This window comes from Crocodylus siamensis, chromosome 4 (genome assembly GCF_052110815.1).
Source record: "Crocodylus siamensis isolate JL-2025a chromosome 4, ASM5211081v1, whole genome shotgun sequence".
In the NCBI taxonomy this organism is placed as follows: Eukaryota; Metazoa; Chordata; order Crocodylia; family Crocodylidae; genus Crocodylus; species Crocodylus siamensis.
This window is the reverse complement of record NC_143398.1, coordinates 241100746-241232975: the sequence shown is the minus strand read 5'-3', so window position 1 is coordinate 241232975 and position 132230 is coordinate 241100746. Positions and strand designations below refer to the sequence as shown.

Below are 132230 nucleotides of genomic sequence, written 5' to 3'. Positions count from 1 at the left end.
AATTTGGATGCAGGCATAGAGCTAGGTAGAAGCTTAATTCAAGCAAGAAAACAAAACAAAACAAAACACCTTCCAAAAAGAGTATAATGTGCAGTATTGCTGAAAGACTTCATGTTACAGCAAGAAATTTCCACTTTCCCATTCTCAGCATAGTTAGGAAATGTGTAAGCTCCTGGGATCCACGCTTCGACATTCTCAGTTCGAACTGGAATAACATCTGTAAAATGCGGCCAAAGAGCATCTGTTTTTCTGTTCCAAAAATCACAGAATTAAAACAGCCGTTTCCCTGCCAAGCTATGCTGCAGAGTGAAATCTGTTCAAGAGGTCACCCTGGTTGCTCCCTTTGTTAGCTTCCTATGAAGCGAGGGCAAACAGCGGAAGGGAGGGAGGAGTTGTTGTACATTGAACATCAAGGAAAAAAAATAAACCGTTAACTTTAGACTGAGCTTGATAAGTGCAAAGAGCTGATCTGTTGGCAGCTCAAAAGTGTTCCAATAAGAGCACAGAGACAGGAGATTTATAGCCCAATCATATTTTTCCTTATATCAGTGGGAATAAGAGTTGAATCTGAAGCTCGCTGTAGTCAATGTAAAGGCTTCTATTGATTTCAGCAGGCTTTAGTGGCAGGAGCTGAGAGCTAGTTGCCAGTTTATTAATCCTTGCATTGTCTGATCCTGGCCCAAGCAGTTCTAGATGCAGTGGCTGAACAGCCAGCAATTACTGCATGCTAGACCTCCCCTTACTTCACCCCATCAATAGAGCTGTACTGATTCATAGGAAACAGCTTAGAGAAGAGACCCAGAGTAGAAAGGCCCTACAAAACAAGTGACAGAGTTGGGAATAAAGCATGGGAGTCGTTCCTGTCTCAGAGTCCGCTTCTCTAGCCTGTAAATTTCGAGTTTGCAAAAAACAAAAAAACCCCCAAAAGTTGACTCATACTTAAATTAAACCCTGGGAGAAAGATGGTAGAAGAAAAATTGGCAGGAGTTTGCACCTCTGCACCAGTGCTAACCAGGACAGTAACCTATGTCTTGTCACACGTTTTCTGTGTCTTTTAGATTTTAACTTATAGAGAACAAAATGTTCAGTCATTCTTCTTGCCCAGGCTGGTGCTTTGACAATGCAATGGTTGCATGGTTATGTTGTTGGGACAACGGTACCCTGAGAAGCCTGAACCTTTCCCACTCACCTTAAAGAGAGACTCTGGAAGTTAATGAATTGGTCAGCAATAATGAGCGTGAAGGTCTGCATTGCAGCTGCCAAATGGGTTCCTTGTTATCTGTGTAGCGCCTAAGTGATCAACAGTGTTGGAGAAGCAGAAACCCCTGTTTGCTGCATGGCATGTGGGGACTAGGGTGGCCATCTTAGAGGACAATCCGATTGTCCTCTGTCCTCCATTGATATGAAACCCAATGCTTTTACATCCTCTATTTTTCTCTTCAAGAGAAGAGAAATGTGTCAGGACATAAAGGCGTCGGGTTTCATATCAACAGAGGACAGAGTAGCAGAAAACCAGAATGTCTTCTGTGATGGTCACTCTAGTGGGGACAAACCCTGTTGGCCTAGATCAATTTGGCAGGAAGTGGGGCAAGAAGATACTTCTTGTCTTTGCCCCTGAGTATTTTGGTCAGAGTTTGAACTAGGCAATTGAAGCCTTTGGTCTGCAACTTGAGCCCCATATACAACAGGTTCCATAATGGTACAGGGGATCCCCGGCACAGATGAAGTTCCAGGCTTTGATTTTGCATTGTTACCGAAAGGCCAACCTGACTAGGAGGTCACAATAGTCTGAATTTCTGCTTCAGGCACAATCTTTTTCCCTTTCAATCTGTTAGTGTCACAGTCTGGGGGTAGAGGTCCTAATCTGGGCAAGACATTTCTGAAATGGAAGTAGAGACTCAACACTTTCTGTGGGTGGCCCCTGAAAAGTGCTGATGGGCTCAACTGTAAATTGTCTCAAGGAGATTAGGCCTGCGTGCAGGGAGGAAATTGCTGAAGGCAGATAGAGTTCTGGAAGGGAAAGGGAGTCAGATGGCTTGCTGGCAGCTGCAAGAGGCTTCCTGACCCTGGTTTGTTTATTTGCTGAATAGTTGCATCTCCTCCAGAGGACAAAAGGCCTGGCTTTATTTGTGGTGACTTAAAATTATTGGGTCCAGTTCTCTACTCATTGGCTGTGTTTACACGAAACATTTAGCGTGCAGTTGCCTAATTAACTGCACAGAAAAAAACTCAGTGCTATACCGCTGCAGTTTTTCTTTGCACAGCAGTGCATATGTAGATGAAGGGTGCTTCAGTGCAGAGCTAGCTGGCAGGGAAGGCCCTTGCTGAAGCACCCTTGTGCCACAGCCAGCTGCTCTGCAGCATGTGGAGCCTCGTTGCAGCAGCCCTGGGCTGGCAGGCTGACCCCTTGGATGTCCTGCCAGCCCAGGCTGCTCTAACCAGGCTCCGTGTGATGTGCACAAATAAACTCTGGAGCAATATTGTTGAAATGGTGTGCCCAGGAGCTAAAAACTCAGAAGCAATAAGCTCTGCAGTTTATTTGTGGGCATTAATCACATGTGTAGACACAGCCACTAATAACTAGTGTTTAGACCCAGTGTCTTCAGTGGAGTTTATGGCTTTTTGTTTTGTATCAGTGCTATTGGGAAGAATACAGCATTCATGGCCTGATAGTAAAATCCCTTCCCTAAACAGGATGTAGCAATTTTAAGTTGTATTGATATGGCCCGTTCATTTCTTCATATTAGACCACAGCCACAATGTATGTTTTAATTAAATGAGAGATCTACTCTACCTCACAAGTTTATGTGAGCCTTACTACATGAATAGTGTACAAAGCCTTAATATTCTCTGCTGGCAGATACTATTGTACATACATGCAAAATACTATCAATGAACTGAGTTTATTTTGTGGTCCATAGTTTGTGAGCATTTTTTGGTGAATACCCTCTTTGTCTGCACTGTCCTGTCCTGATTAGGCTGATTGATCATATGTTATCACATACTGTCTCATTCCTCCCATGTGCTTTGGTCAAACTCAAATAGGTTCAAATTTGTTTAGTCATATTAACTTAATTGTCATGATCTATAGAATGCCAGTCCATTTGAAAAAGGAGGCATTTATTAAAGATACTACAAGCTATCAATATAAACAAGCTTCTACAAAGATCAAGTGCAAACTTTGTCTCCGTTTACCAAGGGTGACACCACGTTTGGAGCTCTTTGTGGTATGCAGACATCTATTGGCTGAATAATGAACTACAAGGAAAAGTGTTATTCATGCAAAGGAGGACTATTTAGCATGGCAGATTATTTGCCCTTGGTAAATGAAGCTAAAGAATACCATACCCAACCGACTGAGATACAGTTTGATTGTGTTGAAGGATTCCAAGCACATAACGGGATGTATTTTTCTTCTGTAGAGATGCTGTTAAATTTTCCTCTCATTCTCTTCTCATGTTTTGTTTGGTAGCTCTAGGGTGTGATTGATTAGACTTTGTGCTCACTGATAATTTGTAATGACTTAAAATAACTGCAAGTAGCAACTAAATGAGAAAACCCTCCTTTCTGTAACACTTTCCCTTCTTAACTATTTACAGACAGCAAACTCTGCAAATGAGCATCTGAACAGTAATGGAGAATCCAGTCATGTTTTTCTCCTTCTTTCCTTCACTAGCTGGTATTTTATGGTATCCAGTCAGGTTTTGTTTCTGAAAATGAGGTGCATCTCATAAGAATGCAACATGTCTGAATTAAATTGTGGATTCCGGTTTGTTTTGTGAGTCTGTTTTCTCTTTCTCCTCTGTCTTCCCTATTGTGTGCTAATTGCCTATATGTGTTCACTGTGGAAAGCCAAGCCTAACCCTGACTCAGTCTGTCTGTCTGTCTTGCAGCATTCTGGATGGATGCTCAGCCCAGGGACAGTGCCTGACATGAAGCTGAAAGACTCTGACTTATATTTAGCAGCTCTGCTTCCTGCAGTCCGTTCACAGCCTCTGATGAAGAAAGTCTGCTGTTTATGAAAGCTGAAGCTATGCATCTCTAATAGTTATCTAGAAGGTGCAAATCTAGCCTGTCTTCTGTCTGGCTGAGAAGCTGCAGACCAGTCTAGGGCCATCAGTTTTGATTCTCTCGACTTCTGGCTCAACTTCATGGGAAAAAACCCTCTTTGTATAGAATATATAGAATATCTTTTATTCTATATGTAGAATATATAGAACCCTTACAGGAGAAAGGGGCTAAAGTCTGTATAAATAGCACTAGATAATTTGGATGCAGGCATGGAGCAGGACAAAGGCTCTGCTAGGGAGTGGAGATTGCATTTAAGGAAGGCTGCTTCTCTGCAGAGACAAGGCAGGCTGTTGCCTCATGAAATTTAGGAGAGCCTCTGCCTAGCCTGAAATGCTGACAAGCTCTCAGAGTTATAGAAAAGATGATTTCAGGCTAGGGAGGGCAGTGCTGTCTACTGCTTTTCTAGGAGTAAAGTCCCTGGCAAAGAAACTCATCTGCTAAACCTGTGTTCCTTGCCTTCCTGTCACATTGTCTCTCCAGGGCTTAAACTGGAAGTCTTGGGATGATGTGGAGGCCTGTGGCATTCAGACACACTGGTTCCAGGATCTAGGGGGGCAGGACTGCAAGGTCCCACATCCCAAGGAAGGGCTCAGGCGAGGATTGTGAACCCAGCCTAGAGTACCTATAAGCCCAGGGACACACTTCTTTTCCAGCCCAGCTGGTTTAGAAGCCAGGGAGCTGCTGGTTGAATCCACTCAGTACAGAGCCATCCTCCACTGACGTTGTGCCAGGGTAAATTTAGGATGGTCATTCTTGTCTCGGAGTGAATTTAGGCTGTCAACGCTCTGAACTCCATGCCCCAATATGTAGGATGGCAAAGGGAGCAGGATGGAGCTGTAATCCAGGGTTTCATACTGGGAGAAGGGGCTATGTAAACTCTATGGGATAACTTCAGAACTGAGCAAAGGACTGGGTGACAGGAAAATTAGTAGGAGCCTGAGATGGTAAATGATATAGTCCGTTCTGTCACAAAATGTTGGATGGCTGCAGTATGTGCTGCACTGTGACAACTTGGAAGTCCTAGGTGTCCTGAGATTTGTGGCAAGAAATATCTTTCAAGAAGAATTTATAGTGAAGGGAGTTTCCAAAAGAGCTTCCCCCTCCACCCCCACTACTTGTTATCTTTGTTTATGCTATCTGTAGCTTGTGGCCACAAAAACCCTATTGCTAACAACATTGAAACTACATGTTTCCTGGTAGGGGCAGAGGAAGAATTGAGCCTGTTTTAGTTGGCGAGCAAACAAACTACTCCAGCCAAGGAGGCTGTGGTGGGGGGAAGTCTTTCTGCAAAACTGGTGCAGACTTGGCCATGATAATTAGTTGCTGCTGGTTTGTACACTTAGCAGTCTGAAGAGAGACAGGCAGCATGGTCTGACCACAGAGTTAAGACTAAGGACAGTTGGTTTTTATGCCTGGCTCTGTCAAAGCCTGGTTGTGTTTGCTTAGGGCCGGATTGCTGAAACTAATAGGAACAGCACAAAGTGAATTTAAAGTTGTTGGACCACAGAACTTCCCCTGAGGGAGGAGCCAGGGTACCTGGCACTCTGCACCAAATGATGATGATGTCTTGGGGTCAGACTGGAGCCTGTCTGAGACAGGTCACGGATGCAATGGGTTTGTGATGAGCCCAAGCCTCAGGGCACGTGAGCACTTGCAGGTATAAATTCCATTGCACCAGCAGAAATTAGATCAGGCCTCCAGTGCTCTGGGCTAGGGCCTGGCAGCCAGAGCTGAAGTAAATACAACTGCCTCTCTGAGGTTCCCAGTCCCTTGTGTCCCACTGCAGTTTAGACCTAATGGAGAGTGAGGGCTTTGTCCTTTTAATACAGTCCCTGGCCCTGGTGCTGTAGCGTGTCAGTCATGGTAATTCAACCCAAAAAAGCAGGACTACAATGCCCTGTCCCCATTGGAATTTATTTCAGGTGGGGGCATCCAAAGGGGTGCTCTACAGGAGTGCTACCAGCACCACCTTCTGCAACACATCTGACCTCCTATCCCTCCCCATGTTAGGAGAAGGAAGGTTTCACTGCTGTCTGCAACTGCAGGCTTGCTTTCTGGCAGGCTTTTCTCCGTCAACAATGACTCCAAGAGAAGCTGGTGAAGGCCATGGCATGAATTTAGCCCTTTCCGGCTGTGTTTCTCCATCTGTCACACAGACACAGTCCTCTACTTCACAAGGGTTTTGTGAGGATTAATTAGTTAATGTGTTTACAGTGCTAAGTATGATTTATTATTTAAAGATCCTTAAGCATAATATTTCCCTCTGCTACTCTAAATTCCTGGGGACCACACGCACTCTCTAGTGCCTGGCTGCGGCAGTGAGAGCGAAGTCCTTTGCACTATTTGCAGACAGCTGCATCCCACGTCAGGTTTGCTGCTGACTCCGCAGATTCTCTAAGGGTTGCTTCAGGATGCCCGAAAGCAATTTTAGCACCATTGCACTGAATTCTCCTGAGCACAGAAATTACTAGGAAGGAAAAAGGATTCCTTTTCCAATTTAAGCTTTATATATTCATAAAAAGTAAGTGTTGGTAAATTTGCACCTTTTACTGCTCACTGCTAAATATGTACTATTTCTGATTGTTTCTATTTCAGCCATGACTTGTGGTGTTATAGAGCAGTGATTCTCAAAATTTTGTACCAGGACCCATTTGTAAACGTCGATGGCCAGTCCCAACCCACTGACCCTCACTCACAAACCACTGTCCCCGGGTCCCAACCCCCAGTTTGTGGGGCAGCAGCGGGGGGCAGGAGGGGGCTGGGGGGCCCCAAGCAGCCCCTTGCTGGCTGGATCTTCACCAACCTTCAAGGGAAAAGCCATGGTTCCCCACATTTTTCTCCTTTATAGGAAATCCATTTTTAAAGTTTGTTCATGACCATCTCATATAGTCTTGTGGCCCACTTTTGGGTTGCGACCCATGGGCTGAGAAATGCTGTTATAGAGCACCCTCCCACCCAAAGGACTGCAGCAGAATTACTTGCAATATTAATTTGGAGTGACAGAGAAGTCACACCCTGTTGTGTATATATAAGCCACAGGACTGAGATCACTCACTAATGAAATCCAGCTGCCTCTGAAGCAGAACACACACGCTGTTTAACAGGGTACAGAAAAGTCTTAGCAGTCATTTTAAGAGCAAAGAGTACTCTAACCAGTTGGCATTGTTTAAGGAACCTGATGAAGTTGCATGACATGCAAGATCACTTTATGTGCCAGCCATTCTCAAGAGATTTCCTGTGATTGCGTTAGTAGTGATTTCTGTAGGGATATGAGCTATAACTTGTATGCAGTATGTAGTCACCATTTTAATTATGGCTCCATGGTGTCCAAGTAATTCTCCCACCCACAGTCTTCCTCAACCTCTGAGAAGACTCTTACCCACAATATGGTGGTTCCTTCCCTTCCATGATCATCTCCCCCTCCATCCTCATCTGCACTGTCTTACTGCTTTCCATACCACTAGAAGCTCCTTCTTCCCCATTCCCACCTGCTGTGGTTCCCTCTCACCCTCATCCCTAATACTTAAGACCGAACCAGGTACCGCTTAGAATATCCACATGCAAATCTTGTATCTAATAATGACAGAAGGTGCCCAGGACCCAGAAAAAGACTCACAGGTCACCTTTTCATAGGGACTGACTTCACATGCTCTTGAAATCTAAGATGCTCCTACTCTCTTGCCATTTAAATAGTGTACCTTTATAAATAAGTCCATCACAGCACATCAAGCAGCAGGGTCCATACAGTGCCTCTCTTTGTTACAGTGATCAGTCAGAGGTTTACAGAAATAATAACTTGCACATTAAGGCAAGGGCCAGCTGTAAGGTCAAGTTCTAGTGAAGGCAGAGCTTGAGGGAGATGGGGAGAAGAAGAAACTCACAAGGACTTTGGAGAAAGAGGCTCTTCTGCTCAAGAAAAGAAGACAAAGAGAGACCCTGAGGAAATGGGGCAAGGGACCAACAGCCTCGGGTTGCCAGGACAGAAGTGGCCTAATAAAAATGGAGCAGAAATAGATTCGGTCTGATTTTAATCTTGCTTACACCAGGGTAAATCAGGTCAGACTCACACAGACGTAAAATCAATGTGTAACTGAGAATAGAATTGGGCTCAGGACACTTGGGGCTATTTTGGGGCAGTTGCTTAAGGCAGGACATTGCTTAGTAAGGGCAGCTGCATATAGTGGTGTTATACTACTATTAAAAATCAAGGTGTGGGGAGGGGAAGGGGAAATTCAGCAGTGATTTCTGCAGGGGAGCTTTCCTGTTCACCTTGAGGGGATGTCCATGTAGCTGTTTGTCTAGGTCTATACCGGATCCATCACCCTTGTACCTCAGGATCTAGTTTACTAAATGTGTTCTCAGCCTCTCTTGCTCAAAGCCCAAGGGTAGCCGAAGATGACTAATCCTCCATTCTGAAATGGAAACAATTGGAACAGCCCCCAAAACTAACTGCAAAGGGTTTTAAAGCCAAAATGTTTGTGTGTTGCAGTTTTGTTTTTACTGATTATTAGCATTTTGGAAAAGTTTCTTTAGGCAATTTATCAACAACTGCTTAAGCTTGCATTAATAATAGCAGCATCTGGCTAATTATTATTATTAGGCTATAAGCCATTGTTCTTTACTGTCCTCTTAAATGAAACAGGCGAGTTCCTGAAATTGAAAGGCTATGATTTCCACTGGCACGGAGCACAAACCGAGCAAGAAACCTGGCACCATAGGGCCTCCTTTGAACAATGGGACTGAAAACAGTAACACCCTGCTGTACAAACCAAAACAGAGGGTTGGTCTAATGTCTAATCAATTCTGAAATGCACCAAGGACCTGGCTTCTGAAATGCCTTGACAGTCGGAAGCAGAGCTCTGGAAATGAACACAAAGGCAATACAAGGGCATGACAACGGGAACCTGCTCCTGGTAAGTAACTTTAACGGTAGATGAACTGAAATCCAGAGATCAACTCCAAAGGAAACCTACCTAAACAAAAGCTGCAAACGTATGAAGGAGATATGGAAGGCATGTCCAATGCAGTGGCAGAATATTTAGTCACACCAAGCAGCATGGAAAACATCTTATGGCTTCAATGAAGATATATTGCTTTTACATGATGGTCCTACTTGAGATTATGTAAATAGGGGTATCCTGACAGCTGGAGAGAAAAATGAGTGACTTAATATCTACTCTCCTTTAAAAACTTACTTATCCTGATCTTAAAGGATATAACTGATGATAAGCTGAGAAAAAGACTATAATGATGTGGTATTATTAAGGGTTTGGGGGTTTTGTTTTGTTTTGGGGTTTTTTTTAAGTAGGGGATTACACTTAGAAATTTGTCCAGGGCACAAGGTGGATCCAAATCTTCACAAAGTTAAGTTGACTTTCACAGGAACTTAGGAGCCTATTTGTCTAAAATTATGGACATACAACCAACTTGCCACTTGTAAAAGGGAATGGGGATTATTTGCCACTCATCTGCTCCTCTGGTGTAAGTGTCCCAGGTGCACTCTTACCCCAGTGTAGGTGGAAATTAAACTCTGGCAACTTGTCTTTCTCATCAAGAGCTATGACACTGAAGTTTAGCTCCAATTTCCACTTACTACTGTGGAGTAGCCGATGTAGAAAATCAGCATTGCTACAATACAGCCAATGGATCCATGTCCCTTAGCCTGCAAGGCTCATCGCATGTCTGGAAACTGAGCAGCGTGGAGAGTGGGCGTAGTGCTAATCGGAGTGTGAAGCTGTATTATCTGGCTCGCAGGACCAGAAAACTGGCCGCAGGAGGAGCGATAGCTGCCATAGCCGTGGGAGCCGCAGCAATTAACACCTCTGCCAGATTCCAGCTGTGAGGACCAGATGACATAGCCCTGTGCTCTGACTCTGACCCCAAGCCACTCAATGGGCCCATGGGGCCAGATGAGTTGGGCACCACTGCAGTAAATTGTTTCCCCACTTTCTCCTGTGGCAAATTGTCCATGTCGCACGGCACTTCTGAAAGTGGGATTTAGGCTCCTAAAATTGCCCAGGTGCTTGAGAAACCTTCAGCACCTTCACTGAGAAAGATGAAACAAAGAATGAGGTCATAGTCCAGCGAGTGAATTGATCGCTCTGCCTCCCTGAGAGTCAGCAGGTTGGTGTAGATTGGGTCAGCTGGTCTTGTGAGGCAGGCTGCTGATCACACCTGGGCCACCTGAGTCCACTGGAGCCTGGGAGGCAGCTCTGGCCTCATCCCCAGTGCCTGCTCTTAGACCCACCAGCGACCAAGGACTCAACAGTGAGTGCTGAGGATGAGTCCATTGCAGTCTTACTAGGAAATGTCCAGCTCTGATGCAAGTCTCTAGACTCAGGTGGGCAGGGCATGCTCAGTCCCCTGCTCCCAGAGACCTGCTGCTGATGTGGCGCAAGCCCAGCAGGGCCCTGAGCAGATGGGAGAGTCTACCTGCATGGATCCAATAGCAAAATCCAGCCCTAAGATTGGATGCAGTATGGTGAGTAAGGACAACAAACACTGGAAACAGGAAAGAAAGATACAGTTCTTGCTAACTAGCAGCTGAATTGCTTATGTACCTTTCAGACTCATTATAGTGATATCTTGAATATCGTCTTGGGTTATTGTAACTATTCCTGGGAGGCATCTGGAGGGGAGAAGGGAGGAAAAACAAAGAAGTCATTTTCCAGTATTATCCAACCTGAGGCTCCGGAGTGGTTGACGTTTCAGTTATCTCTGGCGGTTTCCTTGTTTTCAGAACAAGTGTATGATATCACATCCTGAGCCCTTCCCTTTTCTCTTTGCCCTTTGAAGCATTACAAGTCCAGCCACAGCCACTGCGTGAACTGGCCTGGAAGAGCTGATTGCACGGAGCTGCTCTTGCTACTGCCTGCCTGCCTCACTCGTGCTGTTTTGAACACGGCAACAAGAGGACAAGCAGCCCTTCTGAGCACGGTGAGCAACAACTAATTAAGCAAATGTTTTCTCTGGGGTGTAAAACTGCATTGTGAAGAATGCACAGATGTAAACTTAGTTGCATAGAGGCTGGGGCAGTTCATGAAAATGAAATGAGAACAGCCCACTTTCATTTTTCATTATGGAAGTGAAAAAGGAACAGTGGCGTTTCCTGACACAATAACTGAAAGGGGGAGCTGCAGTGGACATGTTGCCCAATGTCCAGAGCCTGAGTCAATTGTGGGAGGAATGGGACACATTTGAGGTCTAAGATGGCATGCCATTCATTGGGAAGAGATAGGGAAAAAACAATTGTTTCACTGTTTATGCCAAGCTCTGGATGAAAACTTTGCAAAACCATTGTATGACAGGCACCTCTTTATTGATATGCTGAATCTCCCTAGATTTAATAAGCTTAATAGTACTAGATGATAGTAAACACAATAAAAGGGAAATAAAAAGGCCATTTTCCTCTGCTAATCTTGGTTCATCCCAAAAGCATACAGGCTGAGCAAACATATTAAACATGAGTCACTGACTCTCCTTCGCATAACTACAGCATCCTTTTGTTCCTTCTGCACTTACCTGGATCTAGGGCTAATTTAGAGCATTGGAGGATCTAAGTGTCAATGGTTCTGTTCTTGGCCTGGAGGCTATGACTTCATAATTTAGGTGCCTCTAAGGGGAAATCCACTGGAAAGACAATAATAGCCACACCCAGCATAAGAGATGTTTTAGTGAGGACAAGTAATCAACCTGCATTTACCCTTTCCACAGAGCCACGCTGCTGAAGTTATTTATTAACACAGAGCTTTGCTTTCTCCAAAAGAGACCTAAGCTTCACATTTTTCTTGGTTTAGCTGCTTAGCTTGAGGCCAGCACTTCCCACTCACGTTCAGTGAGACTGCATACAAAGTAAGGGGCTCAATGTGGGTATGGTGGAATAGACTTTACAATGGCAGATTCATATCCTTGTCCAGATTTTAAATATCAACATTCAGTATAAGATTGTAACTGCTATGTCAAATGTCCAACTCAGCCCTGATGCCATTAAAGCATCCTCTTACTAAAAGCTGGTGAGACCTGCACTCCTTATAACCCTAACCCTAACCAGCCTGACTAACACCAAATTTCCACTTGTCCTTCAGAACCTGCAAAACCAAAGCTGGATTGCTTGCCCTGATCATGGATAGTATGCAAATGCTGTTCTGTTTTGTGTAGGACCTATTAAAAGCTGGTATTTCTGTGAGTGAAAGGGAGGGAACAATAAATGTGGCTAGACTTGGGGAAAGTGTGGGTTGTCATGTACCACCTCCCACAAAAGCCTTATTGATGTGTTCCATCTGCCTAGTGAGGGTGTCTTATTAAATAAGCCCTCTGATTGTATTGGAGTTTAGCAAGAGCTAAACTGTCATTAGGCAATCCCTGAATATGTCATTTAACCCTTCCCATTGTGTTCCTTATCTATCTTTTCTATGCTTGATGCAGTTTTATCAGCTCGTTGATAGTGTCACCTGAGTGGAATAGTAGTGAGGATTATCTTTGTTTCTTGCTGTCTCCTCTGGCTTTTATGAATTTCTCAGTGAAGAATCAGAAGGTAAAGATCCTAGAATTCCTTGAAAATCAAAGCCAGCCAACTCCGGGACACTTCCATTGCTAACATAGGTCTTTCTCTTGAAAAAGATGTGAGAGAAAAGCGCATTCAGTTCCAGACTACCTGTCTATTAGCACACAGAAGGATGCTGCTTGCCATTAGGAAAGCTAGGATGGTTTGTATGGGATCAGTGGTCCATGTAGTCCAGAACTCATGCTGGTTAGACATTCAAAAAGCCCAAGACAGTGCCGATCTAAGTTATGCGGCTTTCTGTAAGTTTAGATCAGTAGCAAACAGAAGACACGTTTGCCCCTTGGTGGTAGGGGGACAAAGTTTAGACCAGGTTCTGCCACTTTTAAACCAGTCTATGTCCTGTTACAGGTGTAGACTGGTTTCTGATCATTTATACCAGTAAAAGTGTAATGACTGTACCTGGCCTCTGTCTGACACTGATCAGTAGTGGAAACTATTCAAAAGAGAAGTTTCTTCCTCTGCTCATCAGTTAGTGGTTGCTTTATATCCTGAAGCATTAGGAGTAATAATCCTTTTATTATTCCTAATGTAATTGTGGATAGTCTTAGTTCCATATAAATGTTCAGTTCATTTCTTGAATCTTCTTAAGCTTTTCTTTTAGTGATATCATGTGGCAGTAAATTCCACAGATTATGTTTTATTCAGAAGAATGTGCTTCCTTTCTACCAGATTTAAACTTGCTGACTTTTAAAACTGCATAGGCCATCAGTGTGTATCATCTTTTCCTGGAAAATGAGAACAATCCATCTAACCTTCTTTTAACCTTATGCCATGCTGAAGAATGACCATTTATCTCTACTTTTTTATTTGCAGTCGCTTTGCCAGTACAGCCCATGTCTGTACCTTGCCTTTTAGTCCTCTGCTCCAAGGGACTTCTGTGACCAGCCATTGAATTGTTCACTGTTTTGTTGTCAAGCTCAAAAAATTCAGCTAGAGAGATTTGACTTAGTAGCTTGATCTTTATGTTTAATAATTCAATAATACTTTCTCCAGCACTTACTATCTTGGATCTTGTAAGGATGCCCACACTCTTAGTTCATTAAGCCTTAGAAGATCTTGTGAGATAGGCCAGTATCATGTCACCGTATTTTACAAGTCATGTGGGGAGTGAAGCACAATTAAACTAAATGACTTCCTCAACATCACTAGTATCATTAGTAGCAGAGATGCAAACAAAACCTAGTTCTCCTTGACCTCTTGTCCTGTGCTCTCTACCAGACTAATCTGGAGTGATGCCTAAAACACTGAAAATAATTGCTTGAAATTGTTTACTTGATTATTATGTTCCATTAAGAAATAAAATTTAGCAACACTTCTATTTTTCTCCCTTCCCCCCCTACGCTTAAGATGGAGTTTCTAATTATTAGTTTGGCACATTTTAATTTGTGTTTATACAATGCTGAGCTTTCTCTGATTTATAGTCTCACAGAAATCTCTGCTAAAGCATAAAAATGCACTTAAAACACATTGTATTCCCTTTACAGCCAATATGGAAGTGCCCTTTTCACACTCTCTGCAGCAGTTTCACATTATAATGTATATAACTTTAACAAATGGAGCATAATAAAGATATCACCCCATGGAGACTAAAAGATTGGGCTGCTGGGTATGTTCCCCTCACTAAATGAAAAGGTAGCCTTAGGCATAGGAGAACAATTGCAGCTTGAGAAGGTTTTGCTTCAATGTGCAATTCTGTATTATATGTGTCATTTCTGCATAAACTAATGCATACAGTCCTTGAAAACATGTGTAGATTAATACAACATAAGTGCATGTCACAGCAAGCTTTATAGATGTTCTGCGCATAGTCTACATATTTGTCTGGTTAGATGTGACATAAATACACTTTCCTATCGCCACTACACTACCTGTATGATAATGGGCTATATACTTCTCTTTATGTGGTATAGGGAAAAATAAATGGCCCAGAAAATATGTGTGTAGGTGGAAGGGAGGGTAGGGAAGAATGTTACCTTGGTGTGCTCCCTCCCACTCTCAGGGACTGCGGAAGCTGTTAGGCTGCATATACAGACACAAATCAGACCTGATTTGAATCCTGCAATTGCTCAGTTAACATTAAGTACAAAACATATCTTGTCAGGGAAAGAACCCTGATATCAATACAACTGTCTTCAACTATGGAGTGTGCTATTTGGTGCAAGGCAAATGGATCAGTGGTGTCACCAAAACCAAGTACACTGTCCCCCCCGGACAATAATGTGAGCCAATTTGCTTCTCAATGTCTCCACCAAAATTTTGCATGTAACATCACACACAGAGTATTAATCTGTAAACAAGCTGCTAAATTAATTGGAAATCAATGAAAACCTAAATTCAGCTTTGCAGCTGAATGCAAATGTAGGTCCTTTGTAGTGGAGGTATTCAGAGATGCTCTTTTAAGCCTTTGCAGGTCTACAACTCCAAAGCAGTTTAACATATAAGTATAAAGCATCAGTAGAGGTGCATTTTTGCCTCAGTTCCCACATAGTGGAGGTTAGGCAAAGCAAGGCAGTATTCAAATTGTTAATTTGCTTCTGATGAGGGAAGGTTATATCAAAGTTAAAGCACCAGTATCTCCTCCTGAGTTAATAGTCTTAATCCATCATCTTTTTTCTTCATGGTTTAATCTACTTTTTAAAATTTGAAGACTGAGCAAATTCTGCATGTGTCATTATGGCTCAAGGATCAGAAAATCATTGCTTCAAGTAGCGTTGGAGCAGTGTTGTAGCTGTGGTGATCCGAAACATAGGTAAGAAGCAAGGATTTTTTAATAGTTTTCTACTGGACAGCATGGTTGGGAGAGATTGGGAGAGACAAGCATTCAGATACACTCTCACTTTGTGCCCAAAAGCTTTTCTAAATCTCTCCCAACCATGCAGTTCATCCAATAAAAGACATGACCCACAAAAAATATACGTCCCAGAATGTGCCTCTTGTTTTTTTTCCAACTACTTTCCCATGAGTCTTATTCAACTTCCACTGAAATTCATAGTTTCATAGTTTCTAGGGTTGGAAGGGACCTGAGCAGATCATCGAGTCCGACCCCCTGCCATGGCAGGAAAGAGTACTGGGGTCAAATGACCCCAGCAAGATGTTCATCTAACCTCCTCTTAAACACCCCCAGGGTAGGAGCCTGCACCACTTCTCCTGGAAGCTGGTTCCAGACCCTAGCCGCCCTGACTGTGAAGTCGCGCCTCCTGATATCTAAACTAAATCTACCCTCTGCCAGCTTCTGACCGTTATTCCTGGTCACTCCTGGCAGTGCTCGGGGGAACAGGGACTCCCCCAATGCCTGCTGATCCCCCCTGACTAGTTTATAACAGGCCACGAGATCCCCCCTCAGCCCTCTCTTGTGGAGGCTGAACAGGTTCAGGTCCCGTAGCCTCTCCTCATAGGGCCTGCCCTGCTGCCCCCTGATCATATGAGTGGCCTCCTCTGGCCCCTCTCCATGCTGTCAACATCCCTCTTGAAGTGCGGCGCCCAGAACTGGACACAATACTCCAGCTGCAGCCTGACCAGTGCCGCATAGAGGGGGAGGATCACCTCCTTGGACCTGCTTGAGATGCATCTGTGGATGCAGGACAAGGTGTGGTTGGCCTTCCTAACTGCCTCTCCACACTGCCAGAAACTTTTTCACAGGCTTCAAGACGGAGCTGTAGTCATGTCCATCAAACAGTGATTAAGGAAAAATATTCACTTGATTAAAAAAAAAAGGCTTGCTCTGGCTGTGTCTATGCCCTTTTTAGCTACACATCCTTTGAATAACCTACTGGATGTGTTTTCCAGCAGAAATGTTTGGGAAATGACAAACTGTAGCCAAACATTAGAAAACATTTGCAAAAAGCAAACTTCGACATTTTTAGATGTGAGTATCCTCACAAGGACTTAGGTCTGAATTACTCATCCAGTTTGGGAATGGAAAAAATACCATGCAACCAATGTGTCAGATCAAAATGGATCAAAACAGCAGGAATGTGGATTACTAAGTACTCACAAAGAACTTTGCATGAGATAGGAGGAAACGGCCTACCCCTCCACCCACTTGCCTCCAGCTCTCTGTTCTGGGAGTATCTAGGGGCATGTGTAGACGAAAGGGGGGCCCTAAATTGAAGCTGTGGGTTTTTAAAAACATGGCTTCAATTTAGGGCTCTTTAAACCCCCGTGTTGTGCACACACCAAACTTACCTGTCATTTCAGTGGCGGGGAGGGGAGAACGAGTTGCCAGCAGGTGGAGCACTCCCTGGGCTGCGGGGGTGGGTGGGGATGGTGCTTTCCTCCATGGCAGCGGTGTACCTCCCCCTGGCAGCACCTGCCTACAGCCACCCAGCTTGGGTGGTCCTGGGGGCAGCGCAGCTGCAGAGAGAAGCACTGGGCCCCTGTGCAGCTCAGGCAGGCAGGCAGACTCCAGGGGAAAAAAAAAGATTAGGCTCACCGCTTTTCTTGGGTGGAGCCTGCCTTCCCAGGCTGCTGCCGGGCTGCCTGCAGAGCTGTCTGCAGAGCCCCTGAGCTCCGCGGAGCCTGGTGCTTTGTTCCGCGGCTGTAAGGCAGCAAACTAAAACTCCTCGGAGGAATTTTAATTTGCTGCACCCCAAGTCATTTAAGGCGCATTATGCCGCTGAATTTGCTACAGCAGCTGGATTTCCTGCACAATACAACGCGTGCAAACACCAACACCATTAAAGTAGTGCAAAAGTATTTAACCCACTTTAAAGTGTTGTGCACACATGCCCCTCATTTCATCTGTGAACAACCTAGGATGCTTCTGGGAGCATCTGGTACTAGGTTCCACCCCCTCAAGTTGTAAAAGTCAAATGCTGCCAATGCTGAGTATCAGTCACAGGAACTAGTCTGTTGTTAAATTCTTAGATAATGGACAAATAGGACAAAGGCATGAGCTGCTCTTGGACAGTCTGAGTAGGAATGGAGCAGCTTTAATTTATTATTTTACTTGGAGGCAGCTCTGGCAGAGAAATGGCTCTTTATCTTGTCCTGCATATGGTGATATTTTACAGACATTCTGAACTATTTTGGAAGAGATGTAAAGAGTAGATGACCTGACAAATTCTCTGATTTAAGTGGGCAAAGTGTCACTTAAATTTAAACCTCAAATTTATGAAAAGGTTTGTTCATTATAGATTGAAAGGTCCTTACCCTCAAATAGTTCCCTTACTAATCAGTGCTTTTTAACTGATCCCAGAACAATCTTGTTCTGTTGTTTCAGTACATGAAAAAAGCATTCTGGAGGTATTAATTCCTTAGGGTGGTGTGGCAGGTTACATTTGAACCATTATTTTAAAGGCACTTAAAATGGGAGTGTCCACGCTCCCATGAAAGGGTGTTAAACTGTGCTAAGTGCCTTCTAAGCATCTTGAATTTATGTCACTGGGTGAGGGTTATCTTTGAGCTGTTCTACTTAGCTCAAGCTAGTATTGTTAGTCTGCTCCATGGAGATAAAGTGACCAACTTGCAGTCATCCAGCCCCTCTACCCCTGACAAACTTTCTACCCTCCCAAACTGTACTGCCCAGGGGGTGGTACTTGCCTCAAGCCAACACCCCCACCTGCCTCCAGTGGGTATGACCCCAGCCCACAGGGCACCATGGTGCCAGCTCCATTGATACAGGAGACCTAAGCTGGGCCCCTGGGCCAGGAATGCAGCACTCCCCTCACAGGGCTATGTGTTTCCCTGCATATGGGTGGCTCTTCTAGCCAGGAAAATTTGGGGGGCATGGTTAACTCCAACAAGAGTCGTGGAATTTGTAGGTGTGGCAGTAATGCATACTGGGAAAAGACAGGGGATCCTTTTTCCATCTCGGAGTAAGAGGGGAAACTGAGATCCGGACACACCTCTACTCTGAGACAGCAATCCAGTGGATATATTTTACAAGTCTTGCAAATTGGATCCTGGAACTTGCCCTACAGAACTGAGAATTCCCCTGTGACATGTTGTTTCTCATTGCATGAGAGGCAGAAAGTGAAATTGAGAAGACCCTGAGAATGAATGAAAGTTAACTAAGCATCCTGTTGTAATTGGACAAGTTGAGTGAAAGGCACAAGGTAAATTAATAGCATGAGTTATGAGAAATAAAATGTCAATTATCATAAATTACATTAATTAAGAGGTGTTGTTAGCAACCGAGGCAAGGCAGACTTTTCTCCTGACATTCCATGACAGGTGTTAATCCTGGCACTGTACAGAAACATTTAAAATATCTTGGATCTTTCAAGTTGCAAATACCATTAGGAATGTTTCTTGCTGAAACTGGGTACAGTGAAACAAATACAAGCTGAATCCATTAATCTCTGGAAAAGCCTTTTGTGTTTGATGGAACAAACAGTTTCTGGTGAAACTCATTTTGCTTGAGGACTAGCTTTTGGTTCCAACTGTGGCTGGGGTTCTGTCAGTTTAGAAGAAGTTAGTTTTGAGCCAGACAGCAGTGTTCGTGCCTTGTTTTAATAGCCGGATGTGTTTAATTAACCCTTGTGTCAGAGGAATCAGACTTCCTGGCAGTATCTTGCAATGCAGAGGGACGAGCCCTAGACACAACCTATACATCCACTATAATGATGTGTTTGGAATATTAATGTATGTGTTTGCATTTAGTATTTAGGAGATAATATTATTACCGTTATTACTGCTTGTACTACTGCCACTACTAGTAAGCATTACTCCCCCTTGACTGCTCACCAGATTGCTGTTAGAGGCTTCAGCTGCTGTATTGCTGGGTGTTTTAAAATTGCAGCTTAATAGGACTCCATACATTGTCCTTCTGTAGGTTCCCCAGGCACTGAAATGTCTGGTACCTGTCTAGTACCTCTCCTGAGACTGAAGCTCTAGCCTAAAGCCTGTCTTAACTCCTTAGATTCTCACCATGCCTTAAAAACCCTCTTTAACAGAATTTTAGTCTTTGGGAGGCATGTGATAACTGAAAGCAAACACACGTGGAAACAGATTGGTTTTGCACAAGGTTTGTGAACACACTTTTGCTTTTCACTTAAGATCATAAGAAAACAGCAAGCTTCCTTAAGACATCAGTGGTTGGCAGGCAGGCAGGCACGCAGTTTATGGTTTGTCTTTCTTGACCTTGATACGTCCTTCAGGTCTGCTCCCTCACCCTGATACAACAACAAGCTCAGTCGTTTCCTGTGCCTGCTCCCATGACACATTTTTAAATCCTCTTTTTCTCTTTCTCCTTGTCTTGATGCCAGTAACTTTCCAATATTCCAAACTTCTTTCCTGGGCAGATGTCATGTGTTGCCTAGCTCTCAGCTAGCCTGTTGTCCCTAAGCTCATTAAGATTTATGATTAACCACTCTCCCTATTTAGGTGGGAACATGTTTGAAGGCCTTGTAAGTAAGGTGAATACAAGTTGACATGATACAGCAGGTTTCATAACAATACATAATAGCTCACTATCAAAACAAAATCCATTCACGGTATAGAAAGATTCCCTTAATCATCACAGTTAGAAAGAGCTGGATTCTTCCAAACAATTGTGTAATCATTAATTCATGACTCTTCTGAAGATCCTTTGGGTTAGGAAAGAGAACATTAGGCACATTTTTAATATCCCAGTTATTGACATTTAGAGATTTGTACAAGGTGACAATGTATGCTCACTTACAGTGCTGAGACTGAAATTTGGTTCCTGGCTTCTGTCTCCTAGACTTATGTTCTAGGATGTGAATAAGAATTTGGTATCATAAGAAGTGCCATACTGGGTCAGACAGCTGCAGTAGGTCCATCTAGCTCCAGTATCCTGTCTCTGACAGTGGACAGTGGTGGATGTTATAGAGGGAGAGCATTGAACTGGGTCAGATAAATGGTCCACCTTGCCCAATAACTGTCAGACAGTGAGAAATGGATATCTGCCGTTCAATACCTCTATCCTGGCATCCACCACTAATTGGTTTAGAGATGCCAGAGGAAACATCTCCAACCATTCTGTTCAATAGCCATTAATAGATCTATCATGCATGAATTTATCCAGTCCTTTTTTCAACCTGGCTATGCTACCTGCTTCCACCACCTCCTGTGGCAATGTCAATTCCACAAGTTAACTATGGTTGCATAAAAAAGTACTTTCTCTTGTTAGTTTTAAACCTGTCACCTACTAATTTCAGTGGGTGCCTTTAGTTCTAGTATTCTGGGACTTGGTGAACAACAGTTCCCTGTTCACTTGGTCCACACCCTTCATGATTTTATAGACCTCTATCATATCCCTCCCCTCAGCCTTCTCCTTTCCAACTGAAGAGTCCTAGCCTTTTTAGTCTCTCCTGGCATGGCAATTGCTTCATGCCCCTGATCATTTTAATTACCCTTCTCTGTACCTTTTCCAATTCTACTACATCCTCTTTTGAGATGTGGGGACCAGAACTGCACACAGTATTCAAGATGTGGGCACACCATGGATTTGTATAGTGACATGTTCTCTTTTTTTTCAGTTCCTTAATGATGCCCAACATTTTATTGGCTTTTTTGGTCACCTGAACTGCACACTGAGCTGATGTTTTTAGAGAACTATCTACAATGACTCCAAGGTCTCTTTCCTGAGTCATAACAGCTAGTTCAGAACCCAGCATTGTGTATGTATAGTTGAGGTTATTTTTCCCAGGTGCATTACTTGCACTTGACATTGAAGTTCATGCCATTTTTTTTGCCCACTCACTTAGCTTGGTGAGATCTTTCTGCAGCTTTCTCCATCAGCTTGGGACTTGATTACCTGGAATAATTTGGTATCATCTGCAAACTTGGAGATTTCACTGTGCACCCCCATTTCCAGAGTCATTGATGAAAATGTTGAACAAAATTGGGCCCAGCACAGATCCTTGTGGGACCCCTACTTTTGACCTCCTTCCATCCTGAAAAGTGACCATTTAGCCCTACCCTTTGCTTCTATCTTTTAACCAGCTCTCAATCCACAAAAAAACTTTCCCTCCAATCCCATGGCAACCCAGTTTTTTTTTAAAAAAAGCTTTGGTGAGGGGACCTTATCAAAAGCTTTTTGAAAGTCCAAATATATTATGTCAACTGGATCCCCCTTGTCCATGTGCTTGTTAACACCCTCAAAGAACTCCAGCAGATTGGTGAGGCAGGATTTCCCTTTACAAAAACCATGTTGACTCTTCCCCAGCAGACCATATTTCCATGTGACTGCTGGTTTTATTCTTTATTATAGATTCTACCAACTTGCCAGGGATGGAAGTGAGACTCACTGGTCTGTAGTTCCAGGATCACTTCCGGAGCCCTTTTGAAGATGGGCGTTATGTTGGCAACCCTGCAGTCCTCTGGCACAGAGACCATTTGTAATGATAGGTTACATACTATTGCCAGCAGTTCTGCAATTTCACCTTTGAGTTCCTTCAGGACTCTTGGGCAAATGTCGTCCAATCCTGGTGCCTTATTCGTATTGTTTATCAATTTGTTCTAAAGCTTCCTCAGTTGTCACTTTCAATGTGGTCCAGCTCTTTAGACCTATCTACTAGAAAGGATTGATCTGGCATGGAATTTCCCCAGTATCTTCTGCAGTAAACACTGATGCAAAAATCTTTTAGCTTCTCTGCTATGGCCTTATCAGTCTGAGTGCACCTTTTATACCTTGGTCATCTAATGGCTTCCACGGATTCTCTACCTAGCTTCCTGCTTTTTTATTTAAAAAACAAAGTTTTAATGATGCATCTTTTTAGACCTTAAGGGCCTGCCTTATTTCTTTTACACTTAAACCTACGCAGAGCTTGTGTTTCCCCTTCTCATTGGGGCATCCACTTGAAAGATATTTTTTTGAGTGGATCCTTAAATGTGGTATGCACTTTTCCCCTGAGCCTCTAATATGGTATATTTTAAACAGCTTCCAAGCTGCCTGTAGGCTTTTTACATTTTTGACTGCTCCTTAACCATCTTTCTAACAAACTTCCTCATTTTGTATAATTTCCCTTCCTAAAGTTGTATATTGGCATGGTGGACTTTTTTTGGCTTACTTCCTGCTAGATATTGAATGTGATTATGTTATGGTCACTACTACAGAGTGGCTCACCAACAGATACCTCATGAACCAGGTCCTGCGTGTTACTCAGGATTAGGTGTAGGGTTGCTTCTTTTATGGGTTCCAAGATGAGTTGTTCTAGAAAGCAGTCATTTATTGCATCCAGAAATGTGTATTTCCACACCTTGTCCTGATGAGGTGTTTATCCAGTCTATGAGGATAATTGAAGTCTCCAATTATTATTGCTTGTCCCATTTTAGCATCTTCTCTAATCTCCCTGAGGCTTTTATAATCACCTTCAGCTTCCTGATCTGGTGGTCAGTAGTACAGTCCTAGCACTATATTCTTTTTATTCAGGTATGGATTTCTACACATAGGGATTCTATGGCTTGATCTTATTCTTATTTGAGTCAATAAGGTGTAAATTACTAAAGCCAAATACTGCCAGAGAGATACAAGCTGTAACAATTACTTTATCTTCAGGGAATTTCCTTCTTTAATTGATTGAAACGGGTGTTAAGTTTCAGCTGAAACTCATCCCCGGGGACAAGTGCTACTGGATTCTGCCATGGCTCGCTTTCAGTGTATGCAGCCAGTTAACATGCAGTGGAAAGCTCCAGTAGCTGTCAGACAAGCCAAAGAAATTCATCACTTACCTTTTGATGGATGGGGAATAAATTACATTTTTTTTCTCTTTGGAAGACGTACACACTTCTTTTGCTATTGTGTCTGATAATGGCAAGGATTTTTTTGGAAGGTAATTCCCAGAACAAAACTAGAGCCAGCATTAGTTAATAGCACTCCAGGCAATATGTGTACAAGGCCAAAGACAGGGGAAGGTGGAGAGAGGTTTCCATTTGATAAACTGTAGGAAAAATGACTTTATCTTACCACTAACATTTTCATTTTACAGAATGTAATTCTTGGTTAGAAAAGGAAGAATTATTTCTTTTGGGTAAAAAAAAAAATATTCCTGATAAGTCTGAGCAAATCTATGACTCTCCCTTCATTCAAACCCTCCTTGGAAACTTCTATAAAGTTTTTCTATGCTGATCCACCAGGCATTGCTATTTACTTCGTTAAAAGAAGCAAAGCGCTTGTCTTGGTCCAGTTACAGCTGATGCGTTACTAATGGCAGTGCGAGTTACTAATGCTCTAGGTGAGATCCTCATGCCCATTGGTACCTGTTCTTCCTTCACTTGTATTTGGTTTTGATCATAATCTCTCAAGAGAAGATGCATTTGTTTTCCAGCTCCTCAAAGGTACCACACTTGTCTTTTACTTCATGTAAGTTAATAAAAATCAGGCAGGAAACAAGAAACCACCGCAACAATATACATGTGCTTTTCCAGGAACAGTCCTCATATTCTGCTTTTTGTTATGCCAGTATAATAAATCTTGCTTTTGCAGAGAGCTCTGCCCTCTCTGCAATGTGTACATGCCTACCATAGAGTGCTTAGTATTATATATTTTCTAAGCATTGTACAATTATTAAATAATCTGGGCAATCCATAAAGTTGTAAGTCTTGTTTCCATGGCACAGATTATGAAACCACATCTTTCAATGTTTAAGTGACTTTCCCAAGGCCACAGAATATGCCTGTGGCAGAACTGGACTCTTGGGTTGGTGTTCAGCCTTTTACAGCATATTGCCAAATTAAGCATGGTGCTAAGAACTGTCCTTCCCGAGGGGCATGGTTGTTTATTAACTAGAAGCAGCATGTAGAGTCTGAAAAAGGGTGGGTAAAAATTCCGTTTTCCCTTAGTCAATGGGGGAAAATGGCCAAGAAGGTGGAGGTGGATAGCTGTGTTATTCTGAAGTTAGGCAGAAGATAAAGTTAGGCAGTGTGACACCTTGAAAACTGATTGCTTCAGACTGGTATAAGCTTTAATAGGCAACAACCTACTTCACCAGGTGTATGGTATAGGGAATGTGATAACTGTGACTTAAAAATAAAAGTATGAATGCATTCAAGGCAAAATAACCAATTATTCTGTATAGGAATACCTCCTTAGCTAAAAGGAGCCAAAGAGCTTTCCAAACCTAAAATTATCTAGGAGCACAGCATGCCTTGGGCCCACTGCACCAAATTACATAGGATCCCTTCTTACACTATTGAGATGTACCCACTATGGGGCTAAAACATGTCAGTTGTTTAACCATGCTACACAGCAGCTCAGAAGAGGGAAGTAAAAAAGGCTGCTACATCCATCTGGAACTGTAGAGAAATTTCGGGAAAGCAAAGAGCAATTATTTGTGCTGGAATTTGGTCAGAATATCTTGCCAGCAAAGGCAGGGAATGTGGTGGAGGCAGCAAGCTGTGGCCCTGGAAGGAAGGCAGTAGTTCCTGTTGTTCATTAGTAGCTTCAGAGGAAGGAGTGCATCCTGCCTGCTCAGGCTTATCCATCAGCAAGATTATGCTAACACTAATTTTATTAGTCTTTGTGCCTTCCCTGTTGAGGCAGGAGCCTGTTCAGCATCTGTCAGGAAATGGACAACTTTCTCTATAAAAGGATGTTGAGCTCTTTGTCTAGCACACTGCAAATTGCTTATCTATTTAGACTGAAATCCCAGTCACTTGCATGTTCAACAAAGACTCCACAGGGTTGCAAACACAGGATCATTAGTCCTCACATCCTAGCCAATTTTTTTCTCCAATCGCAGAAGTTTTTTCTCCCCAGTATTCAACAACTTCCTGGCTGTGAATTTGAAGCACATTTAAATTGGTGACTGGTAGCAGAGTATTGCACTGTATTCAGCCACGTAAGGCACAGTAACAGTGCAAATTTTCCCCATAATATTGATGCAACTTAATTCCAACCTGGAGATAAGAGAGTAGTTCAGTCTCCATAGCCCATTCAGTGTGTTCTGAGTAGTCTCCATGGAGGTTATACATCTTTTGTGTGACTCATTGTTATGCCTGGTAGTATCTTTCAGGCACAGCTGGTAGTCTAGGTTAGATTAGGATCAGCAATCCAGACCATTCTTCACTGAGGATTGAGTCTGTATGGCCTAGTATTTAGCCCAAAGTGCAGTGCCCCCTGCATTTCTTGCTTCTGTATGCTGAGCTGGTTTGGGAGCTGCTTCTGGGTCTGGTACGGTGTGTTTTCATACAGCCGCTGAGCTGGTTCAGAACCTCTCTGTTGTCTAGAAGTGAACCCTCTCCAAACCTGCAGTGAGCCTTGCTGAAGGATGTGGGATTGTGCATATGGAAAAGCGGGCATAGATCTGAACTAATCTCACATACAGACAGACATATCTGTGCAGCACAGCCCTTTACTCTCTAGTGCAGGGGCGGGCAATTATTTTGCGCAGACAGCCACTTACTTACTGAGTTTCAGCAAGCCATTGAGGGCTGCATGACAGGCAGCCCAGGGCAGATTAATATTAATTTTCTAAATTTTTAGGGGCCCCATGGGCCGGATAGAATGGCCTGGCGGGCCGCATCCGGGCCCCGGGCTGCATTTTGCCCACCCTTGCTCTAGTGCCTGGTCTGCAAAGGGTAACCAGCCTTATACTCCTCTAGCTGATAGACACATATCTTTAGGGTTACCATATTTCCAGGTTCAAACAGAAGATACCTGTGGGGAGGAGGGGGCAGAGTGGGAGGGGTATATGATTATGTGGGGGAGCATATGTCTGTGCTCTGCCTCTGCCCCTCATTCCTAAGCCCCTATCTCCCCAGCCCTGCTGGTGCCCCTCACTCCCCCCACACGCCCACCGCAGTCCTGCTGGTACCCTCACTCCTGATCTCCAGCCCCCTGCCTCCCTAACCCCCCATGATGCCCCTGGCTTCCAGCCCTGCCAGTGCCCCTCACTCCTGACCCAAAGCCCCCTGTCCCCCCACCCCTGCTGATGCCCCTCATTCCTGACTCAGAGCCCCCGTCCCCCCCAGCCTGCTGCCCATACAGCTCCTGCCTGTGCATGCACGTGTGCGTGTGCATGCACGCATACACGCGCGCGCGCACACACACACACTTGCTGGGGCCTGTGAGCAGAGCATGTGACCCCTGACAACCAATCCCCTTGCCTGCTGCTCCCAGCCCCAAGCATCCAAGCTGCTTATGCCTGAGAAAAGCAGAGGCAGAGCAAAAACCCAGACACTTGCTCACATTTTAAAAACCCACCAAGACACGAGGATGGGGGGGCCAAAAAAGAGGACATGTTCAGGAAAACCCAGATGTAAGGTAGCCCTACATGCCTTGAGCTCAAGAGATATGGAGCCTGTCTCCCCAAGAGAAAAGTCCCCCAATCCATTTCTCTGCCAGCTTGTGACCTTGACATTATGAGGCCTTGCAGTGCCTGCTGAAGTCTTTACAGCCAAAGATGTATTACACTTGCCTTGCTCTCATAAGTAGAGGAGGAGGGGTACTGTGGCAAAGCAAAGGACTTGCTCTGAAGCTTAGGGACTTGTCTAGTGAAGTAGGAGGAAGCTGGTGAAAATGATCCTGGAGCCTGTTACACGTTCAATTAAGGGCAAAAACAGGTCAATCACTTCTCTGTGTTTTTACACTTGGAGCTGACAGGACACATTACTTCTTATTTATACCTACTGCATAGAAACAAGACCCAGTAATTACAAAGCAGTCCATCTGTGTCATGTGGTAGCTGCATGAAGAATCAACAGTTAAATCACCAGGGCAGAGAGAACTTGTGCATGCTATATAGCCCCAGAAGGAGGCAGATGGCTTTAAATTGACCCTGAAAGTTGTGGAGGTGGGGTTCCCACAGCTAGTGAATACATCTAACTCTTGTTTAACAAGCAACTACTATTCCAACTGAAATCACTTCAGGACATAAGAGCCGGAACCCTAAGAAGAATATATGACAGACAGATTTGGGAATGTATAAAAAGATGCATATCTTGCATGATTTCTTGAGGTGTAGATAAGAGTCTTAGATAGACACAAGGGGGGCAGACTTTTATTTCCATTGACAAAAAAAAGGTCATTCTTGCTGTTTTTAAATCGTAATGATTTTCATTTTTTTTCCAAATGTGATGTTTATTTGCTTAAGTTTTTAGCTTTCATGCAGTGGAACTCTAGGCTTTTTTAAAACCAAGTTTTTAGCAGAATAGTGCAAAAATGTGAATAAGACCCATTAGTGAAAAAGATGGTAGGAATCGTGATGGGATTTTTATACAAGTGCTGGTTCATGTTCTGATTAGACCGCGTCAGAGCAGACTCGATTAATCAAGTCTGCTCCATGTTCCAATTAGAATGCTGTAGTGTGGCCTCATTGTCATGTGTATAAGCCACTGTGGGTTTAAAAATGGCCGCTGGGGTGCATTATCTAAACCCCTTTGAATGAGGTTTAGATAAAGCATCCTGTGGCTATTGTTAAACTTGTGGGGACTTAATGTACATGACGATGAGGCATTTTATTTAGAGGGGCTGTCCGGGAACCGCTGTAATTGCAACACCCCCTCCCATCCCTGAGCACATGTATAGGCACCCATGCATGAGTCTACCTGAACAGAGTTCTGAAAAGAGTTTCAAATCTCAGCTGACTGTCAACTAAATGTTGAAGATGAGGTGTATACTCACATCTCAACATCCCTGAACCTTAAGTAGTTTGAACTTTGCAGCTTGGCTGATTTCTACAGTAGACAGAACCAAAACACTGGATATGAACTAAGGAGAGATCATATGAAGACATGGTGTAGTTCATGCCTATTTCTGAAAAAATGGGATTTCCCCAGAGGGTTCTTTTGAGTCCAGTAACATTCAATGAATGATTAATGACTTGGAGACTGGAGCTGTGTGTGCACTTGGTAAATTTTTAGATGACTCCAAGTTGGGAGGGGAAGCAATCTGGATTTTAAAAAAGACCTTAATTAGAAAAATGATCTGAAATAAATAGGAGGAAATTCAATAAAGGCAACTGCAATTATACTTGGGAAGGAACAATCGAATGCACAGATACGAAACTGGGGAGAGACTGATTAGGCTGCAGTACTGCAGAAGTAGATAGCAAGCTTAATGTGAGTCCACATTATTACATTGTTGCAAAAAAAAACCCCAAGCAAAACACTGACTGCAAAAGGGAGGTACATTAACTGGAGTGCAGCATGCAAGTCCCAGGAAGTGATTCTTCTCCACTGTATAATTAGAACTGATAAGGCCTCAGCTGGAGTATTGTGTCCTGTTTTGGGCACCAACCACTAAGAGATATGGAGAAACCGAAAAGGGTCCAGAGGTCAGCAACAAAAATGACTAGAGGTTTGGGAAGAACTGGGTTTTTGGAAAACAGAAGACTGAGAGGGATGTGATAACCATCTTTGAATACCTGAAGGGTGGTTATAAAGATGATGATAAACTGTTCTTTCCCTAAAGGAAATTTAGATCAGATACTAGGTGTTCTTACTGAGAGGAAGGTTAAGTACTGGCACCAGTTACATATTCATCACTGGTAGTTCTTGAGTGAAGGTTAGAGAAACAATTGTCTGGGATGGATGGTTTTGAGGGGGATGTTCCTGTCAGCTGGGCTAGGTGACCTTCTGAGGTCCCTTCCATCCCTTTTTATATGATACTATGAAAAAGCAGGAAATGCATAGATAAACCGTGACTCTTGCCCTTTCTATTGGCCTTCATATCTTAAGTCTCAATGGCAAATCTGGAGCCTGTTTGCTTTCCAAAGTACTTGCAAGGCCTGCACTGGGTGGGGAAGGAAATAGCAGCTGCTGCTACTCTGCAATAAGCTCCCAGGCTTGGTTTATTTAAAGCTACCCCCTTCTAAGTTTTCCAGGAAGTAACTTGATGAGTTAATACAGATCTGCCTATGCTGCCCATTCCCAGTTACCTTATGCTTACTGAGTAGACAGAGAGCAAGAGTTAGCATGCTTCTTTCCTCTGCTGGTTAGAGCACTTTCCCAGGATAGAGGCGACCTGTTTCAGTAAATAAATACATCAGTGTAGTTGGACCACCAACATCAAAGACTGGACGGGATTAAAACTGATTGTTCAAGGATTGCAAAAGACCAGGAAGAATGGAGGAAAGTTATTGCTACATCAAAGGTGCTCCAATGGTCGGTGTGGCCTTGGGACTAACTTGACTTGACATGATTTTATCCTAACCTTGAAGGCACTCCCAGGCTTATTTCTTCTCTCTTGGACTGCATGACTAACGTTATTGCCTTCAGAGTGATGGCTTTTCAGGGGCAGGAACTGATGATCCCCTTAGTATTGTCCACCTATTTTACAGAGTGTTACAGAGTATTCATTTATGGTGCAGCATGAATGACCAGTACTATTTGCAACGTAGTATTAAATACTTATAAAGTACTTAATAAGTATTTTTAAATATTTTATATCAGTTAATGACTTCAGTACTAAAAGTCATTAGGCTGACAGCCTTGGAGACTGTCACCTGTTGATCAGCAGGAAGGAAAAAGCCTGAGCTTCCCCTTTACAGCCTGTACCCGTGTCTGGAAGAAACTGCTTCTAGAGAGGGGCTCACTTTCCTTTCTCCATTCAGCCATAGCCTTTTATTCTGGGGCACTCAAATAGTGACAGATGTGGTGGTCTTCTGTGATGTGGATTTTTATTCCTATGGGAAGTGGTCTGAGTTCAACACTTCCTTTGTGATATAACCCCAGACATCCAGGGAAGATGATTTTTGGTTACTACTGACCCATACCAGATTCAGATATTTTTGTCTGTCACTGAAAATCTGAAGTTTCTCCTCTCTGAGTCATCCAGGTCCCCAGATCATTCTGCTTTGAAACAGGTACATTTTTACTCCTTTAAAAAAAAACAACCACCAAAAAACAAGTAATGCTAATCTGCTTGTCAGCAGGTAACACTGAGTGAGAATCAGGTGTGAACAGACAATAGCAAGTAAACCTGACTGCAGATCCAGCGCACCCACAGATACAGAGGCATGAGGAGGCTGCATATTAATTAGCTGCTTCTGGGTCACATTTGTTTCTTCTCCCCCTCAGAAATTCTCACCAGCATTAATGCCCTTTGCATCAGACCCATAGACCTTCAAGCCTACACTGCACCTGCTTTTCTGCTGCTTTGCATTTCCTGGGGTCATGTGCACCTGTACAAAGTACAGTTTTGATCTGGTACTATTTTGCATTCTGGTACACACTTGGGTCTGAATGACCATACAAGATGCAAAGCAGTGGAAAGATGGGCTCATGCATGCTGCCACTTGGTTGTTACCCTGTTATTAAATGACTAGAGTAACATATTTCAAGGGTGAGGCCTTGTTCTGTGCTCTGAAGGGGACAACAGTCGCTATCTGAGGTTGTTCAGCTATTTCAGGGTTCTGGTATTAAAAGTCTGATCAGAAAAGTGAAGCCAAAGGTACCTGTATTATTCTTTATAAAATCCAGCTGGAGGATAAATTTCATACCTGAATAGATTTAAGCAATGTACAATTAGAAGTGTCAAATTTTGATTTATAGTCTCTTAAAAGGTTGCGTAAAGTTAACTAGTAAACAAAATCCTAAAGTTATACAAAGGTGACTGTACGATTAAAGTGAAATCCGAGTTCTCAAACCTCGTAGCAGGTTCAGACATATCATGGACTTTTTTTTCCCATCTAGACTGAACTTCCTTAAAGGATTGTATTGGCAGTTTTTAGCATGCTTGTCTCAGATTTTGATCTAAATTAATCCAGTGTAAATCTAGAGTTACTTCAGCAGCCCATGAAATGAAATTGGATTTTAGATTATTTTAACTTTAAATTTAGATCCAAAAAATGCCCCCAGAACCCAAGAGGGAAGGGAGAGGACAAGAATATGTCAAGGCAGGTGTCTACTGATGCTGCAGAAACAATTTTGGTTAGGCAACAAATATCAGGAAAAAATAGGATTGCTGGCATTTCTTTGTTATGGAGGGAGGGGGAATGTTCTAAATATATAAATCCAAGGCCTCTGTTGCTGTAGATTAGTGCAGTTCTACTGAAATTAACAGGGATATACTGAATTATGCCAGCTGAAGAGTGAGCTCTGTACCATACATACAAGCGAGGTAAGCCCAATCACAAGGGCCCAAGGTCTGGACCTAGTCTCCTTATAAGTTGTTAATATAACTCTGAGTTTTGCAAAGTATGTAAATCCCTGAAGTGTCTTTTGAAATAACTTGCCGACATAATTTTCTTCCAGTTCATTTCAGATATAAATTGGTTTCCTAAGGAAACTTACTAGCTCAGTAAATCAAACAGAGATCCATCTTATATTAAAAAAAATAGAGAAGTATTAGCCAGTGTCAACATATCTTTTCTTCTTCAGGGCTCAATTACCATGGTGAACATTGTGTCCAATACAAGCCCACGTCCTAGTCACTGGTAGTATAATTTAAAGTCTTGACTCAGAATTTTATGCCTTTTGTTAATTGCTCTTGCTTGGATATTATTTGGATGTTGTATTTTATGCTTTAAGGTTTTCTTTTTAATAGCTGTGCAAAAATAAAATGCCTACACATCGTGCAGTCATTAAAGTTCTGGTCTAAGGAGACACAGGCATAGAGCTGTGAGCCTACTGCAACTGCTGTCCTCAAATTAATTTTTATGGCCATTCTCAGGCTACTTGAAGGCTGTTGCACAGAAGTGCTATAATTGATTCCATGCTTTTCTTAAAGGAATATGACCCTGGACTTTTAATATCATCCCAATAGAGGGGAAGATCATACATCAGAGGAGTAAACCAGCAATAATGCATGGCACTTGAAAGATCTATATTTTGGGTCCTCAGGCACTGAAGTGTTCATTAATAGGCTGAGTTAAATTGACTGAATGAGCCCAGTACATGCAGGAGGAGTGCAACCAATATACTAATGACATCATTAGCTTCTACCAGTTAGGGCGGCCATGAAAAGTTAATTTTATCCCCTCCTGACAGGTCTTTAACTATAGGCCATAGTTGATTGAGAAGCAAAGGACACTAGGGCTATGGACACATGAACAGAGAAGCTCAAGGCATAAACTTGGAGCCAATTGCACTATGGCAGCTGCATACAAATGAGCAGGCTGTGCATTCAAAAGCATGAGAAATGAGCTAGGTCTGTATTGAACGGCAGTTATAAGGAAGTCCTTGATTCATCACGAGCTAAACTGTGCTTGGGAACTGCATCATGTGTTCACCGCTTTGGTTCAGTTGGACAAGCTTGGCTTGTCATACGTTCACCTGTTCATGTGTTCATGGCTTAGAGGAATAAATGGACTGTCCAAAGTAGAAGCGTTGCCTGAGGATCGAGGGAAGTGATTCTTAACCTGTATTTGGCATTGGTGAGGCCACATCTGGAGTCCTGTCTCCAGTTTTGGGATCCCCACTATAGAAAAGATGTAGAGAAATTGGAGAGAGCCAAGTGGAGGGCAATGAAAATGGTTTGAGGGCTGGGGGACATGACTTTTGAGGAGAAGCCAGGGGAACTGGGCTGAGAGGAGAAGTCTGGAGACAAGAAGGCTGAGAGGAGAGTTAATAGCAGCCTTCAACTCCCTTCAGAGTGGGTCCAAAGAGGATGGAGCTGGACTGTTCTCAGTGGTGGCACATGACAGAACAAGGGCTCAAATTTAGGTTAGATATTAGGAAAATCTTTCTCACTAGGAGGGTAGTAAAGCACTAGAAGAGGCTACCCTGAGTGGTTGTGGAATCTCTATCTTTAGATGTTTTTAGGACCTGCATAGACAAAGCCCTAGGTGGGATAATCGGTCCTGCTTTGAGCAGAGGGTTGGACTACATGACCTCCTGAGGTCTCTTTCAACCCTAATTTTCTTATGAGTCTAAGTGACACTCATTTTTTTTAATTACTTTTCTTAATTATCAGTGCTAAGCTTTATATTTGTGTTCATTTACTATGAAAAGCTGTTTGCAGGATATATCAAGAGAAGCATGTTGCTTCTATGGGGGAAGAATACTAATACAGGAGCACTGAGCAGCCTTGTTGGCAGATACCCCCCTAGTGTAAAAAGAAGTTCTAAAACCCAGATTATCATAGAAGATATTTTTCCAATACTTCTCTGATCATATGAGCAGTTAAGAATTAACAGAAATCATGTCATGTTGATATTATCTTAATGTATAGCACTTTCTAGCCTTATGGTCCTCTCTGTAAACTACTCATGAGTTGAATATCTCTACAGACAGGTACCAGTTTACCCATTACTGAAAGACTGCCACCATTGGAGTGATATGCAGAAGCTGAGTAACTGCATAGCAACATTGCACAAGCTCTTGATGGGAAGAATCTGTACCAAAGTGAACTTACAGAAGCAGTAGAGAAGGCAAAATATAACTCTACAAAGTGGAACTTACACAAGACGTGGATTAATGCTTATACTTTCGTTAAGTGCCAGGGGATATTTAATGACCACAAGCATTCTGGACCATGGATCCATGGCTCATCCAAAAAAAGTCAGCCTTGTTGACAATGCAGTGCTTTCTTGAAACCTCATTGGAACATTTACTTCCTGTAGCACCTTTGTTTTCAGGATAGGTTTCCCATTTGAGTACCTACTAACTCTATGTTGACTGATTTCTTCTGGGATCAAGTCCATAGGGGCAGCTTTGCAGGAGCAGTGAAAGCTAAAGCTTGCTTCTACCTTTTACTGCTTATATGCTTTATCTGTGAATTTAGGTGACTTTACAGTAACTCTAGAAGTTATAGTAATGATGTGTGAATACACAAAAGCAAGTCAACTCTATTGTAAAAATGTTGCTGGTTGAATTGTATAGAACATTCTGATGCCACAATATATTTGCAATAATTTTTGCAATATTGGAATCTAACATTAAAGAGAGAAACCAACAATTATATCAATTATGATATTAGAACCGAATATAGAGATTTAATTGCATAAATATAAGCTATGTTTTTATATTTCTAGAAGATCATTTGACTTGCTCTGGATTGTAGGACAGTAAATCAACGTAATCAGCTTACTGCAGGCAGAGACAGATATTTTTAAACTTCTTAATGTATTTTGCATTGACAAGGCTTCTTTCTGAAATAATGGTCACTTAACGTAAGAAACCTGATTGCTATCACAGCCAGTTACTTGTGTTATTAACTGAGACATATGTCAATAATGGGATTTGGAAAATTTAATTTGGGTTCCATGATGTGGCAACAGTTCTGAATAAGTGACACAGATGAGATTTGTTTGTATATAACATTCTCTAAACTGTGTCAAATCTCTGTCCTATAACCTTTAGTCATGGGGCAGTGCCATTCAACTCCATTAACCAAATTCTTAATGGTATCTGCTCAACTATTATATAAGACAAACCTCTCTGTTCTGTTTGGGAGTTTTATCCAAGTGGGTCCTGCTTGCATATAAATACTAGCAAAACAGCAACTGGTTTCAGTGTGACCAGGATCAAACACATGATGGAAGTCAGGGTGAGTTTCAGTAGCGTGAGTGAAGATAGCTCATTTAGGCTAGGGACAGACATTGAAAAACCCTGAGCCTGAATTGATTCGATCTTTGCAAGTTAGTCTAACCTGCCTAGACTGAATCAGTTTGTAACTGCACAGACTTCCCCTCTGGACTGAAAAAATTCAGGTACATGCCTGCAGTGGCTCAGGCTAGAAACCAGGGGGTGCTAAGGTAGCCCTCCCTTCCCTTCCACAATGCTGAACTGAGGGGGGGTGTGGCCATGCCCTGGCAGGACACTGATTAAGGGGTTCCTTCTCTCCCCCCCAGCAGCTCAGAAGGCAGTTAATAACACAGTGTTTATCACCCCTAACTCAGTGTTTATCACCCCATCAGAAAACAAAGCCTCTCTCCATTAGTTCAAGTTCTTCTTAAACAGCTTTTCCAAGGAAAGAACAGGTCTCCCACAGCACGGACCATAGCCATCATGTGGTCACTAGCTAATGCTGAGAGGTGTCTGTGTAAGGCAGAGGGGACGGGGGAAATCCCTGCTTAGCAGGGAGTGGTGAGGGGAGAGGGGGAAGCAGCAGGAAGTCAGGCAGATGCCTGCAGTCTCTGCTGAGCTTCAGCCAGGGAGCAGAGAGCCCTGCACAGCCCAGCCCAGCCCAGCCCAGAGAGCATGCCAGGATGCTGGAGGAGTCTGATTTAACTGAAACCAGCGAGGGGTCTGGGATAGACATTGCATAAAACAGTTTGACCCAAATCAGTCTGATAAACCCTGGTTGAATGTAGTATCTCAAACCAGTTTCAGCCATTTTCAAACTGGTTTATGTGAACTGAACATCTGCTGTGTTACAGGTTTAAACCAATTTCTGATCACTTAAACTGGTTAATGTGTAATGTCTGTCCCTAGTCTTAAGGATTGTAGAACAGGCCCTAACAATTGTGAGGCTATTGATTGACTTTGCTAATTGGTAAATGCAAGATTCTTAAATCTGAAATGTGAAATTCTCTACCTCACAAGAGGTGAGAGGCCAGTGACAATCTTCCTCTTACAAATGACCTGTTCCAGTCCAAGCTCTATCTGCATCTGCAAGATTATTCTCTGTTGAAGTCTCTTCCACTACAGTGATTTTCTGTTGTCTGTAGCAATGAGGAAATGGATGAGGAAATCAAACTGCCATAAACTTCTAAGAGGCAAGAAAAACAATTATTTTATCTACCTCTGACCTTTCCTATTTCAATTAACTCTTTAATTTTTTATGAAGCCTGAAAGTCAGAGATCCAAATAACTCATGTAGTGTAGTTGTTTTTATGCTTCTCCATGCATAGATCATATAGACTCTGTTGATCGCATTAGAGTACATTAGTTTTACACTAGGGCAGCAAAACAAGAAGGAACTTGTCTGTGCAAGTGAACAGCCCATGTTTGTGTGTGTGTGCATGTGTCTCCTGTGACATGCCATGTGGGAACAAAATAGCTGTTGTATTTTACATGCTTAGAATGTAAGGTTTAGTGCTCTGAGAACAGCAGGCATAAAGGTTTCATAGCTATCTATACCACTAGCTACATTTGGAAAAAAAGCAAATACGTTTAAAAAAAGACAGTGTGTTTTAATTATATTCTTCCTCAATTCTGATCCAGACTAGAACCAACTATCTTAATTGGAAGTACGGTTTATTAAACACTGATAGTAGTGACTTTGGCTACAGTAATGAATAAAAATCACAGGCTTCATTGTGCTCTCTGTTCCATTTTGTGATGCCCAGGCTGGAGGACACTGGTTGTATCTCACCAAATGAATTCCCTCAGTGAGATGGGAGGAATTTTCCACTGGTGAAAAGGAGGCAAGAGTTGTGGCTGGAACATTGCTTAAGCTTCCCCTCAACCGTGATCCTTGAAAAACCATTTCTAGCTGGCATTGGTTGGAGAAGCTTTTGATGGGGGATTTGCTTCTGTCCTGTTGAGCGTTGTCTGTTGACCCTCGGTATGACACCATCTTTTCTTGCATGCTGCAGGCCGTCGAATGTAGTATGCACCTGGTTTTGAAAGGCAGAGCGAAGATAAAAGATCTTTCTTTGTAGTAAATAATGAGTAACAGCATCTAAGGCACTGGCTCTCAACCTTTTTGGACTCGAGGCACTGCTCTATAATTTTTGTGAATTGAGTGCTCTCCAATTTCAAAACCTAATTTGTATACCCCTGCTTAACCTCCTTGCAGAGAGGCTGGACAGTAAGGCTGGGGGACTATCCAGACAGGGGCAAGCCTGAGCCCATGCTTATCTGCTTATCCCCTCACACTTTGTGACACCCTTTTAAAGATCCGGCAGCACCCTGGCTGAGAATTACTGATAAGGGTGTGGAGTCTGCTCATTGCTTTCTCCCTGCGGATTGCTGCAGATTTTATGTTCAATTTCAGCTGGAAAGTGGCAGAACCTGCTTTTTCCATATTTCCAGGGGTGGCTCCATGGAGGGTTCTCTGGTGCATTTGGATTTCCCTCTGATTCCTGTCCACCCAAAATTTAAGAACAAGTGCCTGGCAGTGGCTGCAGCATTTCTAGTCAGGTAGCGCTGAGGGACTCAACTGATTTAACGGCTCATTAGAATTTACCGGATCCCTTCTAAGTTCTTTGTTCCACAAGTGTTAATGAGTCCTTTTTAATGGTCTTGACGTTCTACCAATCAAGCTAGCCTTTGTTCTGCCATTCTGGTATCTGTTGGCTGCTTCTGGGAAGGAAGCTCCTGCAGATTGGTTTTAAGGCATTCCGATACAGTCCTGGTTGTTTTTGCTTCAATCTGAAGTTGCATAACACAGTCCTAGCTCTCTAGTCAATTAGTAAAGCTCTCCATGTGCAGGGGTCCCTGTTGCCCACATTACCCCGTGTTAATGTTCAGTTCCATCTCCACCACTGTCCTGAGGCTGTATATACCTCTTATGACCTATATTCCGATGTAGTTAGGAAAGCTGATTTTGCCGTGGCTTTGGAAATGTGACGGTTGGACACTGGACCTGCTAGTCTGTGCATAGTGACCTCATTCCTCCCCATCTTTGTAGTGGGCTGCCTGCTTAGCCTGGTGCTCTCTTGACTGTTTCTTTGTACCACTGGTCATTCCTCTCCTGTTCCATTGAGCCCTTTGGGGGCACAGACAGAAGTGACAATTTTTGCCCAATCTGGCCACCAAAAGTGGCCTATAGCCATGACCAAACACAAGTGCACAACCACACAGCTTCAAAAATGGCCGATCTGGTGAAAATCTGAATCCTCATTGCATGGGGTGGCAGATGAAAATGTTTCAAAACAGAGCATCTTCTGTAACTTCTGTTTGTGCTGTGGGTGGTATGTCCAACTTGATGTATTTGCCATGAGTCTTGACTTTCCTGGGAAATACTGTCTCACATCGTAGTACAGGGATCTCAGTAACATGTTGCCTAATTTCATGATAAAAAAGAGAGAGCTCCAGGGGATCGGGGACACAGAAGCTACAAGAAAACAGAGGGGTATTTAGCTTCATCATTGTGAAATGATCTCATGTAAATTTCTGTCCAAGTGAGTAGCTCTGGGTTAAATACGGTGAGATGTATTTACTGCTGGCCTAAATGGATGCCTCTCCTATTAAAGCAGATTTGCTTCTGCCTTGTTCTCTGTGTGGTCATTTATACTTCTGCAGTGTGATGCCACAGTGGACAGGAAACGGCAGAATTATTCTGTGCTATGTGGGTGGTAGAAATTTACATTTGTTCAGTACAGGGTGAAACGGCAACCAGGCAAACAGGGAAGCTGCGAGTCACACCCCGTAGGTGATGCCTATTTTTCTGCTGTCACCTCTGCCAGGAACATTCTTCCCGGTCCCGTGTGCCATACAATCTCCTTCTCCTTCAAATCCCTCTCTCAATCTTGCTATGTTTGGCTAACTCTTTCTCGCTATTAGAGAATCTAATTTGACAATCTCTCAATGCTTTTATGTCAGGCTCATCACTATGGTTTCTAAGATCCTTCCTCCCAGACTTCGGCACATTTGCCTTCATGTAAAATACACTTGTTCTAGAAGGTCTATAAATCCTTCTCTTCCATTGTAAAGGAAATAAAACATGTAATGTTCAGCCATATCACATCTAGTAATGTTAACACTTATTATAGAAGTGGCACAAAGGGTATCCAGTCAGGTTTCCGTTAAGAGATACGGTCCCTCTTGCAGAATTTATAATGCAACCATATGCTGAGAGGCAACAGCTGGGGATAAATAAAAATCCCACTTCCTATTTTAATCTTATCTGGGATTTTAATCTTTTTGAGTCCAGAGTTTGTCTTTTACTATCTGTAAAGTACCTACCATATGTTTGACGCAACAGGAATGATAATAAAGAGGAATTTACTCCCATAAATTGATGTGTGCATTCCTTTCCCAAAGTATTGAGGCAAAAATACACCCCATTATGTCTATGGTAACCAGAGAAATTATACTGTGTATAATTCACATTATGCCATGTGTTCTTTGTCATGACTGGACTACGATAACTGTAGCTTTCCCCTTGCATGGGCACATTTTGCAGAAGCAGGATAGGTGTGGTTGATTTTTCTCAACCATCTGTTGTGCAAGGAAGAAAGGGAGAAGTGATAACACTGGACACAAGCTCCAAACCAGTGTAGAGTTCTGTTTGCAAAGGGCCAAATTCTGAAGTCCTCACTTAGTCCTACTCACTCGATTTCTGGAAAACATTTCACTTCTGAAAATAGGGCACAGGCATGTTAGAACAGTTCTGTCAAGCCATGCCCCTAGCATATCATGGATAATGGGTTGAAGAAAAATAGCTTAAAAAATAAAGATGAACTTTTCTGAACTGATTTGTAATAGACTACTTGTGGGATTATGTACAAATCCACACAACCACATTCCACCAAAGGTGGAAGACTGAAAGACCATTCCTGCTCCCTCGTCCCTAAAAATACCTGTCCATTGCTTTATTATTATGAAGAACAGCACTAGTTATCTGCTTAAGAAGGATGTGTGTATGTGGCACATGGCCTCAAATTGTTAACAGATTTTTAATGCAGAGCTAGTAACTGCAATACTATAGCACAACCTCCCTTTGACGCAGTCCAAATACCAAGGGAAGAAATACTGGAGTCAGGATTTTTCCCATCCTACTGAGCCAAAATTAAGTTTCCTCCTGTTTGTTTCAGTTAGGAGCAATTCAGGATGGAGCCAGGTATGTCTTCAATAACACTTGATTTACAAAGATGGTACAACATGTTCCATCTTTGTTTCCTTGAACACAGCAGGAAATAAAGATTTCAGGTCTGATCCAATTTAACAGCTTCCCATCCAAAAATGCTTTCTTTTTTCCAGGACCATGCTCCCCACACTTGTTCTGCTGTCTTTTAGGCGTTCTGTCCCATTTCTCATTGTTTCCCAGACACAGACACTATTCAGCTGAAGTCGATCCCACTGTCTGTGATTAGAGTGGAGCCCCTTTTGGGCACATTGCTAACTCCTGCTCCAGCCTTGCATACTATTTTATTTTGGGCAGTGTTCTGTTGTTACAGCTATGTCTTCTATACATGTGCTCAATTGCTTTTTATCCTGAATGGAAGACCTGGTTACACCTACCCATTGCAAATACAATTTAGTTTAGGCCCAAGACATGTCACAGGCAAGGTTCCTGTTTCTTTTTTTTGGTGTGTGCTACAGGATGTTATGCAGGAGCAGAACTAAAAAGTGGAATCAGCGAATATGCCATCTGATCCATTATCTCTCCTATTCCTCCATGTCTGCCCAGAGAACCTGAGCCACTGAAATCAGGGGGAGTTTTACTATCAAATTTAGTGGGAACAGGAGTTTATTTCTCGAAGCAGACATGACAACCCAAGTTTGTACTGACTTGAGTGAGGTAAGGATTTCAGCCAGTATGTTCATTAACACAGCTGTGGGTGTGCAGTTAGGGAAAATAAACTGACTTTTCCCATGATTTAAAACCAGGACATTTCACTGGCTTCATAGAAGGAAACAGAGACATAAGGTTTTGTTTTATGAATTTGCTAGGTCAGCACGTCTGATGGCATTATTGACTTAGCAGGGACTGCATGACCTTTTTTGCAGGCCAACACTTGACACAGTGGATTAATAAAAATCTGAAGAATTACAATGAGCCCTGCCAATTACCATAAAAATGCTTAATGCTGCATATGAGACAGCACATAAGACATTTGTTGTGCAACTAAAACTGGGGCCGCCCGTGCATTCTGCAACAAAATGATGGGGTGCAGGTCTACTCACCTGCCTTCGTTTTCTTTTGACCACAGGGGTGTGAGGGTCTACTTACAACATGCTACAAATTTGAATCAAAGAGAGTTGCAGCTTTTAACACAAAGCCCTGACCTGGGACTGACTTGGTCAACACTGGGCACATCTACGTGAGACGCTACGTTGCTCGTTGCTACTGCGCAGTAGGGTTGGAAATGACCCATGTAACCGCTGGGTCTGTGACACGGTGGTTACTGTGCAGTCATTTAGGATTTGCTAAAGCAAGTCCTAAATGACTGAGCAGTAGCAACTGCACAGTCCGGCGCACATGTAGACGCGCCCACTGAGCTTGTAGTGCCTCTGGCCCATAATCATAGAGAAGCAGGGCTGAAAGGGACCTCCAGAAGTCATGCAGCCAGGATCAACCGTATTCAAACCATCCTACACATACGATTGCTGAGACCTGGAGCACAAGACAGGCTGCTCAGGGTAAGCCACCACGTTACCTGCCACAAACTGTCCTACTCTTACGTACTAAGGATCGAGGCAGGGCAAGACTGTATTGAAAACCTTTTCCAGCTGCTTTGTGGCCCCTTGTAAAATATGTTACAGGATATGACGTTTAAAAAAGGAAGTGCGCGTTTCAGCAGCTGGTCTTTCTGGTGGGCGTGCACACAGTCCCACCCTCAAAGGCTACAACAGATGGGTTTAATTCAGGGTGGATTCACCAGGGCTTTGACTCGCGTCAGAACAGGCTTTCCCCACGCAACGTGACTGGCGATGAGTCTCGACTGCATCAGGGCTAAGCGTTCATTCAGCTACTCCGCAGGTCCTCGGGGTGGGACAACGGATGTGTAGGATCCCAGCAGAAAAGGCTTCGCTGGGGGAATGGATCAGCGGTGTGTTTTCAGCCTGAGCATCCACTGTAACGGGGAACGGGCTGCATGGAAAAGCAAGGCTGGAAGGACACGTAGTGTCCATCCCGGTGCAGCTGCAGAGCAGGGACAGATTAGGGTCACCAACTGTGTGTGAACCTATTCCGGGACATTTCATCCCACGATGGATTAGACTTGACCTTGGGAAGTAAATGCGCGTGACTACTTCATTTCTAACAAACCCACCAGACTCCTCCTGCCTACCTTGGATTCAACCTCTCATATTTATCTGAACGAATGCCCTATCGCTGGATTCAACAATTAATAGTTATTTGAATGAATGCCCTATCGTCAGATTCAATACTTAATAGTTATTATCACTGGATTCAACCTTTAATATGTATTTGAATGAATGTCCCATCATCAGATTCAACCTTTAATAGTTATTGTCACGGTTATTTGAATTTGAACGCCCTATCATTGATTTCAAGCTGTAATATTTCTTTCCACGCCCTGTCGCCGGATTCAACATTTAATACGTATTTGAATGACCGGACCCCCCGCGCCGCCCTTCCCGCCACCCCCGCGCCGCCCCGCCCCCCCCCCGCGCTCCGGGAGCCGCGCGCCCATTGGCCAGCCGGGCCACGTGACGCGGAAGCGAGGGGCGGGGCAGGCGCTGCCGCGGCCCCAATGAGCGAGCTGCGGGCGGCGGCGGGATCTGCGCGCGTCGCCTCCTCAGGTACCGGCGCGGGGGTGTCCTGCCCCTGCCCCCCGGCCTTGGTGTCTCCCTGCGAGGGGGGGTTTCCTCACAACGAGGCGGTGGGCGGGGCTGGTCCTGGGGGGGGGGTCACCTCAGGTCAAGTCCCCGCCCTGCCCCCGCCCTGGGGGGCTGCATCCGGTCCCTGCAGGAATGAGGTGAGGTGAGTGGTGCCCCCCCCAGCAGTGCTCAGGTGTGGGCTGTCCCCCCCCCCGCCGGTGCTGAGGGTCTGGCCTCCCCCCGCGGCTGGCGGTTTGGGGGGGTCTTATGCCTTCATTAAACCGAGCTGTCTGGACGTGGAGCACTCACTCTTGAAAGCTTTTCCTCCATGAAAGATTTGGAGCGACGCGACCACGCCAAAGTCCTGCAGACTTTCTGCCTTCGCGGCATCGGTGGCTTTTTGTCGGTGCCGACCCCACGGCCGCTGCCCTTAGCTCTGGAAATGGGCTCCCTGCCCCGCTCGAGGAGTGAATGAATGATAGCGAGAGGCTGGAGGCGGCCACGAAAAGGAGTTATTCCTGTCTCCCGGCCTTGGCGTTCGCCTCGCCGCGGCTCGCGCCGTTGTGGGGGGAGGTGGTCCAGGGCAAACACTGACAAAAAACAAAACGCGTTGTTCTGCGTCGTGTAATCTATCATTTCGCCCTCACGTGCATTGTTTTGCATCGTGTTTAATGTGGTATTTTTTTTAAAATGCATTGTTTTGTATCTTTTAATCTATCATTTCCCCCCACAAAAATGCATGGTTCTGCATTTAATCTGTCGTTTCCAAAAAAAAGCATTTGTTCTGCATCTTTAATCTGTTGCTTCCCCATAAATGGGATCTTTAACACCAGCAAAGCTCTTGGAACAAATTTCTGTAGCAAGAGGTGCCTGTCTCTTAATATTAAAACTTTTAGTAGGTGTCTGACAGCTCTTTGACTAGGGTCAACTATTACCTTAGATTTCTTAAACTAAAACAATGTAAGCAACTTGACAAAAATTGAAGAAATGGAAGCCAACTAAGTATTTCTTCTGAATGAAAACGGGTCATTTTTTCTCCCTATCCCTCCTAGCCCTTTAGGCATTACTTAACTTCACATTTTTTTTCATCTGTTAGCATACAAACTTCAGGGATGCACTTGTATGGGCTCTTAAAAGCTTCATTTGGAATAGAAATATTGATTTTACTTTTAGTTGTTTGCTACTAAAAATACTGCATGTACTGGATGTAACTCGACTAGCCAGGCCTCTGTTTTGGCAAATTGCTGTAGGTAAACTCTTTAACACTGGTGCAGGAGTTCAGTTTGTTGGGGGTTCTTGTGTTCTGCTCTTTACTGCTATGACTTTGTACTTTTTTTTTTTTTTAATAGAGGACTTAATACACTGTGTATTAAGTGATGTTTAACACATGCATGAAGTGTTGATTCTTGTATTTGGAGGAAGACCCATCCCTTCAAATTAGGGTGAAATATAAACTAAACCCAGTGCACTTGAACAATTCATAGGATGGTTTTTCACCTGTCTTGGAGCCAAAACTGGATAAGCAGAACAGTGGAAATATACCCAGTCAGATTCCCCTCCCCTCCCCAGTTATGGGTGAAGGGAAACATGGTTCTGATCCTAGCTCTGATGTCCTCTGGCATTTTACCTTTCTGTGTTTATTAAAGTGGAAATATCTTTTGTAAGGGTATTGTGAAGCTTAACTAGGCAAGACTTGTAAACTTGTTTGAGCCCCAAGAGCTCAGTAAATCACTTTGTGGTGAATGATGGTATTTCTGAGTGACTTTTTTCACAATGCCAGTATTGACATGCTTCGTGAAAAGCAGGTTATAAACTGGAATTTGATTTGAAATTTGCTGGATGTGAGCTCTTGAGACATGCATTTTTTTTTTACATCTTTTACATTGCAATAGATGGTATAAATAGTGGTGGAAAAAGGAAAGCCTTAGTGTGTTATAAATGAGTTTCATATGTGGAACAGAAACAAGTAAGGGTGGAGATGAAGTTGTGAAGAAGTATGAAGGGGGATGCAAGAAGAAGGAGATGGAAGAAGATGAATGGCTTATGGGAGCATGGCACTTGTTGGGGGGGATTTAAAGCACTGGTTTGGTACCTGTCTTTGCCACTTCTGTGTGTCTAGTGCCTGAAAGGCGTTGACTTCCTTGATTTCTTGGGACTGAGATTCTTCATAAGATGGATCATGGGAAGCTGAAACAGTTTGAGCTTTTAATATATCTAACTTGGCTGCTTCAACCCTGACCCAGAAGCAAGCATCCTGCATTCACAGGGTAGTTTACTTTCCAGGTGTATCCCATTCTTGGCATCTGCCACTGAAAAGTGTGCTTTGAGCTTGTTATATGAAGGCTACTATACTGCTATTAGATAAACGTTATCTAAATTACTGCTGTTGCTTCCTTGAAATGGTTTAAAATCAAGTTTCCTACTAACTCTTAAAGTGGAGACTAACTTTGTACATTGAATTGTTGATAATGAGTTTTCATAAGGATTAACCTAAAGAATTATCCCCTATTCCTTTTGTCTGATTCATGAAAATGCTTGCATTTCAGTTCCTTGCTCATATAATCTGAAGCTTTCTCTTACAGTTTTAATAGGAAAGCTGTGCCTTCATTTTCATGTGTGGGTGTGAGGGAGCAGGAAGGCAGAGGAAGGGGCAGAGTGTTAATTAGGCTTCTGAATTTGTATTAAAAGGCTCTTATTAAAGCACCAATTCATGGTGGGTTGGAAAGGGTATTCTTTAACTTGGTGCTAAGACTTTCAAGGCAGTGCTTCTAAATTTTTGTTTGATCATTAGGTGTGATGCTGGGCAGCAGACTGTTAATCCTTAATCAAGAAGTTAAGATTTGTTTTAATGGCAGTCTCTGTCTCTTGGCTTTTGTCAAAAGTAGAGATGAATCAAATTTCAGACCCTTCCCACCTGTATCCTTCCATTTCAGGGGTTTGAAGCAGGTAGCCTGCAGGCAAGATCTGGCCCTCAGAGCCCTGCCATCCAGGCTCTGTTCTGTCCCTTGTGTTTATTTATACCCATGGAGGGTCATGATGCAGGGCCAGCCCATGGGCTTGGCCCAGGGATGCTCCCTTAGCATACCTGATTTGGCAGCGACTCCAGCCGGTTTGGGACCTGCATTACCTGTGCAGTGTGTGAAAGTGCAACTGGAGTGACAGTCCTGTTGCACGTGTTGGCTGCCCTGGCCAGACTGTGCCAGATGTGGCACCTGCCCTGGGAGGCACACTGTGCACAGCTGGTTTAGCATCTGTGCTACTTACGGCTCTTCCAGGCACCTTGTGCAGTATGAGTCCTAGATGGGCCAGAGAAGGCACCATGTACAGTGCAGTCTGGGAGCTGCTGGAGCAGTGTGTGGAGCAGTGTCTGCTTTGGCCACCTGGGTGCCTCAGCACTGGTCCCAGACCAGCTGGAGTGGCTGTCAAATCCCATATGTTGGGGTGAGAGGGGGAAGGGGGTCTGAAGGCCTGATCCAGCCCATGGACTGGCCAGTGCTTCTCATCTAGCACACATGTTCCTATTGCATGTCAATCTGTGAGCTTTGTGAAGCTTGCCTAAGGAAAGCTTTATAATAGTCTCCTGCAGTTCTTATTTAATCCCTAATTATCTATGGGGGGATTCAAAAAACTGAAGTATCCTGCTGATTTCTGTGATGTTTGCAGCTTGACCAAGTGGCAAGATTTCATTGAAAGCCTCTGGATTATCAGTCAGTGCAGGTTTAGGGATGAATGTCTGCAAAGGTTACTTTGAACTTGATCTTCTTTCCTTTCCAACGTTATTGGGCCATGATAAAATGGATAACCAGGACCCTGGTTTTAAAAAGAACAAAATAAAAAAACCTGAAAACAAGCAACCCGTCTCCTTCCTTTGATTTGACTCGCTTTGCCCTCTAAAATTACAATTTGGAGGGGAGTTCCAATATTTCTAGATCAAGTATAGTTAATGGAAATATAATTGCCTGAAGTAAAATTTCTATGGGAATGGGGGGGAAGAGTGGGAAGTGCTGTGCTGTGGTAAAAATCTGTAGACCAGCATAGTTAACAACAGCCTTTGATCATTTTCCAAATCTTTTTTCAGAAGCTCTTGATTTGAGGAGGTGTGTAGCTTAATGTTTACATACTTGTTTTTTGCATTTAAATGTAATAACTAACATACTTTGATCATTGTCCAAATCCTTTTTTGGAAGAACTTGGGTTGTGGTGATAATGTAGCTTAATGTTTACATCCTTGGCTTTTATATTTAAATGTAATAAAACTAATTAATTTTTAAAATTGAGATGCAGAGTTAGAGAGCTAGTTAAAGGTGTTGACTCACCCAGACTGATTAGAAAAAGTCTGGTCTTCTCGGTTGTATCTAGGAATTTCTCCAATGATTGCTACTTCTGATTAACTAAAGCAGAGGTGACCAACCTGTGCTGTGAATGGCACGGGCAACCTGTGTGTGCGGCATGCAACAACCCAAGATGATGGGCAGTGTAGTGGCAGATGGGTCAGAAGAAGGGGATCTGACTGGTACTTGGGGAGGGTGCAGGGCTAACATGTGCCAAAAGCCTCCCATTTTCATAGGTCTGACTGCGGTACAGCTGACTTTATATAAAATAGGCTAGCTATAGAAGCTCTCTGCAAATTAAATAGCATGCTACCTTGTTAAACTGATTGCATTTCAAATGCATGAACCACTGTACATGCATCTGTTTCTTTGTTCACTTTTTTTTTAATGCATATTTCAGTTGAACTTCAGGACGCTTAATATACCAATGTGTCTTCATTTTACCAATTAAGTTATAGGTTTAGCATTTAAATGTTGGAAATGCTTATACTATATGTACAGTTGACTTAGTTGACGAAGATTTCCTTCAAATGGCAGAATTACTTGAATGGTTGATCCTCAGCTGACAGTGAACTTAAACAGTGTTCCTGTGACCTAATGCAGACTAAGTATGCTAGTCTGTAAACAGATATTCCACCAAATAATATGGTGCAACCCTGTGTATGTCTGGCTTGTACACTAGTTCTATAATGACCCATTTTTAGGGAGGAACTTGCACCTGAAGACTCAAAGGATGGTGATAATGAAATGGCTTAACTGTTGTCCTTTAAAAAATAAATAAATACATGCACACACACATACTTAACTTCTGTTTATTTCCCCACCTCCCTTCAAGTTGTAGAACTAATTGAGGGGTGGACTAAGCTGTCAAGTAAAGTAATAACATGAAATGTGCCACCTCCAGGGAAAATGCTGTAAAGGATGTACTCCAGTCAGTATTGAATTTGGTCTAGTATAATCACTTAAGTAAGCAAGATTTCTAGTGGCCATTAGCCCCCTGAACTAAAAAAAGATAAAGCTGCTTTCTTTTTTTTCCACTCGCTGGAAACCCTAACAAGTAACGGATGGGACAGATGTCCTTTTTCCAATTAAAAAATGCTGGCTTCTTTGGCAGGAGACTCCTCCCCACTATACTGAATTTTTGTTTCTTGGCTTCCTTATCCAAAGCTGGATCTTAGTGAGGAATTCTCCTGGGTCTAGTTACCCCTGACAACAGGCCTTTGACAAGTTGACTGATTCTTGCTTATTACGCTGTCAAATGCTTTTGCTCAGTGTGCATCCTAAGTGCCAGAAATGCATCCTCCTGAACACATCCCAAAGCTTGCATAATGCTATTTGCGGGGTGTTACTTTGTTTCCCTTTTCTGTTCCAAGCTGTTACACTTGATCTGGTTTCTCATCTCTGCTACTTTTAAAACTAAGGCTGCTTGACAGTGACTGTTTCCAAGCTTGTATGGGCTCTTTAAAAGCTTTAGCGGGCTATGTTGTGTAGAGATTGAATTGGCTAAAAGACCCAGGTGTATGATGATAAAACTTAGACCTCATAGCATTTGCTTAACTAATACAGTTGATGGGACTCTTCACCCTTTGGGCTATATGTGTGAACAAACTAAGCAGGATTTTACTTGGTGTCTTTATTCCATGATTTTTGCTGCCCTTTAGCTACATAACTTCAAATTACCAGAAAGAAAACTGGTTCCCGAGGCGTAAGATAAATTGAAACCCTTCTTTACTTAAGTATAATAAATATATTTAAAATTGGCCTGGACAGGCGAAGTGTGAAGCAGTTCTTTTAGGTTTGGTACATATATAAGCCTAAATCTCTTCTAGGGTCATGCAGTATGTCTTTGCATTACTGCTAGAAAGGCAGAAAATGGCTTGTTTGATAGCTATGGATTATAATTTGAGGTATGATTTCAAAGGGGAAATACAGCAGCTGTGAAAGTCTTGAACAAAGTGCCATGAACACATGCATTGTTGTATTATTGATAGGGATGCACTAGCACTCCAGTACTGCAATAAGCCTTTAGACAAAATCTCATACTGCTCTAAAAGATGTCTTTTAAAAGGTAGTCCAGAAAAGACTACTTTTAGTTTTCCTATTGAGCCCTTGCCTTTCACTTTTGCTAGCCTAAAATGTGCCAGTTGCTTAACCTCAAAACAAAATCCATATGAAGTATGCTGGAAATCTAGTGTATAGACTTGGTGCCCTTTTTCTCTGTACTGGGCACACTTTCTTTTCTTTCTTTCTTTTTTTTTTTTTTTTAATAAAGCTACATGGAAAGAGAAAATATAAATCTGAAGAGCTCTGAAACAGTGCTGGTGAAAATGAGCGCATGTCTTCTTCCTTGCCACTGCCACCCACCTACACCCAGTATTTGACTAATAGTATAATATCTTCTGGAGCTATTTAATATTTGCTTTTTCACATACACATGCTTAAATTTGTGATGTATACAACCCCAATATATCTTGTTACACACTTATTGTGAGAACTGATTTCTAGTCACCTTTTGGTTTTACTTTAGCAGTGGAAGACCATTCAGTAAGTAGTTATTCCATGACACAAGTTTTAAGTAGGTACTCCAACGGATATATTGACAAGTCTGTCTTTAGACAGAAGCCTTCCCACAAAACAAATTTTATCCAGTCTAACTGGTTCCCAAAGTGACAGAAGAGATGCCAGACACCTTAAAAGTTACTGAAGCTAACTCTAAGCAGCTGATATCAGTTGCTGCCACAAGCATTTTGGCAAAAAGTATTGAAAATCATTTTAAGGGTGGACATAGTTATCTCCTATGGCTTATGAAGGGCCATGTGGGAGCAGTAGCATAAAAGTACAGCAGGCATGAGCTCTACTGGATGTTTTGGACTAAAAATCAAGGCTGCACATTGAGAAATGTGTATTGTTCCAAGTGTTCAGTTGAATACATTGCTGAATGCTGTGAAGTGATGCACATTGGTGTCTGAAAGCATTATTCTGATTTACTCCTAAGGCAAAAGCTGTTAGCTGGTCAGTGCCACATGTGCATATAAAGGATGGAGGGAGTAGGGGAGGACAAAAAGGCAACAAGAAGCTAAAAAGCTGCTAGAAATAGCCAGGACATATGCCCTCCCCTAATGTCTTTTAGCAGAAGAGTGAGTTTTAAGGCACATGCCCTCAGAGTTCTTGCTAAATGTGCTTATGCAGAAGTGTTTCTACTTATTTATGTTTTTTGCACAAAAAAGCAAGACATCTGCAAAAGTGACTCTTAATCTGCACCACAGTCACTTTTTGGTTGGTTACTCAATATTTACATTCACATTAATATTTCAGAATACATACTGGTACCCAGCAATGCTGAGCTTTGTAGATTGTGGATTGAGCTCATAACTAGTTCTACAATAGTTCGGTATGGTCTCCATTCCTGGGCTTGGCTTTTCAGCATAAAGTGTACCTGTCTCCATGCTGGACATGACTTCCACACTTCGGGTTGTAACTCTTCTTAGAGCAGAAATGGGAACTGTGCCTGATAGCCATAGTATGGGAATTTACACCGCTCACCACTGACCGCCTCCCTTGGTCTCTCTGGTGCCTGTATTAGAATTGACACTGGCTACATCGTTATAGAAGAGAGATCCAAGCTTCCAGCACAAAGCATGTTAAATGTCTGCTTGGATGTGGCACTGACAGACCTTACCCCTTCCAGCCCGACTGCAGCAGAGTTGTTGGTGCTTCAGCTTTTGATTATGGATAGCACTTCTCGCAAGGATTACTTTTTCACAAGCTTGCGGTATTAGGGCATGGGGCATGGAAACTATCCCTTATCCCCTTCTCACATTGGTCTTAAATGCTGCAGGACCTGGCAAGGGGATGTTGGGATAAGGTAATGACTTCTTCTGTCTTCCCTATTCAAACTGTTTTGGGGATGCCATATACAATAGAGCAAGAAGGAGAGAAGGAATAAGACTAGGTCTCAAAACTAAGCTTTAGTGTTCAAAGGGCTGGAAAGAACTAAGCCCACTTAAAGGGCTGTATCATAGTGTCATTCTGCCAAACTTTTGTGTTTTAATGAAATGTTTCCATAAATATCCTTGTCTCTACAATACTTCTACATCTGTTAAATTTTCTCCTCTCTTTTGAAACAGGAGAGGTTGGAGAATGCTAATGAGAATTGCTCTTGGAGACTCGTAAAACAGGCAATTCCTAAACGAACACTTCTTGTCTCTGACAAGATCAAATATAGTAAACGGTACCCCTTATCGTAGGATACTAGGTCTTGCAAAAAGTGACCTCAGCTTTGGTGGTTCTTCAAACTCTGACCTGAATGGCCACTTGTTAATAGGAATTTGTTTAAATCCTTGATCATCTGATGCTATTAAATTAGACTACTTTTTATAGGTTGACTACAGAGAGCAAAGGCAGTGTTGCTAAATACTGTACAGTACTTAGATGACAGCATGCAGTTTCATGTCAGCAAGCTAATAGATCACCCAGAGCTCTACTACTTGCAATATTTTTTCCCCCCCCATTTTGACTGAAAATTGGCTCAGATCAAATTTAAATGAGTCTGTATGCATCTAATACATGTGTGTCTCAACACTGATTCTCAAGCAGCGTGGGCTAATCCCCAGGAATTTGCCATTGGAGCCTGGGTTTTATTTTCAGTTCTGCTGTTTACCTGCCCTGTTAAGCAAGTAGTTTTAACCAAGGTAAACTTAGAATCATAGAATCAAGGAGTCGGAAAGGACCTAGGCAGATCATCTAGTCTGACCCCCCACCATGGGCAGGAAGGAGCACTGGGGGTGGCAGGGGTCATAAGACCCCAGCCAGGTGCTATCCAGTCTCCTCTTGACTTAATTGTAAACTTAATTGTTCTGCTTTCACGGCATGCAGTGTTTTATGAACTATGTAATCTATAGATCCCATAAATTTAGTCTTGAAACAACAGTCTTCAAATGCATCTTTTTGTACATGCATCTGTTATGCAGATATGTACACAGCGTCTTGTACTCTGATTCAGGTTGATCAAAGAGCAATTTAGAATGGCTCATCAAAACCTGTAAGATGACGAGCAAGCTATGCTGGTGAAATCCTAATTGCTGAAACATTGTTTATGCCCAGATAAAAATCCCTTCTGGGTGCTTTATGACTGCAGTTTAACAAGGCGTTGTGTCAACTTGCCTGTCCGGTTGATCTTTTAAAGCTGCTCATGACTTAATGACACGCTCACTTAGTGAGTGTTTTCTATAATGAAATATTTTAACACGCACCTGCAATTATTATTAATGTCTCCCTGTAGTTGGTACCTAATGCTGTCAGCTGTATGCTCAGCTAAACTATAATGGTATGTTTGATAGGAAAGTGACTGTTACTGGCATTTCATCACATGTTTCTAAGGAAAGCTAGACTCTTCAGGATAGTCAAGCTAGCATTCTTTTCTATGTTCTCTGCTTTTTTAACAGATCCATAGATTGTAAGGAGCTGGAAGCGACCTCACGAGATGATTGGGTCTAGCCCCCCCTGCGCTACGCAGGAAAGACAACTGGGGTCAGGTAACCCTAGCAAAGTGACCATCCAGTTGCCTCTTGAAGATTTCCAGGGTGGATGATTGCACCACCTCTGGGTGGAACTTATTCCACAGTCTGGACACCATGACTGTGAAGAAGTTTTCCTAATGTTGAGCCTGAAACAGTCTTCCAGGAGTTTGTGGCCATTACTCCTGGTTTTCCCCACGGGTGCCTGGTGAACAGTTGTTCCCCAAGCCTCTGAAGTATTCTGTTGATGTAGCGGTAGGTAAGCTGCTACCAAGTCCCCTCTCGGCCTTCTGTTTTTTTTTAGACTGAAGAGACCTAAGTCCCTCAGTCTTTCCACGTATGGCTTGTCTTGCAAGTCTCTGATCATACGGGTGGCCCTTCTCTGGACTCTTTCAATCTTTTCCACATTTATCCGGTGGTCTGTTATTACCCCCAGGTCCCTTTCAGTTGTGGTGCTGGGCAGTTTGGTGCCACTGAGCCTGTAAATACGGTGGGGGTTGCTCGTCCCCAGATGGAGCACTTTACACTTCTCAATGTTGAACTTCATTTGGTTTCAATCCACCTGTATCTGCAGCCTGTCTTCCAGCGTGTCCACGCTCCCCCATAACTTGATGTCATCTGTGAACTTGGCCAGTGAGCTCTTCACCCCCACATCCAAATCATTGATAAAGATGTTGAAAAGCACCAGACTAAGCACCCACTTGTGAGGGGCACCGCTGGCCGCTTCTCGCCAGGATGAGACAGATCCGTTCATTAGTACTCTCTGGGTCCTACCCCACAGCCAGCTTTCTACCCACTTAACTGCAGTTAAGTCTGCAATCTTCCCATTTTCCTGTGAGGACATCACGAGATACCAGATCAAAGGCCTTTTGGAAGTCTAGGAATATAATGTTGACCTCCTCTTTGGTTTAGTGGTGAAAAACTAAATATTTTTGAATGAAATTATGCAAGACAGGTTGTGTAGTAGTGTTCTGTGCAATTGCAGAAACTGCGGGGCAAAAGAAGGGTCTATGTTGTCAATTTATTAATTGTTTTATAAACTTCTAGTTCTGTCAAGGGCAGATATTACATGCATATCCTAGTGCATGTTCTGTACTTACAGTAGCTCTTTCATGACCTCAGGCTGGGGTTTTGTCTTGTCTAACTGTTGATCTGTTACGGCTATGTAATGAAGCACTTGATGCAGAGAACAAATTGCTAAAATCTCATAGGTGCTGTAGTGATCATCAGTTAGAGGGCTGGAACCGCTCTGATCAGATGCAGAATAAGGTATTGAAAACAGGTTCTAAGAACACAGATGGACACTTCCCCAACACCTCGTGCACAGTTTTTCCTTTTTTAAGAACAGTTCAGTAAGTATATACAACTTGTGTATCCAGAGAAAAGGAATTTGAGGTTAAATAGTTTAGCTTGTGTGAAAGCCCTTGTGAAAGAGAAAGCTTGCTAAGAATTTTTTTCCAACTGCTCAGTTGGTCTAAAAAAGATATCGCATCTACCCAAAGAACTTTGCCTGCCTTGAGCAGGCAAGAAATTGGTTTAGGTTGGGAGACTTTGACAGGTGGTCTCTGATAACTTGCTAATTGACTTGTGGGAACCAGCAAGGCTACGGAAAGAGCTGCATACCCTCAAATGCCCCATGACTGAATTGGTTCTGTTGGCTGCCATCAGAATGGGCTGGCTCCATGCTCTGGTGTGAAAGATTCACGTTGTTGTAGACGTACCGAGATATCAATGTATACCAAACTCCAAATTGCAGAATGGAACACACCCCACCATACACATGCACCCATGCCCCCCTCACACTACCATACATGTAGACCCCCCCCCCCCACACCCCACAAATCTATACTCACAATATACAAGAGTAAGACTTCATTTTAAGCTATCATATACATTCGCCTCTATGTATACTATGCAAAGACATGTGAACCAGGACAAAAATATTTTTTGAAATCAAAAATGAATATTTTAGATGTTTGCTTTTTAGAATATAATTTGGTATTTTTTCTGGTTCTGAGATAGCAAAAAGTTCTTGCTGAAAGGAGTACTTCTGGGGGCAAGAAAAGGGACTTCTGGTGGCAAAGGTTAGGGGGTGGGACATCCCTTCACAAGATGGCAACTAGAGTGCAGGGCACCTGTCATGGGGCAGGGCTACCCACATGGCCCCTTGACAGCTTGCCAAAACTTGGTAAGCAGCCCTCCAGCTGAAATAATTGCCTGGCCCTGCTGTAGGTTGTGAGGAGCAAGATGTTGACTCTTAAAGCCAGTTCTCTGAGAGCTTTCACTACTTACTCCTCACTTGCTGAAATTGAGGGGGGATGGGGAGGAAACTAGGTAAGAGTAAGTGGGCATGTATACATGTGTGCTTTTAATGCACAGTAGCTTATTTTATTGTGCATTAGAGTGTCACATCAAAAATGTGCTAATATGTCAATGTACAGTAAAATTAGACTACGGCACACTAAGTGTCACTAAAAAAAAAAAAAAAGGGTGCTCTTGCTACTGAGTATTAGGTCAGCCTAACGTGAATTTATTTAATACTTCACGTTAGAGGTAATAAACTTAATTTGCAGTAGCAAAAGCGTATTAATGAACATATAGATGTGCCCACTAGGGGCACACCAATTAAAGATTTTCTTGGCTGATGCCAATGGTTGACTTTTTTTTTTAATCAGCCTTATTGGCTGATACTGGTCGGATAGCTGATTTAAGGAATGCAGCTTGGAGAGCAGTGTCTGGCCGGTAAGTGGGGGGAGGCGGGGGGGGAAGGGAAGGGAAGGAGCATGGCGGGGCAGATCAAAGCCCCCACAATGAAGTAGTGGGGCAGGGGCAGGCACTGCCTGCCAGGGCAGTGAAGGCTACCCCACAAGCAGCTTTGTCTGGGGGGCACAAGGGTGGAGAGGGGGCAGTTCCCCACCACTGTACACACCCGTGGCAGGCATGGGGCTGCATTCACCATCCTGGCTAGACAGCCCATGCCCTACCTCCTCACTCGCTGTACGGGGCCTCAACCTGCCCGGTCCCCCTAGCAGACTTACTGGCCAGATGCTGCTCTCCAAGTTGCAACATTTATTGGCGATGTTATTGGCTACACCAGCAAAAAAAAGCAGATTGCCAATAATGTTAATTTTTCTCTTATCAGTGCTGATCTCATGTACAACCGATTTTATATCGGTGCACGTCTAGTGTCTACTATCTAAGATTGCCTAATACCTATAAGGCCTTAAGCATTATCCTTGGAGGAGGAGTGTCCTACTGGGAAACATGACTCACAAGGCATTATTTTGGAAATGGACACCTGATTATAACTGAACAAAATAAAGGTTTGACCCTGTACCTTAAGCCTGAGCCCAGAGGTTCTATCACTGTTGCAGTACTTGAAATCAGATCATGATTGGAGTACAAAATCGTACTGGGATGCTTTGGGGATAATTACAACAAGCATTATAAACCCAAGAAACGAGGAAGATACCAGTAACTTTAAAATGAAGGAGAAAAGTCAAAATAGACCATGGTATAGATATTGAGGGTACCCAAACAGATGCAGTACTACTTTGAAGTGAGCATGCAGCAGCATGCACTTGTACACATACACATAAAATTATAAATATAAAACTATATATGTACAGTTTAATTATAATTGTATATAATACATATAAGTATGTATACCTCTCAAAACAAGGTTGAAAGCTTCCTATTAATCTGTGGACAGTGAGTAGGATCATGAAGTATTTTAGTAGCGGAGAGATCCTTGTGTTCCACATTCTGCGTTTTTTGTGGTGGTAATTGCTGTGTCTTGAAGCTACTGGGTTAAATCCCATATCTTAGGGTGGGAGACCCAGGTATTAAAAGGATTTGACAAAACATTTCTGTTAAGCTGATAGGAATCTGGAAATGTGTTATCTAGTTTTAAAAGAATTTTTGGTTGGGTGGGGGAAAAACTCAGTGAACATCACTCTGACATGCCCTTTGCTGAGGCATTAGGCAGTCAGCAGCAGCTTTAACCTGTTGCTCTCTGGCAGAGACTACAATTGTCGAGGCACTGAACATCTGGGACTCGGTGTGGCCTTTTTGTCTTTCCCTGCCCAGTAGGCTTCTCTGACATCAGCCAAAAAAGAGCCGATTTGCCAATTCTGTCAGTTTTCCTTATATTGGTGCCGATCTGATATGGGACCAATGTGCCGGTGCACCTCTATTTCTTTTTCTTATCATGTCATTCTCCTATGTCAGGTCAAAGTCATCTGTTGGAGTCTCCAGTTAGTCCCTGAGGGAGGAAAGATCTTTGCTGCTTCCTCCTTGCCTTGGTTGTTACAACGATAGAATGGCTAACCATGTATCAGCCCTCTTTCAAATCCTGAGTCAGAATAGTTTGCCCCCTGTATAACTTGGACTCTGCAGCTGCATCCAGATGAGCGTGGCTGTGCAGTATGTGGCACCGTGGACATGTCTGTGGTCTCACATATCACACGTTCAGCTGTTTGCTGCGCTGCGAGGGAGCAGCATGTGTTTTTGTATTGTTTTTTGATCCCTGGGTATTGTGGGGACAGCGTGTGCTGCTCAAAACTGGGGCCTGGGTGGCCAGAGCCACACCGCAGCTGCCAGCCAGGCTTCAAGAAGCAGGATTGCTGCTGCTGGAGCCCCAGGACCCCAGGTAAGGCTGTTGGAGCCAGCCCAGTGCATGCTCTAGCCTCACCTACCCCACCTATGGTAACCTGCCATGGTACAGGCGTTCCCTGGGGACGACTAGCAGTGGCACGAGGTGCACTGTCGCTAGTTATCCCTGGGAAACCAAATGTCCCTACACATCTGGATGCAGCCTGCATGTCATCTTCCTGAGACTTGCACTAAAGTGAACTTGGGCTTGTAGTTGACATGCTTTTAAGAGTCCAAACAGTCTTAGTGTTATCTTGGTCCACAAAAACCAAGAGCATGGGGTAGACCAGCCATAAGGATGGCTTCTAAGTGCACTTACTGAGGAGAGAATAGCTTATGTTTTCCTTTGTGAAAACCAAAAAGGCTTTTTCTACTGTTTAACTGCACTTCTGTGGCAGCTCATAGTTGCTAGCCTCATTTGAGGCTTAACACTTGTAAAGTCTTGAAATGCTTTCATATGTATGGCTTCAACTTAAGAAGTCACACAAGAATTGCCTGCGAAATGAGACTCATTTCAAAGTGTGTGTGTGCCTTCCTTCCCCACACCCCCAGCATTTCAAACAAATAATGAAGAGGGACAGGGTGAGTTGGTTGGTTTGCTTGGTTTCTTTTTTTAAGCACAAACTATGCCCTGGCCTAGCTTCTCAAGCTTACTAATATACAAAAGAGGCAGGTGGGTGGGAGGAAAAGGTTCCCTTTTATCCTGTCAACTAAAGGCTGCTTCTTTAGCATACTTTGGCATTTGTTGTAAAATCTCCTTTTTAAATGACACCGTCTGCTATCTTTGTGACATGCATTTTGATTGTGGGCTCAAAGTTTTGGTATGGGAGAAATATGCGAGGGACGGGTTGCAGATTCTTTGTCATCTGCCTTCCCCCAGCAGGTCTTTGGAAAGCTAGCTTTTTGACACACGGGGCTCAGTTTGGGTCTCAAGTCCCCTTTGGTTGCCATTGTGCTGATGATTCAATTATCTGGGCAAATTTTCACTCATCTATATGGCTCTTCAGAGGCAAGTATGGGAAGTCTTTAATGATGGGTACAGCCTCTTATTCATGCTAGCATCTGTGACCAAGTTAGATTAGTTAGTTGTGATTTAATTATCTCATTTTCAGCTTATAGTATGGTAAAAATCTAGTTTTTGTGCATGTGTGTTGTTGCTTTGTTTTGTTAAATCTGAAAGCTGAGCGAATAGCTTGATGGCTGGGAAGGGAAGGATTTAGTGTGTGAGGTTCTTAAAGCTCATGCTGTGTACTGGAGCAGCATATACTGTGTCTTGGCATACATTCTTAAAAAAAACAAAACAAAAAAAGAAGCCCAAGTTAAATGATTTTTGTAGCAAGTCAAGATCCTAACAAAACCCTCTGGCATCATTTTGAATGACAACTTAAGCTCAGGGTTGTCACTAATTGTGTGGTAGAGTTGGTGAAAGCGTTCTTAGGTGTACAGTCTGTAATGTAACACTTGGCCTCAAATAGTACCTGCCCTTGCAAGGTCAGCCTGTCTTTCAGTGACACTGTTGAACCTGCCTTGGGACAACTCTGGTTGTTCACATCAAACAGAATCCAGATATACTCCTGGAATTACTCCAAAAGGACCTGTCTGAGACCTGCTTCATATGAATTATTATATTGAAAACTTACCATTGTGTTCACCTTCAGTAAGAAACTAGCTATACAGTCTGTACTGGTGTTGAAATGCAGTATTGTACTAAATAACTCTGAAAGTTGTTTGGATACTGTTCAATAAATCTTTTTTTCCAGCTCAGTTCTCCTGTTTTCCCCATATCATATTTATAAGAGGTGAGCCACTTGGAGCGTAGACATTGTCCGCTCTGCCTCCCATCAGTCCTTTTAATTAAACAGCGTATAGTGCACAAAAAAGGGATTTCCCCATCCCTGCCCCAAAGTGGTCCCATGTACTATAGGCTAAGACATAAGGAGCCTGCATCCATTGTAAGGAGGGCTGCACACCCCTGATTTGGCTTGCTTTCCTCCCCACTTTTGTCCTCCACTTAATGAGTCAAAGGCCCCTGACAGACCTTACACTTAAGATGTTATTAACTGGTTAATCACCTCAAGTAGTGACCTGGCCACATGTAAGTGTGTGGCTTACTTCTTATATTATCACACCATTGAGTTATTATACAATGGCTGTGTCGATGCATCACTCTACAGCAACATAGCGATGTGCTATGTTGCTGTATGGTGCAGTACAGCGATATAGCGATCATATGGGTCTACACGTGATCATTAGATACATCACTGTAATGGCGCACTCCCTGCTTATAGTGCACCCTTACAGTGATATAGAGAAATTTTAAGTGTGCACCACCTGTATGGCACAGTATGGGCAGCTACTGTGCTGGGTTTTTTTGCACTTCCAGAAGGAAGTACTGAAGCATGGGTAGTAACAATGTCGCTGTACAGCAACGTGTAGATGCACCCAGTGTGTAATAATTTTGTGGCCGATTCCTTCCACTCTACTCCTCTAACTGAACTTGTCGCCAGTGCCAAGATTGGAGTGGCAGATCAGAGAGGGGGTGGGAAACCCAGTAGCAAATAAGACAGGGACTATAGGGTAGGGAGCAGAAAGCAGAGAAGCCTGGTGGGAGGGAAGGGGATGGGAGTGGCATGCAGGGTGTGAAATTAACTTTTTGGCAGGCATGCCACAAAATAAAGTCGGCCCCCGTTGGCACAGAATACTTACAGTGGCCGTCGCTGGCAGGACTACAAAGATAATCTTCCACAAATCTGAGTAAGGAATGGAAGTGAAACCTGCTTTCTTCCACTGTGTTTTAGTCCTGAAAAAGCTGCTGCTTTTGAGGCAGAGGGTAGGGGAACAAAGACCTAGATTTGCAATATCAAACAAGCAAAGAAAATAAAAACTGCATAAATACCAGGCATGTGTTGGGACTGACAACTGAAATGTGCAACTGAACATCCCTGCTTACTTCTTGTAAATGCTTGCTCTTGGCATTAATTTCTCAAGAGAAGACAGGTTCTCCATTCTACCTCAGACATAGATAGCCCTACTGTCTGCGCAGAAGAATTTTTAAATAAACCTGTACAAAGGTGTCAGGTCCAAATTTTGCTTTTTGTTGTAAGCATCATCTTTGTTCCTCTTCTAGGGGAAGAAACAGAAGCTTCATTTTGCCACAAGTTTTTCATGTCACTACGTGGGTTTGCAAGTAATTGAACAAGCAATTTTAAAATGATGCAACTTCACCACATTAAAATAACAAAACAAAACAAAAAAATTTTTGAAGCCTGGAAAGAGCCAGTAAGATGGCACCAACCCTATATTAGTTTTTGACAACCATGTATCACTAAAATACTAATAGATAAGCCAAAATGCTTGCGGTGCTACTTGTCAACGGAGATCAGCCCTGCCAATATAGCAAATACATAGGAAGTTTGCCCTTTTTTAGGATTGCTACAGAAATAGCGTCAGTTGTTGTTGCTCCAGGGGAGGCTGCTATACTATGTAAATGGATAAAAAGACTACAGTCTTCCTTCATATGACTGAAAGAGGCTCTTTTTTCCTCCTTGCTTGCAGCTCTTCAGTCAGCTGTCTGACACACAAGAACTGTAGAGAACCAGGATAATGGCTGCCAGCAAGAACAAGAACCAGAGTTCTCTGGCTCTCCACAAAGTAATCATGGTTGGCAGTGGAGGTGTGGGCAAGTCGGCACTCACACTTCAGTTCATGTATGATGAGGTAAGGTATGGGGGGGGACAGCTGCACGCATCCCCAGAGGTACTTTTCTGGACACCTTGTCATCTTGCTCCTTTCTGTATTTCCTGTTTTTGGTAGGAAGCATCAGAATTTCTCTAACGAGAAAACTTTAGTCACTCTTATGCAGGCTATTTTAACAACCACTTGACTCACAACATTGCAAGAGTGAGTACTCTTATGATGTCAAGATATTGTAACTGAGCTGTACTAACTCGATCAAGTAAGCACTCTTGACCTGAGCTAGATGTTGATGAGGAAACAGTGCAGTACCAGAATATAATGGCTTATAGTGTCCCAGTGTCGGCAGATAAGGGTTAAGCATGCATTCAATGAAGGCAGAAGGATATTTTGTTGATGGGTCTCTAGGACTTTAGTGGCTACTGCTAACATACTAGGGAGTCATATCCTTCACAAGGGAAGCTCAAAACTTCAGAGGATTTTGGGTAGCATGGAACTGCAGCTTCCTCTGCCCTCCCCTTCTCCCCCCAGCTGTTAATTAAACTAACACCTGGCTCTGGGCTCTCTGGCTGACAGTCTTATTGTGGCAAGTCATTCCATCATAAAATCTGCATGCAGGACATGTGCCAGCCAGAGCTTCATTGCCTACACCTTTAGCCACCTCCAAGTCATAGAGATCGTCCTGTCCTAATGATAAAAAACCCCTACTTTGTATTGAGTTCAGGGAACAAATTTCTAAATAGTTCTTTTTCTAGGGAAGCAATTGTCACCCTCAGACATGGAGTCCACCTGACAACCTTAGCAAAGATTCATCTAGACAAGTGTGGCTGTCTAAGCCTGGATACCTGAATCTCCCAAGCCATAACTTTGTAGCACCTGCATCTTCTAAAGTTAATTTAGAAACCATGTTCAGCTAATGCAGACTTACAGAGCAGCTGTGTGCTCATGATGTATGCTATCACTTAATAGCTGAGCTGCTGTTTTCTACACCTGCATCAGGCTCTGAACAGGGTTGTTGTGCGTTCCTACGTAAGCGTTACTGTAGTAACTATTTCTTAAGGCCTTAAGAGTCAGGGAAATTATACCCAAGTCAGTTCATTTGGCCTAAGTTGCCATAGCTTTGATAAAATACACAGCCCATGTTCTGCTGAACTTGAAATAAACTCAGAGTGACAAATGCCATGTAGCATGAGCTGCTTCTGATGTGTGGACTCTGACCTGGATCAGAGGTATGACCTTCAATCTGCTAATTCTCCTTAAAATACTAGAACCAAAAAATGGCCTTAAATAGATGACAGTGATCCAAAAAAAAAAAAAAAAAACCCTGCAAAGGCTATTTTAATCATTATGAAAATGGAGAGGAATAGGCTGAGGTGAGTGCCCCATCTGACAAAATTGGAGGTGCTGTGAACTAACTCCCTTTTTATGCTCCTCAGTTTGTGGAAGACTATGAACCTACAAAGGCTGACAGTTACAGGAAGAAAGTGGTTCTGGATGGTGAAGAGGTCCAAATAGACATACTGGACACAGCAGGACAGGAGGACTATGCAGCCATTCGAGACAACTACTTCCGCAGCGGGGAGGGGTTTCTGCTAGTGTTCTCCATAACAGAGCATGAATCTTTTACAGCAACAGCAGAGTTCCGGTAAGCACCTGCTATCTAGTGGGATGGAGAAAAATGGAGTGCTTCAGTCCCTTTCATATTCATGTCCTTTTCATAGGAGGAGCAGGTTTGATTGGCAAGATGAATAGCTGCTTCTGATGGATTACTAATAGACAAAAGTGCTGTGGGTACTAAATTTTGTTAACTCTTGCAGGAATTGTTAAACGATTCTCAGCTGATCTAAGCAGCGTTCATGTATCTAACTTCTGCTTGCATTGGGACAGTACAACTCTAATCTTAAGTATTCTCTAATTTAGTTTTACAGCTTGAAAACGTATATCTTTTCATCTACGCCAGCCTAGATTTTACCTAGATATGCACAACTAGCATATGCCATAACAGATTTGTTTAGTCCTATCTGTCTCCACTACTTCAGCTGCAGGATGTCTGCTGGCTACCCGATAGACCAGAAAACTGGACTGCTAGCCATTCTGTCACGTGTCTATACACAGATGCTGTAGCTGTGTACAGAAGCTCCACTAGAGTTCAGGGATTGGTCTAGTGCCAGGCTGTTTCTCAGACTATGGTACCTGAGACTCACTAGAAGAAGAGCCCCTTCTTCAGGAAGGTCAACCATGACATAACTTGCTTATCTGCATGAAAAGTTTGAACACTGCTTTTAATCTCTTGCCTACCCTAGATAGAAGTGAATAGGGAGTTCTTCCTAGCTTTGTTCTCCTAGCAGTTGACTACCACTGTCTACAGTGTAGAAGTAGGTTATATCCTGTTTGGTCCTACTTAATGTAGCTATCTACTTGCTCGTCCTCAGTTCTCCTCTCATTGCTTGTATAATGAATGGGCTTCTAAATAGCGCTTTTGACTGGTAGAGTACACGCATGTAACACATTTGTGGTTTGGTTGTAACGTAGCCTGCCTCTTGGTGTGGCTTCTGAACTTATTTGCTGAGATCTGGTTGAAGCAGCAGGGGAATGGAGCAAAAGACCACTAGTTCTAAACTAAGGTTGCCCACCACTATGCTAGGCTATAGTGTTCTTGGAGATTGTGCTTCATCTAGGATGATGGAACTGTTGAACTGCTACATGTGGCACGAGTGATGTACAGAGGGACATAATGCCTCTGGACAAGGCAAAACGGCTAAATGCAGGCCATCTTTAATCATTTGTGCAGACCCTCACTACATAATTCCCTAAGTGGTGGTACTGAGCCAGATTCCCTAGACTTGACTTATACACATACCTGCAGCTCTCTGCACTCAGTAGGAAGTGCAGTTGAAGGCTGGCTTTGGCCAACTGCATGTGACAAAAAACCCAACAACCTGTAATGGTAGTTCCCAAAGGGAACTTTTCTAAAACACCCATATAGCCTTCAAGGCTGGAGGAGTGCTGCCCACTTTGTTCCAGAGCAAATTGAGGTGGTAGACTTAGAGTGAGAATGAAGGCAAAGAGCATTATCAAGGCAAAAGTAAGATTGTTAGTGGTGCAGGCAAAAGAAAAACCTGTCTGTCCTGGTGATACTTAACACGGCAGACCTGACTCATCAGAATGAATTCGAGATTAAGAGCCAGCCTGCAAGACTTCACCTGGTTCCATAGATAGCCAGACTCTGTACCATGGATTTCCAGACTCCAGTTTCCACACTAGGGAAGGGAGCCTCAAACAGTTAGGCCAAAGAGGAGTCCCAAGTTATTGAACAGGTCCATGGAGACAGGCAGCAGTTGGTTTTTTATATCACAAGACCCCAAGGCTGTGTGGCAACTGTACACCTGAGCCCTGAGTCTAAACAGCTATGCAACATTCTTGACAACCAGCTTCCTGGGGGTGCTTGGATCTGGAGAATGCTTTCTACCTAATGTAAGGCAAAAGTAAACTGATCCCTCAGAAGGTCAAAGCTGTGCCTGAGCCTAAGTGGCCTGTTGCCTTAATCCATATATGAGTGTGACCTAGCATCACATGTCTACTTCTGACCTCAAATAATCATGTACTCATTTATAGCTGGGTTGATTAGGGGTACCTTTGTCATGTGGTACTCTTCCTCTGGTTTCCAAATCCTGGAATTTGCTGAATCTGCCTCAGCTAACTGAAGGGTATGAACAAACATGCAATTTTCTGTTATACAAATGTGCTGATAGCAGTAACTTTTTTTTAGCATAACCACTGCAGCTTTTAACCCATCATAGATCAGGATCATTTGATAGCTATGCCAGACTAGATCCCCAAGACCCAGGAATTGGAGGAAAAAGTAAAGTTGATACTCCAAGGAGGAGCCATTAAGCTGTTTCCAGATTTCTGGAAGTCAAGGACATCTGAAACACAATTAGACTACAGCCTTCCTCTTGCCCAGGGGACTTGAAATGATTAGTGTGCTGGCAGCCCCTTCAGCAATGCCTGTGCAAACCATTTTCTGTCCAACAGTAGAGTGCTCTCTGGGCATGAGGACTGATCCATGTACAGAGCTTTACATGCTTCTTCTGGAAGCAAGAATTTTGCTTGATCGTGACCCGGGAGTTGTAGCAGGGCAGACTGGAAAGCTATTCTGTCCAAATTTAGCCAGATCATCCCACAAAAAAGCATAGGTATAATTGCTTAACAGCTCAAAGGGCTTCAGAATTTGACTTTCAAAAGTCTGACGGTAGCATATGTATATTTTGGTTTCCTGCTCCTCTTCCATGACACTTTGTTCATTCTCTAGAGCTACACTCTTAGGTTGGAGATGCTCCATACATAGTACCTCCTTACTTTGGACTTCAGTCATTGGCTACAAGAGAGAATCTAGATTTACTTGGATCTTGCAAATCTGATGGCTTAATTACAGTTCATAATGGTATGACCTATAGAAAAAGGCAATCCATCTCCAAGGCTCTTCCATTGTCCACAAATCTTCCTTTCTTCTTCCGCCTCCCCACCCCCCGCATCTGAAATGGGGATTCAGCGTGTATACTGCTACAGTAAATACAACATTTAAGATTTGTTCCAACTGTCAGGTAATCTAAAACTATTTCAGAAATCTCAAGGGAGCAGACAGTCTACTCTGAACAAAAATGCAGGCATCAGCCTTTAGAAATTTCTCATCCTAGTGATTTGTATTTTTGTGCCTCCTTCTTCCAATGCAAACTACTACTAAACCAGCTCAATAGGCTTGGATCCAGTAAGCAGTGAGAAGATGGGGCTTGCTGACAATGTGTAAAATAATTTTACAGCTTTATCTTGTAAGAATTGTATTTTTTTTTTTTTTCTTTTTAACCTCTCCTTCTGCCTCAGGCTTTCTTTGGAATGGAAGTAGGAGGCAGGGAAGGGAGGGGAGAAACGGGTGTTTTAAATATGGAATTTTTAATTGGCTTGCAAAAACCTACTGAAAATGACCTTTAAAACATTTTTCAACTCTTTAGAGGGGAGGTATCAAAGGCACCCTCCCACAGGGCAGTGCATGTACCTTCTTTTCAGCCAGAGGGCTGCTGTGGAGCCAAGAAGTGGACTTAAAGGAGAATTTGAAAAGAGATTTTTAATAAAACATTGAGTCAGTAGATCTCCCTTATTTGATTCTGAACTTATCAGATCCTGGTAAATAAGAGTGATTTAATTTTTGGTAATGAGGAATTTGGATAACTTTCCCTTTGTTTCTAGTGAAGACCCACCGTGTTCTCAATGAGGGTCATTACCTGCACTCCCTTATTAGATAAAATGTTGTTTTTAAATTGGTGGTGCCCAGTTGTCTGGCCCTTTTGGACTGGATGAATAGTGCAGGGTTGGTCTGAGTCTGATCTGACCTTGCACTTGTCCAATATGGTGCGCACGGCCATGTTATCAAGGGCAATTAATGCTGCCACTGCTCTCCCATCACACAATTTCCAGACTTCTGGGGGTTGAGCACTCCTGGTTGAAATTGCATGTCAACAACCACTTTCTTCCCTTTTTAAATTGGTTCCTGCAAGCCAAATAGAAAAACACGGGCACATGCAACAAAATCCCAGTAACTTGTCTGTGGCTGGATGTTGTATCAAGCTTTATTTCAAAAGCCAAACTTCCCCCGTGTATTTAATCTGTGGCTGTGGACATGAGTGCATTCTGGAATCCTTTGAAAAAGGGATCTTCCTGCTCGGTGGTTCTCAGTCTTCGCAAACTGGGAGACTAGGCACCCCTCTGTTACTCTTGGGAATTGAGCAGTGCCCTATTAAAAAAAACTGAATTTATTACAGGGCTTTGCAACCTCCTGGAGGTAGAGGAGCAGCCAGGCGGGGAGAGCCTGAGCCTGCCCATATCTGCTTGATCTTCTCACTGGAGGCCTGAGCCTGCCTCTTATTTGCTCGTCTTCTCATGCTTCCTGTGGCACTTCAAAGGGCCTGGCAGCACTGTAGGGTTTCCCCCAGGCACCCGGGCTGAGAATTGCAGTTCTAGTTGTTACAGGTAAACCAGGTAAGAACAGTCTGAAGTATAGCAAAACCCACTTTCACACTGCTTCATGCGCCACAGCATAGGTATTTTGTCTTCATGGGGTGTTTAAAGTGGGTTTTGCTACACTTCAGATCATTCTCACCTGGTTCACATGTGACAACTACTAACCTACCTACTGTTTGAAGGGCTTCCAAATATACATGCTTCTACACTCTTGTTTACTGTTTCTTCTCTCATGGCATCTGTCTACATGACTCTAAGATGTCAAAACTGGAGTCTTTTGACTTCAACTGATTGTAGCATGGCTTATTTCTTGCATAATGTGTGCTTGAGGTGAGGTGGCCATCAGTGCACAGGGCAGCAGATGCAATCTGCTGTCAGGGAAGGAAAAGTGCAAGCAGCTACTTGTTTCAGCTTCTGTGCCTAATCTTGGTAGACTAGGCTGCCTGGAAAACATGTGGTTGCTTCTTAAGGCCTCTCTTGCCACGTGATGAAGCAATATGGAAAGCAGGCTAAAAGGGAAAACGACACTTGAAGACTGCTGAAACATAAAACAGGCTGCATGTTGTTGCTGATGCATGCTGCTGTCAATATGTCTTAATTGGTTTGGCAGGGACTTGTGGTGGTTTTTTGTTTTTCTTTCTTTAACTGACTTCCTGGATATTTGCACAATATCCTTGAGAATTAAGCTGAGACTTTCTTATTGGTAGCAAAGGTGGTTGTATGCATGTGTTGTTTGTTTGGTTGGTTTTTTCCCCCGTGAATTGACTTCAGTGGATGTCTTCAAAGACAGTCTTCCAAACCTGTTTCATAATGTCTTTTAACGAGGAAAAGAGTTGGTATTTGCCTGGTTAAGTCAAAAGTCAAAGAGCAGTTTTTTGCTCTGCCCCTCTGGTGGCACGACCTGGTGTAAGTTCACTTAATGTAGTCTCCATTCACCACCTCCAGTTTCTGCTTCTGTAGAGTGGGGTAATACTCTGCAGCTTAAAGCTTTATAGGACCCCTCTTGGAAAGCCTGCTGATCTTCATATTGAAAGCAAAAAATAGTATCAAACTGCTTCCATCTGTAGTATAGATAAAGACAAATTGATATGTACCAGGTGAGTTGCCTATTTATAGCTGTTCTTTCTTGCACTCATCAAGGAAATAATTATGGTACAAGTATCTTAAACAGAGGGAACTGCTTAGCCTGTAGATGCTTTCCTTTAGTCAGAGCTGGAGGAAGTGGCAATGGCTCTCCATTGGAGCAAAACATAGCTTTCCTGTAAGTTATAACTTATTTCTGTGATTGGGCTGTCTTGGTATAGAGCCTGCAATGTGACCACTTTAATGAGTGCCAAATTTAATGCACACATCAGACCGTCCTATAGCCTTTAGCACTGTGAAGGCTGTTCAGTTATTCCTGATGCACATTTTATTTTTGTCAAGTACAGGAAGCTGTGATACAGCTAACTCGGCTATTTTATTTTTAATGCTTGATGCATTAGGGAACAGATCCTGCGTGTGAAGGCTGAAGAGGACAAAATACCTTTGCTTGTGGTGGGAAACAAATCTGACTTGGAAGAGCGCAGACAGGTGCCTGTAGAGGAGGCCAGAACTAAAGCAGAGGAGTGGGGAGTGCAGTATGTAGAGACTTCTGCCAAAACTAGAGCGAATGTAGATAAGGTAAGAAAAGTTGCTGTTCTTTCTATAGTCTAACTATAGACACATGGGTGACTAAGTGCCTGCCTCCTGGGCTCAAAGGCACAATTCATGGCTATGTTTACAATATTCTACCCGCTGAATAACTTTGTTGTCAGGAATATCCTGCAAGTGAAGCAGTTCACTGGTGTTTGGCTGTGTAATGTGCCACCTTGTACCTTTCATCTCTTTTTTTCTAGTGTACAAAAGTCCTTGTACAATTACAAGCCTCTTGGATGGTAATTTCTGAGATGCAGGAGACTTATTGCTGCCCATGCTAGAACCCTTGCATCAGCCATCCTTTCAGCTGCCGAGAGGTCTTGTGAGATTTTTGGAGCTTTAGTAGAAATGCCTATCTCTGTGTGCTCACTTGCGCTTGCTCTTCCCCCAGCGCCTCCTCCCCTCTTCTTTTGTCTTTAAAGTTTGGTAGTTTCTAGCCTGACTTCACTTTTGGGTTCTTGGATGGTTGCTCTTTTTTTTTTTTTTTTTTTTAATTTTGAGGAGACAATGTTTGTGATTGTTCTTGTATAGTTCATGTGGTTTTTAAACGTATGGAGACTCTGAAATGTCTGGAAATTAAAGTCCTCTCTTCAAAGAGGGTACGGAAAAGTTAACCGATAGACATGCCAACAAAGCATGACTGTGTTGGGAGGAATTTGAACAAATGTAGTGGGAACCCTTAAGGGATACTTAGCGAAAGGTAGCTGGCAGGCATTCCATTGTCTGCAGCTTGAGAATCAGCAAACCCTTCTTTGGGAAGTGCCTAGCCAATTGCAGTTCCCCGCTTCACCCACAAGACTGGTTTGGGTTGTAGCTTCACCTGTTGAATGCTCTTTTTTTCTTTTCTCCCCCCTCCTTTACCATACCCCTTGGCTTTCAGACGTGGCATCTAAGGCCCTATTCCTGACATGTCTGCTACCTTTTTTTCCTGTTTAATTGAAAACGAGAGCTACTTCTCAAATAACTAAAAAACTTGAACTTTGTAACTAATAGATCAAAAACTAACTTTTTTTCCAGTAGACCTTCTCCTGTTCTGATCAGACCAGCTCTTCAGTTGTAGCTGCTTCATTACTTTTTTTCCTGGAACTTTATTTTTCATCAAAATTTCCAGATACATTTTTGCATTCAATTCCAAACTGTAGAAAGCAAGTGCTGTGATGTATCCTGACTTCAGCTGAGACACTTGTTTAGATGGCGTATATGTCTGGGAACAGAGAGCTGGGTTCTGTTTGTCACATGATAGTTAATCACTTAAAATCTATTCTGGCTCTCCTTCCACAAAATCAGGTTAACCTCCCAGTTTTCTTTTTTTTATTTCATTTAATGTTTGGAAGGTGCTAGACAAAGGTTTCATTGTCTCTTGGCTTCACTTTCATGTATTAATTGGCAATGTACTTCTGTGATTGATATTAATCTCTTAGAGCACTATACTATGCATTGGCATGCAGGGCTTACTTTACTTCCACCTAACAGTGAAATCCATTAAAATAAGGGTTTTATTTTCAAAGCAAGTTGCTGAATAATTTGACGGCCAGGTAGGATTGTCAGTCTGTTTTGCCCCACTTAATATGTTGCACAACATGGGGATCTGGGTTCAGCCACTCTTGTTAGGTGCTTTCCTGTTACCTGCATTTTTTTCCTAGTACATTAGCTTAGACATCAGTAGCCTAATCAAGCTTGCTGCTGCCAGAACTGACTTCTAATCTTCCATATGTATTTTTCCACTTTTTCAGGTATTCTTTGATTTGATGAGGGAAATCAGAGCGAAGAAAATGTCAGAAAACAAAGACAAGAATGGCAAGAAAAGTGGCAAGAACAAGAAAAGCTTTAAAGAGAGATGTTGCTTACTGTGATGCTTGGGAACTGTAAAGTTCTACAGATGGAATAAGACACTTACCACTAAGGATATAGGGCTGGATTCATGGAAGGAAGTCTGTATTAACTTTTTTTAATTCACATATTGCCTCTTCAAAATGCAAAAACTTTGACTTATGAACCACGTAGGGGTCAGCAGAAACCTGAGCCCACTTTACACTGAGATGGTTTTGCCTTCCCAGTAACATTGAAGGCTACAGTTTTTACCAGTAAATGTAGCATTATAGGGGTGATTCTGCCTGCTGTAGAAGTATTCCCATATGAATTTCGTAATAGTATCTCAATGCCTCTTTGAAATCTGGCTTTTCCCAAAGCTGCATTGGTTTAAAAGTTACTCATCAAATTTTGGGTTAAACTTACTGTCTACACTCTCCCCAACTTCAAAAAAGTGGATAAACCAAATATCTGGTAAGGCTTTGAGTTTCAGTCTCGGGTATGGTGGTTATACACTCCTTCCCCCTTCTCTACCCTCCATTCCCTCATTCAGCCTCTCAACTGTAAGATCTGCTTGATGTCTCAGTACTTTGAACTGACACTTGGGAGTCCTAACTCCAATGGTTATTGGCTTCTGCCTGCCCAACAGTCAATGTAAGATTCGTTAATCAAGCCTGTAGACTCAATTGGACCTTATTTTGGTAATGTAACACCTAATATTTAAAATACTGGCCAGCTTTGTTCCCCCACTGGCCTCGCTCTTTTCTCTCATAATGTTTAAATTATTTGGAGGGGTGGGAAAATGACCTAAAGCCTTCTTTAAAAAAAAAAAAAAAAAAAAGTGGAGGTGGCAGTTAAAATGACCTTGATAGGAACAGTGTTGAGGCTACACTGCTACAATCACTTTGCCTTTTTTCCTTCCTCCCCTCAGTTACCTTGACTAGAGAAGTGTAATCCTGTCTACTTGTTGCACTAGCAGTCATGTTGAAGATGTAGAAACTGCATTTCTGCTCTCTCTTTTGTTTAAGACTAACGCACACTTTTGAGGAAGAAGATGGGCCACATCACAGCACCGTAAAGCTGAAGCCAGGGTGAGGCTTCACTGCTACCTCTCAGCTTGACACAATTACTTAGCTAGGAAGTTGCTAAATGTCTAACAGCTAGGTTAAGCAACTGTTACTTTTTGTTAATGCTGTTAACTTTTTAATATTACTCCTCATGCACATGTATTTAAAGTATGGAAACACTTCAAGGTTTGCTTTTTAGTTCTACTAAAAAAATCACATTCCTAAATCAGGGAGGGAACGTCGGTATTTAGCAGTTCATATCTTCTGTCAGACAGTTTACACTATAATATTAAAAAGGTGGTTCAGTAGATTTTAAATGGAGGGGAAGAAGTCCTTCTAGAAGTTGCTGTTGCAGAGAGAATCATTTGATTTCTTTTTGCTTCTGGAATCCATTTTATACAGCTTGCTAGTAAATGATGGTAAGACCCCTAACATTGTTTATAATCGACTGTAGACAGAGGTTTCCCATTTAAAAATTAGTCTTTTTTTTTTTTTTCCTAACTACTTAATCTAGCTTGTTCCAAGTTCATTCAAATTTGGCTACAAGGAGAAAAGAAGCTGAGGGAAATGCTGTTGTAAAGTCTTCAATAAGCACTAAATCAACCTTATTACTCCTCCTTTGGGAGGGTGAGGGTACAGAGGCAGGGAAAATTCAAAGGTGAATATTGTAACTGTGAAGTTACTGGACTGTTCCTATAACCACATTGCTGCTTTTGTGCATCCCACTTGAGGATTTGGAAAGGAAAAACTAAAGGTCAGCCTTGTGGAGGCCTTGAACTGAAATCTTGCAGGGACTTCAGAGTTTCTTACCTGCAGTTTCATTGTCTTCCATGTCTTGGTTATGTTTGTCAGGTTAACCCATTTGATTGGGAAAACTGTATATCTAATAAAGGGTGCTGTAATCTGTCTTATTGTCACGTTAAATTCCTGCCTGGTTTGTACTGTCATCTTTTGGCCAGAAGGATCAGTCAGCTAAGCTTGACTATAATCAAGCTAGTTTGATTAATACCACAAAAATGTGGGAACAGTGTGGCTTGGTCAGAGGGGGGTGGCTCTACAGATGTTGCATTCAAATCCTAGATATAAGGGTTCAAACCAGTTTGCTGCACAACTTAAAGGGGTGCAGCTGGTTGGGAGGGGGGGGCGTTACTGATCTCTTCCCCTATGCAATTGTGGATGCTTCAGTATTGTTCAGCTCCAGTAGGCCGATATCCACTTCTTACTGTCTGTCTCTGTCTGAAAAATGAGCTGGCTTTCAGGCTTCTGTTGCTGGCCTCTAATCCCTATTCAAGCTCCTTCCAAATGCTCAAGCAATAAGCACAGTGCTTTGGTGCTTGAACCGTAAATACAGCAGAGGAATGTTCCCCTCTTTTAGTAATACCAGCTTCTTAAAGTTTCTCTATCCAGTGTCTTTGTCCAGTATTTTCCACTTTAGTCTTGGTTGCAGTGTTGGTTGGTGAGCAGTGTATTAACTGTAATGTTGCTTGGCCTGGATGGACAGATCCAGGATTTTGTAAAGTGGGGGTGGGAGTAGCTGCTAGTGCTGCAGGGGCAGCTACACTCCCTGCCACTGTCCCCTGCCCCGGTGGATATACCCATCACCAGTGGGGGACTCTTAAAAACAAATGTCCCCGTTTGGCTAAGAATCCTCCATCCCCCTCTGTGTTCCCTTCTCCTGGCCTCTTTTGCAGCCACTGTCTCTGGGGGTGAAGGAAAAGGAGATTTTTAAGCAGCTCCTGTCCCACTCCAGCCATGCTGTATGGGGGCAAGAATTTGCTGGGGACAACAGTGGCATACAGGTTCCTTCCCTTCCTCTAGCCATACCTGCTCCTGGGCAGGGCATCTGCGGGGACACAGCAGGAGGGAGTAACGTGCCTGCTTCCGATGTTGTCTCCAGCTGAGCTTGGCTGAGGGGATGTGGGGATGGGGAGGAGAAGGGATGTCATGGAGCAGGGGGAATTCTGCTTGCTGATCCCAGGGCATCATCACCTTTTTAAAGGGCAGATGTCTGTGCCATTGTGCCCCTTCTGGATCTGCCCCTGTGACTGGGTCTTTGCAGGGTGGGGGCCAGGAACATGTGAAATTTATCTAACTGAGATGAATATTTCACTAACAAATAGACAGCTTGTCGCTACCATTTGTAGACAGCTGTAGATGTTAGACCAAGATCCCAAATTCATCTAAAAGTTTGTAGTATTAGATAGGAAGGACTACTTGTTAAACACAATGGATGTGGTGGTGTTAAACCATGTGTTACTGTGTCTGTAGCCTCCACCGCAACCTGAGTAGGGAAAAATAGCACTTTTTAAAATATGAAGTCTATTATCCTCCAGTCCTGATGATAAGCAGTTTGTCCTTTTTGGAGTCTTGCTTCCTTCTGAAGAAGGATCTTAGCCGTTCTGTCTGACTTTGTGGAAGGCATCATCAGAACATGTTATGAGCTCTGCCACTCAATTACACCAAAATATGCATGTTGCAGCTCTTCCATGTTCAGGGCAAATGGAGAAGAACTTATTTTCTTCAAGTGGCCTCGGTACAAACGGCTCTAATATTACAAAGAGCTACCTCAACAAAGTGTGTATGTGTGTGCATACACACCTGAACACCACCCTGCCTTGGAAGGGCTGTTCCAGACCAGCACTTCTCAACCTATAGCTTGTGACCCAAAAGTGGGTGGCAAGAAATATATGAAAGGGTTGCAAACAAAACTTTAAAAAATGGATCAACAAACTTTAAAAATAGATTTTCCTTTAAAGGAGGAAAACATGGGAAATTGTGGCTTTTTCCTTGCATGCTGTTGGTTCTAGCCTACTAGGGGCTGCTTGGGGGGGCCCCATGCCCCACACACCCACCTCCTGCCCCACATACTGGGCTGGGACTGGCTATCAATGTTTACAGATGGGTCCTGGTACAAGAAAGGTTGAGAATCACTGTTCTAGACCTTGATGGTCCATGCCCAGAGAACAGGTGCCAAACCAAGAAGTAAGCTGGTGAGGCTGCTGTGGATTTGTATTCACTAGCCACTCTAGCATGCTGGAGGCAAAGGGCTCGAGTGTCCTCTCCAGGGACCTTTTAAAGTTCTGGGGCATGCCAGGTGGACAAGGCATGCTAGGGTCTGTCTTCACTGGATCATGTTCCTGCAACATAAATGCATTTAGTTGTGCACAGGTACAATGGTCTGCCTTTCATGAAGGAGAAATATGTCACCCCTTCATTGTCCTACCAGAGAAGGCAGCAGAGTTGAGTGGCCTCAAGTGGCTCTTTGACTGGAAGTTCCTCAGCAGAACATTTGAGAGGTGGTTAGGACTGCAGCTTTAATAAAAGTTGGAGGAAAAATGTGGCTGCTTCTGTGAAATTCCCTTCACATCATCTTAATTAAGATGATGCATGTAACCTATGAGTATCTTAAGTGTGAAAAGCAAAGAGGATGTGTTTGAAATCAGCGAGCAAGTACCTCTTCCTGCGCATTATGAATTAAGGTAATTGGAGGGTTATTGCATGTACACCAGCAGGTTCTGGAGGCCAAAATTTTATAAGCTTGGAATTTGTAGAACAAAGAAAAGATTGAACTAGCCTTTACATTTTAAACTTGCTGATCCATTACCTTGGCTTTGGGAATGCAGGCATGTTTGTGAAGTAGTTGCACTTTACACCTTCAAGACTTCAACCCTGAGATGTAAATGTCAAGAATCCCAATACAGTAGGGTTGGGGGGGTGGGGCTGGGAACAGATCTGGCCCACCAGGCCATTCTATCCGGCCCGCAGGGCCCCTAAAAAAAATTTAGAAAATTAATATTTATTTGCTCCTAGCTGTCTGTCAAAGACGACAGGAGCCAGGGGTAGTAGGGCCCAGAGGAAACTGATAGCAAGACGCAGTAGCACGGCCTGCCCAGCCCTTGCCCCTCAACCAGAAACCCCTGCTTAGCAGAGGCTTCTGGCCTGGGACCATGGGGCTATTTTTGCTTCCCTGTGCCAGAGAGGGAAATGCAGCCCTCAACAATCTGCAAAACTTGGTAACTGGCCCTCTGCCCAAAATAATTGCCTGGCCCTGCAATACAGCAAAGTAGGTCTTGATGACAGGGGCATGGGGATACAGGACTCCTTGTGTCTGCTGGTCATCCAGTTCAGGAGGTGAGTGCGTATTCTGACTGGTTCTCCATTCTGGGCTGTATGATCTCTAGGACTAGAACTTCTGGCTAATTTACTTCAATAATAGTCTTCATGTTTGTTAAATTCCTCAGCCGTCTTCTTTTTAGAAGGTATCTGCCACCTGGATTACTGGCAGAAGTAGAGTTGAACATGGAGAGAAGCCACCTCTGTCACCTGTGCCATATGTGCTTTGACCTGGATTAACATCCAGTTAGTCTACCATCTGCACAAGTGCTGGATAAATTCATTTAGCACTGTTTTTTCCAGGGCAAGAAACGCATGTATGTCTTTAATGTATGGCCATTAAACTTCAATACAATGAGGCGGCCAAGTTGAAAATTTCATTAGACTAAAACAACCTGTTTATGTATTTGAGGAGTGAATTTGCTTAATGTACCTGACTATCAAAACTATAAAGATGAGTTTGGCATATTACCGATAAAGGAGGTGGGGGAGTAATTCTTTGCCATGCCAAATCTCTGTATACAACATCAGGCGGAAAGCATTTTAATTTGTGGGAAGGACCAAATGAATTAAACCTTGGTAATAAGGGGAACAAATATAACTGTAAAAAATACCCAAGTCTTTGATTTCCTGAATGGCAATTTAGTTGGCTCAAAGCTGAAGAGGAAGGTTTTTAATTGTAGCAGCTGCTATACGTGTTCCTACTGGACTTAGGCAAATGGCGATTTCTAATATGCTGGCCTTGCTGGAATGGCAGGAGTTTTTCCTGTTGTGAAAAGATTTCATTTCTTTAACCCAAGGAACTGTACTAGAAGTGATACAAGGTACAGGATTTAAAGGGGAGAAAAATGCCTCTTCAAACTGTTGTGCTGTACTATGTTAAGTCTCCTTTACCTTGTCTCAAAGTTTTCATCTCTCAAATGTTGCACAAATTCCATTTTTTTTTCCTTTTAAATGGCCAATAATTGTGTTAGAAGCATTATGTGCTCATCACCGTGCTAATACAACTGATTTGTGTTACTATTGCTAATAAAAGAGAAATGGGTATCATGCTTGGTATGCTGTAGGTGTTTTGATCGATCGCCTTTCTAAAGTACTGCACAAGACTTACTCATTCACCAAAACAGTTCTAATGTTTAGTTCAACCCAGATTTCTCTGTTTGTCCTAGTTGGACTGCTTTTATTTGGGGAAGTGGCCATGCTGTACTTGGCTTAGTAGATCTCTAAGCTACAGTGCTTAGTCCAGGCCTTTTTCCGCATTGCTTCACACTCCCTCACCCCCAAAAGGCAGCTACTGTTCAAGTAAACTACCTGAACACTAGGGGTGTGGACAGAAGTGACAATTTTCACCTGATCTAGCCACAGAAAGCAGTTTAGTTGTGACCAAACATATGCACGCAGCTGCAGACAGCTTAAAAAATGGCTGATCATGTGAAAATCTGACCTCTCGTTGCATGAGGCATCAGATAAAGACTTCCAAAATGTAGCATCTCTTGTACCTGTCTGACCTCCCAGCCTGTCACTGTTTTCAGACTGGAAGGGGAAAGGAGGGAGCTGGGGCTGGACACAGGCATGCCTGGACAGAAAGGGGGCCCCCAAATGGTATTGGTACTATCACTATCATCATCTCTGGTGAAGGGGGGCCTGATAGTAAAAGTTCACCGAGGGCGGTCAGGAATATAGGTATAGTGCTGGAGGGAGTTCAACTTAGGGGTTTTTTCCAATCTCCTCTGAAGGGTGGGGTGGGTGTCTGGGAGGCTCTATAGGCAAAGGATTGCAGTGAGATGGGGAGGTCTCTTCTTAGCCCACAGTACTGTGATACCAGGCTGAACAGGCCAAAAAGAAATGGTCTTTTATAGAGACAGCCTGGTCCAAAGGGCTGAAACCTGGCAGTCGTGGTGCTTGGGACCCTGTGAAGAACTCCATTTAGGGAGCTACAGCTGCTGATGCAAGCTTTGTTTTTGTGCCTTAAATGCAGGGAAGGAGAACCTGAATGCAGGCGAGTCTGCGGGGAGGGGAGCCTCCCAGCAGGTGACACCAGAGCCTGAGACGGATTGCGTAAACTGGTCCGACCCAAATCAGTTAAGTCTGAAGCTACATTCAACCAGGCTTATCTCAAACTGGTTTCAGCCATTTTGAAACTGGCTTATGTGCACTTAACTTATTTTCTGTTATAGGTCTAAACCAGTTTCTGATTACTTAAACCAGTTTGTGTAATGTCTGTCCCTAGCCTGGATGGCAGATGCCAGGAGGATGGGTGAGAGGTTGAGGTCGCACTTGAGCCTTGGATGCCTCCATAGCTCCAAAGAGCAGCAATTCCCTTTAACAGGTGTTGTTCTGGCCCCTATGAATCTCTGGAGCAGAGCTTCTCCACCTTTTTAGACTTTGGGCATCCCTCCATTACGTGTGAATTGAGCAGCACCCCATTTAAAAAACTTAATTTATTATAGTGTTTGTCTTTGCAGGGGGGCTGGGTTGGGGTATGGGGGTGGTCAGGCAGGGACTGAGCCTGTGCTTGTGTTTCCCTGTTTTTCTCGCACTTGGCTTACCTTCTCACACCTCCCAGCACCTCTCAGAGGATCTCATGGCACCACTGGGGCACACCCAGCCTCTTGTTTGGGTGCAGGGTGGTAATGGGGGACGAACTGGATTGTCCCATTGGAGCATAATGCTATTTCTTCTAACGGAACGTAATGCTATCTCTTCTAATGAACTGAACAGGTTAATTTCTTGAAGAAAACTTGAAGTGGCATCATGAATGTGATAGAAGTTGAATGTGAGAGAGGAAGATGTGCAAGTACTTGTGCATCCACTGGGTCAGCTGAAATAAAGGCCTTCCTGCTCTCGGTGTTGTGCCAACATGGTGCAAAACCTGCAATCTAAGCTGGAAGAGATCTAGCAGGTAGGCGTGGCAAACACCCGGAGGGGATGGAGGAGGAAGAGCCAGATAATTGGACTGGGTTTGAATCGCTTTGCAGATGTAATCTATGCATAAGGCAGAAACCTCCACATCTCCCTCTTAGGACTAAGTCCTCCCTTTTAAGGCTAAGGCTGGCAAGCAAAGCTTTTGCAAATCTCCATGTCACTTAATAGTGGGAGATCAATTGATCAGATACTTTGCTCTTCCCTTCCTGCTTCTATTGTGGTGCATATTGCAAAGGACTGCTACATTTTGGCATGTGTTTCTTCTCCTGTGTCTGAAGTGCCCTCTACAGTTGCATGATAGGGTTCAGAAATCTTCCTGAAAAGAGTTGGCTCCATCTTGTGGCCTTAAGGCATCAAGCTTGGAGGCTGAAACTCAGATTTACCTCCAGGGTAGAAGTGCTCTAGTCAGGAGCAAAACGGTGGGTATTCACTTCAGTCTGATGCCTGAGCTACTTAAAGATCCATTAACAAAATATATTTTTGTTCTGGTTACTATGTGTAATGATTCATTCGTTAATAGTTCTCTGTTCTAAATTAAAAGCTGCTTTTGCACATGCATGCTGACTGAATTCCTGCCGAAGTATTTTAACGTGCCACAGAACATCTAGTGTTTCATGAGAATAGTGACTTTAGCAGTAAGACCCCTATGGCAATAAAGCATTTGCATTTAATCCACTTGCACTGCAAGTGTAAGTTTATGCTGTCTGCCAAAGACTGATTTCCTCTTCAGTAAGGAAGGATGTGTGTTGTTTGCTAGGATGCTGTAGGGTCAAATAAGCATTTTGTTTGTAAAGGTACTGATTTGTTTGCTGAACCTTAAATGGGGTGGAAGCGTGAGTGAAGTTACCTTGTTTGAAGTTCATTCCCCACCCCTTCTCCACCTTTTTTTTTTTTTTCTTTCTCTTTTTGCTAGCCAAAAGCAGTAAGGAAGTGCCAGCCAAGGGCCTGAGGTTTGTGATTTCAGAGAACTGGAGGCAGAAGATGCGGTGTAACTGAGACCATTCACCTGGAATTAACCATCAAAGCCTTCAGAGCCTGCTGTGAGGTTTCCTCACTAAGTAGGTGGCGTTCCCTGGACTTTGTGGCACACTTCTTCCTTCTAAACTTCTTTTACTGGTAGTTTATTTGAAGCCTTAATCATAAGAGCTTAGGCTGTCCAAGGCGGCCTATTTGACAAATCCATGTTAAGGTGTGTATTCATAGAATCACAGAAGTCGGGTCAAAGGGACCTTGTAGATCTTCAAGTCCGATCCCCTGCCTGGGCGGGAGAAAAGACTGGACTCAAATGAGTCCGGCCAGGTAGGCATCAAGCCTCTTCTTAAAGCCCCCCAGGGTAGGAGCCAGCACCACTTCCCTTGAAAGTTGGTTCCAGCTCCTAGCCACCCTGACCGTGAAGTAGTTCTTGCAGATGTCTAATCTAAACCTCCTCTCCAATAATTTGTGTCCATTGGTCCTTGTCATGCCAGGGGGTGCTCGGGGGAACAGTGTCTCCCCCAAACCCTTCTGGTCCCCCCTAGTGAGTTCATAGACAGTCGCCAGGTCCCCCCTCAGCCTTCTCTTGTGAAAGCTGAACAGGTTCAGGTCCTGCAGTCTTTCATTGTAGGGTCTGCCCTGCTGTCCTCGGATCATATGAGTGGCCTCCCCTGGACCCTCTCCATGCTGTCCACATCCCTCCTGAAGTGTGGTGCCCAGAACTGGACGCAGTACTCCAGCTGCGGCCTGACCAGCGTCGCATAGAGGGGGAGGATCACCTCCCTGGCTCTACTTGAGATGCACCTGTGGATGCACGACAAGGTGCGGTTAGCCCTGCCAACCGTGACCTCGCATTGTCGGGCCATGTTCATCTTGGAGTCAATAATGACTCCAAGATCCCTTTCTGCCTCCATGCTCTCAAGAAGGGAGTTTCCCATCTTATAAGTGTGCTGCTGGCTACCACTGCCCACGTGCAGCACCCTGCACTTGTCAGTATTGAAATGCATCCTGTTTGTTAGCCCACTCCTGTAACCTATCCAGGTCTTGTTGCAATCTTTCCCTCCCTACTCGCGTGCTCACCTCATCCCAAATTTAAACAGGTTGCATTTCACCCTGTTGTCCAAATTGCTGATGAAGAAATTGAACAGCGCGGGCCCAAGGACCGAGCCCTGGGGGACTCCACTGCACGCTTCCCCCCAGGTCGAATATGACCCGTCCACCACCACCCTCTGAGTACGACCCTTGAGCCCATCTGCAATCCATCTGACAGTGTAGGCATCAATGCCACAGTCGCCTAGTTTTTTAATGAGGATGGGGTGGGAGATGGTGTCAAAGGCCTTGCTGAAGTCTAGAAAAACTACGTCCACGGCGACATCTACATCCATTGCCTTTGTGACCTGATCATAAAAGGCAATCAGTTGGTCTGACAGGACCTGCCCCTAATGAAACCGTGCTGGTTGCCCTTGAGCATCATCCCTGAAGCCGGCCCATCGCAGATGTGCTCCTTGAGGATCTTCTCAAAGAGTTTCCCAAGGCTAGATTGGCTTGTACCTTATGAATGCAGGGACAAATTTCTATGTGCACATAAAAATGAGGAGGATGGTATAAACTTCCTTCCTGTTTTTAATCATGCTCAGACTATATCTAATAATAACAAATCATATGGTCCTTTTTGTAGGGACATGGTAGCTCCTTGATGCTAAAAGGGTTGCCCAGTCGATTCCTGGATGGCAGTTTAGAAATTGTTAGTGTACAACCCAGAAGTTAGCCTTTCCTTTCCATCTTTCCCTCGCATCTAGTAATGGTCTCCCAAACAGTGGAGCGGGCATCTATTTCTCATTCATTGCCCCTTGGATATGCCCATAGTGTGGAGAGGCCAAAGGCTCATTTATGTGGATAGTGGATGTGCGTGTTCGGAAAGAGACATTTTTGTTTCACGTTTTGAAGGAATAGTTTTCTAGGGGATTGGGTCTCAAGCACAAAGACCCTGATTCTTTTGGCTACTACCTTGCTGGGCAGTGAACCTTTAGCTACTGCAAATGCCTCAAAGCAGGTGCAATGTCCAAAGCTGAATTCCCCGGCTGTAGCGGCACTTCAAGACTGCTTAGACCGTGTTTACTAACAAGCTGCTTCTATGTTCGTAATATTGTCACCTGTGGCCTACCTCCCTGCTCCTTGAATTGCCAACCCACCTCTAACCAGGCAAGGAAAATGCCACAGCTCCGTGGTCAAGTTCACACTTGCTGCTGAGACATGTCTTGCCTTGTTCCTTATCTCTGGTTTGTTCATAACAAGAGCTGAGTAAAAATTTTACTTCATGTTTTTAACATGAGCTTTTGGAGTCAGGCTGAGTATGTTGTTCTGGGTGGAGCAGGTGTTGCAACAACACGTTATAACACATCCTTTGTCATTTTGACTGGGGGGGGAGGGTGGTCAGGAGAATGGGGTGTTTTTAATCTAGGACAAAAATGTGGTAAAGTCAAAAGTGCTAAATTAGGAAGATGGGCTCTGAGTGTGTAGAAATGATAGTAGGCAAGGAACAGTATTTGCTCTGCAAAGCCATGCCAGGCTTTCAGCAAGAACCTTGGTGGAAGCTGTCCAAAAACCAGAGTTGGGCCCTCGGTCCCTTTCTAAACCTTCACTAAAGGAAGCTAAAAGTAAAAGGCTCTAACCACATCCACATCCACACCCAGTTCCCACCACGCCTCTTCCTGGAGCACCTTTCTGATGCACCAATGCTAACCGAAGTGAGCTGGGGCTACATGTTGACTACTCAGTCCCTTCCTGATGGTCTCTTTAGATTATCTAGTCCTGGTCTCTGAGGCTAGGTCCTTGCTCTTCTGTATTTGCTTGCTGTGTTTGGGCCCTATTAGTAACAATAGGGAGTGGAGGGAGAGAACTGGCTAGAGCTCTCAAAGAGAGGAGCTAATTGTGGGTGTCCAACATGAGACACCAATGCTTCTTTCATATTAAGAACTGGGCCTCATGCAAAGCATCCAATTTCATCCCTGTTTTAAAACCTTGGCTTTAATCTGCTTAAGCAAAGTAATCCTGAAGTGATGTTGCCTTTCGTTTCTCTGGTGGCAGACCCTGGAGAGGGGAAGATGTTGAACCAATTGCCCATTTTCCCATAAGAGAGGAAAGTTTAAAAACTCATAGCCAGAATGGAATCGCCTGCATTAAAACAGACTATGGTTTTGCAATTGGCTGCACCTCGATATATAGGAAAGGTGAAAAATACTGCAGCTGGTCCATTAAATAAAGGGCTATGGATAAGGAAGGCATCCTACCTGACCACTGCAAGCCACCCAAGCTCTGGAATATGGGATTGGATTGCTCATTATCTGAGGTGGTTAAAACAAGTAATAATCACTGGTCAAAATTATCCAGCCCTTTTTGCTCTTAATTTGTTTCTCTTTCCATCCTCCTGTCAGCTCCTCTCTAACTCTGGTTTCCATTTAAGGGTCACTCAGTTCAGGTTGTAAAATTTATCATATTGACACCCTTTGATAACTTTCCACCTGTGTCCTTTTCCTGGCTCCTTGCCAGTACAAGGCCAAATCCAGCCCTCATGCCTAAATTGAAATTAAAGGATTCATGCAACCACTGAATTGCGCCATTAGATGCAACCCTGCAAGTTGCTGTTTTTGTTATGCCCAACTCTCCATTGCTATTGTGGAGGAGACAATTACTTAATGGCACCAATTCAACTCCCGCTTTCTCAGAGACAGCTGGCATACTTGACACTTGTAGGCAGGTTCAAATTAGTGCTGATGGTGCTATAAATTGTTTGTTGCACTGCTATTTGTGTTCATATCCAGAGTCCAGTCTGTGATTGCTGTGCCAATGGTGCACAAAATGCAGGTTCTTTTTCAGCGTTTTGGGGTCAGAAAGAGCCTTGGGCTCAGGTCCATGAAAGGATGTGGGTATCAGGACTTAGATGGAGTTTAATTTTTTTTTTTTTCCAGCAGAAGCAACAACCCTGAGGTTGGGGGCCCAAAGCCCTTGATGCAGTGCTTTGGAGATCTGGGCACCCTGGAGCGGGGGGGACACAGCCTGGCCCACCGAGTAGCTTATGGTAGCCTATAAGTGAATGCTATTGCATTGGGAGGTTTCTTTAAGTCTCACCCTTCTTGGAGGTTGAGATATCTCTTCTTAAAATTCCCAGCTTGATGCCTTCCTTCAGAGGGCTCCTAAAGCCTTTGAAAACTTTTAGCAATCTCTTAAAGGACAGCTGGTGGCAGTGACAGTGCTGCTATTTATGCTGCTTCATTATACAATAGCCTGGTGATTGGTGCCCACGTACAAACTAGGAGGCTAGGCTGGGCTCACCTCTTTGCAGGAGATTCAAATCCACATCTCCTCTCCCACAGGAGCACCCTAATTGCTAGGCTGTATAGATTATGCTGGGTTAGTACTCACTCCCTTCTTTTTGAAGCTGTGCATGATATGCTTGGGTTCATTGAGAGGGGTTAGAAAGCATTACTCCATGGGCTGGTGTTTGAATGCATCCTCTTGAGAGGGGAGAGCTGGGTTCCAGCCCCTGTTCCAAGGCTGTTTGAACTGTGGTCTCCCTTCTCTCAGGAGGACACTCTAATCACCACAGTCATTGTCCCTTTAACATCCCAGGAAGATGTGCATTGCCAGAGCTTCAGCAGGTGGGAAAGCAAGCATGCAGCCCTAGCATGGCTTTGCTGGGGGACGTGAGTTCAAGTACCTTGCAGTGGTGGGGAGGATATTGATTCAGGCAGCTGACCCAGGGTATCAGGGACCCCAAACCACTGCACCATCATGTAAGAGGAAACATCACCCACTGCAGCCTGCCTTCCCCAGAGCACTTGCACGAAGAAGTGGCGGTGGCTAACATGCTCTGAGAGCGCCTGCCCTGTCGAGGCCCTTTTGCAGAGAGGTAGAGGAATGTCTAATTCTCAGATGTTAGACTTGAGCCTGAGATGAAAGCCAGTGTACTCAGTCCTGCTGAGACTTGGCTGCTTTTGGGCATCCTCAGAAGCAGAGCTCTCCGCACCTGAGATGATTTTGTATTGCAAGCTGAGACATCTGTGCACTTCAGGCACCTCTAGGGTTAAGCAGTAGCTGCTCAGCAGTTTTAATTATCACCCTTGTGGACTAAGGTGCCAAAGTCTTTTTCACAGGTTGGTGCCTTCGGGCTTTGCTAGAATCAGGCTTAATTCATGGCACGAGATGCTTGGAACCAACTGGATTTACCAATCTCAATTTGAATGCATACAAATATGCAATCTCAATTTGAATACAAGGGAAAGAAAAGGCTTCTGTTTTCCTGAGTTCATTCCTGATCTGTGCCTACAATGCAGCTTATACTGGAAATAATAGGGCAAGGGGATGCTTTGGACAGACATTAGTGGGGAGTGGCAATATCCTATAACCACCTTGGCTGTCACAAGGCTGGGCTGGAGTGAGCGAGCTCTCTCGCACTTGGATGTTATTGAGGTTATCCCTTTCTGAACACCACTTCATCCAAAGTATTGATTAAAATATCCTCCTGTTTCACACGTGCTTCACCACTTGCACTTTTTTTTTTTGTCTCTGTATTGTAGTGCTATCAGGAGCTCTATGGGAAATGTAACCAAAGGAGTGAGTAAATTAAAGTACAGGACCTTTTGGAAATCTGCCCTGAACCAACTTTGTGCTTGCTTTAATCTCACTACAGATGTCAGTGGGAGTAACTAGGTCTGTCAGTGCTGTCCAGGCGCTGCTGGAGTTATTGGAGGAAAGAGGCCCAGGCCTCGGACTCGAAGCCCACGGCTCTTCAAGTCTATGGCTCGGCTTCCGCAGACATTGGAGAACGAGGCACCAAAGGGTCTTGACCTTGGTCTGTGATCTGTGCTGTGTTTTTGGCCTCTCTCCTGTCTCTTTATGGTGACATTTGATCTTAGTTTCCCTGTTTTGTAAGGGGAGCTAGTATTTCCTTGCCTTGTGCTTAGCTGCCTTATTTTTTTTTTAAAGCTCTTCTAATTGTGACAGCTGGAAGGAGCTGTCACTGTACAAAGTACCATCTAATGTTAATTCTTTGCCCAGCCATAGCACCTCTCATCCTGAAGGACCAGACCCCCATGAACTCTCGACCACAGGCTATATCCTAGTTCCCTGTGCAGAGCTGCGGTAAATGAGGTCTACTTAGCAAATCCCAGCTGTGCATTAGCAGCTGCTGGCCTTGTGCTTCCTACAGGGATGGTGGGGGAGGCCGGACTGGGGGTGTTACTGGGACACGTTGGCCACAGTCCTGGATTTACTCCACCTCAGTGCCCTTTCCTGCTGTCGGAGAGAGGGAATGCTACGCATGACGGATGCTGAAGTCACCCAGCAGCCAAATATGGCCTCTGCTGGGGTGGAAGACGTGCAGCACTCAGCACAAGTACCACGCCGTAGGAGCGGATGGCAACGAGGAGAAGGGAGGAATAGTGTAACTAATTGGATCGGTGGTGGGATGCAGTAGTACCCATGTTGGAGTTGGGCCAAAAAATGATGCTTATGCCTCATACGGTTACAAATAAACAAAGATATCCACGGGATCCTTCACATCCAGAAATGGGGAGGACTTGTCACGCGTAATGTCCAAAAGCCTGAATGCACCTGGCTCCAGTACGGGGTGGGGGGTTTTTATGTTCCATTTCAGCTGGAAATTACTGATGTGACCAAGGTCCGATTCCCTCCAGCAATTTTCCCCCTCTTCCTCGCTCCCTGAGGTCTGACCATCTGGAAATCCTCCCCCACCTCTTTGTCATGTGTGAATTTCCACCTAGGGCTGAAAGTATCACTGTATTAAAGTGTGATGCATTAACACATGGAGGCAGAAAACAGAGGGGAGTTGGGGATTATATCACTCCATGGACCCACTCCACATTCACAGCGTGATTTAGTCATCTTTATCTGCTTGTGCGCACCCCGTCTTCCTGTTGTTAAAACACGGCTATGATTAGAAAGGGTCCAAGTAAATTATGCTGCATGGGGTGATATTTTTTTTTCTATGTGAAAACAAAAAGGTAATTGTCATAAGGAAAGCCCGCCCCTTCTCCCGGGGAAGGCCTAGGGAAATATAATGATGTTAAAAACTGCATTGCAATGGCAATCCCCAAAAGGTCCCTTTCCTTCACTGCCTGATAATAACATAGGATCTGCTCCTGCCAATAAGTGGATGCTGCCGTGCTGCTTTTTTTCTTAAGAATAAATATTAATACTTTAGGTCACTGTAGGGGACCTAACAGTGCTGCATTATAATGAAAGAGAAACCAAGCTGAAAAAATGTCACTTGTAATAATTTGTCTTTTGGGCAAGCAGCTTAGCTAATAATGGTGAATTCCACTTGCCTAGGAGCCAGCTGGCTATTCAGCCTTCTCCTAACTCAATATTATGGCCTGTTACATTTAAACATAATTTTCCCATGGCTTGATTACTGTACTCCTTTTGTATATAATAATGCTACTAACCAAAGGAGTATATTTTGCATTTGTTTAAATTAAAAAACTGTCCAGCCCTGAAGCATTTTAACAGTGCAAAATCCATTTGAAGTAGCCAGAAAATGTCAAACTTGTTCTTTTTTTTTTTCTCTTTCCCCTCCCTGCCATGTATTTTGCCTTTAAAGGCAGTTGCCCTCATCTTACCCAGAAGCAAACTAGTCCAGGACATATATTTTGGTGGCCTGGATCCTACAGCTACTAAAACATGTACATAATATTAATAGTGCCATTCACATGTATGATAAAAATTAGGTGCTTACGTGTTGGCTGCTCCACAGCCTTGATGTGGTTTCTTATCCCTCTTTGGTAGTCCCAGAGTATTTCATAGTGATGGTCCTAAACGCCACAAGTTACCCTTTAAAATTCTCTAGTAATAATCTAATCTGAACAGTAATGAGATCCAGTAATTTGGGCCTTTTTTATCCTGAGCGACTGTATTTTTAGGGTTATTTCTATATTAATTATCTGGTCCAGTCTGAGTAGCTAATAACAGGATAAATAACAGAACAAGAAGAACCAGTTGTCACTTGAGGACTGCAAAATTTCTACAGTTCTAGAAATGCATCTTCAAGGAACTTTTCAGTGAAAGGGACAGTCAAGGGTGTAGCATGTGCGTTATGCAGGTGCTTAGGAATGAATGGCAGATACTAGCACCCAAATCATATGCTCTGCAATTCATCTTTTAATCCTACGAGGTATTCTAGTTTAATTCTTCCCAGGGGATGGGGGCGCAGAGAGTTCTTGTGTATAAATCATAAACACAGGACAAGACAAAGCACTTTATTAATAAACCCATCTAACATGATTTAGTGCTATTGGAATGTCAGTGAAGGGTGGTGGTAGGAAACTTTGCTTGTAGCTTATCTAGAGGAAGAGAACATGTAGGGTAAGGTAGTTTGTACATACTTGCTAGAAATTTTAAGGTGACAGAGTAGTGTCAGGCAAGTGCCTACTAAAGACCATGTACCAGGTATAAATTCAGCATAGTGTAAATGATTTAAATGGTGTGAAACTGGTGTTTCAGATACTCCGGGGGGTGGGGCTAGGGTCCCCATTGACCTGAATAGACCAGAGGAATGGTCTGCAACCAGTCAGATGAGATTCAGCAAGGACAAGTGTGACGTCCTGCCTTTGGGACAATAATTGCATGCACAAATACAGATTGGGGAATGCCCTCCTAGGCTGCAGCACTGCAGAGAAGGACCTGGGGGAAACAGCGGACCATCAGCTGAATATTAGCCAACAGGGCACTCTTTTTTCCAACAAAAGCAAACTGCATCTTGGGTTGTATTAGCGGGAGTGTGATTTGCAAATCAAGGGAAATGATTTTTTCACTCTGTTCAGGACTGTTTCCAGTTTTGGACCTTCAAGAAGACTGTGGGCAGTTTGGAAAAAGTCCAGAGCAGAGGGACAAAAATGATGAAGGGCCTGGGAGGCAGGACATATGTGAAAGGCTGAAAGAACTGTGGTTATTCAGTCTGGAGAAGAGAAGACCAAGGGGGGATTTGATAAATCTTCAAATACCTCAAGGGTGATTACAGAGAGGATGGAGATGGGCTTTGCTCTGTGGCCGTGTGGGGCTGGACTACGAGCAACAGCCTCAAGGTGCAGCAGGGAAATTAGATTGGAGAATAGGAGGAACTTTCTGATTATGAGGGTGGTCGAGTACTGGAATAGGCTACCTAGAGAAGAGGTGGGATCTGCATCCTTGGAAGTTTTTAAGAGCAGGTTGGACAGACACTTGGCTGGGATGGTTTAGTTGGGAATAATCCTGTCGTGATCAGGGGGCTGGACTGGATGCCCCTGTGAGGTCCCTTCCAGCCCTACTTTCCTATGATCCTATGTCTTTGTTACCTGTGACTGACCAACATTGCTTAACAGCAGCTGAGGCTCTGGCCCCTTTATCTCTTCACCCACAAAATGACTGATTCTTGCCCATACTGACCAAGAACATCTGCTTGGGTCTCTCTCTCTCTATACACCCATCTCCAATAATAACTAATAGAATATATTGTGGTAGAACTGCTGCCTTGGGGTACTGAAAACTCTCTGTCAAAAATCCTTCTGGAGCTGGAGAGGGAAAAGTGATGTGGGAATTTGTGTGAGTAAATACTAGCAATGCCTAGCTCTTGCCTTTTCCTCTAGACCAATACAGCTACAACCTGGGTACCTAGCTCCTACGTAGCACTTTTCATCCATAGGTTTCAAAGCATTTTACAGATTGAGTTTTATATTCAGTATTAATTGACCCAAAGAGAATGGCAAAAATAAGACTTTAGAAGTTTAGTGTGGGACTGTGGTATGTGTGGATCTAGGATTTGAAAAGGGGTGCACATGGTGAACGGTGGAATCGTATATAACACTACTCATTTTTCTTTAGGTAAAAAGAAAGTAAAAGCTTTACTAACATACTAGGCACCTAGGGCTGTATTTTTCAGTTTACAATTGATGCAAAAAGAAACTTAACTTCATTGGAATGAGTTAACAACAGACTGCGAGACTGTGAAATAGAAGCTACATTACCAGGAGCAGCTCACATAGCAGAATTGCAGAAGAAAAGCCAGTTCGATTTTTGGAACAGCAAGACTGAAAGGAGGGAGGGTCATTAACACTGTAGTATGAAGGGTTTAGTAGGGATCAGATAGATTTTAATGAACTGTGAAGTCAGTTGACCCCCTCACTACTGCCGGACCAGAAATGCTGCTGCCACTGCCCGGCAGTTGGTTTTAAACTTGGGTGGAGCAGGAATCAAAGCAAGGGTGTGGAGAGAGGGGGAGTACAACTACACCAGTGCATTCCCCTGGATGGGGAACACATCTGGCCACGGAGTCGGAGGAGCACTGGCAGGAGCTGCATCTACGTCCAGGAGAGGACTGTTTATTCTTCATGGCCTGTTAAGTGCTGTCTGGGGAGGGTAGGTGCCAGTATTTGACATCAGTCTGTCAGGAGCCCGACTGGACCCACTATCCCCATTTCCTTCAGGTCACTGCAGAGCAGGTAATGATGCTTAGTTCCTTCTGAGCTGGATTGGAAACCAGAGGAGAAGTTTTTATCCTGTGTCTACTCCCTGGTATCCTCCTTTTCCTCTGGGACAATTAATGATCAGCAATCTGACCTCCTTTTGTTTTTCCTTGGTTGTAACGTACATCAGCCATAATACAGTTGAAATATATTGGTTGGGTCTTCATGTGTCCTCTCAGGAAGCAGTGTTTAAATTAAAACGTGCAGTGTTTTGCTCTTATATTTAGCTCTGAAATGCAGTTAATCTCCCTTCAACTCGCTCCCTATGAAGCGTTTTCTGTGAACCCATATTGATACGCATGCCATGTTCTTTAAAATGCTCATTTTTTATCATACAGCCTGCACAGCTTCATATGTTATCTCTCGTCACCCTCCACCCCCTACACCCAGGCCCAGCTGACTTCTTAGGATCTGGTGCTACAGTCTATATGTAGCCCAGATAACAGGGGCTTCAGTAGTTGTTACGTGACTGTAGACTGCAACCTTGTCCTGCAAAAAAAAAAATAAATAAATAAAAACATAGGCCATGCTAGGAAACAAGTGGATAGAAAATTGCTTGTGCTTCTAGCTCATCCACAAAAAAGGAGAGGACATTGAAATGCTTGCTACTTGAACATGGTAACTGTAGCTCTCTGGAGATGGTCCGGAGGAGAGCAATGCGAGATGTTGAGAGATCCGGTCAGATCACTGAGCCTAGTCTCCTGCTAAATGCTGCTGCGGTGTGTGTGGTGTTCAGGAACCACTCTGAGGTAAAGTGCTTGACATCTGCTTTGTTCTGCACTTGTGAAGTGCTTGACAACTGCTTCTGCATGACCGAACTTGAGTCTTAAAGAGACAGATCCCTACAGTTCCTTAATCCAAGCCTCTGTGTAAGTCACTGGGCATCCTGCTAAGCGATGACTGTGCAGGATCCAGAAGTCAACAACAAGGACCTGGAATTCTGGCCTGACCAGGGAGTACTTGCTGCAGAGCAATAACATTTTTGCAATTCACTAACCCTCCGAATTAATGTATTCTTTGGTCCTGTTTTCCAGGTTGTCCTGTTTTTCAAAGCACCCACTTCTTTCCCTTTCCTTTCTTTAATGGCTGTCTTCTGCAGCTGGTTTTTAAGCTTCTTGACTGTGCTCCGAGGGGACAAATCTCGTTCAATGTCTAAGGGACCTCAGGAAACCTCTGTGAACTGCTGTGTCCCAGTGAAGAGCTTCTTGGGGTAAATTGGAGTCAATCTGACAAAGAGGTAATGAGAGAACCTTTGACAGCTCAGGAGGCTTCCAGGCTATTTAGGATTAGATTTGCAGTGGGATTAAGGGTACTTTGATGTTGCACAACACCGGGCTGTGCTGAGACCTGTTGCACGGCATGTTTCTTTGGGGTGCTTTATCAACATACCCTGAGACCAGTGATTCTCAACCACGGTGCCTTGAGAGCTTTTCAAGGGTACCACACAATGTTAGCCCTGGTAGGTGTGCAAAGATGATTCACAAAATTAAACCAGGGATTTTGAAAAGGAGCCTAGTGTTAAAACCATTCGGCCTCCTTGTGGTCTTTCTGCAGTATGAAGGGTTTAGTAGGGATCAGGTAGATTTTAATGAACCGTGAAGTCAATTGACCCCCCCACCCCTACTTGTGCCCGACCAGAAATGCTGCTGCCACTGCCAGGCAGCTGGTTTTAAACTTGGGTGGAGCAGGAATCGAAGCAGGGGTGGAGGGAGAGGGGGAGTGCAACTGCCCTATTATTTTTCTGTAGTCAAAAAATGAGGGAAAACAAAGAGCTGGCATTTTCTGAGTGGCACCTGAAGGGGTGCCTCGAGTCTAGTGAGGGGCACCCTGAGTCTAAAAAGGTTGAGAGCCACTGCCCTAGATGCTTTTGAAACTCCTTCTCCTCCTCTTTGCATTTACTGTATTCACCCAAATCCAAGACGGCCTTGAATTTAAGATGGCCCCCAATAATTCTATCCATGGGAAATGTATACATTTGTCATAATTTTCCATGCATAGAATCTAATTATTGTGGGGGGCTGTCTTAAATTCATTGCCCCCCCCCCACCACTGCAGCAGGGAAAACAAGGGAAGGGAGGCAAGGGAGCGGGGAGGATCCAGCAGCCTAACCCCTGAACCTTACCTGATCTCTGCTGCCTGCCCCCCTGTAGTGCCTACAGCCCCAAACACCTGCCCCCACAAGCTCTGCTGTCTGTGCCCCCCCCGTTGCAGTGCCTGCACTGTCCCCACATCCGCCCCTTTCCTCTCGAGTGCGGATGAGGCCTGTGAAAATTGGAAAGCATCACGTCAGCCATCCGTACAATTGGTATGGACAGAATCGGCTCGTATCGTCAGTGGTTTGAGAGTCTGAGTTTCAGAGGTGCTGCGGGAATACGCGGGGCAGATCTTAGGCGGGGGTAAATTACTGTGATTTTTGCTGAAGAGCGATGTCAAAGTCGCTGGCCTGTGGCAGTGTTTTCTGCACAGCTCCCTGAGCTTCCTGCTGGCTCAGAGAGGTCATGGGCTGCAGTTAATAATTGGCCTCTTTAAAAAAAAAAACCTGATTTTTTAAGTTTCCCACAACCTCAGAAAAATGCCCATAAACTAATATGTAGGTTATGAAAATAGGGGGGAAGCGACGTGATGCCACAGATGTGGCAGTTATGCTGACCAACACCAGCTGAGGATCCGGCCCATCCTACTATGGGTTGGATTCAGCCCAATACAGCATTAACAGCACTCACAGGAAATTATATTCCGGTTGTGAATCTTGATCTCTGGGGAGAAAGTGTCTGGTGTTACAACAACATGCTTTGCCCTCTCACAATTGGTGTTCTTAGATATAAATGTACCCATCCAGCAGAAATCCCATCCTTTTTCCCTTTTCGGGTTTTTTTTTTTTCTGCATTTCACTCTGCATTTAACGTCTGGGAAAGCATGACCCTGAAGGAGATGAATGCAAGCTAGCTTGAGAGGGAGTGTGTGAAAATTTAGCCTTGCTCAGATTAGTTCAGAACAAATAGCAGGGAGAGAGGGGGGCGAAAAGTGTGAAGAAACCGTCCTGCTGATCGTTCCGCTTCCGTGTGCGCGCGCAACAGGTTTATGCCCAAGGGAGAGTGCTGAAAACTGAGAATTTAAAATGAACAGAGCTTTATGAATCGATCGGTCGGCTGCGCTCTTGGAGTGGGTGTAGGAGTCTGATGGCACTTCTCTTTCTAAACCCCGATTGCCTCCCCTGCAGGGTTTTCTTTAACGGTGTATCTGTGAACAGCCAAGATTCAATTACTTCCTTATCTGGAAAGTAAGTCAGAGCACGGTGATTGTTTTGGTGCCAGCATTCAAGATTCCCTCTTGCTCTTCATACTTTCCATGATAATACTGATTATGTATGACAGGCAATTCCCAGATAACACAGGCCTTCCCAGCATTAAAAATATGCATCCGACCTGACCAAAAGGAAATGTTTTACTGAGTGATGCTGAGAGACTGCTGGTTTAAAAAAAAAACCAAAATCACACCTTTCAGAAAAATCTTTACCTGTTTTGCCTTTGAGTTACCTTTTAAATGTTATCTCCATCGGAGAGATATTTTTTTTTCCTGCTTTGCATTTCTTTCCCACCAGGACAATGAGTTTTCGGTGGGGGAGGGACTGTATTTGCAACCTTCAACTCTTGCAAGTGTGAAATGGGCCCTGTTAAAAAATATTTATATATATTACATTTGACAGTGGCCTCTCTGCACCAGCCAATACTGCTGGGTCTGTTGTTCTCACCTTAGCTCCCGCTGTCAAATTAATTACTGTGAAGGACTAAGCCTGCTTCATTCATGTGCTCTTATTAGCTTACAGGATGTGTCAGATGATTGGATTTTTAGCATTATTTCTTTTTTTGTGTTCTAGGTTTTCCATTCAAGAACTGCAAGGGTTGGAGAGGCAACACCGCATCTGATTTTGATCTCTCACTCCTTTCACACTGGTGTGATTCCAGTGATGTGGATGATTTGTATCCGATTTGTAAGCTGTAAACGCAACCAGATTTTGATTACATTAAATTGGAAATGAGCAAGGTAACTGGGACTGCAATGTGATTTTGACCTGAAGAATTAAGTGTTTCCCTTTGCATCCTGGTATATATACAGCAAGAAGCAGAATCACAGAAAGAAAAATTAAGGGCTGGAAGGGACCTCATGTTTGAAAGCAATATATCTTCTTACCTACGTAGGTGTCCCTTATATTTTAAAATAATGTTGGTATTACAACTGCACCCAGAGCCTCCTCCTGGGCTTGATCGGAGTTCAGTGGCAGGAGTTTTTACAGACGGAGCAATACTCCAGACCTGAGTTTACAATCTGAAGAATCAAGGCAGTAAAAGGGAAGCTTTATCAACCCTATTTACAAGTGGGGAATAGAGGCACACGGACATTTAAAAGGACTTGCTCAGAAAATCCCTGAACTCTGGTCTTGTGCATCCCCGTTGTAACCCCTGCCTTGGCTGAGAAACACGAAATTCGTGTCATGAGAAGCGTTGATGTTTTTGTGAAACTTTTCCTGTGTGACCACAGGGGGCCAAGGAGGGCAAGGAAGGCATCCTGGCTGTGGGACACCGGGTGCAAACTGCTGCTCTAGCTGATTCGGAGAGTGAACGCGGGGGGGTCCCATGTCCCAAGGAACTGTCCTGGCCCTGGGAAGGGTCCTGAAACTATCCTGGACCTCAGGATCCCTTTTAGTGAAAAACAGCTGACTCCTATGCCACACTTGGGTTTGGACAAATGACAACTTTCCATTTTCCCAAGTAAAAAAAAAAAAAAAAATCCCCCACCCCTTGACTAGAACTGCAAGACCACCTTTCCTTATATCTTTTCCAGGTAACACCGGAAGGCCGTCTCTTTAACAGGTTTGCAAGCGAGGTACCCAGATGCAGAAAAGTACGGAAACTTCACCAAGTCTGTAGTTAAAAAAACCAAAAAATCATTCGCTCTATTTCAAATGAGTAGCTACTGTGTTAACAGAGCCCGAGCCAGGCTGAGCCTGAAAAGAAGTCCCCGACTGTTCATTTGGACGCAGGCCCTGGACTACAGCATCGGCGCTCGTATTTGCAATGTGAAGTGCAAAGGAGCTTATAGTACTGGTGTGGCTGAATTTGTGAGCGTGTATTCACAGGTAAGGAAGCATTATTACTGCATGTGTACGAACAGATAATATCACTGATTTTGCTTCTCCTGCTTTATCCAAAGACCAACGCTACGCAAACTCCGCTGCGCTGGCAGGCCGAGTCGGTGCTCGATTCATCGCTGTTTCCGACACCTTCCAAACCCGTTCTCCGTAAGGCTCAGGTAGACGTGCCACGTGTCAGCACGGGTCCCAGACCCCGGCTGGGCCTGACGGCTGTCTTTTGAAGCCGTGGCAGGTACCAAAGACGGCCCCGATGCTGCTGACAATTCAGAGGGGGAGTAGGAGTAAAGCCTCCCGGATAACGGAAAGCGAGGGAGACGCCGGGATGAGCGGGCACGGCCCGCGGCGCTTCCCAGACCCCGCAGCCTCCACAGGGCGACGGGCTCGTCGGCGCCGGGAGCCCCCGCGCGCCAGAGGGCTGGCGGCGCTGGCACGGCGGCTCCTGGCAGGCCCGGCGCGGGGCGTCGTCTCCTGTCCTGGGCAGAGATTAGCCCAGATTGTGACAGGCAGGGCAACCGCACTTGACCCAGTTCCCTCCTGACAGCGCCCTGGCCTCCCTGGCTCCCTGACAGGCCGCGGCGGGCAGGACGGGAGCCCTGCCGCTCCGCCGCCCGCCCGCCGCGGCGCTCGCCCCCTGGCGCTCGCCCCCTGCCCCCCGGAGCAGCCGCGGCAGCGCCGGGCCAGCTGGCCCGCTTCCAGCGCCGGGCGACAGGCGGCGCCCTCCGCCCGGGCGTCCGCGGCGCCAACGCACCCCCGCGCGCACCCACATAAGCACCTGCGCAGGCATGTGCAACCCCGCGCACATATGCCCACCTGTCTGCGCACACGCACCCCGGCAGGCGCGCGCGCATAGGCATCGGCGTGCAGCCCGACACACGCCCCTGCCCAAAAAAAGGCCCCGCCCGCAGCGTGGCGCGGCCCCCCGGCGCAGGGCTCCCCGGGGCGGGGCGGGGCGGGGCGGGCGCGGGGCCGGTGCTCGGCGCAGGAGGAGCCGCGCGATCCGCCGCCTTAATCCGCGGGGCCGGCGGCGCCGCCGCCGTCATAGGCCGGGGCGCGCACGTGGTGCCAACTCCGCTATAAAAGTTTCAGTAGGAAAGTGGCACAATGTCGTGATCTGGCAGGAGCCGGCGCCGGGCGGGGACAGGGACCCGCGCCGCCACCCAGCCCGGCCCGCCCGGCGGGAGGCACCGCGCCCCGCACCGCCCCGCACCGCCCCGCAGGGCCATGCGCGCCGGGCACTGAGCGGCGGCGGCGGCGGCAGCATGGACGGGGCGGCCTGGCGCGGGGTGGTGGCCGCCTGCGTGGCCGCGAGCTGCTGCTGCTGGGTGCTGGGCGCCGCCTCGCCCACGGCCGCCCCGCAGGACACCTGCACCTCGTGCGGCTTCCGCCGGCCCGACCAGCCCGGGCCCGGCCCCGGCCGCCCGGACGGCGAGCTGCTGGAGGCGGTGAAGCGCCACATCCTGAGCCGCCTGCAGATGCGCGAGCGGCCCAACATCACGCACGCCGTGCCCAAGGCGGCCATGGTCACCGCGCTGCGCAAGCTGCACGCCGGCAAGGTGCGCGAGGACGGCCGGCTCGAGATCCCCAGCATGGACGGGCAGGCCAGCGCCGGGCCGCCCCACGACCAGCTCTCCGAGATCATCAGCTTCGCCGAGACAGGTGGGCGGCCGGGCCGCGGTGCCGCTTCTCCCCGCCCCGCCTCTGCCCCGGGTCCCGCCGCTGCCGCCGCCGCCGCTGCTGCTGCGCCATCCCTTGAAGCTGGCTGCCTCTTCCCCGAGTTTTGCTGCCCCTTCCCCTGGGTCCCGCTGCGGCCCCTTCCCTTGGGTCCCGCTCCCCCTGCTCCTGGGTCCCGCTGCCTCCCCTTGCCCTGGGTCCTGCTCCTGGGTCCCGCTGCCTCCCCTTGCCCTGGGTCCTGCTCCTGGGTCCCGCTGCCTCCCCTTGCCCTGGGTCCTGCTCCTGGGTCCCGCTGCCTCCCCTTGCCCTGGGTCCTGCTCCTGGGTCCCGCTGCCTCCCCTTGCCCTGGGTCCTGCTCCTGGGTCCCGCTGCGTCCCCTTCCCTTGGGTCCCGCTGCGTCCCCTTCCCTTGGGTCCCGCTGTCCTTTCTCCCCTGGATCTCACTGCTTCCCCATCCCCTGGGTCCCGCTGCTGCTGCTCCCCCCCTTGAATCTTGCTGCCTCTGCCCCTGAGTTTTGCTGCCCTTTCTCCCCTGGGTCCTGCTGCTGCCCCTTCCCCTGGGTCTTGCTGCCCTTTGTTCTCTGGATCTCAATGCTGCCCCATCCCCTGAGTCTTACTGCCCTTTCTCTGTCCGGTCCTGCTGCTGCTGCTGCCCCATCCCCTGGGTCTTGCTGCCCCTTCTCCCCCCCACCGCTGCTGCTATGTCCCCTGGGTCTTGCTGCCCCTTCCCTGGGTCCTGCTGCTGCCCCTTCCCCTGAGCCTTGCTGCCCCTTCTCCCCTGGGTCTCTCAGCTTCCTTATCCCCTGGATCCCTCTGCCCCACTGCATCCCCCCAGCTCTTCTCCGTCCATCCCCCCGACCCACGTGCCACCTGCTGCTCTCTTCCCTTTGCCCTCCCTGCCCTGTGTCTGCTGCAGGCGTCCGGGTCTCCCTCCTTCCCTCTGTTCTGGAGCCAGCCAAGTCCATCTGCAACGCTCGTTTTGCCCACTCATCACCTCTGCCTGCCCTTTCCTGCCCCATCCCGGGACATGCCCACCAGCCACTTCTGCCACACGTATTCACCCGCTCCAGGTCTTTCGGCTCCTCTGCTACACCCGTCTCCCCGTTTGTCCTGTCACCTGTGGACGCCAGGTCCACGTTCCCTGTCCCTCTGCGTGTCCTGCATTCACACTCTACTCTTTGTCCCCCGACCCCATCCATCTATCCACCCGCCCGCCCATCCACGCTGCTTTCACTACAGTCAGGCCATCCATAGTTGTTCATCCACATGCCCAGCAGCCCTGTCCAGTGGTTCAGTTTCTCTTCTGCATGCTTTATAGCCCCCATGCATCCATCTTATCCTGTGCCCACTCAGCTGCATCCCTCCTTCCAGCTCCTCCAACTGCGTATCCTGTGGTTCTCTGCCACATCCATCTGTCTGCACGTCCCTGCCCGCTCTATCCTTTCTCTTCTGTATTTTCTACAGACTTCTCTGATGCATCTCTCCACTGTATGGCTCCATCTGTCCATCTCCCTGCTCTGCCTTTCCCCTTTTATACAGTCTACACATATCCATTCAGCTCATTTATCTGTGTATCAGTCTGGTCATTCACAGTGTCAGTCGCATTACTCCATCTTTGGACTTCCTTTATCCATCTGCTGGCTATATCCAGCCTTCTATCTCCTGCTTGTCCATCTGCTCGGTGTGCTCATCCATCCATTTACCTAGTCACCATGTCCCCATCCGACCACGGTATCAATCATATCGATCCCATCCACCCATCTCTCCATCCCTCTCTGCCATGCAATATCATTGCATGTCCATCCAGATCGTTAAACACACTATTTGTCACTTTTCCTACTAGCTTTGTACTCGATTTCTCAATCTCTCCATCAGTCTACCGTCACTCAGTTCAATTCTGTATCTGTCTTTCTGTAGCTGTCTTTCTGTAGCATCTACATACCCATTTATCCTTGTAAGTGCTGCCCAGGCATCTACTTTATCCTCCCACTGGCTGTCAAAAGCATACACATTTGCAGTATACTATATTTGTTATATTTATTTAGCTTGCATATGAGCTTGCCTGTTTGTAGTTCCTTCCGATATTTATAGGCATGCACGGTACATACACACACATATATAGCTCAGGTGCTCACATGGTACAGGTAACATAGACTGGTTTAGTGACACCGTACTGTTAATTTACTTCCATTGTAGTCACAGTTTGCAGGAAAGCTGTGTATTAACCTGGAATAAGGGACTTTGATTATCACTGATTTTTTGCATTTGCTGTTTTATCTGAAGGCCAATGCTATGCAATCTCTGCTGGGTTTGCACTTCTATTCACTGCTCCATTTGTTGCTTGGTTTCCCCACATCTTAAAGACCTGTTTTATATAATAATATTCTTCTATTCTGTTTTTATATAAAACTTATGTAGACACAGCAAATGTTATAATGGATTTGAAACGTTGTAAGACACTGGCTGGGCCCAAGAGATGCCTTTTGAAGAGATTGCAGATAACGAATGAAGGCAGTGATGATGATGATGATAATTCGAAGCTGGATTTAAAATAATAAAGCTTTCTGGAAAACTGAAAGGGAGAGAAATGTGTGTGCATTGCAATATCCAGATGATAGCAGACTAGAAATACCTGTCCATATAATCATTTCAGAGAGCAATCGGGAGACTCCAGTTAGAGGACTTGGATTATAGGAAGACCGTCAGGCCAGAGTGGGCAGTTATTTAGTGCCCCTAACACAAAATGCCAGTGGGGATACCGAGAGGTCTGGTATGCGTGGATTTTTTTTTTTCTCGTTGCAAATAATGCCTCGGTATCAGACCTTTGGGGATAGTTTAACTCATCTAACTCTGGCATTATTAAATACATTTAAAAACAGTCAGTAGAAAGGTTATGATGATGACCAGGGCTGCTTCATCTGACCTTCTCAGGAAAGAATGTGCTTTTATTGGGGAAAAAGGCTACTAATAGCAGATACTGTACTAATTAAGCAGATGAGGTGTGGGTTAGTTGAGCCATTTGTGGACCTGAAACGGGATAATCTTTCCCCAATATTCTGGATCCCTTGTTAAGCAAGTGAGACGAAAACAAAGGGTTTTGTTACAGTTTTCAGCTATTTGATATTAGCTGCTAAAAAGCCTTCCCAAAGGCATTTGGAGGTTAATATGTTTCTTAATTACTAGATATCAAGGTACTAACACTGTTCTTTTCCGGACGGGGTGTTATATAGCCTTTTTGAGTTTGTCTGACTCTAAAAAGCCAGCGCTCTGAAGAGTTTATGCTGGTTTCTATGGATCTGTCACATTCAGCTACAGCCTGGTTAGAGCGTTGCTGTGGGAAGTTGCTTTTTGATGCATTTCTAATACAAACTCTGGATGTCTAATTCAGTGCATTATTTCTGGCTGATGAATTCTCCCAGCTCTTTTGATCAGTTATGCTGCCGTGTTGCTTCTGCATCCAGAATTGCACAAATGATGGATTTTCTTTTTGGCTTAACGTTGCTGTTTTCTCCTTATCTTGCAGATGATCTGGCCTCGTCGAGAGTCCGCCTCTATTTCTTCATCTCGAACGAAGGGAACCAGAACTTGTTTGTCGTTCAGGCCAGCCTCTGGCTTTACTTGAAGCTGCTTCCGTACGTCTTAGAGAAAGGCAGCAGGCGAAAAGTAAGAGTCAAAGTCTATTTCCAGGACCCGGACACTAGCAACAAGTGGAATGTGGTTGAAAAGAAAGTTGATCTCAAAAGAAGTGGTTGGCACACTTTTCCCATGACAGAGGCAATCCAGGCTCTATTTGAGAAAGGAGAAAGGAGACTGAACTTGGATGTTCAATGTGAGGGCTGCGAAGAGTATTCAGTGCTGCCAATTTACGTGGACCCTGGGGAGGAATCCCATCGGCCTTTTTTAGTGGTGCAAGCCCGATTAGCTGATAACAAACACAGGATCCGGAAAAGAGGTCTGGAGTGTGATGGCAGGACCAATCTATGTTGCAGGCAACAGTTTTACATTGACTTTAGACTCATTGGGTGGAATGACTGGATCATAGCGCCATCAGGTTACTATGGGAATTACTGTGAAGGGAGCTGCCCGGCCTACTTGGCTGGCGTCCCAGGGTCAGCTTCCTCCTTTCACACTGCGGTAGTGAATCAGTACAGAATGCGAGGGCTGAACCCGGGCACCGTGAACTCCTGTTGCATCCCAACCAAACTTAGCACAATGTCAATGCTGTACTTTGACGATGAATACAACATTGTGAAAAGGGACGTTCCCAATATGATTGTGGAAGAATGTGGTTGTGCTTGATTTAAGGTGTGTTTTAAGGGGGGGAAGAGAGAGAGAGAAAGAGAACATCCCCGTGCTAGATGGTGTTGGAGGAAGTTTCACTGTGTATCCAGGCATCGGTGTTGAAAAGTCACTGTGGACAAGTTTGACAAAAACGAAAACAAAAAATGTTTCACTTTGGTGTCAGGACAGTGGCAGTTTGTGGATCTTGGACACTTAAATATTCTATCACTTATAAATGAATGCTAAGAGATACCTTAAATGCACACACGCATACACAGCCACAGCCACGCGCGCACACACGCACCCAGCAGTTTGGAAAAGGGATACAAGAAACAGGAAGTCAGTGACTAGTGACAACATAACTAAATGCCTGCCAGTACAAGTGAATGGCTAAGCAGCTGTTTCCGCGCCTGCCAGTGAAGTCAGATTAAAATGAGCTCTCTTTGCTCATACAAAAGCACAAGGAAAAAAACAAAAAAAAAAAAGAGAACGTAATCTAGTGTTGCACGCAGGTGTCAAAAATGACCAAACTTAAAAAGGACCATCGCCTCCGAGGTCTAAAGGGAAGCTGCAGAACACCTGCTTATGTAGGTGATCACTTCCTCTTAACATAAGTCTCATCACAGATATCCTTATCTTCCTACAGCACTTCCAGTAAGGAATACCATACCATAACATCAGAGAGAGAAAGAGAGAGATGTAAGCAACTACTGTAATTCTAACGTAAGACTGTTGCTAAATGACGTGTTGGGTTGGCATTATTTGATGCTTTAACAGACCACTAGAAATCCATGGATGGCCCTGCCTGTTGCGCCATTGCAAAGGGGATTTTGTCTCATTTCTGAAGCATTAGCATGTTGTATCTCACTGTCCTAAGAACAAAGAAAATCAAAGTTGCAATCTGTGTTCTTCAACAGGGGACTCGGCAAGGACACATCACACGGGGGAAAAACAAACAAACAAGCAAACGCTACTGCGACTAGACCAATGAACCCTAAAAAGGAATTACAGTAACACAGTGGAGACATTCTGAAAAAATGCAGTGCATTTAATAACAGGCAAGGAACATTTAACAAGCCTTGGAAAAAAAAGGAGAGGAAAGTGCTTTCGATTTCCTTACCAGGAGGTGTCGAGGATGGCCATAAAGATCAGAAAACAGTAATACAGCATAGCACTTGCAAACTGCTTGAATGCACGTATTATAGCACTTGCAGATTTCAATGCCTTGAAAAGTGGTACTTGATAGTGCACTTATCTTTGCTCACTATCTAGGTAAACAGGTGCCGCATGAGCTATGCAATGTAAAGTGTTGACCCATACTAGACAAAACTGGACTGATGAAATGACTTTTTTATATTTTTTTATACTTGAAATTAAATCTTTTGCTTCTTTTTTAAAGCGAATGATTGCTTTTAATGTTTGCACTGATTTAGTTGCATGATTAGTCAAAAAGAAAAAAAACTGCCATTTGGAAAAAAATGTTATTTTTATAGCAGCAAAAAATGAAATACAGTTAAATGTATTATACATAAATTTTGGAACCAAAGAGGCCAACATATTAGTTTATAATTTTTATGAGATGGCAAAGCCATCACGTATTATGTAGTTGTACTGAGCAATCCCTCACGAGGCCTACCAACTATTTCAGGGTACAAAATGAATTCTGTTTGTTCTATTGATGTCTTTTCTATACCATACGCACATGGACTGTAGAGTGGAAATGACTATTGTAGTATACATTACAATATGTGCATCCTTTAAATCCAGTTTTTATGTTTATTTAATAAAGTTCCTTTTAGGTTCTGTTCCATAATAATTTAAACCAAACAATTTTCACTTAGATATGCTGTTGAAGTATCTTACATTTGTGTACAGTTTAAATAAATAAAAAAAAAAAAATTGGAAAACCAGATAAGCTTTTTGCAACTTATCACCTCTGGCAGAGTTAAGCTGGATGAAGATTGATCGTTGTCATAAAGTCTGGTTTGTGGCCCCAGTTTGGACCCTAAAATTGTGTTTTATTTTGTCTCTTTGGTTTTACAGCCCTAATTCCTTCTGAGCAGGCTTCAGAAGGGACCTGGGACGTGTGTCTGTTTGGGTACAGTGCACCATTCAATGGGCTGTCAAAACGCAGCTCTTTCGTGCTAATGGTGCCTTAATAAAGGAGGCAGGGAATTGTGTTTGGCATATTTTGAGGTCATTTGGAGCACTTTAGGAATGTAATAGCTAGTTTAGTCTCTAAGCTGGTAGAGTGAGTATCAGGTTTGGGGGAGGGAGGGAATTTTCAGGGAAAAAAATCCCTCTATTTTTAGTACAAAACCTATGTTCTGATGGGAAACGTCAACCCACTTGAACTAGATATTAAAAGAAAAAATGTTGTAAAAGTATAGTTTCCTTTGAATTGCAAATCAGATTCTTGAGGAAAACATTCCAGGAAATACTGAATTTGGAGAATTCGGACTATGTCTCTGCGTCTAGACCTTGACTCTTCCTAGCGACCCACTAGACGAGGGTCTCGTCAAAAACCCATCCAACTCTTTGGAAAGACTCTTTCATCTTCATTGGAGGCACCAAGTCGCTTTTATTGCAACAGTAATGTAAGGTGCATTCATTGTATCACTACAGGAAGCTATAGCATTCTCCCCAAATCTAAGTGCCCGGGCCTTGAGGTTTTGTTTAGTGCAATCTCTTGCAAAAACCACCCCCAGTGCTGTTTGTCTTTCACGAACCCCCCGTTCTGCAACTCTGCCCAAGTGCAAGTTTTCTGAATATTTTATAGCCTCCCCTTTCCCTCTTAGCACACATTTGCTTTCGCACCTCTTGCTCACAATTCCCATCTGACTTCTTGTCAGTCTTTCTCCTGACCTTAATTGCCTCAGGCGGTGTAGCCTCCTTTCAGCAGCCCCACGACCGAGGCGCAGGATGGCATTGCTACCCTTCCCTCTGAAATCAGTGGCCGAGCTCTTGCTGGCCATGACCTTCAGTCCAGGTTTCAGAGCAGGGCATACGTAATGGGTGGCAGCAAAGCATAACGGATTAGAAAACCCCCTCCGTGAGTGAGATGTCCTGGTGCTGGTTTCCAGAAGTGATGCAAGGCAAGAAGGATGCAGGCACCTCGACATGGGCTGTGTCATGCAAAGTAGGATCCCAAGCCCCGGCAGAGGGTCTGGGCTCCCCTCTGGATGGGATGTGGAGCAGCCGGCGCGCTGGCAGGTCAGTCCCAGGTCTGTGTGCGCCTGCCTCGAGCTAGGCAGTAGGGAAATGCTGTTGAGGCCTGGGGTTTCAATTCTGTCCCACATGTGCCTCCTTCAGGGCTCCTGGGAGGTGCCTTAGGGTGTTTGGGATCCACACACTTCCCCTGAAGGTCCCTAGCTGTGTCCTTTTGACACAAGGCTTATTTGTTCCTGTCTAAGACGTGGCTGCTGTACGCCTCTCCTTTATGTTTTGGTGTAATGCATAAGAAGACCCAGATTCAGTTCTTTCCTCTGTGGGAGGGCATCCAGATTCCTCCTAGGAGAGTGCCCAAACCACTAGGCAACAAACAGGCTGTTTTGGGCCCTGCTCCTGGGGATGATGGAGGAAGGACTCAAGTCACTAGCCCAGGATGCAAGCCCAGGCAGGAGCCTGAGTCTGCAGCCTGGCGAGGAAGACATCATCCCAGAAGGGGGAAGCCTGGGTCCTGTGCTCAGGATTGCACATGTATTTCACATGAAACAGTCATTGGGGAAAACAGGTCAGTGCTTTGGCTTTGAGGTGTGGTGTGGTTTATTGGTCACTGGGCTAGGGCCTGGGTTTTAATTCTGGCTCTGGGAGCAAGCCACCCGCAGGGATTTCAGCAGCGGGCTCTCGTTCTCAGCTCAGTTTGAGACACCCTGGGTTTAATTTCCAGCTGTGGCGAGCACCTCTGTTTCCCATCGGAGCAGTAGGGTCACTGCAGTCCACGCCAGGCCGAGGTATCTGAAGTTGGGCAAGCAGAAAACCAGGTTTCCCAACAGAGGCCACTGATGACTACATTGCCCCTAGCCTTTCTGCTCCTCACATCCCTCCCTGTCATAATGGGGATCGTAGCTCACTGTGTCACGGCCAGCGCTGTGAAGATTAGTTACTGTTCCTAAAAGGGCACTTTGAATCGCATTCGAAACTCGCTGCAGTCAAGGGGAGTCTTTCCCTTGCCTTCAGTGGGCTTTGCACTGGATCCTGCAAACGCTTAGCGCTGTTATTTTGTCCTGGTGGTGGAGTGAGGTTGTGGAGGAGGGAAATGCATGTTCCTTCACTGTTTAAAATATTTCAAGACAAGCTTGAACTAAGTCTGTCCACGCAAGTAGCGGGAATGCGAGTTTTGGGGAAGGAATAAGTGTCGCTTATGTGGTGCATCAGCAGAACAAGGTTGGTTTCGCTATGAGTTAATTATACACTTGTGCTGGCAACAGACTGTTGCTCAGAAATCAGTCTCATTTGCCTTGTCGTTGTGAGCGAAACAAGCCACAATGGAAATTAATTGTGGGGTTATCTATTGGCACGGTGATATTTTAACCAATAAGCAACCCACCAGAAACAAGCAATTGAAGGGTTAAACTTCCCATATTTTCCCACGACTCTCCACGGGCCTGCAATATTAGTTAAAAAAAAAAGTGTGTGGTTGTGCCCGATGCTGGAGATTCACGCGGGATTTTTTTCAAAGGAGCCCTGGGGAGACTGATGTTCAGAATTTTGTTGGCAAACTCTCTTACGCTCTGAATTCATTATGAACAACAAATCCCATTGAACTATATAGGTTTGCAGTCCAAAGTACTTTGCAAAAAATATCCTTTTTTCATAGACGATATTTTTTTTTTTAGAGGAAAATCTGCTCCCGTCAACACCGCTTTCAGTATAAAGTCAATCCATCGACATTTGTAGAGGTTGTCACCAGCGTGAGTGTGTACAGTACGGGATTTGCCACTACCGTGTAGGCACAGGGCCCTCCCCTCTCATTTTGAGACAGAATCAGCAGCTGCTTAACAGACTACAAAATCAGTGCACAGCAGTTGTGAACAAGAAAGAAGGATGCCATTTATGGTTGAAAATGCAAGGGGGATTTACTTACCTTGGAATTTGGCCAGGAAATAGCACCTTCTTCTTGTGTAATGTCCCCGAGGTACTTTCGCTATCCTGCCTGGTCCAGAGCTCTGAAACAACAGATTAATTTCCCCGGGCCTGCACAATCTTCAGGACTGGTTTCACACCAGCAAGCACTATTGATTTGGATGGAGCTCCTTCCAATTTGCAGCAGAAGAGCTGAGAACAGAATTTAATGTTCTTTTAGGAATAACTTCTATTTAATCATTGTGTGTTTGTGCAATTAGTCCAATTATATCAAATGACATAATTGGTGCAATTACTAGGGCACATGCAACCACTATGCCACCTAAAATCTTTTGCCCTGCAAAAAAGGGAACACCAACAATGACAAAACATGCTGCATTGGCCCTGTGTCCTGGGTTAACATGTCAGCAAAATCTCAAGCCTACCATGTGCACAGCACCCTTATTCCTCGCAGTGTTTTTGGGCCGAATTGCCCATTTGTATCCACACCGGAACAAAAATATCATTCCAAGTGGGGTGTCTGCATATGCAAGGCCTGCCAGCTCAGCTTCAGGTGTTTTTCATTTTCCCCTGTTTTCCACCTGGCAGAAGACCCCTCAGGTCTGGCACTGGGCTTTCCTTTACAAAGTGAGATTTAAGCACAAGCAGCAGCCAAGGATATGTATCTTTGATCCCATCTGAATACTATTGCATATACAACCACCAAGTGTTGCAGCAGATTTCTTGTAGCTTGTTATATATATTTTATCCACTGCTCAAAATGCTGAGCCGGCGACCCAGAGGCTCACTGCTCCCACTTTTTGCTGTTTGGCTTGGTTTGCCATTTAACATTTTCCCTACTTTTTTCAACATAGACATGGAAAATTTATTGCAGTTCAAGTCAAGGAATGGCAGAGTCAGTGACCGGCAGTAGGAGCATGAGTGCTGCTGGGCTCCAATCCTGCTTGGTGCTTATTGTGGGTAACAAAATGGTCCAAAAAGGCCCAGAGGATAACAATTGTTATGAATTATTAGTGTGATAGCAGTGCCTGGAGGCTCCCTTAGAGGTCAGGACCACACTGTGAAACATTGCCTATACACATAATGAAGACTGCCTATGCCCAGAGTTGATACTCCAAGTGGGCAGAAAGGGAAACTGAGCCACAAGGAAGTGAAGTGACTTTCCTTTCTAGGCCGTATTGCCTCCATGCTCTGTTTTGCATAGGGCTGAGCACATGATGCAAGTTGAAGAGGAATCCAGCCTCAGACAGGACAAGTCCTTGAAAAAACCCAAACGATCAGCAACATGCTTCTAGCACAGGGCTTATAATACTGCAGTCATCTCAGGATGCTCAGGCTTGCTTCCTACTGCCTCTGCTCACATGAAGGCAACTCTCTGAGCAGACCAGCTTCCCCACATGCCTTCTTGGTGGGCTGGCCTTTTCAATCTAGGAAAGAGCAGCAGCTGCGGACCTAAAATGGCTGCTTTGCAATGGGCTGCAGTTTGCTGCACTTCCTTTTCTTCCTTCTTCCCAGTTGGTAAGTCAGCTCCATGCCTGTGATTTTGGTCTCTAGCTTTTGTTTTTGAGCAGAATTGCTCATCTGTGTCCACTTTGCAACAAAAATATAATCCCACGCGATGGAAAGATGACTCCTTGGAGGGGAAAGGAGAAGCTATTTTGCACCACTGCTGCTGTAGAGTAGCTAATTTGCACCAGTGTTGGCAGCATGGCTTGCCTCAGTCCCCAAACCTGCATTCAGCGAGTGCTTGGAGACACAGTGCAGAGTGACGCTGGCTACTTCCCATTTTTTTTTGGCTGTATCATCATCTGTATTCAAACATGGCTACTCTGTCCCATTCCAGACCTCCTATACTTGGTATTGTTAAGCCTGTAGCCAGGATTTTTGGCGGCGATCTCTTCCCAGGTTTCTGGGTGGGGACTCAGGCCAAGAAGGAAAATTTGTGTAAAACCCTCCATTTGAACCCAGGACTTGTTTCTACTGTGCAATGCCTGCCAGAGGGGTTACATTTTGGGGGGTGCCAGACCTGAGGAAAGGTAGAAAGCTTGTCTAAGGTCTCTCCCAACCCTGCAGTTGGTCTGATATGAGAGATCACCCATAACAAACCTTACTCTCTCTCATATTTCCTGCACCAGCATCATCCTAACACAGCTGCAGGTGTACTAGTCATCCTCTTCAGTGATGTAGTGTTTATTCTCCTTGAAGGAGCTACAGGTGTCTCTTTGGGATGGGATCCCTCGACCCCAACAGACTCCCTCATTACAGCTCCTGTTTATGCAGGCTGCTCCCCATAACAAGGTTTTAGTCTTAGGCAGATAATCACTGGGGTTGAGTTAGCATCTTTGAAAACAGGCCCAGAGGTTCCCACTGACCCAAGAGCTGTGGCTGTCTGGCATTTCTGCAAATTAAGACCGTGAGGTTAGAGTCCCCTGGATGCACCTCCTTTTGGTATTAATGGACATTATGCCTTTGCATCTCTGGTCCAGGGAGATGATTCATCTTCTCTAATGATATTTTGTAAAACACTATAATTTGAGGTTGTTACTCATGACTCATAGTAATGTTTGTGCCTTCTCTGAATGTATGTATATTTGGCTTGAACTTCACTTCAGCACTTCTAGATGGCAGGTTGGTGTGGTGTTTGAGATCGATATCTAAAAGCATATCTAGATATAGATCACAGGGAATCTAGATATATATCTAGGTATAGATAGTGTGTGCGTGTGCAAAAATACAGGCAGTACTGTGAAAAGATATAAGGTCCCCTGTAGGTACTAAGTATATAGCATTACCTGCATGCTAGCATGTGATCTTGCCAGAAATGAGTGCTGTATAGTCTAAAGATTTTGTGGGAAGGGGTGGAATTAAGCACTATGGCATCCCCTGACTCTTGAGCTCTTTATCTTAGCAATCACTTTTTAACATTATATACAGTAGGTATGTATCCTGGAAAGAGAAGAGAAGGCAATGGGATAAATTTTCAGAAGTAGCTGAAATGATCTCTCAGCACCTCGAGGGGGGGTCGAATTGCCTTTGGTTGACCCTTGTTCGGAAATGGCCGTGGCCGTGGCCTCGCTCAGCCCAGGTTGGAGCAACCTCAAGGCTGCTCTTCATTGTCTACCTGCCTCTGGTCCTACAGATCTGCTGCAAAAGCTGAGACTAGCCTGAGTGTAATGTTCTGCCCATGCCTCATTTCCCAGGCTTATTTCCTATTCCAGGAGCTGCTACAGATATCGTGTGTTAATATTAGCCATACGTGAAATTGCTGGTTTCCCAGTGTATGACAGTGAACGAGGTTACAGTTTTGATTTTATGGATGGGTTACTTTGCCTATTCTCTTTTTAAAAAAAACACAATTTCTGTCGACAGTTCCCAGTATGTAAAGAACAGTTTTAGTGCTTTCAGACCTTACCTCCTTGCCTGGTTCCCCTGCATGACGGGGGAAAGATACAACAATAGTGAAGCACATTACCCAGAATGACACCTTTTGTGTTTTGAATGGACACCACAAAGTTCCTATTAATTAGCAGGAACATTTAATATAAGGAAAGGGAAAGACAGTTAGCATAAGGAGATAAAGATGTCAGGATTGCCTTCTATGCCTGCCGTGTTCATGGCTGTTGAGCATTGTAGTACTTTTTGCTGTATTGCCTGTTGGAGTCCGCTTGGCTCCAATCATGGAAGTGATTTTGTACGTGGATGGTTAGTCTGGGCGCTGTCTCCAAGAAGCCTTCTTGTAACAGTGTTTTTCACTGCAGTAATTCAGATGTGATCTGGGGCTTGGGGCCAAGTACTAATGTATCTGGCTGGCTTCAAGATGAGAACCCTACTTTACATCAACCGGCACGAGGGCTCCTGGTATTGTGTGCTGGGCATCTGTAAAGTCAGTGATAACAGCTAATGTTTCGTTCTATAATGTCTTCGCGCCACGGAGTCGCACCAGAAAACCATTGTGTGCAGTTTGTTTCCAAGACTATTATAGCAGCTGTCTTATCTCTCTATAGCAGAGGTTTTCCAACTGTGCCACCCAACCCTGGGGTTCTGCAGTAGGTCATCAGTGACTCCCCAAAGAGACGGGGGGCAATGGCAGAGCGGGCTGGGAGCGTGTTCACCACTAGTATCAGGCCAGGTCACCTGGCTCTGCACCAGTTCACATAGCCGGCGGAGCCAGGGGAAGGGGTCCCACGGCAGAAGAAGTGATACGAAAGGATGCTGTGGCTTTGGGAAGTTTGAAAACCACCTCCCTATAGCAGCATACTTGTCTCATTTTCCTGTTAGCTCCCATTTGGGGGTCTTTATACCTACAACCTGGCCTTTAGAATTAGTGCTGGGCTCAAATTTGGTATGGGGGGAGTAGGTCCGCAAATCCCTTTTGAGGAACAGAGCTTGGCAACTCAACTAAATCTGCCACTCCTGAGTAGAAAACAAGGTGCATGTAGAAATGAATGTTGTGGGCAATACACTGTAATATGATATAGTATGGCCTAAGCCTCTTTCAGCTGACATTACAGCTCCGCTTCCTGTGTAGGCCCATCTTGGGAAAATCGTTCTGTGAAGCTCACAACCCCACCCCAATGCTTGTTACCCCACGTACAGTTGCCACCCTATTTTGGGGACCATTGACTGAATACGGTCGGCAGCACTCAGAAATGAAATGCAGCTACTGGAGTTCTTCATTTTAAAATTAATTTATTGTCGGAGTTGCTTTTGGGTTTTTTCCTGCAAATTTTAGTAATATTTAGGCAACACAAAACATATCCCCCCAAACCTCCCCTTTCCTGTTTTTTTTTGTTGAGCAACTCTAGTTATTTTGTTAGTAGCTGGTGCTCTTGCGAGAGGGACAGTGATGGGGGGTGTCTCCTCCACCAACCCACAGATCTTCTAAGACACTTGTGCACCGTGGGGTGGACAGGAGACAAGGGCGTGTATTCAGGGCTGGCCTTGCTGCATAGGACCCGTTTTTTTGGTCAAGGGATTGTCAACTTTGCAGAGAGAGGAACAGTTTAGACCTCTGCAGGCAATCCCAGTAAGCTGTGTTTTGTAGTTTTGAATACCTCCTCATCATCTTGTGGGGAGAGGCTTTTGGAGGGGAAAGGGACCCATGCCGTTGACCCCCACCCACCTTTGTGCTGCTCCACCTGCGAATGGAGGCTCCTTCCTACATGGGCGAGGTACTTAGTGAGGATCTTTAACCTAAAATCATTTTGAAGCAGACAGCTTTTCTGATCCGTTCCTTCTGTCTGATCAGTTCTGCACCTCGCATGCAGTGTTATAATGGCAAAGTAAGGGTCTCTTTCTGCACCGTCTGAATGCAAAGAGGTTACTCTTACATTTTACTATATAGCATCAGCAGTGACCACCTCCGCGCCGTGTTGAGGCCCTGAGTAGATCTTGTTAGGAATGACAGAAGCAGCTTTGAAAATAAAGCAAAACAGATCACCAAGGTAAGAAAGAGCTGATAAAGCTTCTAGTGTCAAGAGCCTACATGTTGAAACATTTTCTAATTATATATTTATCCAATCCAGTTAATACTACCGAGCTTGCAAAAACCCCCATAATTAGGGGTTATGAAAATGTCTACAGAGCAATAATATGGTACCTAAATATAGCACTTTCCCTCCTGAAGCATTTTACACCATTTCAGAACCAGGGGGTGAATTCCCAGCTGGTGAATGCAGATGCAACTGTCTTGATTTCAGTGGAGTTGTGCCCATTTGTAGCAAACCTAAATTTAGTCAAAAGCACCTTCTCTTAGCATTTAGCGCAGCTGCTCATCCTCATCGCATCTGGATACCTTTGACATAAAGCAGGTTGGCAATAGCACGTCTCCAGTGAAGTCCACAAAATTCCTGTTTTCTTGTCTATTCTGGGGGTGGGGAAAGGGATTCGGTTTTTGTGTGAGTATCATTTTGGTTGGGGTGGAAAACATTTATCTAGTAGGATGGGCCTTTTTAAAAAGACAGTCATCTTCTGGATTCTTTTAATGATGGAGGTTGATATCATGGGCATCTCCAGAGAATACTGCTCCCTGGGCTTTTTGACTTTAGGAACAGTTCATCCTGTGTGCATGCAAGGGACTGGGCTGGAAGACCCTTGAAGTCCCTTCCAACCCTATGATTATAGTGCTAGATGAGTGCAGGTCCTTTGCAATGATTTCCCCCGTCAATCGTTTTACCCATTGGTGAAAAGTGGGCATCATGGAGATGAAGTCCAGCTGTGCCAAACAGCAGCTTAGAGCTAGTAGTGAAGAACAGAGTGTCCATATGAAGCATCAGGGGAAGTTTAAACAATCACAGTAACTTTACCCCGGTTGAAATAGGGCTGAGACTTTGGGATGACTTTGGGCTGTGTTTCTGACCACTGGCAGTTGAGCATTTTGTGGTATTTTTCACAAAGTAGAAGGATGGTTCCAGGTTCAGGGTGCTGACATGGTGGAGACCTGGGTTTCATTCCTCACTTCATCCTATGAGACTTTGAGCGAGTCACTTTGGTCGCATTGACTTGGTCAACTTGCAACGTTCACTGGTGATACCTGTGCTTCTGATGGTGGACTGGTTTCTAAATTAAAGCACTTGAACCACTTCTGCATGGTGGTTTGGGTGGGTTAATTAGTGCTGCTGAATAACAGGGCCAATCAGCCTGCCTCCAGCCTACTTGGCTTTAGATGCAGCTATACTTCTAGTTTAGATGGTAGTAGGGTGGCCATCATAGAGAACAGTCCAGCTGCCCTCTATTGATACAAAACCGGACACCTTTATGTCCTCTATTTTTCTTTTGAAGAGAAAAATAGAGGACATAAAGGCATCAGGTTTCATATCAATAGCAGGACAGAGTAGCAGAAATCCAGGATGTCTTCTATGATGGCCACCCTAGATGGTAGTCTAAGGCAAAACGTATTTTTAGGGTATTGCTGCCAGCTCATGGTAAGTTCACCATGCAGAAATTACCTTAGCTGCCCTGCGCCCCTTTGTACAGTCTGTAAAATGGGGCTATTATCATTCCCATGGTAATGTGATGTGCTCGCTGCCAATGTGGTTCCTCAGAAAAGAAGTAAGGAGTAGATGGTGAATATGAGAACAAAAGAAGGAAACCTCTGAGATTGTCGACAATGGTCAGCCAGAGAAACTCCAGGGAAAACAGAAGAGCTGGATGTTCAGTGGAAGAAGGCTAAACCTCTAGCAGCAGACGGTGCTTCACCTCGAAGCCCTTTTCAATTAGGGTGAAGAACAGATACGCAGCCCTGGCCCCATGGGAGAAGGACCCAACCCTGTGGAAGAGGCAGTCATGCATCCCAAAGGCTGGGAGGATGAAAGCCATGCAGGCCAACGATGGTTGGTGACTTCTTCTTCTCAGGGGTGATCGCAACCATCTGACATCTGTCTGTCAGAGGCCCAAATCTGAGCACCCACAGACCAGCTGCAGGGACTTATCCAGTCTTCTGACTGCTAATGGGGTGCTGCTAGTTCACATGCGTGAACTAAGTCAATCCTAAGTCTCATCCTATGGAGACATGAGGGTTGGAGACAGGGGCTCAGGGTGTGTCCTTGTCTAGACTGTCAGTCAAGGGTAAAGAGTTGGGCATGGGGCAGATGCAACGTGGAGATCAACATACAGATCTCCAGACATTGGTACCTTCAGGGCTGAACAGACTCACTAAGTAGTGGGGAGGGCTTTGAACTCGATGGAGACAGAGGCAAATGGATAAATACAGAACAGGGTGACCTGGGAAAGCTTTAGGAACAGGAGGAAGAAGGGGAAATCTTAACAAAGTCCTGAGAAGGAAATTAGTAGGGCAATCAACTAGTCACCAGTGAGATTTTTCTATACTAATCCAAGGACAGTGTGGCATGAGCAGGAAAAACTGGAGGACCCGGTTTGTGCAAACAATGACCTAATTGGGATAACTGACACTTAGTAGGATAGGGCATGTGACCAGATGATTGCCACGACTGGGTATTGCTTGTTTGGGAAGGATGGGCAGGGACAAAAGAGGAGGAAATGGTGCCTCTGTGTGCTTGCTCTGAGCTCCAGAAGGAGGTAGGAGGTGGAGGTTTTCCAAGTCTCTGGCTGAGGTAAGAGGGGAAAACAGCAAGGAGGATGCCATAATGAGAGCCTGCTGTAGACCGCCAGATCACGAGGAGGTGGAGGAGGGTTTGCTGTAAACAATTAACCACAGTCTCATGCCTACGGAGGGCTTTAATTGCAGTGGTACCTGCTGGGAGCGTAACCCAACAGATCTTGGATTGTATGCACCGGGGTGGAGTTTCTGGTACAGATAGCTGGGCAAACCAGAGAGGCTGATCTCAGTTTGCTTCTTATTATCTGGGAAGGATTGTTTGAGAACCTGCAGGGGAAGGTACCTTGTGTGACAGTCACCGTGAAATGATAGCCTTCAAATTAAAAGATGGCTGGGTAGCAAGGGACATAAAGGTAATGAAAGCATTCGAAGTCCGAGGAAGACCAAGTGGAGGTCTCTTTCTGAGAGGCAAGCAGAAGTTAATAACGATTGACGTGGAAGTGTTTAATGTATTTTTGTCCCCCTTTAGACTTTGCAACAGCAAAAAAGTCAACTAACAGATAATGAGCACAATTAGCATCACAGGCGGAGGGCAGATAATCAGTCTAGATTAGTGAAAGAATAAGTTTAGATAAGTAAGATGTTTTCATATCAGTGAGGCCTTATGAGATTCATCCCGGGGCACTCAAGGATTCGTCTGGAGTAATTGCAAAGCCATTGGGTTGTTATCTCACGGCGGGGTCAGGTGAGATCCTAGGAACCTGGTAAAGGGCAAATATAGTGCTCGTCTATAGAGAGATGAGGGAAAAGACTTGGGGAATTAGAGAAGTCAGTCTGACTTTGACACCTGGAAAGACAGTGGAGCATGTAACCTAACAATAAGACTTGTAGGCACCGAGTGGATAACCAGGTGAGGAGTAACACCAACACACAGTTGTCAGAAATGAGTGATGCAGAACAAACCTCCTGTGACGAGGTGATGGATCCCGTGGATCAGAGGGTAGCAGTGAATGCAATAATCTCAACTTCCTCAGGGGTTTTGAGGCTGTCTCCCACAACACTTAGAAATGAGGTAAGGGGATGAAAATACTATAAGGTGGGTGCATGGCTGATGATTAGATAATCATGCTTAAAGAGCAGTCTTCAATGGCTCAGGGTTGAAACAGGGGACGTATCACGTGCAGTCTGTGAGAAGATTTAGGTCCACGACTGCTGCATGTATTCATAAATGATTTGGAGGATGGAGTGGCGCATACAGTTAGTGAATCTGCAGATGGGCACCGAACTGGGTGGGGTAGGAGGCATTTGAGAGGGTAAGGTTAGGATTGAAAATAACCTTGATAAATTGGAAAAATGGTCTGAAATGAAATTCAGTAAGGCCGGGCATGCAGTACTATATGTAGGAAGGATATATTTACAGGGGTATCGTAACAGGAGTATCATATGCAAGCCATGAGGCATTATTCTTCCACTTCCTTCAGGGTGGGTGAGGTATCATCTGAATTCCTGTGTCCAGCTGAGGAACTGCACTTTAAGAAAGTTGTGGAAAAATTGGAAAGGGTCTAGGAGAGAGTAGCAGAACTTAGGGGGTCTAGAAATCGGGGGTGACAGGTGAGGGAAGTTTGGAGCAACTGCTTTTACATAGTCTAGAGCAGTGGTCTCCAAACTTTTTTGATCGCGCCCCTATCAGTAAAAAGTTTTTGAGTATGCACCCCCAAAATGTGTATATTTATCTAAATAGAAATAGAAGGTCTAGTATTTTCTTCGTGCACCCCAATGGATTGTCTTGTGCACCCCCTGTGGTGCGTGCACCCCACTTTGGAGACCACTGCTCTAGAGAAGAGAAGACCGGGGTGTTTGTGGGGCTTTGATAACGGTTTTCAAATACAGAAAAAGCTGGTAAAAAAGATGATGTCAGTCAATTTTTCTCCTTAGCAAGGCCAATCCTGCCCTGGGCAGATGACTTTTGAGATCCCTTCTGGCCCTTGCTGACCATGATTCTCTAAATACCCAAGTTGGGTAGATGTGCAGAGATGTAGCACGCCCTTTTAGCACCCAGGGCAGGTGGAGTGGAGGGGTATTATGCCAACCAGCAGAAATGGGGGAAGAGGAGTAAAACCTTACAGGCCTGGCTCTCTTCACTCAGAGGAGTGGCACGGGGCTGCCCCTGCTGTGATAAAGACTTCTGCGAGGAAGTGGCCATCCTGGTGCCCCCTCTAAGTTGGGGCCCCGCTTTGTCCACTGCTAGTTGCACTGCTGCAGAAATGGTTAATGTTTTATCCAAATCCAGGCAGCTGTAGCACCCCAGTGCCCTCTAACAATACCAGTCTGGTCTAATTTGCTGCTTTGTACGTGCTCTGTGTTCCTTCTTGTGCCAAATCCAGAGTGCAATACGGCACAATACCTGTGCTAGCTCCGAACAAGCTGTGAGGTCTTTTACGGCACGGCACAATACAGCGTTGTGCAGAGATTATAGCTCAGATCCTGGAACCAGTAAGGCCCCGTAAAAGCAGTTTTCCACCTGGTCTAATTAGCTCGGGTGAAGCTCTGCTCCGACATGGATATATCAGCACAGCATTGGACCAGTAGACATACCCTTCGTCTTATGCTGCTGAGAGGCCTTAATGGAGCACAAGATGATAGCATTTTTACATTAGGATCTTGGCTCAATGCTGATACTGGAGGGATAATAGTACCGACTGGAAGCTGATCCTGTTTCTTGCATTTTCCTTGGCCATCTCCTTGCCAAAGACTTGTCAGGTAGATCCGAAGTAGCTGTAGATATCTGAAGGGAACGACGGAGCCATACACCGTCACTATGAAGAGAAGTGAGTCATCTTGAGTGACCCTCTCTGAATTAGGAAAAGAGAAAAAAATCTTTGTTCCCATCAGGTCTGGCTTTGATATTTCAGCAATGGGAACACAGGGAAAAAATGAATGAGCTAATTATCATTTGCTTTGTAAGGTGAACTGAGGACAGGACATCAGTCCAGATATTCCAGTTTATCGCCAAATGTCCTGGGTTTTATGGGTTTAAGTCTGACTCTGAACAGGTCTTAAGGGCCTTTTCTTGGTGGATTAGTGGAGGCCCCTTTTTGGACAATCCCATCCACAGTGCCTACGGGGCCGTACAAAGCCCTCGTTCTCCTATTTGTATCTGTCTCTAAATCCTGTTAATCATTGGCCTCCGAGTCAAAATGCCTCTAAACGTGAATTAGAGCGGGGTACATGGCAAAAGCGGAGAGCGTGCACATCTGGAAAGGGAACAAAAGGCGTGCCCACGTATGACAGACGGTTTTGAAAGACGCTCGCTCTAAAATGTGGTCTGCTTGCCAGATCATTGTGTTTCTGTTCCTCCTGAGGTATTTGTTGGGAGTTGGCATGCATGCAACACTGCGCTGGCAGGGGAATGGTTTGAAATAACCCTCTACATCGTCTCCATTTCTCACTTCTGGAAGAACTTGTTCTTTGGGTCGGAGCACGTCCCTTCCTGAGACTGGATGGGGTCTAGACGTCGCAGGCTGGCTGCAGGTTCAGGTGGCATCTCTGTACCAGCATCCTCTGTGAGCCGGGCTGTTTGCAGGGAGACATTTATTCGGCAAATGTAAAATTTCCATTGGAAGGGTGCCTGTGCACTCATCCATCTCGGCGACAGAAACAGCATGTGACTGATCTGAACAATCGCACCTCCACATATCAAAGACTTCCAGGGAAATCTTTGCCGATCAATCTCTGGGAACCAGTCAAATAAATTTGACTAATGAAGAGGAAATTGTGATACGCTCATGGAGGTGAAATTCCTAAGCTAATTAATTGTGAGTTATTTGCTCGGCTCTGTTCTCAAGAAGTGAGGGAGGAGGTTCATTGTTTGACCGACCTGAACACCGGCAAAGATAAAATACTCATGAGCAAGTTTATTTGCTGGAAAAAGCCATTTTGAGTATAAAATGCTCACGATGCTACGCTGGGAGAGAGAGGAATCTAGTAGGCTGTGGTCCGCTCTAGAGTCCAGGTATGCGCTGTCATCTGGCCTCTTTGATTAGGGCAACTCACAAGCTTGACTGCATTTATCTTCCAGTAGCATAATTAAGCGGGGTGGGTGCCAGCTTTGGGGAGGGGGGCAAAAATAGCAGCTGTGTCTGGCAGCTGCCTACGATATAAAAATGACCTGTTACCCTTACAAAATCCCTGGGGGTTAGGGACCTGTGTCATTGTCCTCTTCACGGCTTGGTGGTGAATTGACTTGTCCAAGGTTATGCAGCTCTCCTTCACGTGGAGCGGAGAAGAGCCTCCACTGTCACCCCTGAACACCTTTTCTGCAATATCGCAGGCTCCCCAGCATTTTTCGGTTTGCTTTTGGCAGCTTTTTAAGGAGTGAGTCTTGCTGGCTTTAGTCACACAACAGTTTTCCGTGGAGCGATGCACAAGAGTAAATACGCCGCAGCCCAGTCCTGGGGGGCTGGCACGAGGTTGCCACCGATTCCTGCGGGAGTGGGAGCAGACCCATGATAACGTGTTGCCCAGACATGGCTCCCCAAAGCCTCATAGTTGTTCCTTGGATCAGCACCTTGCTGTGCTATCCTAAGGGACAATCTTTATTGTGATGGGTTTTTTTTCCTTTTTGATCTCACGGACATGCTTTCTGGAAAATGTATGGCTGACTGTTTTCTTTTTATAGTGAGAGATGGGAGTGCTCTGGGGATTTTATGCCATTTCTTTTTCAAAAGTTTTATGCGAGAGCCCGAGCAGTGGTCGTAATGTCCTGCTACACCTTTGCTCATCATCCTATTAACCTATGAGTTGCCCTACATTTAGGTTTTCGAAGCTTGAAAATCAATCAAGGGAAACCTGAAACTCCACCTTCTGAAAGCTTTCTCCCGCTGGTATTGGTAGGTCGAAGTGTTTAAAAATGGTGCCCCAAGACAGACCCCCGAGTTCCTATTTAGTCATCGAGGGCACAATTAAAAAGATGCACAGTGCTCTGCAGCTCCTGTTGACTTCAGGGGGGCAGGACAGGTCCCGTGGTAAAACGGAGATGTCAGGCTGGCAGGTCTTTGGCCAGTAGATAGTTTGCTGGAAAAAGCCATGTTGGTCAATATAGAGGCGTTCGCAAATTCAGATACCTAGCCACAAAATTTGGATCTCTCACCACAAAAGAAATGCCTGCCCAGACAAGCATGCCACCTTTCTACTCTTCCGTGAAATCGGAAACATCAAAACCCGATGGAAATACGATTTGACATCCTGCTTGCCGCCGGATAACTTGGAGGTAACAAGATTGTTTCAGCTGTTCTCTGAGCCTCGTCTGCATAAAATGAACTGCTCCGAACAGGAGATGTTACCACCCCTGCAGCTCTCCTGCCAAATATGAGTTTTCATTGCTACCTAGAGGAACTCTTACCATCTTTGCTCTCTCCTATGCCTGAGGAAGGGCGAGTGCGCCCAAAAACTTGCGAAGAATTTTTGTTTGTAAATACCTAGTCAGTCTAATAAAAGAGATCACCCCTGCCACGAGCTCCGATTCCTTTTCTGCAAGTTTGGATTGAATTTAGCATTTAGTTTTGGCTGCAAACCCCACCCCCCCAAAACAAACCCCACACAGAAAACAACATGGTGTTGACTCCCTCTTGCTTTCACTCAGTAGATGAACCCTTTGGGAACCCACGCAGGATATGAGACTGTGGTGTAATCATTCCTCGGCCTGAGGGGATTTGAACTCGCTTCCCTCCCCTCCCCGGAGAGCAGGCTGCTGTCAGTCTGTGCCACTGACACTTCTCGCTCTGGGTGAGGCTCAGAGTGTGGGCGTGCTCCGAGAGCAATCGAAGCATCCCCCAAAATCCCCCCCCCGTGAAGCAGTAAATACTTTCCTCCCCCCTCCCAAACCCAGGGCCTGCCCCAGCTACTCCAGGGGTGCCTGCCCCCCCACTCCCAGTGTGCAGACGGACAGACCCACGGATGGAGCCGTGCTTTGTCGCCTGGCTCATCCCCCCTACTTCTCTCGCGCTCCCAGGGCTGGCATGGGGATGGTTGTCAGCCGTGAGACCCTGCAGGACTCGCCTCAGCAGCAGCGGCTGCCCTTGCCCCCTGAAGTACAGACCAGGGTTTGGGAGGGGGCAGGCAGTGGAAAGAGCAGGGCATCATGCTGTCTTGGATTTAAGAGTCATGTGTTTTAACTCTAGCTAAATGAAAGTCTCCAAGATGTGCAAATACACACATGAAAAGTTACTTCTCTGTGAGGGTGAAGTCCTGCTCTCACTGCCTTTAAGTGGCACCAGCTAAACCAGTGATTCTCAACTTTTTTCGCTTCAAAGCCCCCCACCTTCTGAATTTACGTCTATCTCAGTGATTTTTTTTTTTTCAAATGGGGTGCTGCAAAATTCAGGTGAACTATAGAGGGGTTCCTTGAGGCTAAAAAAAAAAAAGTTGAGACCCACTGGTATAGAGATTAATCCTTTGCTTAAAGAAAGAACTATTTGGTGTTATTTTTAACATTGCATCTCATCACTGGTATGATTTCCTCTGGCAGGGGACTGGTTTGGGAAAAAATGTGCGTGCACACACATGTGCATGTGTGAGTCAAATGCACTTCCAATTTTAATTAAAAAAAAAAAAAAGTTTTCCCCAAGTATCAAAAGTTTGGAAAACTCTGGACTGCAGCCTGGGGTTTAGGGCACCTATCCACCCCTGCTCCCGTGTTTGCTTTGGTATGTAGAAAGTTGAACAGTTCCAACTGAGGCAGCATCACAGATTACCCTTTGGGTTAGTACTTTGAGCTGTGATGTGCAAGAACTTGATTCAAATCTCTCCTCTCAGTCAGGAAGGGAGTGGATTTGAATTTGCTTTCCCCACATCCTGGATGAGTTCCCTAACCACAGGGCTCCTGGGTAAAGGGTGAGTTCCTCAAGCGTGGCCTCCTCCTTGCTGGCTTTGTGGACAGGCCCTAAGTTTGTCTACATCTTCATTGCTACACTTTTCCAAAAAACCAAAACCCCTCATATTATTTTTCTGTAGTCAAAAAGTGGGTGAAAACTAAGTGCTGGCATTTTCTGAGGGGTGCCTTGAATCTCCGGGGTGGTGCTTCAAGTCTAAAAACGCTGACAATCATTGGGCTAGTGTTTAAATAAATAATGGCTGGACCCCAGACACCACGGTGACCTGGTGCTTTACAGAACTCCTAGATTAAATAACTTCCAAAATGTACTGATCCAATAAGAAATTCAGTCCTGGCATCATCCTTGGTATAACCGAATGCAGTTTTATTATCTGCAGTACAATTATGCTGGTGTACACTAGGTCTGATTCTTGCCAGTCAGTAGAAGAATAACCCAGCCTTGTTACTGGACAGCGCAAGATGTATTAGATGTCCTTATACTGACTGACGTATCAGACAGGGAGGATACTCCACGGGCTAGGACAATAGACTGGGAGACGTGGTTTCAGTTCCTGCTCTGCCACTGATTTTTCAGTGGGACCGTGGGCAAATCATCCTAGGGGTGCAATACTGCGTACAATAAAAATAACACTTAATGGTGCTTAGCTATTATGGTAAGGAAGGAAGACCTAAGATTTCTAATGGGATAAAGATATTATATATAGAAACGGCCTATTATATAACTTTATAGGTGACTTGTTTCATCTGCCTTGAAGACCATGTCTATGGGCACCAATTCATTTCTGTCGCTGGTTTTACACTATGCTTAGACCAGAGCTGCTGTGGCAGAGTATTTCAAAACATAAGACATGGCAAATGGCTCTTTAGGATAAAAGTCGATTTTAAAGAGCAACTCAGGTTAGCCTTGTGTTTTGGCAAACCCTAGACACCTGGAGTAGCTGTCTTTGAGTAAACTTTCCCTACAGATTTCAATATATTTCTGCATAAAGCATATGCCAGAAACGGAGAGCAGAGGGAACCGGGTGGGTACTGATGACAAACTCATAAAGAGCAGGTTTATGAAAGAAATCAGGTATGTCTTGACTCAGCTAAGCAGAGCTGGTGCCAAGATGTCCCAGACAAAACGACTGGTGTTGCAGAGAGCAGTTGAATTACCTTGGGTCAGAAGTGGGGGTCTGCTGGACTCCCACTACAACCTAAGTGCAGAGAAGCTATTCAAGCCCTTAGACCACCCACTGTTTCACCAGTGCTACCTCGCTTCCCCGAGCTCTGCAATTGCTCTTGTCACGTTGCTGCGGATAACGGAGACGTATTACAACCCTTCCCCGGGAGCTTGGAGTGCGAAGCCTTGTGCGAGGAGAGAAAATACTGCAAAGGGTCTGAGAGAAAGGGCCTAATTCGGATCCTACTTTGCTCTATGTTGATCCTGACTCCCCTGGAGTTACTGCTATTTATCACTGTTTGTAAGGACATCAGAATCAGGCCTGATATGGGAGTGGGGAAAAAAAAGACCCTTTACTTGCTTTGCCTTTTTATAAAGAGGGAAAAGGGATTATCTTGGATAGAAACCAGGATATTCTGATGAGAGTAACAGCAAGGTAAGGGCAGACTCTGTCTCAAATAGGAGTCATACTGATTATTTCCAATACAGTGAACACCTAATGTGTCATGGAAAAGGAGTACTCGGATGGGATGAAAGCTTTTGTCCCTATGATTAGGGCAGCACAGTATTTGAACAACTACATTTGTGCAGCCTTTTCTCACAGGCATGTTGTTGCATAATTAGTGACTATGGGTATTTTTTTTTTTTTTTTTTTAATTTAAGCCTTGCTCTAAAGAATCGACTACGGGCCGCTGTTGGAGATAGGATTGCAGGCTGTTCTTAGGGCATCAAACTGTTCATGTGCTTTGGGCTCAAGGAACGAGTAAAGCTAGCATAGATCATCACGAGCTCTGGGAAGAGAGATTATCGGATAGCTGTGTGTCTCGTCCTCAGTTTTGATGTGCACTTTTGGAATTGGAAATGGGGCAAAATAGTCGAGAAACAGGGCTGAGAGTCATCCCTTCCCAGCAACCGGTGGACAGTGTGCATCTATCTTTGCTGTGCCTCAGTTTATTCACATAAAGAATGGAGTTGGGGGGGGGGGAGGCAGAAGAAAGCAAAGTTTAAAGGTGGTGGTGGGGGGAATTGGGGTTATGAAGAATGCCAAAAACCCCCCCCTTCAAACTGAATTTATCTGACAGGCGAGAAGTAGCCTCACTGACGAGCACCGGTGCCTCCTGAATCGGAGGGCTGGGTGGCTACACGATGATGCCATTTTTCTGTCAAGGCCAGCACGTTAAATGTGATATGATAAGGCCCTGCCTGAGAGGTTGTAGCTGGGTGGGTGGATAGGAAAGGCTGCAGAAAAAACATGCGAGGCTTAGACATAACCTGGGCGTGAGGACGAGAGTGAGGTCAGAGTCAAAGATCGTGCCAAAGCGATGGCCCTACGAGTGCCGAGCAGGGCGGTGGGCTTGTCTACAGTCCTTGAGAGAGGATGTAGCACAGATGGCTCATGGCGGGGAGGGGAGGATGCAAGCTCTGTTTTAGTCCTGTCAAATGAGCAGATGGTTGGTTATCCACTAGGAATTATCGGAGAGACAGGCCAACATTTTAGTGCGGACAGAAGGAGGCCGTTTTGGACTGGAAGGGTGGATCTGCCCAAAGCTGATAGTCAAATCCCTGCTCGTGCGTGGGCTTCCCCAGAGACGAGGTGTTGAGTGAGAAGAGACGGGGACTGATTGCAGAGCCCGGGGGTGTCCTCAGAGATGAAGACGTGGAGACGGAGGTGCGGGGATGAGGAGGATCCTCCGAGCGATGAGGGATGGAAATGGAAAGCCGGGAGAGGACAGCGTGGTGGAAAATGAGAGAGGATGAGATTTCAAGGAAAGCATGGTGCATCGGGTGCAAAGTGCTGATAGGTTAAGGAGGGTGAGGATTTTAACGGGAAGATGGCAGTGAAGCCATGCTGAGGTTGGGGAGGAGAGGAGCTGAAGGAACATCAGGCAGGGACTGTGAAGAGCATGTTTAAGAAACATCAAGATGGTAAGGGGAAAAGGAGATGGAGCAGGACCTGGACATGCATCTGGGGGCCAAAGGTTGTGTCTTCAAATGGCAGAGATTAAGAAAGAGCCGGGGAACGAAGACCGAGGAGACGAGTGGGCGCGACGGAGATCAGGAGATGGGATGAAATCCCTGGGGCATGTGAAGAGGACGATGGCGGCGAACGAGAAACTTCTCCGCCGGCGGTGATGATGGAGCGCTGTGGGGGAGAGCTCCTTGTGTCGGGGTCCCTTCTGCTCTTGTAAGAAGTTGGCAAGGCCGAGGTGGAAGCAGGAGTGGAGGAAGGCACAAAGCGTGCGGGCGGGCCGTGGGCCTGGGACTGAATTTGATAGCAGTCCCTTGAAGATGGCAGAGCAAGGGATCCAGTGAAAAGCCAGGGGTTAACATTTTCAGCACCCGTGAAGTCAATAGCAAAAACTCCCCTTGACTTCAGCGGGGCCAGGATTGCACTCAAGCCCCGTCCAAAGACCTCACTGTCGAAACGGGGAGGGAAAACCCAGCGTGGAACGTGTGATGCGCTTTTTGTTTGGATGGATGTATTTCGTTTTCTCTACCGCTCCCTTATGTTTCATAAAGATATGTTTCAGAGAAGAGCTCTGCTAGCGTTTTTAAGAGGTTTTGGAAACGGAGGTTGTGTGTGTGCGCACGCGCACGTGTGTGTGCGCACGCGTGACCGAGAGAAGGAAGAAATTGGAGAACGAGTTAAAAAAAATAAAGACTCCTAAATGTCGATGGGGATGATTATATTTGTATTGCCACAAAAGCCCAGAGGCTTCAGTGAGATCAGAGCTCCTGCGCCCAGGAACATGTTTTAATTCCTAGAGCCTCGTTAGCTTATCCCTGGCCAGTTTCCTTTCCATTCCCTTATTCTTGCCAATTAATGACTTGCCTCCCCTCTTGACAAAGCTGACCAGAGGCCCTTTTTAGCTATATTTATGTTTTGCTTTTGACAATTTATAGACACCAGTGTAAAGTGAGGGCGGGGGGAGGCATCTAATACTGTGCAGGATGAACAAAATGGTGATTTATCAGCCTTTTCTTGTTGCTTCTTGAGTCCCCACGAGATGGAGAGTCCCTTCTACCTTCTCTAGCAGCTGCTCTGCCTCTGCGAGCTCCTGGTGCAATCCCAGCCAACAGAAGAGACATCATTTGATTAAAGCAGACAAAAGCTAAGCATCTCTGGAAATAAGGTATCTTTTAAGCAGCCCATCCATAATCCCTGACAATGCAGCATGCAAGGGTGTCCCTAGTATCTTTAAGGAGACAGTCTCGCTAGACCAAAAGAAATATGAGTAAAGAGATGGAAAGCAGAACTGGTTTTGCTTGCTAGCCAGCTCAGACAAGAATAAAAAGGCACAGCTGTACTATCCTAGCAGGAAAATGACCATCTCTTTGCCTTGTGCTCCATTAAGCTTTTAATGGTTAGAGGGAAGTGAAAGAACAAGACTTTCTTTAGTAATACGTTGTGCAAAGTGAACCGTCATTATAATCTGGGAGAACAAATTCTCATACAATATCGCCTTTACTGATTAATTTTTTTTCTCATGGATTTTGGAGTATTTATCACGGGCAGGGGGGCAGAAAAGTCACTGTCTTCTCATTATGACTGTTATAGAAGTGAAGCGAGTGAATCGCAGAGATGTGCAAAACTGTCCAAGATTGCACAGCGAGTGAACTGGCTACCTGGGAATGGAAAGCAGGAGCCTGATTCAAAGTCCTCTGCTCCAAGTAGCATTGCTCATACCTAAAATCTAACAAAAGCACTATATGTTCACAGGATTGGCCTTGTCATAATGTCTTCAAGGAGGAAGAAACATCTTCTGGCTTGCTGTGCAGGGCTATGTGGGCTGGCTGACTCTGGTATCCTAATGAAAGATTTAACTTGATGACAGAATTATTATTCAATCATACGCCCCATTGCTGGGAGTTACCGACGACGCCAACTAAAACAGGTGATAGGTTTAATGTCCTTGGTAAAGTACATTTGCATATACATTTGGTCTAAAATATATGGAGTGAGCTCAGTAAATTCACAGTAAATATTTCCAAGTACCCTTCGGCTGTACCTCACCAACAGAGTGAGAACATCCTCTGGGGCTTGAATTAGTAAGGGCAGTTACACCGAGCTAACCGTAGGAAAAGATGTACTCGCGCTTGCCTATTTCTAATGCACAAGAGCCTTTTGCCATCCCAAATGGAAATAAAGGTGGCAACCATGTGACACGCCAAAACTCCTGCATAAAAGGTGTCCAAAGGACATCCATCAGCTATAATGAACAAAAAAGGGCTTTGTATCACTTTCCAGTGGTTGAACATTAAGATAGTCAAGGCACCTATATCCGGGGTGTACAGTAATCAGGCACTCACATATTTTAAAATGACTGAAATGATTGCACTCTAAACATTGCTCTCAGTTACCATCAGCTGGCGGTCTTCAGAGATCAACTTTCAGGCTAAACTCCTCGGCGGGGAGATGCTGTGGTTGGATGGAAAGGGCCCCAGCCTGGCGCAGGATACCATTTCTCTCCAACACTTCCCCAAATCCCCTTGGACACACAATCTCATGCCAGGAGTGGGATTTTTCAGAGATGACTAAAGGACTGAGGCTCTAGGAAAGTGGTGGGTGCATGGGTTTGCATTGCTAGTAATTTTGAAACTTCCAGCCCAGGGGTTTCCACAGTGTCCAGCAGAGCAGGACCTGCCTCTTTGCTGGGGCTTCAGATGCTGCTGTGGGATGATATTAGGGGAGATGTGCATGTCTTTGAGCGATCGTTCGTGTGCACTCCTTGGCCTGAAAAATGTCCCTGTGAGATGAAGAGGGGGGCGCTGATTAAAAGTCCTCCCGCATGTATTGAGACGTAGTTTAGTTTGTTTTTGTCTCCTGCCTGTGGTTATTCCCACCCAGATAGTAAGCCAGCAGCGTACTTATCTCTGTTATGTCTCCGCTGCTGCAGATCAGCTTGGGTCTGTGTTTCAGGTTGAAAGCATTTCAAAATGCTGGGAAAGCTCCATGTTAGTCATGATCCTTATGGCAATCAAGAGGTAAAACACAGAGCTGCCATCAGCCTGCTGTTTACTCGATAAGATATGAACTGGCGAAGCCTTCAAACGAGGGCAGATGTACTTGAGAACGATACCTGGGAAATCGGTGTCCTGAAAAAAACGGAGAAATCATCTCTCCTTTTAAAAAGAACCGAACCCCCCTCACCGTGGTTCTCTTGCAAGCAAGGTGGGCAAATGAAACGAGCTGCAGACATCAAAGGAAGTTTTGCAACGGACAAGATTGATACGATACCTTCCCGCGCTCCTGGAGGCCCCCGCTCTACGAATGCGTTGCCTCGCCACCGAGGATACAGTGTGGGAAGTGCAGGGTCTTACTGAGAAAAGCAATGAAGGTTAATGGGTTTATCTGACATAAGTCAAGTTCCAGTTGAAAACCTTCAGGGTCTGGGAAGCATGGTCACTACGAACTTGGGGCTACTTCGGGCTTCCTGGTAGCTGTTGTCACGCTGGCAGCTCGGAAGTTGAAGTCTATAGCATGGGCCTTCTAGTGCAAAGCCCCTGCTATAATAATGAATAGCAAACCTTCCTAGCATTACCTTTATGATGCATACTGGAGCTGTGTGTTGAAGCCTCGCCCAGTCCAGGGTGCTGTACGGAGTAGGGCATGAATGGACAGGCATATTCATGCATATGCACAGGCACAGTCAGTTCTTCTCAGTTTTCTTAGCGCCATGTTCTTCAATAAACAGATATTATTCATGATAAAATTTCATACGAGCCCCACTCATTGGAGCGTAGGACTGGAAGGAATCTCCTAAAACGCCGAGTCCAGCGATCATAGCCAACCACGCCGTATAATTGCTTTTATGAGTTTGTTGAGCTCAGCAGTAAACCCAGTGAGGTTTCATGCTTTCACTATTTGTACTGGAAGGCTGTTCAGGTGCCTGACTCCTAGAAACCAGCCCATTCCTACCCTACGCTAAAATTTGCCGTACTGGGGTGAGACTTAGATGCATGCATTTGGAAGAGGTTGTGGGCTTCCTCCTTTCTCTTGACCGCTACTGCTGTCTCAGCCACTGGTTTTCTCTCCTCTATGCTCGATGCCATCCCTTTATTGCGTCCCTTCTTTCTGTGAGATGGCTCAGCTCAGTGATTGCCCATTCCCCTTTCAGCCATTTCCCATTTCTTCATGGCAGCTCGCAATCATGCTGCCCCCCTGCCCTTTCCGAAGTCTGGGAAGCAGACGCAGTGCCTTATTCACAGGCCTTCTTCCGCTGAAGCCAACGGCGAAACTCCTCTTGACTGCGACGGTCTTGAGATTTCATTCAGGATCCTTGCCCCGGACTGTTCATAATCTAAATGTAGCGAGAGACCGTGGAAGTACTGGAGAGAAGGGCTGTAGGGTTAGGGGTAGCACGATGCAAAGGATTCAAGTCAAAGAATCTTATCGCAGTTCAGCTTTGAATTCCCCGCTCTGCTACCAGGAGTTTTGAACATTAAACAGCATCCCTAGACTTCCTCTGGGAAAATTTGGCTGCAGAGGGGAAGCAGAGAGCAGGGATAGAAATATAGCCTGGGGAAGGGGAGGGAGATGAGGGTTAGAGGGGAAAGATGACCCCCATGTCTGACCCCAGCGCTCCTTCCTGCTTGGGGCAGAGGGTTGGACTCGATCTACTGAGAGCCCTTCTGAAAATGTATTAAATCTAGGAGGGAGGTGCTCTGGCTGCTAAGGAAAAAATAGGTTGTAGCTCAGCAAGAGGAGAAATAGGCCGTGCAGGAGAAGTGAGACCCAGGTGGGGCAGAGCTGCAGGGGAGGTTGTAGGTTTACATACCGCACCGTATGAAACGCGGGTTTTCATACTCCACTTTTTGCTGCTGTTTGTGCCTCTGCAATGCGCGGGTGAAACTTTTCCTGGCTTGCTACCACTTGACGCTCTCTTTGACGAGGTAAAAATGGCAACAGGAGATGCAGGGCGGAGGAGGATGAAGTGTCCAGCGAACGGTGCCGCCACTTAATAGAGGGGAAACAGCTGCAAAGAGGTGGTGACTTGTCCAGTGTCGCACAGGGAGCCCGAAGGAAATCTGCTGTGCAATCACACGATGCCAGGCGCTGGAGCCCTAAAGCCAGGCGTAGGGTGCACGTGGGTCAATTTGGACGCGGTTAGAGATGGGCAGGGAAAGAGCTCGACCTCCAGGCCAGAGCAGCTCCTCTCACTTTTCATGTCTGAGCAGGGCACGTGGCTGCTGACACATGTTGTCTAACCAGCTTGGTTTATGTGCTACTTCAGTCAGGAAATTAATCTAGAAAAAAAGATAAGGGAGCACGATGCTGGCTGTCCAAAGTAAATCATTGCATTACACAATGCTGCTCCCATTGCTTAGATAAGGCTCCTTAAGAAAATACACTGGCCTAAGGGCTTCCTTCTGCTTGTCTAATTAAACTTCCAACCTTTTGCAATTAAGTGACAATAACCCGGTGATTGGAAGGACTCGAGGAAACAATGGGGAATAATCTGAGATGAGGGAGGAATAGAAAATAAGCTCTGAACTCCCTGATAATTTAAAAAAAAATTTTTTTTTACTCTCTTTTATCTCGAGCCCCCCAACAATTGCATTTCTGAAATGGAAGGACACAGAATCCAAAAAATGTTAGGCATTTCCAGACTAGCCAAAACTCATGCACCATGGAGTGCCGTGCGTGGTCTCCAACACTGCCCGGTGCTACATGTCTGTGAGAGGTCAGTCCAGCATTGACACAAGGCAGCTGCCCTTTCACCCTAAATTGTGAGTGGTTGGCCTATGCTGTAAAAAATAAGGATCTTATCATATAGTGGTTTCTTTACCCTGGCCACAACGCATGTCCTGATCTGCATCAATGCTATTATTATTTAATTGTTATTAATTAATTATTTCTTGGACCCTGTGAGGATCTTTGCTTTGGTAGTACCTTGCAGCTGTGAGTTCCACCGGTTAACTTTGTTGCCACAGATATTTCCTTTTAATTGGTTTTCCATTTGGCATCTTTCAGCTGTTTGGGGCTCTTCTTGATCTTTCTATCATGCAAGAGGACAGAAGAATAATTTCAAAGCCTGATGGGACCCTTCTGACCACTGACTCTTACTCTGTTCTGACTGTATAGGGCTGACTGATGGTTTTAGGCCAGTGATCGTTGTGTGGATCTCTATCATCTTTTATTTGCCGTCATTTAATACGGTGTAGTCTAGGTCATTGCAACCTCTCCTTGCATGCACGTCTTTTCTTGTCTCCAATAATTCTCAATGATACTAGCAGCAGCCAGGTCTTTTGCACCCTCTCTTTGAGGCTGGCTCTTAGAGTAGTTGCCCCCTTCACCCTGCCCCAGTTATGTCATTGTTTAACACCCTTCACTGAGACTTTCTGATTTTTCTCCATTTGGCCTGTACATATTTAGAGCAGCTGTCCTCTTGGGATGTATGTTTGGGAGACTGCCCTTCTCATGGGATGGAGACCTTTTTCCCTACGTTATGGCTAACACATACATGGACTATCTCACTGCCTTGTTGGGGAGCAGTGCTGCCTTGGAGCAGGTTTGAAGGGGGTGAGGGGGTGGATAACGTGTACATTGCCAGTAAGACTATGACAGATGGACTGACTAAGAAACTCACGTTGCATTCAAGATAATTGCAATGCCTGCGTTGTTGACTGGTGCCGTACAACTGAGTCAGTGGAAGAAGCAAACAGTTAATCTTCCCCACCCCATCCTGATATAGCATAAGGCGCCTGTACTGTACACCACCCAGACTGTGCATCACCAGGCCCTGTTGCTTTATCCTGGGATTTTGTTGACCTGGGCAAACAATCCCCTGTATTACCTCCCTTCTGCTTTTGAATAGCATCAGTGATTCCTGAATAAAATACACCACTTGACATGTAGCTGGGTACACTTGATTAGGCAACACTGATCAAGGGCTGCCTGTTACCGTACTCATGCTGGGGTACTACAGTGCTGGCTTGCATCATGCTATATCTGTGACATGTACTAAATGACAGGAAAAATGGGCTGGGTGCAGCGCACGCAGGAATCCTTTGTCTTCTAACTCAAAAGGGACAAAATGTAGTTGCAGAGACGGAGGAAAGGGGTGCATACAAATGATTGGGCAAGCCCTAGGGTTGCCAACACTCCAGGATTGCCCTGGAGGCACTAGGAATTAGATATACTGCTGAGAGTCACCCAGGAGATAAGTGATAGGGCATTTATTAATGTAAGTATTAAATGTTGAATCCAATGTATTCAATAGTCCAGTGGGCTTTTCAAAGCTGTAGTGTGTATTTGCCTTCCTGACACAAGGTCTGCGCAGCATAATCTGTAACTGATGTATGCAAGCACGCGGGCACGTTGGCGTTGTGGGTCACGGGTGTGTTGGGACTCCAGAAACCTCCCAGGACAGATTCAACCCTAGCAAGTCTTGTAAGTACATTTTTCCTTTTTCACCAGCGGCATCATGGCTTCGCTGTTTGAGGTGTGATGCGCGCAGCATTCAGCGATCACTTTGATGCTTCGTGCAAGAGATCCGTTTTATTCGTTGTCTGGTTCCCACTGACAGTGCGTACCAGGAGCTTCGTAGTACTCCACCCAGACTCTTTGCCCGGGAAGCTTAGCCTTTATAGGCACAGGACCCGATACCATATTTCCCTTTCCAAGCCCAAACCTAGTAGCAATAAAATAATAATGCCCCACCTCAGCGTGACATAGTGCAAGGATACACCCATAACCAGTGTAATCACTTGCTGATAATTTTTGGGTTGTTCTCCAGCTCTCTGCAGGCTCGTGTGGGCTTCAGGATTACCATTGTCAGGAGGCAGCAAGACCATGCATTGTAGTTGTTCTGTGTCCTGGGCATCCTGTCTCACCCTGCTGTGAGATGCTCTTGGACAGG

The 132230-nt window shown here is 44.8% G+C and overlaps 2 protein-coding genes across 5 annotated transcripts; both read left to right on the top strand.

The window, feature by feature from the left end:
- Window positions 1–10866: 10866 nt before the first annotated feature.
- RALB (RAS like proto-oncogene B) lies at window positions 10867–76746 on the top strand. 4 transcript variants are annotated; one of them, XM_090046037.1, is made up of 5 exons: window positions 10867–11007; window positions 60876–61037; window positions 62450–62658; window positions 68513–68690; window positions 70439–76746. In XM_090046037.1, the coding sequence occupies exons 2-5, from the start codon at window positions 60924–60926 to the stop codon at window positions 70556–70558; spliced, it is 621 nt and encodes a 206-aa protein (XP_089902163.1). In that variant the 5' UTR covers window positions 10867–11007; window positions 60876–60923; the 3' UTR covers window positions 70559–76746. The 4 variants fall into 4 exon arrangements, with proteins under 4 accessions (XP_089902163.1, XP_089902162.1, XP_089902164.1 ...); XM_090046036.1 differs by lacking the exon at window positions 10867–11007 and adding an exon at window positions 42714–42802; XM_090046038.1 differs by lacking the exon at window positions 10867–11007 and adding an exon at window positions 42844–42983.
- A 1462-nt stretch (window positions 76747–78208) lies between these two features.
- On the top strand, window positions 78209–103182 carry INHBB (inhibin subunit beta B). Its single transcript, XM_090046035.1, has 5 exons — window positions 78209–78596; window positions 79533–79677; window positions 93986–94152; window positions 94951–96916; window positions 100454–103182. The coding sequence occupies exons 4-5, from the start codon at window positions 96043–96045 to the stop codon at window positions 101227–101229; spliced, it is 1650 nt and encodes a 549-aa protein (XP_089902161.1). The 5' UTR covers window positions 78209–78596; window positions 79533–79677; window positions 93986–94152; window positions 94951–96042; the 3' UTR covers window positions 101230–103182.
- Window positions 103183–132230: the final 29048 nt, after the last annotated feature.

Excerpts from the sequence above, each read along its gene's own strand:
- RALB (XM_090046037.1), top strand. The coding sequence starts at position 60,924 with ATGGCTGCCAGCAAGAACAAGAACCAGAGTTCTCTGGCTCTCCACAAA. Across the intron at positions 61,038-62,449 it reads TTCAGTTCATGTATGATGAG|TTTGTGGAAGACTATGAACC; the intron begins GTAAGGTATGGG and ends TATGCTCCTCAG. Across the intron at positions 68,691-70,438 it reads CTAGAGCGAATGTAGATAAG|GTATTCTTTGATTTGATGAG; the intron begins GTAAGAAAAGTT and ends CCACTTTTTCAG.
- INHBB (XM_090046035.1), top strand. The coding sequence starts at position 96,043 with ATGTGCAACCCCGCGCACATATGCCCACCTGTCTGCGCACACGCACCC. Across the intron at positions 96,917-100,453 it reads CATCAGCTTCGCCGAGACAG|ATGATCTGGCCTCGTCGAGA; the intron begins GTGGGCGGCCGG and ends CTTATCTTGCAG.